The sequence below is a fragment of the Barbus barbus genome (assembly GCF_936440315.1).
Source record: "Barbus barbus genome assembly, chromosome: 20".
Taxonomy (NCBI): domain Eukaryota; kingdom Metazoa; phylum Chordata; class Actinopteri; order Cypriniformes; family Cyprinidae; genus Barbus; species Barbus barbus.
In genome coordinates, this window is record NC_136748.1 from 18245896 (window position 1) to 18356738 (window position 110843).

The window sequence follows — 110843 nt, forward strand, 5'->3', positions numbered from 1 at the left end:
CATGTTGAGAAATGATTTCAGTGAGGATGTTTCAGTCAGTGGATAATGAGCATGCTGTCTGCTGAATACGTCTGAAGTTTAATTAGGGCTGTTTTTAAAGAACAACCCTTCGAAGGACCTCTGTGAGCAGACAGACATGTTTGTTCTTCCAAACCCTGCAGTGTGATAGAACTGCACAGCTCCGTTTGAACTTTACTATCAGTGTTAAGGACTCCAAAAATAAGTCATTGTTCCCCAAAATACTATAACATCATTTCTGTTCAAACTCATTAATGCACCAACACACAAACTGAAATGTGTGTGTGTGCGATAGCATGTTTGGGTGAATTTCACAAAGTCTGTCATGAACAAGTTCAGTATATATTTCACCCCAAATTCAAAAGGAAAAAAAATATATATTTTGTAGAAATAAAATATGTGCTTTAAGATTTTATATTCTTGTTTTTATATTTTTACATTAAATTTATCATGTTCAATTCTCAGTACTCTAATAATAATATTTATATGTTAAATTAAATGTAAGATTTTATATTTAATTAGATAAATGTTCATTTTATTTTAATATCATGACAACTATGAAGACATTTTTTTTCTTTTGATTTGGGGATTAAATGGGGGTATTTCCTCTTTTAGGCTTTTGTGAAATCTGACCATAGAAAAGTTTCTTTATCATGGACTGGTGTCTGGTCTCTAATCATGTGGTGGCCAATTTTGTTGTTGAGGCACGGTATTTTGGTTCTCAAGTCTGAAGGAACTATGCAAACACCCTGAAGTGAGTCTAAGATTTGTGAGGATTCATTTTCCCTCGCTAAATGCAAATTTGAGCTCACTCACCAAGAGTCAAGACGGGTCTGCTACAAAGAGTGAATCCATTAGCTCTATGGGGTAAAAGGCAAGAGATTAAATACTCGTGCAGTAGAGGAGTACTTTCTTTTTATGGTAATTTATTCAATTTTCCTTTGTGTTTTCCATGCATGTCTTAACCTTATTTTAAGTGCAAATCAAGCCATGCTGTTGGCGTATTTGATCAAATCAGTCACGATCAGATGGTAACGAATCTCTGTGAGTAAACCATGCTAGTTTCTAAAGGCTGCGCATTTCTTCTTAAAAGAATCAACTCTGTACAATCCTAATTCTCATTCTCTCTCACGATGAAAAAGTGCATTCTCTGAATATTATGACTCTTATTGCTGTGCTGCAGAGGCATGCAGTGACATCAGGGCTGCGTTTGTTTGTTATATTACGTTGATTACATCTTGTGGTTCAGGTTAAGTGTTATATCTGGGCTGGAGAAGCATGGCAGGAATAATCTGGGTGAAATACAGCAGCAATGATTATTGCTTCAGAATCAGCTCAGGCTGATGCTTTACATTCCAGTTTACATGGATTTGCATGTCAGTATTGTTATTAGTATTACTGTAACATTCATATGTCTTATTTAAAATCAGTTCTGGGTTGCTCTCTAAAAGATGGTGAAGTAACAGCAGGGGGTACAAACGCTAAATCTTTTCCAATTCCTGCTCAGTATTTGGAGTATAAGCAAATGACCCATAATATTAAAGCTAATTAAGATGTCGTTATATGTAAAACATGCTCTGAAGCATAAAACAACCTTAATTGGAATTTTACCATTTAATATTGTTTCTCTGGCATCCTGCTGACAGAATGAGATAATCATCTCTCAAGGGCAAAAATATATATATATTTTTTTTTTTTTAAAGAATCTAGGATGTTACAAAATCTTACAAAATGTATCTTTGTTGTAAACAGAAATAAATCTTCATGTTGTTAGAACATTAAGTTTGGAGCACAATCTGTTTTCCTCACATGAGGGGTTTATATTAAATTCATGATATGATGTTTGATATGACCTTGGTAGCTTTTTGGTTTTACATCATTGTTCTGAGTCATGTTTCTCTCTCTCTGCTCTCAGGTAGTGGAGAAGCAGGTGATACTGACCTCAGCACAACTCCTGTGGACCTGATAATGACCTCTCTAACCTGAGAACATCACACAGCATGTTAACGTGTCCCATAACCGCCCACAGTATGTTCATAACCACAATTCTCAACATGCGTCTCTGAGTTTGTGTAGTCGGGCCCTTGTTCTCTTTCTGAGATACAAATGAGAAAACCTGAATTATTAGGCATCATCTCAGAATATATAAATACAAGTTCATATATCCTGTGACGGAGAAGAACATAATCAGGTTTGGTGGTGTTGATCTGAATAGACTGGATCTCTGTGTTCCCCCCTGGACCTCATTATGGAAATCAAGGAGGAGTTGATATAGGGGAGGGACGCTTGGAAAAAAGAGTGAAATAAACAGCTATTTATATCTTAGCCATGTGATTAACGGATTAACTGAACAGGCTCCACCCAAACTTGTACGAGGAGCTTTGTTTAATATAATAATAGGGGAGACTGGCACTAGCTGTCGTATCTTCATTGAATATTTCTCAAGGTTGCAATTTCTCTACAGACACATACCTTATGGTCTTAGTTACAAAAAAAGCTGTTTTCACAGGAAAAATTCTTCAGTACATTGAAAATATTGACCAGTTGTCAGAGTGGGAATTAAAACGCCTGTTTTAGGCCCTTGACAGCAAGCCCCAGTCTCTCCTATTGAACAATGAAAAGGTTAGACATTATGTTCTCACCAGGTCTGTTATAATGCCACATCTTTAGTATATAATATGTGAAAACTTCCAGGAAAGGGGTCAGAATGAGCTCTCAAACATCACCCCTCTTCGTTCCTGAGATTCTTTGTGTTTAGATGTTTGCTGTAAAGCTGAAAGTTCCTCATAACTGTGTTATGATTTACTGTGGTGTTGTGAAAAATCATGTGTATTGATTACATCCATCAATTCATTTTGTAAAACAAAGCTACAATGCACTAGATATCTGAATAATTACAGTGCACCCATGGTAATATGTTTGTGTGCTTTCTGGAAGACCCAATCGTTGATAAAGAAATAACATACATGCTTTTATTTCACTAGTTCTTCCATTGTTGTTTTATCAAATTCGGTCTCTGCAATCCAACAAGTCATTAATGAACTTGTTTGAAAATGCCTGTTGTAGACCAAAGGAGGTGAAGGTCCTTTCACATGACTTGCATCAACATCTGCCAATGCATTAAACATCATGCTACAGCGTTACCTCTGACGCATATTGTCTGCAGGCCACACGCTGTAACACAATGTTTAAAATTATAACCGTTTCCCACAATGTCGAAGAAATATTCATAGACGATGTAAAGGAGAGGAGATGGATGGATTTGTCGAAAATGAATGGGAGAAATCATAACACTTGATATGGCGACTAATGAAAATCCTGCTTTTCAGTTGTTTACTTGCACTTTGGACCAGCCTCAAAATATTTTGTATTAATTGACCCTTCGTAAAAACTCGCCTTCCTTAGTTACTGTTGCTATGTCTGACAAGCCATGCAGTGAAAAATACATTGTGGAGCAAAGAGGCAACTGACAACACACCGACAGAAAAGAAAGAGCAGGTTAATTCTGGTAAGAAACACATTTTTCAAATTTTGTCCTTTTTTAAGAAATTCAAACAATAAATACCATTTTGTGGCTATTTAATGGATTGTGACTGCTCGCAGTAGTGCCTCAGTTCAAGCGGCACATGAACCGATCATCATTTCATATTTACTTAAAGGTGGGGTAAGCGATTTCTGGTAGCCAATGTAGCCCGACAGTAAACTGCTGCCGCGTTCAATTTATGACATACTGACACAAATTTCAAATGATTTTCAATGGTCGCTTTGTCACATCCGGTGTAGACAGTGTAAGCCTTCTTTTGTTTTTTATCCGCCATATCTATCTTTCTGTCGTCGCTCGGTACGTTTTAGTACTCGGCCCCGACTCATTTTATAAAGCATTTTTTTTTAAATGCATACCCCACCTTTGCACAAAATAAACATGAACATCAGAACGTATTTTATTTCAGCCGCAGAAATATATCAATACACAGTTTTTCAAGTTTAAGTCCACCGAAGTTAATGATTTGTTTGTCAGACAAGATGGCGGATACGGCGGTATGATTGGTCAGATCGCCTGTCAATCAAGCTCTTTGCGAAGGGTGAATTTGAGCAATAAAAATTTAAATAAATGAATAAAATATAGGGATGCACCAATATTAATATTCTGATGGAAATTTATAGGCCGATATTTAATATTTATGTTATGACTGATAACCGATGACCAATTCTGTACTATTTGTTTCTAAATTAATTTAAAATTAAACAATATAAGCTAAATATCAATCATTTTAAATGTTAAAAGTGAGTTTACGAATCACAACAATGTATAATGTACAGTATGAAAAATAGATATTCATTTTGAAAATTGCTACAGATTACAATTAACAGTCTTTTTAAATTATTAGTATTTTAAATATTAACTTTCAGTGAGTCTTAGATGATGGCAAATGTAGTCTAAATATAAAAAAAAATGGGAAATGAGCATGCACTGTACAATTAAATATTCAATATTGGCTGATACCCAATAAATCTGATATGGTTCTGCTATATTGTGCATTCCTAAAACTGTATAATACCATTGCTGTCAATTTGATTTTAAATTTTGTTGATATGTGCATTGACGCAAGTCATGCAAAAGGGCCTTAACAGCTGTTACACTTCAAAACCCCTGTAGAGCTCATTAGCTTCTCCAGTAACGTGTACAATTAACTCTCGGGATAGTAGTTGATTTGCCTTTGTACAAACACGTTTGTCTAAAGTAATTCAACAAAGCTGCCTAGGGTTTCCATAGTTCCTGGAATGCTCTTTGCTTCTTCAAGGAGAAGCACACTTTAAGACGCTTAGCTCTGTGATTCCTGATAAAGGCTTGTATTTGGCGGCGAGTTAACAAGCAGGATGGAGCGGAATGGATCCCTACACCAGAAAGACTGCAGAGCAGAAACAGCGGTGTGTGTGTGTGTGTGTGTGAAAGCGAAAGAGAGAGGGAAAGACTTGCTACATGAGTGGGATCTTGAAGGGCCCGCACTTGCAATTGGGGACGATGCATTGTCATGACAACCATCAGTCAGAGTGGGCCCTGCGGCAAGAGCTCTCACTGTCTGTCGACCTCGCAGGACGAAAACAGGGAGCAGTTCCACACAAAGAGTGTCTGTGTGACAACTAACAAACCATCACTTTGGTATCACAGATGCTCTGCCTTGGGATAAAACATCCTCTTCTCCTTTCCAGTGTCTTATTTCATCCTTTCCCTCACTCATTCTCTCTCTCACACACACACAGTCTCTCAGAGTGTCTGTCATGCTTTTTGCTGGTTCCATTTTTCTCAAGAGAAATTCTCTCAATCGTTTCCCTTTCAAGAAGAAATATACCTCATTTTCTTCAAGGAAATATGTCCTCCTTGTCCGTGTCTGGTGATGTCGGCCGTGAGATCTGGAAGAGCGACATGGGAGAGGTCGGAGTCTTTCTGCTCCTTAACAACCTCAACACCTCAGCGACTTGTGTCTCCAATGCAACCATTCGGTTACTGAGTGCCGACAGCTCCTCTTTAAGTTCCGTACGGAGTTCCAGGAGCGAGGCGTGAAGTGTGTGTTCGGGAATAGTGGGGATTGGTGGGATCGGGGGAGCTTTTCCGTCAGGCTGGACCGGGCTTCGGTCTACAGGGGTGTGGGCGCCACCTTCGTCCAGCCGGAGGTCGCTTTTAGTAATGCCGCTGTCGCAGGAATCAGTCTTCTTCAATCCGCCAGGTTCCGAAGTTTTTCCGGAGCTGCTCCGCTCTGGAAGAGTCTCCATTGATTCCGCTTTAGAAACGTTTCCCCAGCCTTCTGGCTTCGCCATGCTTTCCTTAAACCTCGCCCATCCTCGCGCACGTGGCTCTGACGTACGTGGGACATTTGGGGCAGGAGCGCTAAGCTTGGCCTGGTCGAACAGGCCCAGGGTGCGGGTTTTGCTTGGGTGGGACGGGATAGGCGTGGCTGGGCTTTCTGTTACCGTGACAATGCTCGTGGTGGCGACCACATCTTGACTGATGACTTCATGGTGGATTTGGCCCTTCTCAAGATCAGGGTCATCAGGATTGGGACGCACAACAGCGAGACGGGCTTCCTTCTGCTGGCGGAATCGCTGGAACAGTCGGCGGACAGGATGATCAGGGGGGAGATTCAAAGGGGCCTCGTTCTTCCTCCTCAACCTCTCCTCTTCCTCACGCTTCACGTCACTGATCTTTCTGAACACAAGCTGCAAAGACACAGAGTTGGTTTAATACATGAGCAAACAGGCACCCATTAAACAAGCACATCAAAACAAGAATATTATGCTGCGACCCACTTTTTAGAATATATATATATATATATATATAGTGCCCTCCAAAAGTATTGGAACAGTACAGTATATCTTTAACAACCTAGAAATGATGATGTGTTTTAAAATGAACACGCACTAATGTAAACGTAGCCTAACAGATGTGTAAACTGAAAACAATTTGAACTTTATTAAAATTATTTATTTATTGTGTTGGATATATTTTGTTCCTTTGTGCAGTGGCTGAGGAGATGAGGCTTTGAGTCTGTATAAATATCAACATTTAAAAAATATTTTTTTCAGATAATGTAATCTTATTAAAACTGATTTCATAAAACTGGTATCGAAAAAAGTATCGTTCAGGAACCGGTATCGAACTCTAGGTATCGGTATCGGTACCGGTATCGAAAATTTTTGAACGATACCCAGCCCTAGTTACAACGTTACCCATCTGCCCAACTGGAACAACCAGTTGGTTTACAACCGGCAGGTGTCTTCTGCAAGTTTTTTACTTAAGCCAGAAATGTACTTTTACTATGGTAAAATGCATTTTCAACGATATCTTCAAAAGATTTTTGAATTTTAGCACACTTTTTTCTCTATATAGTGTTGATATGGCAACTAGTAAATTCCGTAAATTTTGTTATGCTAGCATGTGTGGAAATATTGAAACCACATGCGTTGCAACTAACCAAATGATCTTGCGACCCACCAGTTGAGAAACACTGATTTAGATGCATTTGTCCAAACAACTTGCATTGCATTCAGTGTATAAATTTTTAAGTTCATGCTTTAAGTAGAATAGAATCTAAAATATTAGAAGTATATTATTTAAAAATGTTTAATAATATTTTGCAATGTCAATAACTGTAATTGTAATTGAATTACACTTTTTAACTGTTTTGTCTATACAGTGAAAATCAATGGGGTCCTGTACACAAAGGACTCTAAAAAAGAAAAACTGTGGTCAGTCACTTTACGTTGTATGTCTCTTTGAGTCTAAACAGGCAGTCCTTGGCTAGAATAAGCTGCAATATGAACTCTTCATGCTGATAGTCAAAAGTCTGGCTGCGCAAGATTATGCAATATATAGACTTCAGTGGATCTACTTACAACCACTCCAGGTATCTTCTTTATAGAGGGATCACACTCACTGTCCTGGAGACCCTGCGTTCGGTGTCATGAATATTGCAAGATATTCTAAGTTCTAAGTTATTTATTGGAGTTCATGTATATTTCAGAGTTGTAGGCTTTTCTTGAGTAGATTCCCAAAGTCAAGCCTATGCAACATGAGTGTCTGCTCTGCTCAAACCTCAGTGTGTGTGGATCTGAAGGGAGCGATTTTATGCTGCACTTTGGTCAGTGATTAAAGGCATGTATTTCTAGCTCACACACATATACTGGCATTCAGTTTTGATTGATTTAATAATTACAATGGTAAAAATGCTTTTTTTTTTAAAGACGTGTGTGTGTGTTACAAACATCTCTGCATACTGAGACAGATCTTCAATATGTTAATATTCGTATTGATGTTCTGAATATTCATTAAGAGGGACAGAGCGCCCAAGCATCTGTACTGCCAATCTGTGAAATTACTGGGAACAGAACAACACACACATGCTCTCCCTCATGTCTAGTAGGAGAAGATAGTGCTGTAGTGCTGTGGAAGCTTGTTTGTTATGTGCAGTGAACAATTTCACAATTTTATTTTACTTTGATTGGCCATGTGTTTATTGGTGTTGATTCAACTGATAAAATTTAATCTGAGAGTAAAGCTGAAGGCTATAATCTCATACAGTTGGGCAAAAAAGTATTTAGTCAGCTGCCAATTGTGCAAGTTCTCCCACTTAAAAAGATGAGAGAGGCCTGTAATTTTCATCATAGGTACACTTCAACTATGAGAGACAGAATGGGGGGAAAGAATCCAGGAAATCACATTGTCTGATTTTTAAAGAATTTATTTTCAAATTATGGTGGAAAATAACTATTTGGTCAATAACAAAAATTCATCTCAATACTTTGTTATATACCATTTGTTGGCAATGACAGAGGTCAAACGTTTTCTGTAAGTCTTCACAAGGTTTTCACACACTGTTCCTGGTATTTTGGCCCATTCCTCCATGCAGATCTCCTCTAGAGCAGTGATGTTTTGGGGCTGTCGCTGGGTAACACGGACTTTCAACTCCCTCCAAAGATTTTCTATGGGGTTGAGATCTGGAGACTGGCTAGGCCACTCCAGGACCTTGAAATGCTTCTTACGAAGCCACTCCTTTGTCGCCCAGGCGGTGTGTTTGGGATCATTGTCATGCTGAAAGACCCAGCCACGTTTCATCTTCAATGCCCTTGCTGATGGAAGGAGGTTTTCACTCAAAATCTCACGATACATGGCCCCATTCATTCTTTCCTTTACACGGATCAGTCGTCCTGGTCCCTTTGCAGAAAAACAGCCCCAAAGCATGATGTTTCCACACCCATGCTTCACAGTAGGTATGGTGTTCTTTGGATGCAACTCAGCATTCTTTCTCCTCCAAACACGACGAGTTGAGTTTTTAACCAAAAAGTTCTATTTTGGTTTCATCTGACCATATGACATTCTCCCAATCCTCTTCTGGATCATCCAAATGCTCACTAGCAAACTTCAGACGGGCCCGGACATGTACTGGCTTAAGCAGGGGGACACGTCTGGCACTGCAGGATTTGAGTCCCTGGCGGCGTAGTGTGTTACTGATGGTAGCCTTTGTTACTTTGGTCCCAGCTCTCTGCAGGTCATTCACTAGGTACCCCCGTGTGGTTCTGGGATTTTTGCTCACCGTTCTTGTGATCATTTTGACCCCACGGGGTGAGATCTTGCGTGGAGCCCCAGATCGAGGGAGATTATCAGTGGTCTTGTATGTCTTCCATTTTCTAATAATTGCTCCCACAGTTGATTTCTTCACACCAAGCTGCTTGCCTATTGCAGATTCAGTCTTCCAAGCCTGGTGCAGGTCTACAATTTTGTTTCTGGTGTCCTTCGACAGCTCTTTGGTTTTGGCCATAGTGGAGTTTGGAGTGTGACTGTTTGAGGTTGTGGACAGGTGTCTTTTATACTGATAACGAGTTCAAACAGGTGCCATTAATACAGGTAACGAGTGGAGGACAGAGGAGCCTCTTAAAGAAGAAGTTACAGGTCTGTGAGAGCCAGAAAACTTGCTTGTTTGTAGGTGACCAAATACTTATTTTACCGAGGAATTGACCAATTAATTCATTAAAAATCCTACAATGTGATTTCCTGGATTCTTTCCCCCCATCCTGTCTCTCATAGTTGAAGTGTACCTATGATGAAAATTACAGGCCTCTCTCATCTTTTTAAGTGGGAGAACTTGCACAATTGGTGGCTGACTAAATACTTTTTTGCCCAACTGTATATACTGTGAATGTTTTGAAAAGGCTGTGTAAATGTTGTGTATGTGTGAACAGGGTGTTGTGTATGTGTGAACAGGCGTCAAAGGGTGTTTGTGAAAAGTTCAGGTGTAGCTTTGGGGGTTTAAAAGTCATCCTCTCCTGAGACAAGAGACAGACTCTAGATTTCAAAACACATCAAACACAAACACTGTTTCAACAAATGACACACAGGGCCTGCTTTTAACATCTGTCTACAGTGATTCAATCTCAAGTTGTCAGGTGATACACATGGCCTTTTACCCCTGGTAGGAACTTGTCTTCTGTGACTTTTAGAGTTTATAACTTTGAGTTTGACTAAATATCTCTCAGTCGGAATTTTGACTTTATAGAGACCAACTTTACATTGTCTTAGAATTTTTACTTTATAGCCCACATATTTATACAGTATCTTACAGACTTTCTTGACTTAATATCTTACAATTTGACTTAATCTCTAAATTTGACTTTATATCTCACAAGTTTGACTTTATATCTTACAATTTTGTCTTTCTAAAAAAAAATTCTTACAATTCAACCCTGTTTCTTATTTTAACCTTTATTTTACAACTACAGTGTGGAATTACAATGTGGGAGCGCATTTGTTTCACGTTGTTTTGTGATTTCACTAGAATGGATAGCAAGCTGGTTAAAGGGAAGTTGAGCGCATTTCTGAGAGCTGTGTGTGGGAGGGAACGTTGTCGCCATCGCTTTCCAAAATGACAAAACTCAGTCAAACATTAAAAATGACAAATTCCAGCGTCAGAAAACATTAACAATTGGAGAGCATTCCTCTTTATTAGATACATCTAGCTGCAAGCAATTTCATATAGTGGTGGGAACAAAATTGACCATGGCGAAAAATGGTGGCTATGCACACAATCTGATTCTTTTCCATTCTTGAGTTTAGACACCACAAAATGATCCTTAAGCAATGTGTATTAGTGGGAGAAACAGAGCGTATTAGGCATTTCCCCATGATGTCTCACAGAAAATAGTTTCATTTGGGCTTTAATGTTCTCAGATTTGTCATATTGCCACTTTCCATCCGAATGTAATGTTTCTTTGTAATTGAACTCTAAATAACTCATCGTGTTTGGCAGCAGGTGGAGAAATATATCACCGCCGCTCCCTCTGGGAATCCAGGCTGAACGAGATAACTGAAAAAATCAGTCAGACAGATAGACAGCCTCAGTAGATTGCGCTTCTGAATGACGTCAAGGGTCTTGCTTCTCTCTGCGTTACAGAGATGATGGACAGTAATGACCAGACCGCTGCCCTCCCATTCAGCCGTTCCCATCCTGGACACAGACACACACAGGCCCTTCCACTATCCTAAAATAAATCCACCCTTATAGCCATCAACCATACTTCTGAGCCACGGTATCCATACACACGTTTGTAGCCTGCTTTAGCACAGATATTCATACCATATGTCACACTAGAAAACGTGTTTTTTGTTTTGGTTTGGTTTTTTTAATCCATACAATGAAAGTCAGTGGAGTCCAGTGTTGATTTAGACCCCACTGACTTTCAAAACAGTTAAAACGTTCTTTAAAATATCGACTGTTTTGCAGAACAGTCATGCAGGTTCAAAACAACATGAGGGGAAGTAAATGATGACAGAATAATCGTTTTGTGGGTGAATTATCTCTTTAAATACAACTTAAGCTCAAATGACAGCATCTGTGATGTGATTTTTATTTCCACAAAATCATTTTAATCAGTCTCTCAGTTTGTAAAACTAACGAAAAAAACAAATTTGGTCATTTAAAACAATAAAATATATAGTTCATATGGAGCCAACTTCATCCTCAGGAATTACATCAGTGCACACCATCAGTCATACATATTTCATATATTTTAGCTTTTTGTGCTTGGAACAAACTTCCTTATAGTCTCTATTGTAAATGCATCAGTTGTGATTAAAGTCTTTTACCTAATTTAGTGTGCTCAATCAATAATCAGTCTTTTTTTTAAATTGCATGTAAATATCTCATTGTACTCTTTTTTTATGTTTTTGTCAACTTGTTTTCTTTCTGTTAGCACAGATTTTGTATTTCTTTTTGGCAGTGACTGCTCATAGACTTCATTAATTTGAGTTTACGAAGCTCAGAAATACAAGAAATTAGACAAGTCAGTTAGGCATTCACTTACATTTTCAGAGAAAAGAAAAACCTCTATTGGTCAAAATGACCAAAACACAACATGAGGGTTAAACACACTTTTTACTTTTACAAACTGAGGAAAGAGTCCAAATGATTTTCTGAAACTTTAAAGTGTATTCATATCACATAATGTTCCTTTAAATCACAAAATACTCAAAAAAAAACAATTAATCTTAGTACTTAAATGTAAATGTTGAAGCTGTCAGCACTCATGCCATTGTTTCTGGTGTTTTTTAAATGCTCGCTCTTGAAGGATATATGAGGCAGAGAAAGGACAGGCATGCAGAGAAGGATTACATAACAAAAGCTGCGTTACACAAAGGTGTGTGTGTCTGCGTGTACGAGGAGGTGGTATTATATGCTCACACAGAGATTCCTAATGGTGTATTGTTAGAATCCTTCTGTTGCCACGCATCCCTCGCACTCCCGCACACACGGCCCTCTTGTGTATTCTGCTTTTCTCCCCCTAAATATATCATCATCAAACAGGGAAACTCATTCTGCAGCCCTCAAAGTGTTCAAAATGTGTGTGTGATGTTGGAGGTGTTAGTCTGGGGATAGAACGGTGGGGAAGGAGGGGACGGTGAGAGACAGCAGGGCGAGAGGGAGCACTCACATCTCTACTGTTTCATAATTCAAACTAAAAGCGACTGTGTGTACACTGAAGCAGAAAAAAATTCCCATAACACTGTAATACTCTGAAATGAAATCTTACCTTCTCTACCTCTACCGCACACTGTCCTGTTTTACTTTTCTCTTTTACCTACCACCTCCGTTTGCACCCTGTCATCCGGTCATCCCTGTTGCTTGTGCACCTTTTCCTACCCAATTTCTTCCTTCCAGTCAACTTTGCATTTAATATGCTTTGATGCTCTGTGATTGTTGTTACTTGCAGCTACACATACAGCCTGTGTTAATTTTATTTTAATCAAGTACTTTTTTATTTAAAAGTTAAATAAAGACTCTGCTGTACTTAAATAAAGATTAAATGAAAATGTATTGTAGCTACTTAAGTTAAATAAAAAATGTAAGTTACTGTACTTAAATGTTAAGTACGATACATTTTAATTAATCTTTATTTAAGTACAGTTTTTTAACATTTAAGTACAGTACAGTTTTTATTTCAGTTTTAGGTACAATATATTTTTATTTAATAATTAAGTTTTTTTATTTACCTGGAAGTAAGCACAGTGCAGTGTTAATGTTCAAACTGTGTATTTACAATGTTTTAAGAGGCTGACAATAATAAATATTTTTTACTCTTTTGTTTTTTTTTTTTTTGTTTTTTTTACTGTGCATTCTGCTACTGCATTTTAATGTTGGTCATAATGGTGGTACTTGGAAAGCCAAATAGTAGTACTTGGTGTAAAAGGTTTGAGAACCACTGGCCTATAGTAACTGTGTGTGATTTTTTTTTTTTTCATTTCCAGCCCATTTTAAGCCAGCAATATAACAATTTTTAAATAATAAATTACTTAAATTAAACAAGCAATCATGGTGGGTAAAAACGTTTAACGCAACCAGCTGGGTCAAAATAACCCAGCATGTGTTCTGTCCAATATTTACTCAGCGCTGGGTTGCCAAATAACCCAAGTTGGGGGTTTGTAACCCAGCATTTTTTAGCGTGTGGAATGATTTCTGAAGATCATGTGAGACTGGCGACTGCGGTAATTGCTGCTGAAAATTCAGCTTTGCAATCTCAAGAATAAATACAATTTTTAAATGTATTAAAATATAAAACAGTTATTTTAAATTACAATTATTTTTCACAATATTACTGTTTTTACTGTATTTTTGGTCAAATAAAAGGAGCCTTGGTGAGCATAAGATACTTTCAAAAACATTAAAAGTCAATACAGTGACATACAACACACTAACATTAATTACATACTCATATTCTTGCCTCGCATCCCATAATTAAACACTGCCTTATTTAACTATGCACCTATGTCTGAGTTAGAGGAATAAGCCGGAACGATCCATACACGTTCAAACCAAGTGAGGCGCCGTGTTGAATTGATTATAACTATTATTAAAATCAAATGGATGTTTATTTTAATCAGCATGTTTGCATACCTGATTTGTTATATTTTCCAAAGAACTTTTAGTTTACAGATATTTATAGGCATGTGCGTTCTTAAAGGGGTGGTTGACAGGTATTTTTTTTTCTAGGCTTGATTGTGTTTATGGGGTGCAGTCTAACATGTGTTAATGCTTAGTTTGTTAAAAAAACGCATAATTTTCGTGTGGGCTCAGATTGGTGTGTTGTGATTGGCTAAACCGCCTCTAATGTGCTTCTAAACATCCCGCCCCTCACCTCAGCAGCATGTGCTCCGGTTGTATTGTAAACAATGGCGTCGTCTATATTGCTTATCAATTTGAACCCGATTGAGACGCAGAGGATATTAGTGAAGAGGATGGTGCAGTACCTGTGCAAGCACAGCTTTTAATGGTAGGCCTATGTTTTTTGTTTGTTGTTGTCTCATACTTTTAGATAAGCTGTTATTATGCTACTGCTTATGTCAGCTTTTAATATACGGTTTTATCATGATTAAAGCTTTAATACAGTACAGCAACCGCATGCTTAACGCTTGTCATAGCTATGTGAAAATAAGTGTATAAATGGAACAGTTCATTGTTGGAGCTGAGCTGATCTGAATGAGAGAGAGACAGAGAGAGAGAAATGCAGAGTGTGTGCAGAGCAGGGCGACGCGAGGAACAGAATTGAGAACGTTGCTTTAGAACCTTGATTTTGAAACTTGTGAATCCATTAGAATCATTAGAAGACAGAATCGTGATTCTTACAGTATATGAATAGATTTTTACTGCACCCCTAGTTTTCTTCCTCTTCTCTAAAGCAGCACAGCATGGCCTCGCTCCCTTCGTTGCATGTTCCTGGGGACAGGGTTTATCTGGATTTATGATGTCACTAACCCGGAATTATTTTGATGTAGCCCCTTACCAGCCGTTCGTTGTAGGCGATGCTATGCTAATTCTGTAAAACACTATTTCTCCCTTTGCATTGAACTTTGAGCTTCGTAACTTTGCAGATGTTGTTTATGCTCATACAGCTACATTACACACTAACAAAAGTTAAAAAGGTGAAATCGTTTTATATGACCCCTTTAAAGTATGACAGGAAAGGGTAAATGATTTTACTTGGAAAACAGAATTAAGATATAGATGAAGTACTTGGTTAGTGAATAAGCTGCAGGTTTTTGAGCTGAAATACTGCTGTTTAGTGAATTCACCCGTGTGTGCTTTCACTGTGTGCTTCATGCTGACTGATTCGTTTTGTCACTGATCTAAGATCAGATTTACCACACTCATTACGACCTCACAGAATCTGATCCCTCGGGGATGACTGATTCACTCACACCTGCCAAACACACACAGGGTCATGATGGGGCATATTGATGTCAAACCAGGGATGCACATCTGACCTTTTACCGCTCATGACTTTTGACAGCAATTCAATTACAGCAGCAAACACGCATTCCTCTTTTCACACACATTAATGCATCTTGAAGGGTGTCTTTTGTGTGCATGAATGTCTATGTTTTACCCATTACAGCTGCATAAAACGAACCTTAATAACTCTTGACACAGCAGCATTGAGATGAAGAGGATTTTGCAGTGTTACCCTGGCAACCACAAACATGCAACAAATTGGATGAACCATTTAAGCACTTATTTATGCAGTTGTGACAGAGGACAGATGTACTGTATGTACTGTCTAAGCATCATGGGAGTTTGTTTGTTCAGATTTCACATAGAAAGATGCCAAAACTGATGCTATGTGTGCTGTTGTGTACAAACTCAGTAGATCTTTAATATTTAACCTGTTGGTTTCCAAAAACGTCTTGTACTTCTGTTTTAGTACAAAGATTGTTTGTGATGATTCTGACTTCTAATTTAGAAGTCTGCTGAAGTTAAATGTTAAAGTAATGTTCTAGATTAATACAAGTTAAGGTTAGTTGGCAGCACTTGTGTGTAATGTCAACAGTGGTGGACATTAACAGTATTTTTACTTTAATTTATCAGTATATTTTCATTTTAGGAAACTTTTATTTCACTACATTCCAAAGCTTAATATATACATTTTTACTCTGGTACATTTCATAAAAATATTCATTCTTTGTTATTTGAACTGAGGAAATCAAGACATTTTCCTGGACTTAACACCCTTGTCAGATTTGTGAACAAATCACTGTTTGAAGTTGATTCTTTTCAGGGAACCTGTTGGATCAGTTTACAACAAGTTCTGAATGATTCATTGGTGAACTTGACTGATCCGATTGCAGCTGTTTGAGTGATTCGGTTAAATATGACTGCACAAAATTAATAAACAGTGGTCTGTCCATCAGTACTTTTACTTTTTATATTTATTTTTAATGTCCTGTAATAAAATATTACTTATAAGCACTATAAATAAATGCATAATATTTAGGATTTTGGTCACACTTTATTTTAAGGTCCAATTCTCACTTTTAACAAACCACTATCTGTGACTTTTGTCTCAATAAACTCCTAATTGTCTGCTTATTAATAGTTAGTAAGGTAGTTGTTAAGTTTAGGTATTGGGTAGAAGTAGGGACGTAGAATATGGTAATGCAGAATATGTGCTTTATAAGTACAAGCCAAACGTTTTTTTTTTTCAATTTGAATACAATGAAAACTAAAAGACGTTCAAATCACATGAGCCAATATTTTATTCACAATAGAACATAGATAGCATAACAAATGTTTAAACTGAGAAATTTTACAATTTTATGCATAAAATGAGCTCATTTCGAATTTGATGCCTGCTACAGGTCTCAAAATAGTTGTGACGGGGGCATGTTTACCATGGTGTAGCATCTGCTCTTCTTTTCAACAGTTTGTAGACGTCTGGGCTTCAAGGTTATGAGTTTCGGTGTTGGAATTTGGTCCCATTCTTGTCTGATATAGATTTCCAGCTGTAGAAGAGTTCATGGTCATCTTTGACGTATTTTTCGTTTAATGATGCGCCAAATGTTCTCTATAGGTGAAAGATCTGGACTGCAGGCAGGCCAATTCAGCACCCGGACTCGTTGTTTTTAAAGTATTCCAAAATCTTTTTACGCACTCTTTCACAGATTGGAGAGCCTCTGCCCATCTTTACTTTTGAGAGACTCTGCCTCTCTAAGACATCCCTTTTATGTTACAGACCTGATGTCAATTAACTTAATTAGTTGCTAGATGTTCTCCCAGCTATATCTTTTCAAAATGTATTGCTTTTTAAGCCCTTTGTTGCCCCCGTGCCAACTTTTTTGAGACCTTTAACAGGCATCAAATTTGAAATGAGCTCATTTAGTGGATAATAGTGTAAAATATCTCTGTTTAAACATTTATTATGTTATCTACAGGTCCTTCTAAAAAAATTAGCATATTGTGATAAAGTTCATTATTTTCTGTAATGTACTGATAAACATTAGACTTTCATATATTTTAGATTCATTACAACACAACTGAAGTAGTTCAAGCCTTTTATTGTTTTAATATTGATCATTTTGGCATACAGCTCATGAAAACCCAAAATTCCTATCTCAAAAAATTAGCATATCATGAAAAGGTTCTCTAAACGAGCTATTAACCTAATCATCTGAATCAACTAATTAACTCTAAACACCTGCAAAAGATTCCTGAGGCTTTTAAAAACTCCCAGCCAGGTTCATTACTCAAAACCGCAATCATGGGTAAGACTGCCGACCTGACTGCTGTCCAGAAGGCCATCATTGACACCCTCAAGCAAGAGGGTAAGACACAGAAAGAAATTTCTGAACGAATAGGCTGTTCCCAGAGTGCTGTATCAAGGCACCTCAGTGGGAAGTCTGTGGGAAGGAAAAAGTGTGGCAGAAAACGCAGCACAACGAGAAGAGGTGACCGGACCCTGAGGAAGATTGTGGAGAAGGACCGATTCCAGACCTTGGGGGACCTGCGGAAGCAGTGGACTGAGTCTGGAGTAGAAACATCCAGAGCCACCGTGTACAGGCGTGTGCAGGAAATGGGCTACAGGTGCCGCATTCCCCAGGTCAAGCCACTTTTGAACCAGAAACAGCGGCAGAAGCGCCTGACCTGGGCTACAGAGAAGCAGCACTGGACTGTTGCTCAGTGGTCCAAAGTACTTTTTTTGGATGAAAGCAAATTTTGCATGTCATTCGGAAATCAAGGTGCCAGAGTCTGGAGGAAGACTGGGGAGAGGGAAATGCCAAAATGCCTGAAGTCCAGTGTCAAGTACCCACAGTCAGTGATGCTGGTGTTGGTCCACTGTGTTTTATCAAGGGCAGGGTCATTGCAGCTAGCTATCAGGAGATTTTGGAGCACTTCATGCTTCCATCTGCTGAAAAGCTTTATGGAGATGAAGATTTCATTTTTCAGCACGACCTGGCACCTGCTCACAGTGCCAAAACCACTGGTAAATGGTTTACTGACCATGGTATTACTGTGCTCAATTGGCCTGCCAACTCTCCTGACCTGAACCCCATAGAGAATCTGTGGGATATTGTGAAGAGAAAGTTGAGAGACGCAAGACCCAACACTCTGGATGAGCTTAAGGCCGCTATCGAAGCATCCTGGGCCTCCATAACACCTCAGCAGTGCCACAGGCTGATTGCCTCCATGCCACGCCGCATTGAAGCAGTCATTTCTGCAAAAGGATTCCCGACCAAGTATTGAGTGCATAAATGAACATAATGGCCATTCTTTTATTGGTCGGATGAAATATGCTAATTTTTTGAGATAGGAATTTTGGGTTTTCATGAGCTGTATGCCAAAATCATCAATATTAAAACAATAAAAGGCTTGAACTACTTCAGTTGTGTTGTAATGAATCTAAAATATATGAAAGTCTAATGTTTATCAGTACATTACAGAAAATAATTAACTTTATCACAATATGCTAATTTTTTGAGAAGGACCCGTATGTTCTATTGTGAATAAAATATTGGCTTATGTGATTTGAATGTCTTTTAGCTTTCATTTTATTCAAATAAAAAAAAAAAAAACGTCCCAACATTTCCGAAATTCTGGTTGTACTAATAAACAGTCAATATGTTAATAATAGGCATGCTAATAAGCAACTAGTTAATAGTGAGAACTGGCCTTTATAATAAAGTGTTTTACTAAAGTATTGTTTTACTATCCAGTAGTTTTACTAAGGAGTACTTCGTTTTTCTGGAATATTTCCTTAGAATATTTGTACTTTAATTCAAGTGCATGATTTATGTTAATAGACATTTAGTAAATATGAAACACTTTGATTCATGCATTAGTTAAAAATAAGTAAAAAGTACCAACTGTTTTTGTATTTTGTTGTTAGAGGTTATTTGGTGCTTTGGTGAAATTTGTTGTTAGAGGTTATTTGGTTGGTATTCAACCCAGAATACGTCTTTGGGGCTCTAGAAGAAGTGACTCCTCTGAACATTTGGGAGTTGTGTGGTTAGGAATGAGGGCTCATGCATACATTAAAAGTAGGAAAACAGTCCCATAATCACAAAGAGACTGCAATATGTACTCTGTATTGTGTAATAAGGAATTTGTCCAGAAATATAACATATGTAGTCTTCCTATGACATTTTTTTTTCCATGTATAACAAGTTTTTTTTCTATCTGGGTCACAATCAAATGGTAAACATCATGACTAATTCATGGAGACATGAGCTAATTAAAGGCTCCCACTTGGCAACGGTGTCAGAGAGGCATTAATACAACCATATTTAGCATTTTCATATTTAAATGTATTGTTTAAGAGAACAGACCATTATAGCTAACAAAACCACAGTGTTGCAGTAAACATCCAGCTAACAAGTGACGCAAACATGACAGAAGTCCATTACAAACAAGTGTATGCATAAAGAGCTCAAAAGAGGGACTATTGAGTGAAGCTCTCACCTGTGCCATTAACATGTTAAACAGTATATATTTATGCAGCAGATTGATTATGTAAATGGATTTAGTCCTGGCTCCAGTGTAAAAGTGTTTGCTGAGGTATATGATAGTTATATTTAACCCATATGGATAAATATAACTATACAGTGCAAGCCGTTCCAATAAAGAGGCAGACGCTAGCTGAGCTTTTATTAGCCTCCTCCTCAGACCCAGTTCCACTGAGAAACAGAACTCACGCAGGGCTAAGATCCAAAATTTAGATACACTGAGAGCCATTTTATCACACAGACAGCTGTCTTTATTATGAACTGGGAAGGAATTTATGCTACACTTCAAGATCTGATTTATGGAGTGTTACAGTTCATTTGAATGTGATTTGATGTGAGAACGCAATTTAATGTTTTTCTTCAGAAAGTCAAAACAATGGGGGACAGTCAGGGATGTGGCCTGGCAGGTGGTGTGTGCACTCTCTGGTTTGTACGTGGGCAACCCAGCTTGGGTAATTTGCTTCATCTTTATCATTTCCTGTCACTTCTATACTATCCTCTCCAATTAAAGCCCATAGAGTTGAACGACAAGGATTTAGAAAAAGCCTGCATGTCTTTTAATCCTTTAGTCCACCTTTCGGTAATTTCTAGCCAATTAAACAAGTCAGTTTAGTGTTGTTTGTATTTCTGATCAGACCATTTCTCTCTTTTTCTGTCTTTCTCTCTGATTGAATGGTAAAGCAGCTCTGTTTATCTCTTTCTCTTTACTTTCAGTTAGATGAATGGTACACAGTTCTTCAATTCAGCAATACTTTATATATTAACAGCTCTCAATTGTTTGTACTGGCACTTCCACTGAAACGTATACACACTTAAACCTCTCTTCTTAACCGATTGTATTAGGCCCTTTTCAAGCAAAGCATTGTGTAAGACTTGTGAGGGGTTTTTCTACTGTATATATGAAGTGATATCTGGTTTACTACGTTCACAATATCAGATATATCCGATTTCTCTTTCATTTTGTTTAATGTTTTATCTTTTTTGGCCAATGAATCAAATGACTCCCGGTTTCATCTGTCATCTTGACTTTATGTGGCAGTAGTAGATACACATGGAATTATCTTATTTTTTCACTTTAAGAACAGTGGCAATCAGCATTAAAGACGTTAATAGTCTACCCAAAAAATCTGTCACCATTTACTCAACCTTATGTCATTCCAAACTCAACTTTCTTTCTTTGGAAGATCATAAAAGAAGATATTTCAAAGAATGTTGGTAACCAAGAAGTTTCAGTTCCCATTGACTTCCATTGAATAGACAACAAATACAATGAAAATCTATGGGAACTGAAACTATTTGATTAACGACATTCTTCAAAATATCTTTCTTTTGTGTTTTGCAGAAAGATCATAAGAAAAAATCATACAGGTTTGAAATGATAAGTATGAGTAAATGATGACAAACTTTTCATTTATGGGTGAACTACCCTGTAAAGTTTGCAATACTGCCATCTACTATGTTGAAGTATAAATCAGATATTTACTGAATTAATTACAATGCTGTATTTTTTTTATTAAACCAATATCAGTATTTCAATACTTAAAGCTTAAACTGCTTAAATCGTCTTGATTTACTCTGATTTTCACTATATGTGGTGATGTATGTGAGCATGTTGATAAATAGCTTTAGGAGCTGTATTTATATTTTCCCACGAGTTCAGCATGCTACAATCTACTTCCAGCTGTGCTCATGCTGTGCTGTGAAGTTTGAATGTAGTAACCTGTTAATGTGGGTGCCGTGAAATTCTGCTTACATATGCGGTTTGACATGGGCCAGCGGAAAATGAAAGAGTACTGAAAGAAAACGGCAGACGGTTTTCACTCACCCGTTTGCGCAGGTTGTACGTAAGCAGGAGGTTTCGTGAGAAGTGGTTGGAGAAGGCGGTGTAGAACTCTAGGACTTTCTGAAGCGCATCCCGTTTGATCACATGCAGGTCACAGTATGTTAGCGCTCTCACATTAGCACACGCCTGAGCTAGCGTCACCTCCTTCCAGAACACATCCCCAAACACATCACCTTTACCTGAGGAGAAACACAGACACTTTCTTATTCACAAAACAGGCCTGATTGGTACATTTATTGAGGACAATGACTGTCTAAATAATATGTGACACTGTAGACTGCAGTAATGGCTGCTGAAAATTTTGCTTTGCCATCACAGGAATAAACTACACTAGAAAACAGTTATTTTATATTGTAATAATATTTCACAATATTACTGTTTTTACTTTATTTTTGATGCAGCCTTGAGAGTGTATTATGACATGTTTTCAATGAATAGAATTCCATTTTCAGTTGTTTCAAGAATAAACCATTTTAAATTAATTTATTTCTTATTTTCCAACACTCTTTTTTTGTAGCTAAAAATACTGCAAATGATCTCTCTGTTTTGTCTTTTCTCTCCGTCTCAGATTACAGTAGACAGATCATGTATACTGATTTTATTGGTGTGAAATTCAACTTGTGTAAAACTCCACCACTAACACATGTCAGATCAGAAGATTCAAGCAGTTGAAAGCACTGTTAAAAATGATTTATTCACAGTAATATTCTGGCAAAAACACATTTTCATTATGACTGGTTAACTCACTTAGGGTATAACTCTACATACTGTATCATAAGCGTGTCTGACAGAGGAGAAATGATGAAGAGACATATTCCCTCAATCCATTACTGAAATCAACAAATGCACAAAAGTCTTGTCCATCTTTCTCACATCTATGATGAACAGGGTTACAGAGCCAAAATGTCCACTCAGATAAATTATTTACAGATCTTCTGTGTCTCAGGAAATGTTATATAATACAGATTCTGCAGGCGGAGAGAGATATTTTAGCACCTCACAATTTCAATGAATGATTGTTTTGGACTAAGCTCAGTATCAGTTTTGTAGTTGTAGTTTAAACTGATTTTAAGGAGGAATAAACACTCAAAACAAGGGCTCTGTCACTGTACACTGTTCGTTGTACTTTTAAGTGAGAGTGAATGAAAAAAGAGAGTCCATAATATGTGTAGTAGAGTAGCAGTGTCATGACAGATCTACAGATCACTGCGTATTGACCTCTGACCCAAAGTTTCGCTTAATCCACCCACTCAAGATACACGTGGTCAGATCGATAAACCTTTTTATTCTCTCTTCATAGTCTGATCTGTGTGTGTGTGTGTGTGTCTGTTCACATTTTAGAAGCAAGAGAGAACATTTGTGGCTTTTCAGACTGATCCTAAATCAGTTTAACAGCCGCGGCGGAGAGCCAAATTTAGCAAAGCATCGTTAGTTTGTCAACAGAGAAAAATACGGCCATTAGATGCTCAGCTCAGTGGCTTCATGATGCGAAGAAGCCTAATCGTTTTTGTGTTGTGAGACAGACAGATGTTAGAAATGACAGATGCTACAGTACATCATGGGCTGTATACATCCATGAGTCAAATGTCTGACCTAAGATCACTGTTTGCCTTATTTTATTCTTTTTTAGGGATGTCTGGTCGATACTAAAAAAGAATGAAATAATACTCGTATGAACAGTTACAACAGGCAGGACAATAAAATCAGATATGTATCAAAATATGAGATCTATGCATTAGGGCTCACTGTATACATTATAATATATAATTAATGTTAATTAAACTAATATATGGGTAAGAAAATGATAAAGCCACTCACTTCATTCACCCATTCATGTAATTCATTCATTCATTCTGTATTAAAGAATATTTACTGGAATAATTATGTCTCAGGAAAAACTAATAAATAAATAAATACTACACAACATCTAATTTCATTATTGTAGTATTTGAAACTATTTGTTATGCAGTTTGTTTCTATATAATACATAAATAATATTTGCTATTGTTTTTGCTGTAATATCAAAATTGGTATTCTTAGGGGAAGGTTTTCATTTGATTGAATGAATGAGACAATATGCAGCCAACACAAGAGAATATTACATCATTTATAGCATTATGACATTTTTATCTGTTTCACTAAGAAATTATTTTTTTCAGAATAGGCACTTAATGCTGTGGTATAAACTTTCATAGTTCAATGTGCTACAGAGATTTTTTGAACATAATATAAAAGACGTCTACATAAAGCAAGCTGGAATGCTTCTAACTCAATTATTGCCAGAAAAGGATGAACTCATACTTAAGAAGATCTTAAAAACATCTTACAACATACTGTAGTAAAATTACTTTTCAAATATAATTGTTACTTTTTATCATCAGCTTAGGCCATATTTTGCATAATTTATCATGCATTATGCTCAAAATTTCTACTTTTTCCTCTTCATTTTATTTTATTATTGTTCTCTGAATGTTTTATGCACAAAGGAAGAGAAAGAGTTGGACACATTGATCAAAGAGGATAAAGGGTGCAGGATGTGGGAATAAACAAAAGGGAGAGGAATAGCACAGTGCGGAGGAGTGGGTGTAACAGCCTGAGTGTCAGTCAAGATATATGATCACATAGAAGCTCTGAGGGTGCATATAATCCTCCCATGGGGAACTAAACCCAAGACAGAGGGATGCTGTCGTCATGTCAGTGAGTCTGTAGAGGAAATAAGTTTTGAATACAGTAACAGCTGAAGCAGATTTAAGCCCTGTGGTGTCAAAATTAGAGCTATTCAAAATCGAGAAGTCAAAATTCTTAGTGGGCAAATTGTCTAACAGCTTACACCGCTGTTAAAAATGTAAAAAATAAAAAACTATTTGACCTCACTAATCTAGTCAGCTGTTGGACGGCAGCTCAACCATCCCGATCCATACCTAGTCAATACTCATTAATTCAGATCCAGATCTATTTCTCTGTCTCTGTTTTCCTCTTACCCAGAATGGCAACCACCTCGTCGTCTTGGATGACCTCCAGTGACCCTGACACCACAAAACAGAGGCTGTCCACGCTCTCGCCCGCATGGTAGATAAGATCGCCTGGAGCGCAGTGGATGGTCTGGAACTCCATGGCCAAAGCCCGCAAACAGCCGTCACTGGCTAAACGGAAAGCAGGATGTTCCTTGAAAACCTTCCTGTTCAGGTGCACACATATATCAGCACGCATGTCTTTAGGACAGATCTGCAAAACCTTTAATGGGAGAGAGAAATAACAGATATAAGTGGTAATTCTGCTGCAACGTCATTTGATTTAAAAGGTTTCTGTCATGATCAAATTTTCCTTGATCTTTTGAGAGCTCGATGTATTATGGAAACATACAGTAAATTTCATACATAAAAATGGCAACAAGCAAGAGACTAGATTATAAACACTAAACAACAGCATCTCTTCAAATGTCTAATTTAGCAATTTCAGTCACACTTTATTTTAAGGTCTAATTCTTGCTATTAACGTAAACCATTAACTATTTGCCTCAATAAACTCCCAATTTGCTGCTTATTAATAGTAAGGTAGTTGATAAATTTAGGGATTGGGTAGGATTAGGGATGTAGAATATGGTCATGCAGAATATGTGCTTTATATGTACCAATAAACAGCTAATATGTTAATAATAGGCATGCTAATAAGCAACTAGTTAATAGTGAGAATTGGCCCCTATACTAAAGTGTGACTACAATTTCCTGGCTGCATACATATAATTCAATCAAATCTGTCAAAATTAGAACCTAGTTAAAACACGAAAATCATTTACCACATGGCACAAGCCTCTGCTGAGACTGCAGCCAATGAAACTGCTCAACCTTTAAGTAGCCTAATTCAGTGTTTGCAGTATGATGGTCCTGTCAAAATTCCTCTGAATTCCTCCACCTCCCCCAGCTCCACCTGTCTAGATCTACTATGGGATTTATGTATGCCTACAATGCAGTAGCTGCAAATCTTACACACCCGCAGCAGCATGTCTGTTTTTCTATTAGCAGTTGCAAGTCCATACTTGCTTTGCAGCATATCTAGTCCAGACCAAATACATTAACATTTTCATATCCATTAACGTACTAAAATTTAAGTGAGTTATCATGACTGAAATGGTTAGATTCCAGTTCCGATGACTATAATTATTGTTTTTATGTTATTTTTTATTATTTATTTATTTATTTATTTTAAGTTCAACTTTCAGCTGTTTTAAATTAATTGCTTTAATGGAAAATCCCTTATTTTTGATCATTTTTTGTAAACAGGGCATGATTAGATTCTTTTCATATAATGCTAATTAATTCATTGTAATAAATTAGCAATATTAATTATACTAAATTAACACTGACAGCCCCAATTATTATTTTTTCTATTGTTAAAAATTAGCATTTTTCTTTTTTATAACCCCTGTCTCACACCACACAAATTTCTGTTACAGTCATTCCAGTGAAGCATACTGGGAGACCGACACAGAGAGACAGAGGTACAGGACACGCGTGCCGGTGTGCATGTGTGAATCTGAGCGCATTAGCGTGTGACATGTCCCCGAGCTGCCATTCCCAGCAGCCCCTCACTTTTCCAGAGCATCTCCCTTTCTGCATGTGGTTGTCACGGAGACATGGAGGTTGGCTCTGGGGAGAACAGTGTGAGCCTGTGTCATGAGACGGCTAAATCACGAGAGAGAGAAAGAGAGAGAGAGACGGAGACAGCTGGAACATTCTGACAATGTCCGCCCAACGGGGACTTCATATCCACAGAGTCATGCTGTTCCCCTCCTGTGGTTTGCGTATAAACGACAGGACGAGTCTAAACACACAGCGTGAGAAACCATCTTGCTAAAGAATCACACTAATATTTAAAAATACTTAGCCAGACACGCTCGCACAAACATTTCAGAGCAAGAGTGAATAACCACACACACACAAGGGTGTCCAGAGTTGCATGCTGGGTAATTGGAGTTGGGCGTACAGGGTGTTCACCTTTTCGGTGTCAATACCGTGGGACATGGACCACGTGGATGCGATGTAATCCATAACCCTCTCGCTCAGGCCTTTGGGCACCTGGTACAGCTTGAGGAAGTCCCGCACGCTGTTCAGCATCTCATGATAGCGGTTTGTGTTAGCATACATCTGCTGGAAGATAGTTGTCACGTTACCGAAGATGGTGGCGTAGAGGAGAGCTGTAGGAAAGATACAGAAAGGCAGAAATAAACTTTGGTTTAAATGACAACACGGAGGAACGGAACAACGTAAATAAATCACAAAAAAGTTCATTATATAAAGTATATAAAATAGTGTTCAAAAATGGAAGACTTAAATGTAAAAATATATATTAATTTTTTTTAATTGCAAATTTATTTAATTGAATTTATTTAATTTAAGAGTATAATTTATTCATGCAAATATAAAAAATAGACATAAATAGAAGTAAATGAAAAACTACTGTTTTCACTGTATTTTTTAACAAATAAATGCAACCTTGGTAAGCATAAGATACTTCTTTCAAACATTAAAAAATCTTAACAACCCCAAACCTTTGACTGGTATATATACAGTAGACACATTGTGTAGTTAGCAGTTAGAAAAGCTACATGAAATATGTTATTCCATAACATATTCCATTCCAGCTCCAGAACAGATAGAGACAGATATGACGATAATAATAAATGACAAAGTGAATTGTAAATGAGTGAAAGCACAGGACAGAAAGAAGAAGATTCAATAAAAGCGAGTGATTGTCTCTTTTAAACTGATTTAGCCTTCATGTAATGGCTCTGCACACAGGAGAAAATCTACTTACGCATGTATGGACTCTAGGTGTGTGTGTGTGTGTGTGTGTGTGTGTGTGTGTGTGTGTGTGTGTGTGTGTGTGTGTGTGTGTGTGAGTGAATCCCCTCCTAAATACCTTCAGATGAGAATTGTGAGCTGACACTGCTCTACATTCATGTCTGTCTCGTGAACACAGGAAACACGGCCCAGATGTAGCTACTGAATGGATAATTCACATAAAAATCATGTACACACCCTCATATTAATCAAAACCTGAATGCTGTTATTTTTTTCTGCACAACATTTTGTAGTGACCATGTCTGTCTGTGGTGCATATGATTCATGCTCTACTATCTACTCTACTCTATTCATGCTTTACTACCAAAAGTTTGTGCACACTTCCAAACTATTGCAGATGCCGCTGTTAAAATAGTTCAAAGCTACTCAGTATTTGTCATATACCCAGCTGCAGTTTTCTGGGACCCCAGCCATTATTATTAAGAGTCTTGTGTGTGTAAGAGTCTTGTGTGTGAGATGGCAGTGATGTACAGATATGTAGTGTGACAGTCTTTGCTGATCTGGGGACGGATTTGGCTTCAGGGTGACAAGGACATGGAACGGAGCTGACAGAGACTGTCTTACTGAACACATGCACACACACACACACAGACACACATCCTAGATGCTCTGACACCACACATAGGACACAGACAAGTCCAGATGTATCAATGTGTGAGGTCACAGGGTGGGCATTTGTTCACCCTGCAAACTTTAACTGCTTTCATGGTTCAACATGAACTGTCCCGTTGAATCAAACACAAACACTCACATCTGTTTTCCATTACAGAGGCAGGCGAATGTTCATTAACAAATGAACAAATAAGTGAGCCAGGCAGTTCATTACACACCCTCCCCTTACATTAACACAGCTGATGTACACTCTTTAATCGTGTAAGTGTGACAGAGAGAGAGGGAGAGTTAGTATTTCGGTAACACTTTAGAATACTGATCCTTTGTTAATGAATAACTACACAGGAACAAGTCACTAATGCACTATTAACATTGTAGTAACTACTATTACCTAACAAGAAACTCTGATTATTGATTTAGTAAGTAATAGCGCTCAGTTGAAACTGGTAGTTCACTATTAGCTAATCAATAACTACTATTTGTTTTTATATATCCTGGAGAACTACTAAGAACTACTGTATGCAGGTTCATAATTAATGTGAATTATGCATAATGTATAACTAATTCTAAAATGAAGATCATGTTAACCCACTAGTAATGACTCAAGAATGATCAAATTCTTCTAAAGGAAATAATAATTACTAATTACTAATTACTAATTACTTGGATCAGTATTCTAAAGTGAAAAGCATCATAACTCACTAATATTGACTGACGTCATTTTAAGCTTTTGAGATATATGTAAGGTTTTGGATAGTAATGACTCAAGTGTTACTATATCCTTCTGAAGAAACTGCTAATTATTTGGATCAGTATTCTAAAGTGAAGATCACGGTAACCCACTAGTAATGATTTAAGTGTTACCAAATCTAGCAAAATTAATTACTAACCAAAACCTTACAAAAACCTTAAAAGTTTACAATGACTTCAGTAATTACTAGGGAGTTATCACGATCTTCAATTTAGAATACTGATCAAAAAAATTAGTAATTCCTTTAGAAGGATGTAGTACCACCTGAATAATTACTATCCAGTGCTTTACAACACTCTCAAAAGCTTACAATGATTTCAGTCATTAATAGGGAGTTATCATGATCTTCACTTTAGAATACTGATCCAAAGAATTAGTAATTCCTTCTGAAGAATTTGGTATTACTTCAGTCATTACTAGTGGGTTACCATGACCTTTACTTTAGAATTAATTAATAGTTACTGATTAGCCAGTAGTGAACTACCATATTCGACTAAGCACTATTACTTACTAATTCATTAATCAGAGTTTCTTGTTAGTTACTAGTAGGTACTAGAGTGCAGTGTTGGGGAGTAGTTAACTACAAGTAGCGACGCTACTAACTTAACTACATTTTTCAGTAGCTTGGCAGTAGCTTAGTTGCTTTTTAAAGAGTGTAGCTTTTCCAGTAGCTAACTACTTTTTGCAGCAAGTAGCGGTGTAGCGCGAGCAAAAGCTACATTGCGTTTTGTCGAGCCTGCGCGAATCAGCGCGATGCAAGCATATTCTTCTTGTTAGATTACAAACTCATTTTTTGCCATTACCGCCACCTGTTGTTTAATCACGCATCTTGCGGCTAACGGTTCACTGACGTACAGAAGTGGGTTGACACACCCATATTATCCATGATGGAGCAAGTCGTGGCGGCAGATTTGGAGGATGGAGAAACAACTAACGTTAATTACCCATGGCCTTATTTGTCCAAGTTCATGTCTCTCAAAGAAACGACAAGTAAAGGTTACACTTTTTGTAACAGTCTGAGATATTTGAGTGTTGTGTGTAATAAAACAATACTCTTTGAAATCATAATTGTATTGCATTGTTTTAAACACTAAATATTTTACTTAAAACATTCCTCAGACACTTATTCAGTTATTTATAATATACGTTGTTCAAAAAAATCAAAAGTAGTTTCAATGTAGCTAGCTACTTTTTGATAGTAACTTGTAGTGTAGCTAACTACTTTTCCAAAAGGGTAGCTTGACTGTAGTTTAACTACTTTAACTCACGAGTAGCTTGTAGCTTGTCAAACTACAGTTTCAGAGTAGCTTCCCCAACACTGCTAGAGTGCTAATATTGCGTTACTCATGTGTTCTTGTGTAGTTATTCATTAATGATGGAACAGTATTCTAAAGTGTTACCAGTATTTCTTGAGTGTGTCATTAGTTTGTTCTTTGAGATTGCATGGATTGTCTAGGCAGCTCTTGATGGAATGATCTGATCTATAGTTCATATCACGTGATTAAATTATACTGACGTTTTCAAATGCTGAAGTCTTCTGAAACCATAACAGAGCTTTAATAACAAAATTTAACAGAACAAAATTTCATATCCCTGGAATCAGACCATTGACGGAGAACCAGATCAGTTCAAATCTGTTTTTATCAGGGCTCTGAACCGGTTCAAGGAACGAAAACGAAAACCGGAAACGAACAATTTTGACTGGAACAGAACCGGAAACAGAAATGAAATCAAATTTTATAGTTCCAAACAGAATCGGAAATTTGAAAGGACCATTAACCAGTTAATAACGTTATTTTATCGTTCCATTTAATATTTGAAATTTCCTGTCAACCAATCAGGAATTCAAGTAGTACAGACTATGCAAATGTGATGCTGACGCATCCAGCGAATGAAATGCCTGCCCGCACTCAGCTGTGAACTCTAGTCGCAATGGCAATGAATTCTGCTGCCATCTATTTTAATGGGAGGTAGCAAAATCTGACAGGGTAGCACAAATCGTCAGAACACCGGCGTTAGAGTTTATCCGACGACAGTGTAAGATGGATTCAACAGATCTTACGCACCTGCGGCACTTCTGTGAACCCAGAAAACACAATAAAACTATAGGCTTACATAAAAAGGAATATATATGCCTATACACTAAATACTGTATATTTCACATAAATCATTGACAGATTAACAAAACGAAAGAAAAAAAAAATATGCTGAGTTAAGTGGTTCATTGTGACTCATTCCAACGTTCTCGGAAAGGAAAACGAGATGGCAGAAAGTAGTTTTCTTTATTTTGCAAAAGCTTTACAGTTTTATTTTACAGTTTTATTTGTTTTGCAATAGCTTGACAGTTTTGAATGAGGTCTTGCATCTGTATAACCAACCAGCATTGGTATGGCCATATCGCACTGGCGCCTCACGCACACAAAGACATATTTTTGCGACATTGCAGCCAGTTCATTATCAAAATAAAAGTTAACTTTTTACACATTCCTTTAATACAGTTAAAGGAATGTGTAAAAAGTTACAGTGCTCCGTTATCCAATCTGGTGCGTTCAGCATGACCACCACCTCACTGTTCTGTTATTGCCGATGTGAAGGATGATGTTTTACGTCGATGAAAGTAAAAGCCAATAAAAAATATTTTAGTATACGTCGAGAATATGGAAACATTTGGATTCGTGCCGAGTGAGAGAGGTAGGCATTAGTTTCACAGTTTCACCTTTAATTTGTTTTTGGAATGACGTTTTTATAGCTTATAGGCTATATCCTTAAGTTTAGAAGATTTGTTGTGGAGAGAAACTAATAATAATAATAATGTTTGTAAACCTTTTTGATTTATCGGCATTTTAGCCTACATCATTTCTGAATAATAGCCTCATAAAATGCGATGCGGCTTAGCCTTTGTTAGCGTTTTTTTTTTTTTTTTTTTTTTACCATTTTCAGCAAACATTTTTAAATATCTTTAAAAAAATACTTTAATGTCTTTAAAGCATTAATAATTTTTTTTCTTTTGTTTAGTAGCCTACATTTAGAAATTTAAAAATCTAGAAAAGATGATGCTGTATTGGCTGTGACTAAGCGCAGCGGGTTAAGATACCATCTCTTTCTGTATTTTTTTTTCTTTTGTGTAAAGAAAACACTGTACTTTATTATTATTATTATAGGCAAAGACAATTTTAAGAATAACGGTATTAACCGTTATTTTTTCTACTCGAACCGGTTTCGGAACGGTAATAATACAGAGGAACGCACTGTGAACCGATTGACTTTTTTTGTTTGTTTTCAAGCCCTGGTTTTAACTGAATCAACCAGATCATTGAGAAGATTTGACTCAAAAGAATGTTTCAATCACAAATTAGACATGGCTACTTCTGTAATAAAAGCTCATCAACATGGAAATATGATCTAAGTGAATAATTAATTAAATTTGGACTTTTTATGAAAATGTTATGGTGTTTTGTTATTTTAAGGCTTGACAGCCCCAGTCTTCATTCATTTTTATTATTAAGAAAAGAATGTTTAGGCTATTCTTCACAAATTTCTTTGGTGTTTCATGGGTTTTGGAACATCATGAGGGGTGAGTAAATGATGACAGAATTTAAATTTTTGTATGAACTGTCCCTTTAAAGGGTCATGAACTAAGAAATCAAAATTCCCTTGATCTTTTGACATACAAGAGGTCATTGTACTATAAAAACATCCTGTAGGTTTCAGAACTCAAAACAGTCTTGTTAGTCTAAAAACAGTTTATATTGAAGCCAATTGCCAAAATGACAGGTTGTGGTATGTGCCACTCTATGATGTAATAGCGTGGCTAAACAGGGCCTCCGCTGAAGAAAATCAACACCTGCTTCTACATCACTGCCCACTGACATGCAGTTCTACACAGAAACCAAATGATAAAGATGGCTCTGAAGACAGCAAGATGCTGTGCAGTGCCAAGTTGTGGAAAAACACAGTCTTTGCATTGTCTTCTTTCTGATCCCAACATTAGGAAAGAGTGGATAAACTTGATTTCTCATGAAGTTCCAGACCGTCCTTTGTTCACTTACTCTTACCGCGGATTAGTTTACAAACACGGTACAATTCGACGTGGGATTTTCAGAAAGACTGAAACTAAAATATGATGCTGTGCCAACTATGTTGAATAAGTGTGAGTAACATGATCATTATGTGGTCACTATTGCTTTGTCTGTTATAATTGTTTGATATGTACTGAGTATTTATGCGTTTTATATCTAAATCACAGCAGCATCCATCTATGAATGATATAGGCTGTCAAACATACACAACTGTAAGCCAATCATAGCATATTCATTTACTTTCGAGACAATCTTCCACGCCTATTCAAACTGAAAAAATACCCAATTACTTCTAAATAATTTTTATGTAAAATTTGAATAACATTATAAGTAGACCTCAGAGCAGTAAAAAGAGCACATGACCCATTTAAGGGTTACAGTGTGGAGGGAATTTTCACTGTTTATTATCTTGTGCAGATCTCAAGTCAGTTAAGTCACTTCTCTACATTACCCTTAAAAGTAGACATTTTCTGTAATCTTTCACTATGACAGAGAAAAATGTGATTGAATAGGTTACTGGACATTAAATTGCTCACTAAAACTTTGTGACTGACACACTGAAATTCCTCCATCCACCCTGTTTCTCTCTTTCACATGTACTCTCATTTACTGTTCCGCTTAGCACAGCTAAAGCTGAGGTTTCATGAATTTAACGTATTCTAAAAATAGTCACATTCAGGTTATTCTGTTCCTCCTGAAGTACACAACTCAAACAAGGAAACGGCATATCGAGCAAGTGATTTAGAGTGGAAACAATGGCACAGAACCACATTAATCTATCATATAGGAGCCTTAAATCCACCAAACAGCATGCTCTTTCTGTGTGCTCTGTTTAAAACATGCAAGTTCAAGTCATTAGAAGAGGAGCAAAAATCAGCACTAAACCCCAAGGGGACTGTCCTGAGACGGTACTGTAAAGCAGGACTCATTAGTGAAAACGTATAGTTTTTTCACAAAGTTTTGTAGATCTGATGTATGTACACCTGCTCCGTTCATTAGAAAAGTGCTGCGGCAATTGTGTCGGCATGACACATTCACAACACCGTTTCAGTAAAAGATGTGCACATCACACCGTCTGCTTGAGCTGGGCTGCTGCCAAAGATGGAGAGAGAGAATGAGCGGTAAAGAAAAACATGGGGTGGAGGAGATAAGCCTGTGTTAGTGTAATTTGATTAGAGCAGGTGATTAATTGTACTGCCAGCATAATACTTGGGCTCTTCCCGCCATCCCTCCCCTCTCTTTCTCTTTATCACCCCTTTGCTTTGCCAATGCAGTATAAAGCATTGTTTCAAATGAGTTCAAATAGTGAAACTTACTACAGACCATAACAAACAAAAACATGAATATTCAAGTAAATCATATCAGAATCTAAAATTCATGATCACTCAAATTAACTATTTAGGAAATACCAATGCTTGAATGGCAGAAAGAGAATAGTGTTAAAGATTGTTAAAGTTGAGGTTTTAGGATTTTGTGTTGTATAAATGAAATGTTACATCCAACACGTGTCATATTTTCAATCAGCTGCACACAGTCTTCAACACTAATGTGACACTGTTTTGGCAATGTAAAGTCAGCTATAGAAACAGATCATAGAAAAGACCAATCACAAATCCGTATGGAAATTATTCTGAATAGAGTACGCAAATATTATTACATCAGTACTGTCACTTATATTTTGAGTGCTGAACATTCTGAAAGTCAAAGGGAGATTTTCAAACTTAGAGCTTAAATTTAAATAAAGTACAAAATGCAGAAATATATGCCTAATGTAGAAATTATCTACAAATGTAGATAATTTTTCTAAAATTATATAACTGGAAAAGTACACTGTAAGAAAAATATCAAAAAAAAAAAAAAAAAACAATGTCCTGGCAGAAAATTATCAGTACTTTTTCCCATTAAGGGTGTGTTTACATGACAACGTTCTAAAAACTGAAAAGTTTCTCCTTTACGTTTTTGTGTGTGTGTGTCTGTGTGTACAGACAACAATGCTGTCAAAATGATCGTTCACACAGATCCACTAAAGCGACTTAAAATGCTGTAATATCCATGCCAGGCCAGTAGTTGGCAATGTCACACTGTCAAAAACAAACATGTATTCATAGGTTCCATGTGACGTCACAGTGTTTTATCGCTGCCATTTTTGTGACAGGGTCACAGCTGCGCGACCTGTCAGTCTATGGTCACAGCAGCCACAACTACTAGAGGAAGATCAACGAAACACTCCCAGAAGGTTCACAAGGTTACAGTATGCCCGGGATATGTTGTGCTGCAACAATAATCGTCAGAAAAACCCCGAACTACAATTTTATTCGATCCCAAAGAGGGTAGATCGCCGGAATAAATTGTTGGCTTCAATCAGAAGGCACCACTGGCACCTTACGTACGGTCAGAAAAGGATAATAAGAGACAATTGTGATTCTTTATAGGAGAATAAAGGACGCTAAAATATTTGTATTGCACCACATAGGCATGTCGTTTGTGTCTGCAGTTAAGTGTATATTTATATATATATTAAATTACCTTTGTGAATTGTGACTGGCTGCACAAGTGGTGTAATATTTTAGGACATAGCCTACATACATATATATATGGCATACCTTTTGAGAGCATAACAACTGAAAGTCTGAATCGTCAGTCAGTAAAGCTTTTTTTAACAATGGCAAAATTTTGAACTGAAATGTTATTGCAGCCATGTAGCCTATGAATAAATGAAAATACATATTTTTAATTAAAGAGAACTTGGCGCTGCTTTTGCTGCCTGGGTTTGTGCTTCAATAATGAAATCCAGGTTTAAGAATACACTTGAAGTGAAAGACGTCTTCCCTCAGGTAGATTGCATGTTTTCTTGGCTTGCTGCATGTTATGAGCAGTAATCACGTTGTTTGCATTTACCAAAACTGACTTGCTGAAATCAAAACACGGACGGAGAAGGGAATCGCGAGTCCCGCTCACCATGAAGCAGGAGCGACCAGCCGGCAGAGCATTCTTCAAGCTCTTAAAGCCTTCATCGAGCGGCTACGTTCACAATTCAAACAGTAATTTGTCCAGAAAGACTGAAAACAGTGATACATTGTACTAATATTGGCTAATTCAATTCAGATTGTGTAGTAAGCTAATAACGTTAACATGTTACACTATCATTGACTCAAAAGTGCTTTGAGCTGATGTCAGTTTTAAATTTACAAGTAATCAGGTCATTACGTGGTTTAACTGTTATACTTGCTATCCTAAAAATACAATCAAGTCCAGTGTGGGAAATGGTAGTAAAAGGTAATTTATTATTTCAATATATTAATATTATCTATTAAATCTTATAGAGATGTGCTGTGCTCGTTGTCTCATCGGACACAAATATGGCAGCGAGCAAAGCGGAAGTGACGTCTTTGGAACCCATGAATAAGGCCTATACATGTGCATGACATCACTGTTTTCACAAATTTGCATTTTTGTAGTTTAATAACCATATTGTTTTCAGAAACTTACACTTTGAAACCCATTTTCATAAGTTTCAAAACACCATTGTCGTGTAAATGAGAATCTAGATAAAAACAGTATCGTGTAAATTCCCTCTGCATTTACAGATATTTCCTTCAGCCTTAAAACACAACACAATGCAAAGCCTAATTCAAAATACAGGTAAAACACCTGTGGAAAATAAGTAATTAATTCATATTAACAGAACATAATTTTCTCTTAGAGTGTATTTTCATATTATAAAAGTAATTAAACCTCTAAAATTCAGCTTTAATATTAATCTGTTCATCAGTAGCTAATTCAAATGTAATTATCTAGTCATCATAATTATAATTCAAAAGAAAACAATTGAAACCTAACAATTCAGTCCTAATTTTGACCCCTAGAAATTCAAATCTCTTTTGCCTTCTAATCATTACCATTACTAACTCATCCATTGCCATGACTGATAGCATCATTAAATCTGTTTGTTCAGAAGCACCAATTATCCTCATTACGTACCGCATTCATAAATAAGAGCCACAGCTCTGTGTCTTGTCTCTTAATGGATAGTTTATTTGTGCTCAACTAATATAGCAACAAAATACACATATATCATATATTTCATTACTATTGCAGTGTATGTGTGTAAATTCCCAAGTGTTAAATCAACACTGCTTGGTGTACATATGGGAACCAGTTCCCACATGTACACCGAGCAGTGTTGATTTAACACCAGGAAATTTACTGTGTGTGTGTGTGTGTGTGTGTGTGTGTGTGTGTGTGTGTGTATGTATGTATGTATGTATATATATATATATATATATATATAGAGTTCATTTGCAAAAACCGATAAACGCCACTTTAAAAAAAAAATGGTATGTCTGGTATTTTCCACTTCCAAGACATCGCAGAAGCCGACAAGCGCCCTTATTGTTTTTGAACAGAAGCCGATAAGTCCATTTTAGCGAATCAGCACGCTGTATTCAGGTCAGGTGACAAGGCTACTTTCACTTTGAAAAGACGTGCTAGCTGTGAGGAGTTTCGTCAAAGCTGACTAAAAGTGATCGAAGATGGATCATTTCGATGAACTTGATGAACCTGTGATATCTTCTTCACAGCAACATTTGACATTGTCATCTCAGAAGATTACAAAGATTAAACTAGTGTATGTTTTTTTTAACTCTAATACGTGAAATGTGGAGTTATCAGCTTTTGCCAAAAAACGACTGTTGGAGTTATCTGCTTTAGCTATAAAACAAACTTTTAATATGTAAAAAAAAATCAAAAAAACATACTCGATGAACTTTAATTTTGTAAATTGACCTGTATTTGTTTAAATTATTATTACTTAATCAAAACAACTCAACTGCAGTTTGATTGATATTATTTGGAATGCGCAATAAAAAAATTGATTACTGGGGCAAATAAGTATTTGATACACTGCCGATTTTTCAAGTTTTCCCACTTACAAAGAATGGAGAGATCTGTAATTTTCATCGTAAGTACACCTCAACTGTGAGAGACAGAATATTAAAAAAAAATCCAGAAAATCACATTGTATGATTTTTAAATAATTAACTTCCATTTTATTGCATGAAATAAATATTTGATCACCTACCAACCAGCAAGAATTCTGGCTCTCACAGACCTGTTAGTTTGTCTTTAAGAAGCCCTCCTATCCTCCACTCATTACCTGTATTAATTGCACCTGTTTGAACTCGTTATCTGTATAAAAGACACCTGTTCACAAACTCAATCAATCAGATTCCAACCTCTCCACTATGGGTAAGACCAAAGAGCTGTCTAAGGGACAAAATTGTAGACCTGCACAAGGCTGGGATGGGCTACAGGATAATAGGCAAACAGCTTGGTGAGAAGGCAACAACTGTTGGCGCAATTATTAGAAAATGGAAGAAATTCAAGATGACTGTCAATCTCCCTCGGACTGGGGCTCCATGCAAGATCTCATGGAGTATCAATGATCCTGAGAAAGGTGAGGGATCAGCCTAGAACTACACGGGAGGACCTGGTCAATGACCTGAAGAGAGCTGGGACCACAGTCTCAACGGTTACCATTAGTAACACTACACCGTCATGGATTAAAATCCTGCAGCGCGCGCAAGGTCCCCCCATGTCCAGGCCCGTCTGAAGTTTGCCAAAGACCATCTGGATGATCCAGATGAGGCATGGGAGAAGGTCATGTGGTCAGATGAGACCAAAATGGAACTTTTTGGTATAAACTCCACTCGCCGTGTTTGGAGGAACAAGGATGAGTACAATCCCAAGAACACCATCCCAACTGTGAAGCATGGGGGTAGAAACGTCATGCTTTGGGGGTGCTTTTCTGCAAAGGTGACAGGACGACTGCACCGTATTGAGGGGAGGATGGATGTGGCCATGTATGACGAGATTTTGGGCAACAACCTCCTCCTATATATATGTATATATATATATATATATATATATATATATTATAAAATGTTCCTTGATTATGTCTGTAAAGTAAAGTCAAGTAAAGTCGTGACGTATTGTCAAGTATGGTGACCCATACTCGAAATTGGTGCTCTGCGTTTAACCCATCCAAGTGCACACACACAGCAGTGAGTAGTGAACAAATGCACACACACACACACCCCGTGAACACACACCCGGAGCAGTGGGCAGCCATGCTGCAGCGCCCGGGGAGCAGTTGGGGGTTCGGTGCCTTGCTCAAGGGCACCTCAGTCGTGGTATTGAGGGTGGAGAGAGCGCTGGACATTCACTCCCCCACCTACAATTCCTGCCGGCCGGGGACTCGAACCCGCAACCTTTCGATTACGAGTCCGACTCTCTAACCATTAGGCCACGACTTCTGTAAATGAGGAAGAGGTAAAAGAGAGAAAAAAAGAGGGAAAAAGGGAGAGAAAGTGTATCTGATCAGATGAAACGAGTCCTTGTCAAAAGATTCCCTGTGGCTGTGACTCCATTACAGGAACATGTGACAGAATATTTAATATCTTGACATCTCTGCTTCCAATTGAACTTGCATCACTGCCTACAAAGGGCCATGTGACGGCTCTTTCCGCTCCACATTTGCAAACACTGTAAATCTGTAGCAATGTCAGCTGAAAGGTTAGGATGCCGGGGAATTTGGCCAAGGTAAATTGATTAAGCACCAAATCTACTGGAAAACAGGCTCACATTCACTTAGTCAATAAAGAACAGATCAGCCATTCAGGTACGTTTTAGTTTCCCATTTCTGGCTGACACGTTCAGTTCACTCTGATGCTGACAGTGTCAGAGTATCAGGGGCATTGAATATTCTGGCCAATTTACTCAGCTCATGACTCTCACAGTCACTCTTTGTGCAGTTTTTTTTTACTATTATATTTTTATTCTATTTAATTTCAGGATATATTTATCATCTCTTAAAACAGCACCACACACTATTTAATCTGTCTGCTCATACTACAGTGCACCATTCTCAAAACATCAGAGTTTAAGTTAAAAGATGTATTTGTCAAATTCATAACAATACAACTGCAGTACTTTGTGTAAATGAAATGAATTGAGGTAAATTTTAAGTTCCATCATTATTGCATTGCCACAATATTTACAATTCAGCAGCATGGACTGGATCCTATCAGAGAACACTGGATTTGCCAAAGAATCTTTGAGTTTTGTTTGAGGCTGTCTGTATTAACTTGAGATTTTTGTCTGTAAGCTGATGTCTGTAAGTTTTATGGAGAACAGCTGTGGCAGTATTTGCTGTAACCAATTTGCTGGATGTTGATTTATAAGTGTAGTGCTGACTTTTTCAGATTTATCTGCACCTAAACGTTACATAGAAAAAGCAAACTGTAGCTGGTTGTTTACAAGTTGCTCAGACAGCTGCGTAATAGACCTTAGTAAGGGTAGTGCCCTGTTATTTATGGGAAGGAAAATGAGGCTGTAATGAATAGAAATAGCACAAATAGAAGAAAAAAAATAAAGAGAAAAAAAGTTCACTGGACAAAAACTCCATAAACATTTTTTAAAGCTGTGAGTTGTAAAAAAAAAAAATAATAACGTATACAGTGTGTGTTCCATTGTAAAGACTGTATATTATATCTGTTCCTCATAGCCATTTTTATCCATGTTAAATTCAATATGACTAAGGTGTACTGGTAAGCTTTTGAGAGAATACCCCAATAGTTAGAAATCAAGCTCCAATCAAGAAATCATTCTATATATATATATATATATATATATACACACACCGGCCCCTTTATTAGGTACACCTGTTCAATTGCTTGGTAACACAAATTGCTAATCAGCCGATCACATGGCAGCAACTCAATGCATTTAGGCATCTAGATGTGAAGACGACTAGCTGAAGTTCAAACCGAGCATCAGAATGGGGAAGAAAGGGGATTTAAGTGACTTTGAACGTGGAATGGTTGTTGGTGCTAGACGGGCTGGTCTGAGTATTTCAAAAACTGCTGATCTACTGGGATTTTCACACACAACCATCTCTGGGGTTTACAGAGAATCGTCCGAAAAAGAGAAAATATCCAGTGAGCAGCAGTTGTGTGGATGAAAATGCCTTGTTGATGTCAGAGGTCAGAGGAGAATGGGCAGACTGGTTAGAGATGATAGAAAGGCAACAGTAACTCATATAACCACTCGTTACAACCAAGGTATGCAGAATACCATCTCTGAACGCACAACACGTCGAACCCTGAAGCAGATGGGCTACAGCAGCAGAAGACCACACCGGGTGCCGCTCCTGTCAGCTAAGAACAGGAAACGGAGGCTACAATTCACACAGACTCACCAAAATTGGACAATAGAAGATTGGAAAAATGTTGTCTGACATTTGTATGTTGATTTCTGCTGCGACATTCAGATGGTAGGGTCAGAATTTGGCGTAAAGAACATGAAAGCATGGATCCATCCTGCTTTGTCTCAACAGTTCAGGCTGGTGGTGGTGGTGTAATGTGTGGGGGATAATTTCTTGGCACACTTTGGGCCCCTTAGTACCAACTGAGCATCGTTTAAACGCCACAGCCTACCTGAGTATTGTTGCTGACCATGTCCATCCCATTAATGACTACAGTGTACCCATCTTCTGATGGCTAATTCCAGCAGGATAATGCACCATGTCACAAAGCTCAAATCATCTCAGACTGGTTTCTTGAACATGACAATGAGTTCACTTTACTCAAATGGCCTCCACAGTCACCAGATCTCAATGAAATAAGAGCACCTTTGGGATTTGGTGGAACGGGAGACTTGCATCATGGATGTGCAGCCAACAAATCTGCAGCAACTGTGTGATGCTATCATGTCAATATGGGCCAAAATCTCTGAGGAATGTTTCCAACACCTTGTTGAATCTATGCCATGAAGAATTAAGGCAGTTCTGAAGGTAAAAGTGGGTCCAACCCGGTACTAGCAAGGTTTACCATCCCCTTTGGATTATTAATTTTGTGTATTACGTAGAACCTATCATGCACATGAAATGTTAAAATTCTCTACTTATAATCATTTACGAACTTAATAACAGCGATTGGCCAATCAAGCTGCACACAAGCAGAAGCAATTTCACTATTTTTCGTGCAAAAAGGTTCAAGCGCAACTTTTTGGCGCCAGCACAAAAACACATTCAGCAAAGTATTGTTTAATTATCAATATTCATAATCTGAGGCTTCGCCCCTTTTGTGACGTCGCAACCTGTGCACATGCAGTGAAAACACGTGAGGAGCATTAATGCCTCTCAAGGAAATTAATCTGAAAACAAAGAGAGGAAGTTAAGCTATCAATCAAACATGGCAAAATACAAATATTTCACAGAGTTCAGATGAATTTGCGTATGCATGCCTCGTAAATGCATATCTAATATGTATGAAGTAATTAGCTGACAAAAACTCCTGCAGGAGAAAAATGAAAGCTTCTTCATGTTTGTCACCAGCTCAAAGACCTCTGCACGTGTACATCGGCACATGCACACAGGCAAGCTTCAGAAAGGTATCTGTGAGGAAAACAAGCCAGGCATGTATGTTTCTACCTGTTAGTCTGCCTCAGTTGGATTTACATTTTCTATCAGTCGTTAAATTCGTGCCCCAAGCTAGCGGTTGCCATGGCAACAGAACAGGCATTCCAGCACCTGCTGCCAGCCCTGTTCCCCGAGCAACCCATGAAATCAGCATCTGCACTTCTGGTTTTGTTTCAAAAGAAGAGACTAATTTCACTCGCAACTTCTCTAGACTGTGGAATAAAGCCCTTGAGAATGATGCAAACGGTGCTCCAATCAAGTGTTTACACTCAGCGCTGATTTAAATTGTCACTATAAACATGACGAAACATCAGCTGGATTCAGAAAACTGAAATGCACTTGTGACACAAAAGCCTGTAAATTCACATCACCTTGAAATGTTTGAGAACAGACTGCGATGTGATGCCAGTTGAACATTTTCATTAACTGTTGTTAAATGAGCATAAAACATGATATAGTCTGTTATGTAATGCAACGTGACATGAGCTACAAGAAACAGTTTGAAAAAGAAATGCCTGCGAGCTTCATTGCTAGTTCATTGCTAGTTATTGCATTGTTAGCATAAAGTGTATTTACAATTTTTTTCCTTTATGTGTAATTATGTGATTTGAGTTCCCTACAGCCATCTGCACATTATAATTACAGAAAATATACTGTATGATTGTACAGAAATGTTCAGTGCAAACTGAGTCATCAACATTTTTTAACTATTTTCCCAGTGTAGCTATTTCTAATTATTACACTTCGATACTATTGTGTCTAAATCCTAATTGTTAAAATTTTATAATAAGGCCCCATTAGTTAATGGGAAATAAACTAATATTAAATAACAATAAGTCAAACATTTGTTACAGTATGTATTAATATTTGTCAATGTTAGTAAATAAAAATGCTAATGTTTATTGTTAGTTCATTTTAGTTGAGGTCCACTAAATAATATTAACAGATACAACTTTTGATTAATGTTAATGGTAGTAAATGTAGGAATTAACATTAAATTGCTTACTGCTTATAATGTATTATTCATTGATAATGTAATGTTAACAAATGCAACTTTAGCTAAAATGAACTATCAATGAACAATACATTATGCACTAAAAACTGAAATCAGTTGTTGAAATCAGTTGTATAATACTGTACAGTATGAAAAATGTATATTCATTTTAAGATTAGCTAAAAATTACATATAATTTATTAATGTTTTTACAGATTAACTATACATGAAGTTTGATAATGACGAAAGTAATTAAATGAAAATATACGAGCATGTACAATGAATTATTATATATTAAATAAAAATATATATTTAAAGTATATTTTGAAACAAAATCTCACACATAAATTCTAATTCCCACCTATGAACCCAGTGATGTTCTGCACTGTATGATTGTTTGCCCAGAAAGCAGCTATGTACGTTTACTCTGAAAATAAGCCTGTCATGAGGGAGTTTCACCATATAAATAACAGCGTACTGGCACCTGGTCATGTTTAATAGCACATATAATGGAACTGACTCATTTTCCTCTGAGTGGTGAATCACAGCTCAATGGCAGTGTGATCTGCGAGAGCCTCGCCGTGGATGACCCTGCAGGCATCATCTCTAGAGTCAACGCTCCATTATTTCGCTCATCTGCCTTCATAACAAATCACTGTTCAGAACCAAATGAAAAGTAGCAGTCTCAGTCAGCAAAAATGGTCACAAATGAATCAAAACACAATTGAGGGAGTATGTGATCAGAAACAGATCATTTCATACAGGAAAATATTATGGTAACGTTACCTTTAACGTGAAGTACCTTCTGTAGCTAAAACCGTTTTCTATGTTAGCCAGTTAGAGAATTTAAAAAGCAGATTTTGCATCCAAATGACAGAAAACCACGTTTACATTTGCAAGGCATAAACATGCATCTAAATAATCAAAAAATCTATAACATTTTTCTATCAACTGGCCTAAAACTTGGCCAGTGGGTCATCATTATTGCTGAGCCCTGAATTTGCTAGCTGAACTAGCTGCGCTAGTTAGTTACTTATACGCACAACAATTACTAGTTCTCATATATAATAAACAGACTTATCAACACTGATAACACTGATCTGTTTATAAAGAAGTAAATAAAGCATTTCAACTCACATCCAATCATCATCATGGCCACAGCGAAGATCTTCTCCCCATCTGTGGTTGGAGCGATGTTTCCAAAGCCAATACTAGTCAGGCTGGTCATGGTGAAGTACAGAGACGTGATGTAGACTGAATCTTTTGTAGGTCCACCTTCCCATCTTCCCGTCCCGCTGACGTTGAAGCGATAGGGTGTACCAATTGTCTCACCCAGCATATAAAGCCAGCTCTCCGGACGTACTTTGTTATGTTCCTCGTCTATGACCTCATAGTCTCCAATGCTGTACCAGATGCAGGCCAGCCAGTGGGCCGCCAGCCCAAACACGCAAACCAGCAAAAGCAAAACAGCCGCACCGTACTCAATGTAGTGATCTAGTTTGCGAGCCACCCGGCCCAGACGCAACAGCCGAACCACCTTCAGTGAACTAAACAAGCTACTGATCCCCTGAGGAAGAGACAGAGAGATAGAGAGAATTAAACACACTGAAAAATATGTTTTCATCCATCCATCAAATATAAACATTATAGGCCGAAGCAATCCTACAGACACTTTTTCCTGAGTCTAAATAAAGTGCATTGTCTCTCTTAGCACAGATTCTCTGCATTTATAAACATGTGCAGGCGTCTGCCAAGCCAACCCTCTGAAATCAACAATACAGAGAGCTGAAACAGCACCTGAGCAGCCAGAACAAAGAACTCCTCAGATCTGAACAAACAGGCTGGAATATATTCAAAAATAACCTAAGTGTATAATCTTTTTCTAAAAGTGTACTTCTGTGTTGTCAAAGCATGATTTTTCCCAATTTTTTCCCTATTATTTCTTGTCACCAGAGTTTCTGCGATAATTGTTCTGAGAAACAGAACCACTGCTAGTTGTATTGATTACTTAATTTTGAAATTTGAGTGAATTGTTGCTTTACATATTATATATTCCTTATTGGGTGAACTATGAGCGCATGTTCATGAATAAAACAGCTTTCTTAAGTGCACTGCACATCAATCAAACAAACTACTATACACACAAGGACATCAATAGTAAATTGGAGACTTGCTTTAGGGAAATGGCCACAACAATAACATTAAATATGTATAATGTCTGTTTTAAATATTCAAGCCAAAATAACTCTGTAATCCTAGACTCTGTATGTGTGTGTAGTTTTTATTTTTCACACACTTTCAGATCAGGAATTTATCCAGGGATTTAGTTGGGTAGATATTACAAATACACATTACATCACTTCTAGTGATTTCATCAGTTCTCTTCGAAGAGACAGTGAAAAAGAAATGAGCCGCTTTCTTTTTTAGCCATTTTGCTATATTAAAAAAATAAAATGACATTTTGGATAGTATTTGTGCTGCTGCTTTTGATACTACAGTAATTCCGTTTAGAGTGCATGAATTTTTTATTAAAGGGATAGTTCTCCCAAAAATGAAAATTCTGTCATTATTATTTACTCACCCTCATGTCATTCCAAACATGTATGCTGTTATTTTCTTTGGAGTTTTCATGCATTTTTATCCATACAGTAACAATTTATAGTAATCAACTATAAGTTCAGAAAATTACCAAAAAAATCACCATTAAAATATTGTCCTTATAATAGCTTTGCATTCCCTCCGTAAATCTTTAACCCGAGAACTGCTACAAACTATTTCCTGATACAGTTAGTTGAACTCAAGAACCAGATCAGTGAATAAAAGATTCTTCTGAGCCAGCTCTTTTCAATGAAATGGTTGATTTGTTCAAATTTGTTATTTTGAAAAATTCATTGATGATTTCAACTCACTGAGTCAATGATCCAGTCAACTACTAACTACTTATATGTTGGTGTGTTCTTCACACAGTTTTCATTTGACTATACAGATAATCTGCAATAAGCAATATGGAATACTTTCATGGTGCTTTTTGGGCTATGTGGAGCTTAATAGATTAAGTCACCATTAAGTATTGTATGAAAAAAAAAATCTCAAATGTATAAAACTTCTCTATTTGTGTTCCAATGACAGCAAAAGAGTGAGTAAATAAATGATAAATGAACAGTATTTTTGAAATATTCCTTTAAACGCCCTATCAGCACATCCACAGTTACAAACACTGACACACACACACACACACACAGACAATACAGTTATACACACCAAACAAACATTTAAATGACAAAAATTCATTAAAAAAAAGTTTCTGTTGACTAATTTGATTAGAGACATGAAATAATAGACTATGGTCTAATACTGCTTTTGGTTTACATCAATGTCTGATTGATGCCCTGAGGCACAGCATATCAATCAAATGCCGAGTTTTGAGATGAAAGGCCTACTTGAGTGACAGCTCGATGATTCCAGTTCTTCATTCGCCCACAACAAACACAGGCAGTGCAAGGGACATGCAAAAAGAAAGAGGGATGAGGAGAAAAAACAAAAAAAGCAAAAGAGTGACAATGGTCAACAGAAGAATACGTGAACAGTCATTGCAAACAAAAGCATGGTGCTTTGAATCAAGAGTGAAAAAGCAGAGCCTGGACTGTTAGTGAGATCACAGTCATTGCAGACATTAATAATCAAGCTTGCACTGCAAAGGCAAAGTAAAACGATGACGATGATGTCTCTGTGAAATCAGACAAGGGTTATGCAACATAAGATAATTATGCCAATGAAAGTTTTGAAATGAAACACCTGAGGAGGATTTTGATTATTAAAAACCACACAGCTCACCCTGTAGGCCATAACAACATGCACGTGTACCAGATGATGCAATAGAGAGAGATGTGTGTGTATTTATGCTTGGTCCTTGTGTTTGTCCTTTGAGAGAAAGAAATATTGGTTGCATTCCAATTTGCATTCTCTTGTCCGGTGCGTCATTTGCTGATGGGAATGTGCACACTTTTGAGTATGTATAAGATAATATGCCATAGTTTGTGGCATTTTTAACTTAAGCATAGATGCACATTTCTCATTAAAGCAATTTCAGCATACAACGATCTGCAAAGCACTAATGCTGCCTTTAGGTTATGTTGGAATAATGATGTGTTTATGAGATGAACACTCATTAATGGCACCACAATGTCATAATAACCAGTGAGAAGCTGTGGATATTCTTCAAGCTTTGGGAGGGGGTGTTAATTATGATGGAAGGCTCATTGATATTATTCATAATAAGATTGTGATAAATCTTGGTAGATAATACTGTTCGTTGAGGCATTTTATGAGGTGACAGGCTTGTGTGGGAAAATCACATTTCTCATTATTCCCTGTGGTAGCATAAGAACACTAAAATACATGCACTACCATTCACAAGTTTAGGGTCAGTAAGATTTATCTATTATTTTAGGAAATTAATATTTTCATTCAACAAGGATGCATTAAATGGGAAGTCGTGGCCTAATGGTTAGAGAGTCGGACTCGTAATCAAAAGGTTGCGGGTTCGAGTCCCCGGCCGGCAGGGATTGTAGGTGGGGGGAGTGAATGTACAGCGCTCTCTCCACCCTCAATACCACGACTGAGGTGCCCTTGAGCAAGGCACCGAACCCCCAATTGCTCCCCGGGCGCCGCAGCATGGCTGCCCACTGCTCCGGGTGTGTGTTCACGGTGTGTGTGTGTGTGTGTGTGTGTGCATTTGTTCACTACTCACTGCTGTGTGTGTGCACTTGGATGGGTTAAACGCAGAGCACCAATTTCGAGTATGGGTCACCATACTTGACAATACGTCACGACTTTTTAAATTGATCAACAGTGACAAGAAGGAAAATATTCCATTTCAATTAAATGTGGTTATTTTTAACTTTCTATTCATCAAAGAATCATGAAAAATGTATCATGGTTTCCACAAAAAGCAGCATAACTGTTTTCAACATTGATAGAAGAAATGTTTTTGAGCATTTTAGAATGATTTCTGTATCATGTAACACTGAAGACTACTGTAATGACTACTGAGTAATGGCTACTGAAAATTCAGTTTTACCATCACAGAAGTAAGTTACATTTTAAAATATATTCATATAGAAATTTATTATTTTAAATTGTAAAAATATTTCACAATATTACTGTTTTTACTGTATTTCTAATCAAATAAATATACCCTTGGTGAGCATAAGAGACTTCTTTCAAAAACAAAACAAACTAAAAATGTACCAACCCCAAAGCTTTGATTGGAAGTAAAGATCAGTTATAACATAATGTACATTTATTGCATTTTATTTTCTTAAGCTAATGCTAAACACCCTCTTTTTGTCTTTATCAGGTAGCCTAATGAAACTATGAAAAAGTTAAACTAAAATAAAATTATCCAATGCTCCTATTTTATTCTAACCACTGGAACACACATCATGTCAATATTATGATTTCTGGACTGGATTATTACATAATCCCAATTTTGCATTCTATACACTATACTGTAGAATGGGTAGTGCGAATTGAAATATAGCCATTTCTTCTCTTTGCAGACCGCTTTCCACCAAAGAAAATACATTCAAAAGCTGTACTGGCCTCCTAATGTAAATAAACAAATTTGTCTAAGGTTCACCTCAGTGTGAACTTAAGTTTACCAGCCACTTCCTCCGCTTTTTCAAATACAAATCAATCAGAAAGCAAACACCAGACAGAGTGCATTACTCTCCATCAGAGAGTCGTCACCTCAGGATCTAATTCGCCTTGTGTTGCATAACTCTCTAAGGATGCCGTTATTTATGGTGGTGCTCTGTTCTCTGGGCTGGTTCTGCTGAGCTCAAAGCCTGGCAGCATGTGCAGACAGATCTGATGAGCTTGATGTAGCTGATCACTGTAAACTGGTGCTGACAGCCCCTCTGAAAAGCCATATGACCAGGGGCAAGATGAAAGCTCAGATCCTACATATGTGCATGTGTGTGTGCAACACAGTGGAAGTGGGAGGGAAGAGCGTCTGAGTGGGTGAATGTGCTGGTATCATAATCATTTGTAAATTGAGTTAGAGTGTGTGAGTTTAAGTGTGTGTGTGTGTGTGTGTGTGTGTGTTTGTGTGTGTGCATATGTGTGTTTTACAGAGAATCACAGCTAAATTTTTTTTTTTTTTTTACTTTTTAAAGTGATAGCTTGCCTCAAAATGAAAATTATGTCATCATTTACTCACCCTCATTTCATTCCAAACCTGTCCATTTTTTTCAGATTATTTAAAGAATATTTCACCTGTTTTTATCCATATAATGAAAGTCAGTGTGGTCCAAAAAACACTGACCCCATTGAATTTCATTGTGTATCCTTCAGTCATTCCAAGTTCTGAAATGTAGTAATGAAGAGCAGCAAGAGTAGATCTTATCTTCCATATAGTTGCATACATCCAAGTGTAATGAATTATTAAAATCAGACAAATGTGAGCTTGCAGGGGTGAAGTTTAAGCAGACTAAGGTTATGTCTACGCTAATCTGGATATATTCGAAACGCATCCTTTTCTCTACATTTTGGCCTTCCGTCCACACTGAGATTGCGCTTTTTGAAGATGCTTTCCCAGGTGGATAAATTTGAAAATGCTGTTTGTAGTGACAGTGTAAACAGAAGTATTCAAAAGCAATGACACAGAGCATGGCTTTGAAATAAAAATGCCTTTTTAAAATGTATCCGGACTAATGTAGACAAAGCCTACAATATATAGACAAGACCTGTATATATCACCACAGAGTAGTATGACATTTTCACTGGAAGATCCAGTTATGCCGTTTTGATTAAACATCATGAGGTCAAAAATTAATTGATTAATACATTTTTAAATAATTCAAATTTAAAGGGGTCATCAGATGCCCATTTTCCACAAGTTTATATGATTCTTTAGGGTCTTAATGAAAAGTTTATGACATAATTTGGTAAAAATTTCTCAATTATAGTGTAAAACAACACTCTTTTTTTTTACCTTGTCAAAAACAGCAACTCGTTTCGGGGCATGTTGGGTGGTTGTGTATGGTTTCAGTTCAAACAACATGTAAAAGTGAATTTTGCATCCGAGGACCCCTTTAAACTGGAACATAACATGTATTTTGAAAAATTTAATGAATTAAATGGTGAATTTTCATTTCATGCCGACTTTAATTAAAGTAAATGATGACCCAACTTTCATTTTCAGGTGATCTGTCCCTTTAAGCACAAATAATTATTGAATGCTGTGGAATGCAGGTGTGGGGTGTGATGGCAGTTAACACCGGGCAGAAATTGTGCTCATCCTCTGGGCAGTGGCGGAAATTGATTGTGAGTTAAATTAAATGCAGACAGACAGCTCAGTTTAAATCATTATACGGTCAGAGATTGATCCAGAGCAAAAGCTTCATCCAGTACACTGACTCCAACCTAACCAGCACAGAGAATCACGCACCATCGATTCAGTCCCCAACTTTACCATACAAGCACCCGTATCCAGCGAGCGAAAGAGACAGGCACAGAGAATCAAAGTGAGGTACACAAATACTTCTACTCAAAAGCACTCAAATGCTTTAAATACAAATTCAAAGTGTAAATATGATAGCCTGGAAATGAACTCTTAGCCCAAGATCAATGAAAGGGTTTGTGTGCTTCACTCTCACATGCCCCGATCAATATTAATTTGCACCAAAGATTTGCTCCAAAAGCACTCAGTCAAATGATCAGTTTAAATGTTGCAAGGCTGTTATACCACCACTTGTAAAGATATGCACAGGTTTAATAGCTATTCTTAACAGGTGTTTTGAGGTAAATATGGAAAAATCATCACAACGTGTGTCTATGTATGAATACTTTTATATTTAGTTTTGTTTATTTGTTGCTGTCCTTCCCCTTGGTGCATTTAAAATAAAACCTGACGATAGTTACACGCAGACCCTATGTAGCAACTTATTAAGATCTCCCCTAGACTATTGAGTTGTAACATCAATGCTAGCTAGGTTTTCTCTGTAATGAGAGCCAGCAGGGTAGTCCAACGCTTTTCTTCAGTTTTTCCTTTCTTAAAGGCATTATTCATGTCTATTACCAGGCCTGCATGGGACAAAAATGTTTTCCACTTCTCCTGTCCCTTGCGTGTTTGTTTACTGTTAAATATTTTTTCTGATCTTATAATGCATTCAGATCCCCATAGTTTGTAGTACTTACACAGCCTAGTTTTATCAAATTTAAATCCATTCAGCTTAACTGCACTAACTTCCTCCCAAATCAGTCAGCATGTGTAGACCAAGGCAGATAAACTGATTCAGAATCGCTCCAGAGATTTTTTTTTACCTCTCTTAATTGTAATTAGGATTCAAATTTCATAAAATTTATGAAGATTACCCTAATGAACAGGATGTGTAAGAATAACAAACTTTACTTAGTCACAGAACTTTCCTGCAATATCCAAATCCTGTGGAAAAATCCTATTGCTAACTTCCAGGACATTTTGTTATATATAACTCTGAAAGAAGAAGGTCATATGCACCTAGGATGGCTTGAGGGTGAGTAAATCATGGGGTAATTTTCATTTTTGGGTGAACTATCCCTTTAACTTGGCACATCTTACATAAAGTGCATGTTCCTCTCTCTGAATTATTGCAGTCTGCTGCTTTTTAAACACGTCCTATATATACATATCTCCTTGCTTTAAACACTGTGAGAAACAAGTAATAAACTTCAGTATACTAGAAAACCAGAGCAAAAACAATGAGCCGACATAACAGACATCTTGATCCTATCATTGATTATCAATCCTTTTTTTATATTTGTTTGTGTGTGTGTGTGTATGCAAATAAATTTGTGTGTTGTACTGACCTCGTCCACGTTCTCAAAGGCGTTGATGACATCATAAGGCAGACAGGACAACAGGTCAATCACAAACCAGGTTTTCATGTAATTCATGCGAATCAGTTTCGGGTCTGATATCACTTCCCCAGCCGGGCCCACGAATGTGGTGTGGAAATTTAGTACAATATCTACCAAAAAGATCACATCCACAATGCTGTCTACAACCAGCCAGGTGACGTTGTTCTGTTTGGTTTTGAACGAGACATTGTATGGGACCATGATGGCGGTGTAGAAAGTGAGAATGAGGATGACCCAGTCCCATGTGGTCTTAAAGGCACAGTAGTGCAGGATGATGTGAGGAGGGGTCTTGGGTGTCTCTTGTTTGTACTGGGGCAGGATGTCTGAGCCCAGCTGGAGAACCTGTGTGAGAGAGAGACAGAAAGAGAGAGGCAGCGGATGGATGGTCGTTTATCTGAGTGGAGAGACAGAGCAATGACCCGTCTCGGCTTACAGGAGACTCACCTCAAAGAAAAATCACATCCTGTAAAACATGTCTGTTTAACAGATACAGATGGAGCCTTGTCACTGACTAAAAGGATTTCGAATGGACATTTTGGATAAACCATCCTAGAATAAATGTATGTTAACATGATATATTTTGAAGAATGAATGGACACATTAGCTTGAAGATTTAATTTTGCTTATCTAGCACTTAAAATATTTCAATTAATTAAATAATGTGTTGAATAAAAATTTTGATTTATATATATTTTACTGTACATTTTAGGTCGATGCCACAAAAAAAATCTCCAAACACTTAAAATTGTAAATATAATTTGAATAAATGCATATCAATAAATTTACTTACTTCATATAAATAAATACATTTGAAATGTATTTAAAAATTAACCATTGAAATGTAACCATTTAATTTAAATATATTCATTAATTTTTTATTATTATTTTCATACCATTGTACATGACTATGAAATACTTCATTCTGTTTGGACAATTGTGACATTCAGCTTTGAAATATTTCTGAATAATGACACTGTATAACAGTCTCTCTGCTATCTATACAATTAATATAATATAATTCTCCCTTTAATTATTTATTGCAAATGATTGTCTGGATTATATACAGTAGTCAGTTTATATTGATCATATCATATAATATTGTTATTTATTGTCTACTGCCACCATGGATTAAATAACTAACACAAAACTAATCCGGCAGCTCCATTGCATGACAGCTTTATGTGATATTATTATAATTAGTTAGGCCTAGAATAGAATGTAAAAAAATGTATCATATGTTACAGATGATGAACTGATTATGGGCCATTTTTGGCCCCCACATTTAAATTTCTGGGTCTTTTCTTCACATTTTGGTGGCACTTTTGTCTCAAAGTCCTGTTAAATTCCTGACCCTGGTTTGTAAACTATTCAAAAATGCCCCATATATCTTTTTAATCTCCCTGCAGGAGGAGTGTGTGTACTGGAAACACAGTGCGAGAGGATAGCCTTCCTAGTGTTAGTTTGATCTTTGACACGGATGGATGCAAACACATGCTGATGCACACCAGAATCACTCACAGTCGTAAAATGAAATGTATAAGACTGACGCACACACTGAGACGTACCTCTGCAAGGCGCGAGTGTTTATGTACATTCTCTCCTTTATGTACGGTGGGCTGCAGTTGTTGCAGGACCCCTCTACTGCTGGTCAGAGCCCTAGTCAGACGAGCAAACTTCCCCCATCCTGAACACAGAAATGATCCGCATTTAACATTCACTCTCAAATGTTCATGAAATACATCTGAACAACACGTACCTTTGGAGGAGTCATCTTCAATTGGTTGTTTGAATGCTGTGATGTCACTAAACGTACACAGGAAGAGCACAACCTTCTCTTGTTCATTTCGTATAGGTGCTATTTTCACAAAAAACCAAACCGGCATTCCTGGAAAAACACAACCACACACATTTAAACATGCCGTAAATCTGTGACAGATAATATGTCGGGGGAGAAAAGTTATTTTTCTATTGAAGAAAAAAACTTTCTTGTCTCTGTTTTACACATTTATGCATATTCATTAATATATTAGCATAACAAATTTATGCACCAGGACTGCTGTGTTCCTGACTACAGTGTGTGTTTGGGTGCAATGCTCACTGTTTTTCTTGTACATCAAGATCTCAAACGAATTCATCTCATAGTTCTCGAAAGTCAGCCGAACTTTCTCACACGTGTCCTTATCTGTGAGCTCGCCGTACATGAAGCTGAGAGAAAAAATAAATATAAAACACAATCAGAAGCAGACAGTTTTCAAGCAGAATTTCACTAGACTTTATTTTAAAGGTTGACTAAAAATACAATTCTGTCATCATTAACTCGTGTCATTCTAAATCCATTTTCAGTAGAACACGAAAGGAGATCTTTAGCAAAATGTTGATGCTGCTCTTTTGAATAAAATACAAGTAACCAGGGGCTGTCAAATTCCAAAAGAGTGCCATGATAAAAGGTCATATATGACAACATTGCCAACATATGCTATTTTTATAATGCTTTTGAAGCTTCGCACCCCCAGTCACCATACACTTTCAGTGAAAAAATACCATGCTAAATTTCTACCATTGTGTTCCACAGAAGAAAGTAAGTCCAATGGGGGTAACACTTTATTTTAGGGTATATTAACTAGTTGCTTATTAGCACGCATATTACTAGAATATTAGCCATTTATTAGTGGTAATTAAGCACATATTAATGCCTTATTCTACATGACCTTATTCTACATCCCTAATCCTACCCAATACCTAAACTTAACAAATACCTTACTAACTATTAATAAGCAGCAAATTAGGAATTTATTAAGGGAAAAGTCATAGTCAATAGTGAATAAGTGTTCCCTTTTCTAAAGTGTTACCGATCTTTTGAGTTATGATGAGCAGATAAAATCAAGTTTACTGAAAACTAGTCCAGATTTGTTTTACTATAATGAGAGAGGCAGAGAGGGAGGAATGATACATTCAAGAGACTCTACAAATGTATTTCTCTTTGAGACATCTGGAGCTGTAGCGTTAATGAGCCTGTCTTGTGTTTGACATATCAAGGAAAAGTAAGAGTTCAAAGCTGGCTGGCTCAACAACTAACCACACAGAAGGTAGCCACTTTCACCCTTACAACTCTATTTTTAACATTTACTGGAACATCTGCAAAAACTACCACATAGGAAATTTTAAAAATACAAAAATACATGAGGCATATGTAACAGAATACATTCCTACAAATTAATTTCTGTGTTTATTCTGCTACATAAACTAGCATTCAAAAGTTGCATTTTTTTATGTTTTGGAATAAGACTCTTATGTTCAATAAGGCTGTATTTATTTGATCCAAATTACAGTTAAAACGGAAATATTGAGAAATATTATTACAATTTAAAGTGTTTTCTATTTTAATATATTTAAAAATTTTATTTATTTCTGTGATGGTAAATCTGGATTTTCAGCAGCCATTACTCCAATTTTCAATGTCAAATTATCATTATAAATGTCTTTACTGTCACTTTTGATCAATTTATCCAACTAAATAAAAGTATTAATTTCTTTTAAAAAAGATTATTTGCTGAAAAATATTTATTATTTACTTATTTTGCACTGTTACTTTCCCATATTCCACTCTACATAGTATGTAGTACTATATGCTGTAATGTATTGTATTGCATATTGTAATATAATATTGTACTCTATGTACACTGGTTGTATTGTGAGCATACTTCATTACAAACAATATTACACTATCTTGCATATTATGTCATCTAATATGATATTTAATATGGTTCATTGCATGTATACTGAATTGGACCAATTCTCACTAATAACTAGTTGCTTATTAACATGCCTATTATTAACATATTGGTTGTTTATTAGTACTTATAAAGCACATATTCTGCATGACCATATTCTACATCCCTAATCCTACCCAATCCCTAAATTTAACAATTACCTTACTAACTAATAATAAGCAGCAGATTAGTAGTTTATTGAGGCAACAGTTGTAGTTAATGGTTTGTTAATAGTGAGAATTGGACCTTAAAATAATGTGACCACTGAATTCAAGCACCAGAAGCTGTAGTTCTCTCTCTGCCATTCTCTCTTTTATGAAGAAAATATGATCAATATGATGGAATATAAAAACTAGTGAATGAAACCAGCTCTGCATGAAGTCTGATACCTGCATGTGCTGCTTTTCTGCATGACCTCAGCACGGTGGTAGCCGGACAGCTTACAAAAGCCATCATTACTGTAAACGATGGGCCAGTCTACGATCTGGGCATTTCCCAACACAAAGTTTGTGTCTGTGGAAAGAGCACAGGAGGGTACGGGGAGGAAGCAGGTGAGAGGAACCAGGCACAAGGTCAACAGTAAGAAAACTAGAGGTCGGTCGCTTTGGTAATGTCACATGAGGCAGGATGGGTGGACACTGTCATGGCAGCCGAAAGCCACTGATCTGACATGTTTATGACAACACTGAGAATTTCAGCTTCATTTTTATTGGTCTGTACCCAAGATGGTAATGCACAGTAGTTTCACAGTATACTCTCACATTACCGTACAACCCCATTCAAATTAAAATAGGTTTATCTCTAAATGTTCCGTCTGGCACCCTTTTGTCCAGATACAGTTCCCTGCCTTTTAAGGTTTTTCTTGTTAATGTGAACAGAAACATATATATGGTAGTCTCAGCCTTAAACAGACCACAAACCACCCACAGACTGTTGTGATCCATATTGTATTAAAAAACATGGTTAAAACTGGTTAAAAGACATTGGTTTAAATATAATTGACTGGATTTACTGTAATTAACGGGAGTCAGGGTGCATGGGTTTGTGAGTCTGAGAAATAACTAATTGCTGGATTTGCCAAAGTTTGCGGGGTTGTAGTATCAAATCTTTTAAGGTTTTCAAGAGTTTTGTTTGAGACACTTAAGCAAGTAAACAAGATATACTTGATCACGCATGTACTGTATACATCAATTTTAAAAAATCTTGTCCTATATATCCCACCACAATAAACAGCTGTGGTTGGTCATACACATGTATCCCATTCCTGGTTTTTGGCCACAACCGTTCAAAAGTTTGAGGTCATAAATTAATAATTTTATTCAGCAAGAACACATTAAATTGAAAAACGTTACAAAAAAGACTACAAAATGTTACAAAAGATTTCTATTTCAAATAAATGCAGTTCTTTTGAACTTTTTATTCATCAAAGTATACTGAAAAAAGTTTCCACAAAAATATTTTCAACACTGATAATAAGAAACGTTTCTTGAGCACCAAATCAGCATATTAGAATCTCTGAAAAAACATTTCTGAAAGATCATGTGACATTAATTAATGGCTGCTGAAAATTCAGCTTTGCCATCTCAGAAATAAATCAAAACATCAATAATATCATAATATCAATATTTCGCAATATTACTGGTTACTGTATATTTAATCAAATAAATGCAGCCTTGGCAAGCAAAAGAGACTTTTTTTCAAAAACATTCTCAAAATCTTACTAACCCCAAACTTTTGAAAGGTAGTGTACTCCTATAACACCAAAATTCTGACTGAACAAATGTAACTTCTTTGTCACCCATAATACAGTGAGAAAAGCTAAAACACACAACCTGATACCTTCAGCATCTTCACAAAACTTTCAAGCACTATCTTCATGCTATATCTCTCATTAATCCTTTCATTGTCCAAATGCAGACAGTCAGTTTGTGTTGTTCTGGAGTATCACAGCCATTATCAATTATACCGGAACTTTTACTCCTATGTGTATTATCCAAAAGTCTGTGTTGAAAACACTCTGTGCCAGGGTCATCTGTAACGGGCTCCATCTCTGTAACCTTGCTTTAACCTTTCGTCTGATGTCTGCCAATGTTAGTGTGTTAGTGGCTAGCGTGTTAAGCAGGCTATCTGGTTGATTAGCTGACAGTAGTGATTTAGCGGCTGCTGAGTAAGCCAGTAGCACTTTTAACAAAGTGTATCTCAAAGCTTGAGCAAGCTCACGGTAACACTATACAACCTGTAATCCGATATAAAAGAATTAGAAACTGTAGTCTGTCACAAACGAGGGACAGTGAAGACCTAACAGCAAGCAATTGCCTTTATATAAGCGTTGTCCTTATGTAATATGTAAACTGTAAACAGCATCATGACTTTCATCAGTCTCACAGCCTTTATTTACATATTTACATACAGTAGGGCTCATAAAATTAAGGATTTTGTGTGATCAGTGTCACAGATTTGTTTTTGTTTACTTAGAAATAGTTCAGACTTTTTTAGAACATTTTATATTCATTTTACCTCACAGCATTTGTTTACATTTCCTGTTAAAACTCCTGTTTATATCAAGGTTTAAATTTGAATTTTGAATCCCAGACTTTTGACCCCTACTGCATATCAACATAAAAAAGAATTTAGCTCTGATACTTCACCTCATTCAGACATAACATGAACGGCAACATTTTTCACTTTGACTGCACATATGATTTAAACACAGACAGACATTTCATCTTTCTATGGCTAATGCTTGTGGAGGGTAAATGTGAGATGAGCAAAAGTGAAAGGGCAGCATCAGAATCAGAAGTGAAGGGAAAGTCAGATCTATATCAATTGATTTAAAAGCATGGTGGTGGATTTGGCACAGAGCACAGTTCTCCTCTACTGAGCATAAACACGGGAAGTTCACTCAAGACACTAAAACAAACACACACACACATGGACACACACACACCACTATGGAGGAAAAAACGTTCCATGCCAACATTTGTTATTTTACAGCAAGTGCTGTCAGCGCTGAATGAGGACCAGGGAGCAACATCTGCATGGTTATTTTCACCATAACTAAGCAGCTTTGAAATATCAACAGCACTGTTGAACCACTTTAACACTAAACCAGAAAAGATTTTAATCAACCTTTTCGTTAAAATTCAGACTATCCATTTGTAAAGTAACAAAAATTGTTATAGAACAATATTTAATGTCGAAAGGGAACTAGAAAGAGAGAAAGAAAGTGAGGGAGGGAAAGACAGAAAGCGAAAGATAGAGAAAGAGTGGGGGAGATATAATGGAGGGATGGAAGAGCACAAGTGTTCTGCTCAGTGAGGTTTATACCTGTGTGTCTATGTGATAATGTCCAAACTGGAAGTTAAAGAAAACAGAAAAAGAGTTAAAATAATACACAAACACCATAGAGGAAGAGGAATTTATCCTCATGTTTTTCTGAGAGACGGCCAGTTAACCCATATATGACCAAGTGGGTCATACGGACATCAATGTTTTCAGAAGTTTAATAGAAGTCCTACTTAAATGAAAAAGTACATCTTTTTTAAAGCTTAGAGATCTCTCTACTGGGGTTCAATGCAGAAGTCGTGTCCACTGGGCAGTTGTGGACATCTGATGTTCGATTATTTTTAAATAGCCATATGCATGCAACAATGAATAAGAAAAGCGGTCCTGATGGATAAACATCAATAAAAGAGATCTTGGATTCTATTTGAAGGACCTTACAGAGGGTGCAAGAACACAGTCTGATCTCGCAGATAGTGCTGGTGAAGATCCTCAGCCAGTTTTCAACCTTTCAGCACTCTTAAATATTAATTGTTATTAAATATTAATTTAACCTAAAGTTGTTCTCTATCCCACAAAGCATGCTGATGGAAGGATGTATGAGAACAACTCAAATGGGAACGAGCAGCTGTCACGCAGAGAATACAGAAAAACATTTCAACATTCCTGCAGCTCATTGCTCTTTATTAAGTAGCCTATTTTTATAATTTATATAGGCTAATATATAAAAAAAATTATGCATTATGTAAATAAATTTTATATATATATATATATATATATATATATATAGCCTATTTATATATATTTTATAGAAAAATCTGGATAAAAATCTAGAAAAATTGTACTTTTAGAACTCAAATAAGAAATAACGAATAAATTCTATTGTAAAACATTCACTAGAATGCACCTGCTTAACGTTTTTTTTTTTTTTTTTCGCGTGAAAAGACACCTTTAACTTTCTAGTTTGTGTAGTTCTTTAAGTATATTCTCAAAAGTACGTTGTCTTTATGTAAAGGTTTCTTCTAAGTCTCTTACTTATGCACACAAAAGTTTTTCTCTCTTTCTTTTATCTGCGACACTACCGCCGATACTCTTTTTGTATGCGCGCTGCTTTGGATGTGGTGCTTTGGATGTGTGCGTCTTACCGTTAGACCGTCGGACAATATTTTCCAGAAAAGTATTTTGTGGGGCCACTAGTCCTCTGCGTCCCCCGGCCATCACGGCGGGTCATTCGCTCCTACGTGAGCCCAGAACGGTCAGCATAAGGTACACGCCGCACGCATCTCCGGTGTGTCTGTCGTCCACATGCCGCAGCCGCATCCAGTGATGTATGGACCCAGGGCTCTCCTCACGCTCTTCTCTCTCCTCCACCATCGGCTTCAGCTGGCGAAACAGCGCCATCTATTGACTCGTGTGAGGCAGCAGGTATTCCACTATGAATCAATAGATGGCGCTGATTAGTAGTAGACCTTGGCAGTGCGTAATGAAATCTACTTATTCCAGTCTTTTGACGCCATCTGCTGGTGGATGTTATAATAATAATAATGTTTTATTTATATTGCGCCTTTAAAAAAAACAAAGAACGCTTTACATAACGTTGATAGATAACATGAACACAAATCCTACAATTATACAGTCACATGATCAAACAAAGCAGACAGAGGTCATCTGTAGCCTACCAGACGAGTAATGACAGCAAACATGGAACTGAAAATCAGACAGACAGTCAATTAACAAAACATATTGTAAATAAGTAAGTTTTGAGATCAGTTTTAAAGGTTTGAAGTCAAGAGACAACACGAAGGTTTTGAGGAAGTTTGTTCCAGAGTTTAGGAGGGGAAATGCTGAAAGCCCTGCCACCCACACTATTTCTTGCTACACTTTTCGTCTTTGTAAACTAGGAAGAGTTCAAAGGAATGGTTCTCCAAAAAAAATAAATTTTGTTATCATTTACTCATTTATCATTTACCCTCAAGTTGTTGCAAACCTGTATTAATTTATTTCTTCTGTTGAACATAGAAGAAGATGTTTTGAAGAATGTGGGTAACAAAACAGTTGCTGGTTGCCACTGAGAAACAGTAGTTCTCTAAATGTTTAGAAATACAGTATGTATTTATTACACTAGCAAATTTTTAAACTTTTACATTTAACCGGAGGATCTTCAATTCAATTAAATTTGGAGCCATGTCAAAAAAATATGTATTATCAAAACAATAAATCAAATTTCTATAGAGTTGACTCTGCAGTCAAGTGCTGTTTGCAGATGTTGGTGTTGTCACCCAAAACAGCAGCAAATTGGGATCCTGCACAACATGGGTTTGTCACTAACCTCAAAAAAATAAATATAATGACCCCCCCCCCCCCCCCCCCCCCCCCCCAAAAAAAAAGATCTAGCAACCAAGACTACAAATATAGCTTCAAGCTACATAACAAGTCCGTAGGACATACTCAGAACTACCTGCGTATTAATATCAGCAGCACCACTGAAAACGTCAAAAAGGCTGTGGATGTCTTCAGAGGCATGGCACAAAGGGCATTGTGTATCAAAACTGAGACCCCTACCAGAATCTGGCAATAAATGAACAAACCTGTTATAGAGCCCATTGTGCTCAAATGTGAAGTCTGGGGCCTAGTCACATCCACAAATCCACCAATTGGGACAAACTCCAAGGAGAGACTCCGCAGGTACAATTCTGCTTTTATGGTTAAGGAAAAACTCCCATAATAACAACAGAACCAAAAAAATGCACTTATAATAAAAAATGAAAATGGAAAAATTGCATCTCATGAAATCATATTCTTTTATTTGAATGACTTCTTACAGAATCATATTATGATGTGTTGTTAAATTCATAATTTGTTCCAATTGATGACTTTAACAGCTTGTCATATAATGACAATCTTTATAACAAGATTTACATTGCATTTATTTCACATTCTGAGACAAAACATTCACTCTTTCAGGCTCTGCAATAAGGCTTAACAGACATCCTAACTTGCACCTTGCTGCAGTCACAAGCAAATGAATGATGATTTTGATACTTTATTTATTATGGCTAAAAACATAATATCATAATCAAATATGAACCATAACTAAACCCAGACAATAAAACCAAACTATAGTGGTTAAATTCAGTATGAAGCATTGCATAGTGCTTATAATGTTTTGGAAATTTCTGACTGCTTTTAAATTCAGTACTTCAGATTTTTAGTATAGCCTTTGGAAGCATTTTGAGATTTGACCTTTTGATCCATAGATCACCGGCAATCAAATCCACACAGGAAGTCATTGACCTTTACCGCTCAGCCACTCGATTATCACTGCAACCAGAAAACTGAACTTTGGTTTTATATTATGTCATTTACATAAACATGGCAATGCTCATAGCCTAACCCTAGCCAGGTATAGGGACTTAATTAACATCTCAGCCATCAGTCATCTCATTCTAATGTCAATCATTTTGAGCTGTAGATACATGTACAACGTTACACAAATTCGCTATCTTTTATCAATGTTTAGTAAGCACAGGGTGAGATGTTTATCTTATCAATCAGAGAAGCTGTAAATCTTCAGAAATCTTAATGACTTTCATCATTCTCAGCATCTCTAATCATATCTAATCAGATTCAAGATCTGCACTCCTGAACCTCCAAACACACATGGCAACAAAAACTGGTTAAATATAGGTATATAGCCTTCACTTGGCACTGGGACGTTTGGCACGGAAATTGAGTTTTCAGTAAGAACACATTTAAGATAAAATAAACACATTTTCAGTTCATTTTAATTTATTTGTATAGTGATTTTAACAATACATATTGCACTGTAAATATATATATATAATGTTGGTGTCTATGTACAACCTTCTAAACCTTCTTTACTTTGAAAAGTAATTGCACCTTCAGAAACAAAAATAGTTCACTTCACATATACAGTATGGCTACCAAAATGATATATCAGTTTATTGTGTTAATAACTGAGAAGTGTTGAACAAGAAATCTGCAGTTGCTTTGAAGAATTTACTGGCTGATTGAGGCATTTTGCATGAGTGAACAAAGAAATTCAAATTGAAACAAAGTAGTATTGCTCAGGACAACAGTCAAGAAAACATGTTATATCACATTATGTCAGTCTGTTAAGACTGTCTTAAGAACCATTTTGATCAGCTAGCAGTTAACCTGCATTGCTTTTTGGATTCAAATTAGGCTATTCTAAATTTTTATTTAATTGTTTTTTGTAATTATTAAAGAAATTATGACCAGTATTAAAGAAGAAAAATTGGATGCCTTGTAAGACTAGTCTATGTAGTTTATGCAACCGGACACAGGACTATAGACCTAGCCAATATCTTTCCAATAAACAGCTTGATATGGTATATAAAAAATAAATTCCATGCCATGTATCTTGAAACATGCAAACTAACAGGAGGCGTGTCTGAGTGATTGATGAAGATTACAGTCGTATATTAGAGCAGGTGTTGCTAAACGTTTCAACAGTTTAGTTTCAGAACTGCTCTTTACTCCACGTGGCTCTAAGCAGGTGAACCAAGCAAAGAAGCGGATGATTCTTTCCATCATGGGAATAAAAGATACAACTTTCTCTTCCTGTGCACAGATTATGATCCTGGCACTTCTAACATGCAGGTGTTCAGCAGGTATTTAATCAATTTTGATATTCCACCACTCTGCTTCCAATTTAACACATAAACCTTCTGTAGATTATTTTCCTGACATTTTAATAACTGGTTTGATAGTATTTTAGAAATGATTTCCCTCTTTAGCCCACCAAGAGGTTAATAATTATGCTGTCATGGAGCAGATGTGAGACTGTATGCGTTATACACTTTCTATCTGTCTTCTAAGTCTCTTAATTCTAATTCATCCAATGCGATGTAGGTAATGCATTCACAGAAATGTATTTGTCACTCCAAAGTTGTGCTTCCATGTCAAATTTGTTGATGTGTGCCAGTGTCTTATCGGGGTTTGGTTTTTGTTTCTGCAGTTGAATCTCTGTATTGTGCTGTTTCATCCCCTTCATCCAGCACTCCAGTTTCTGGTAAAGGAATCTACAAGAATCTTGTGCATAAGAAAAATGTACATCTACAGTAGGCTGGATATCAGTGTATAAATTGTCCTATCATCCTTTTCTCAGTACATTCGCTGAGGCCAGCAGATGTGTCTGTGGTATCTGCACTGGTTTTGTCCGATGTGAAGAGGTATATCCAAATTTATCACAAGTGCATTAAAATATCAATTATAAGCTTCACTGGAGTTAAGGCAGAGTTGTAAGCTTGAAACACGTACTAACATAGAGCAGCACATGTGTTTAACTAAAGTTAATTAATACCTAAATTCAGGTCAGGCTCTGATTTTAATAGAAAGTTTGCTAAAAAAGTAATCACACTTTTGGTTTCTGTCTGTTTTGTTATTCCATAATTAAAACGAGAACAGAATTATACAGTAAACAGAATATGAATGATATGATTGCTTAGATTAAAAAAAAATTATTTAATTTGTTAAATTCCCTAATTCAAATGCCTTTATTATGCCACTCAAAATTATTAAATTGGGTGTTTTTATGGCAGATCTGATGAAATTAGAGCCCTGAACATGCTATCTGGTAAGGTTTCAATATTATTCTATAGAAATAAACCGACACATAATACCATTACCCGCATTTAGTTTTGTACTCGATTTGCATTAGAATATCATTGCTGAATCTGCTGGCTTTCACTTACCTTTTTTTTTTTAACTGATTAACACATTGATTGAGCTCACAAAGACCCTTCACATGCTTCTGTGGGATTGTCAGGCTTGATTAAACCATCAATCTTTGTATAAAGGTTTAGGAAAGACTGAGCCTGAGTCCTTGAAATGAAAGCCAAGGCCATGGAGAGATACACAAGCCATGTATCTGAACAAACAACACTCTGGTTTTTGAATGTTAATGTTCTGAGATAAATGATAAATGAAAAATAAGCTAAAACATACAAACACATAAAACATATAGTCTATTTTAGCCTAAATTGGTTTTACAAGGAGTAAATCCTTCAAACATGTCCCTAATCTCAATCAAATGGCCTGATACTATTGGTGTGCTCACTACTGTTTGTGATATAGTTATCGATGATTGTCTGCTCTGATGTCCTCTGGAAAACCTTGGAGGACTACAGATATCTTTATTTCTCCTCTTAAATGCAACATTGTTTAGTGTTTCTGTAAATTATGTTAAAGTTTGAGGAGGTCAAAGGTAGAAAGAGAAACAGGAAGATAACCAGTTGTTAAGTCAATAAAGCAGGTGCACTGATGCATGCTAAGCACAATGTGTATTTGAGGTGAAGATAGTGATATAATGCTACTTTCCAGGTATCTGAAAGAGAGACAGAAGGCCTCAATTTCCAAACACAAAATAACATCTTTTCACTTTTCTGCCTTAGAAATATTGTTCACCTGTAACCCGGATGTGTCAGTTGTTGTAAGGTATCATAGAAAGAAATTAATATTCACTATTTAATTACAGATGCTACATTTTCTGTACATTTACAATGACTGTCTTTGTGTGACAGAAGCATAATGGATAAAGCAGTGTACACTCAGGTAAACAAAGTAAATACCATGAGACCAGGTAGTTTATAACAGTTATTTTTCGATCTCCAGTTTGATTTTCCGCTCATGTTTTCAAATGTGGTTCGGTAACTTAGGAGTTGTGTTATCTGAAGGTTTTATTCCACAGGAGTTGCTCCCCACGCTGGTATAAGTAGCGTCACATGTGATAAGACTTTCCTGTGTTACGGACATCACCATCTTTCATATCTACTTTAAGTCACTGTCACTAGTGACAGGTGTCAGGTGATATTCTTGGTTAAAGCAAGAACAAAAAGGGGGACTGACATCAGTTATTCATTTCCTATACAGTGTAACGAACGACTAGAATAATGTGAGTTGTTACAGTATGTTAATAGGCAAGTTTGGGTGTCACAGCTGTTATTAAATACACTCGTCAATCCCAAATTTAATGCAGTCGTTTAGTTGCAGAACACTGATGATATTTATTAGGCCTATATTGGGGTTTTGCAGGTTACATCATTACATCAGTAGTTAACTCCACCCCCTGGATCTTTGTTCTGCAGTGAGGGGCTACTGTCATTATTAGCGAGTATTTATTTATTTATTGAATTTATTCATTAATTCAACCAAATGCTTCGAAAAAACACGGATTCATGCAGGAACAAAACAACTGACTGTCTTTATGAATGAGTCATTCAAACGACTCTTTCAAAATCACTGATTCGTTTACGATCCAAACAATTTGAGTGTTTGAGTGTGAAATGATACTTTATGAGTGACTCGTTAAATCGTTCAAAAACGCAGATGCATTTAGGATGGAAACACTTGTTTCTTGCTTGTAGCCATGAAATGATTGATTAAGATTGTCTTCATTTGGAAGTATTTATTTGGCAGGAGCAAAAGTATATGGTGTTTAAAATGTAAATGTACTCTATATTAACTTAACTGTTGTATAAATCCAATGAATGATTGCTTAAATAAACACTGTAAGGTAGACACATATATATGTGTTATTTGATAATCATGAGCAATCTACTCTGAGCCATTAGCATCTCTTGTGCTGTCATTCTCTTTCAGTGGAAGTTGCTCCTGCTCTTCATACCAGTTGATGAGCTCTCTGTGTGTACAGACCAGGTCAGACATTTGACCACAAAGCCTATCAACCTCTACATATTAGCCTACATGGGACTTAGAAAACAATCAAAGTACAGCTTTAATTCTATATTATTCTGTACTTGTACTTAGGACTTGAGTGCAACCATTGATGCAACAGTAAATAGAGTGGAACAGACACTGGACTCTCTTCATAAAAAGGTGAATATCCTTCAAACAACAGTTTTGAATCAGTATATTGAGTTTGTTTACTACAACAGCTTTCTTTTTTTCTCTAGTTGAAACATACACTGGTTCATGTTGTTGTTTGGAGTGGACTGTCACATGACCGGTCAGTATGAGATAACATTCTTCATAACCTAATTCTGATAATATTCTGCAATGAACAGTTTAATTTACAGTTTTTCTCCATTGGTTTGGCTCATTTCTTGAAACAGAAATTACATTCTCAAAATAACATGGACAAACCTCCAAACCTCTTGGCAAATGTTCACAACAGAATGGCATTTCTCATTCATTTTATCAAATGGCAAATGCCTTAGTACATGTCTCAATTGTCTCAGTGCATCTTTGCAAATGATTAAGTACAAGTAGCCTACAGTTATACAGTTAGCCCACATTTAGCACATTTTCCAAATGAATAGATGTTGTAGATCTAAACTGATTAGTTGATTCTCAGTCTAATGATCATTCTCTCCAAAACCTGTCAGCATGATTTCATTGTATAAGTACTCGCATGCACAACTGTCTGTTCAATTGTCAAAATTGGTCAAGAACATAATACCATGAATACCATATATGAATTTCTTTGAATATTTGATAAATTGATGACAGTCATTTACAGTCAGGTGAAACTAGACTAACGAAGGGGGAGTGTCACACACAGGTGTTTTCCCTGATCGTGTGCTGCCATTTCTGAAAATGGTGTGGCCACTCACATCCCCAGTCTTGGCCCATACAACACACACAAGCTCCTCATCTTCTTGGATCGCCTTTATACCGATTTTATCCCTGAAAATGATAGAGGTCTCATAGGGCCTCACCTACCCATTTATGTAATTGTGTGGGACAATGTCAATTTCCACCATAGACCACTCATTAGGGGCTGGTTTGCAACGCATCCAAGGATGGTCATGGAGTTCCTACCACCTTACTCTCCTTTCCTCAATCCGATAGAGGAGTTTTTCTCTGCTTGGAGGTGGAGAGTGTATGAGCATCATGCTCAGGATCAGCCGTCCCTGCTCCATGCTATGGACGCAGCGTGTGACGACATTACAGGAGGTCAATGCAGGGGATGGTTGCGGCATGCACGCCGTTTCTTCCCTCGTTGCATCGCAAGAGAAAGTATCCGCTGTGATGTGGACGAGAATCTGTGGCCAGACGGACAACAGCGTGTAAATAATCAGGAGGGTGAAGACAGTGGACAAGAGCGGGAGAATGAGTACAGCGACCACTGAATAAGTCCTTGTTTTTTGATTTTGTGTTTATACAATTTATTACTGTAATGTACATTTTTCTTTGCGTGTGAATAAAAAATGGTTATAATTTCCTTGGTAGTGTGAGTGCAATCTGTGATGTCAAACCTTGGAGGCTACTCTTTTCTGTTGTATATTGTTGGTCCTCTGCCATAGTGACAAAACATCTAAACATTTTGTATGGCAGTACTCACACAATGCCAAAGGGACGATGCATTTTGGGGGCACTGACTATTCAGATTAGAAAGAAATGTAGTTTTGACACATGAGTGAACTGTTTTAGGAGAGATATGAGCTTTTGCAAGTGAACCATGTTGTTGTGATCAACCATCCAGGTTTATTTTGACAAAAGCACCAAGAATGATGAGAATGTCCGATCTGTGTCGAGAAAGGAGCCAAAGCTATTGAGAAGGATCTTTGCCATTTTGGAGACACTGACTGTTTAAATGAGAAAGGAATTTAGATTGAAGCCTGAGTGAACAGTTTTGGAAGAGATATGAGCTTTTGCAGGTGAGCTATAGTGTTGTGCTAAACTGTAAGAGTGTTTTGCCAAATGATCTTAGAGTTTTGAGAATGTAATTTCTGTTTCAAGAAATGAGCCAAACCAATGGAGAAAAACTGTAATAAGGTGTTTATGGTTTTTTAGAATGTGCCAGTTCCAATGTGAGGAAGGATATGATGAAAACAGACACAGACTGGATACTATAGTGCTCAGGGCTTTATTGCAGGTACAGTACATATAATTTCTATACAAAAACACACACATTGATACATGGGTGACTTTTGAAAATCTAAGTACTTTGACATGGTCAAACATTATATGTGTTTATTCAACAGGAATCTGTCGAACCGGGAAGATTTCAGTGTAATTCTTCAGTCCAGTCCAGTGCACACCGAACTGTCAAACCCAGTGAGTCTGCAAAACTCAGAGAGCATTTTAAACAGACCACTAGATAGATAGATAGATGGATAGATAGATAGATAGATAGATAGACAGACAGACAGACAGACAGACAGACAGACAGACAGACAGACAGACAGACAGATAGATAGATAGATAGATAGATAGATAGATAGATAGATAGATAGATAGATAGATAGATAGATAGATAGATAGATAGATAGATAGATAGATAGATAGATAGATAGATAGATTTGTTGTTTTCAGATGTTTTTGTCCTTCATCTCTGATAAGGTGAAAGTATTTCAGTTCCATTTCATTTAGCACTGACTTTGTCCTATATGTTTGTATGTTAGTGACACACAATGTTCACAATGTGTATATTCAAATCTGGATGATATTTTTTCTAAACAGACAGAAACATGCACATATGCCTTATTAAACTATTGTTCTATCCCAGGAAAAGCCATTTTTGCGAACACAGAAAAACTCATACTCGCCTGAGCTCGGTATCTCTCAAACAGAGGATCCCTCTCCACTTCTCCACCCAGTGAGTTTATTCTCACCATAACTTCTTCCTGTTGCTTTGACTTACAGTGTGTCTAACTTGTGCTGCATCTGACCTTTCAGGTGATGGGGAGTGAGCTCACCTGTGAGGACAGGTCTCCATCTCCCAGCCTCCCTACCTCAGGTAAACAGGGATCTCAAACCTGTTTGATATACATCCTGGCTGCAAATTATCAGAGTTTTTAAGCTCGTTTATGTCTCTTCTATAGTTTATGCCCTACGGCCAGCAGACATCAAAGTGGTGGCAGCAATGGGTGATTCTCTGATGGTAATAAACATTAAAATTTTTATGTATTAATGATATTTGCTAATACCAAAGGTCCTTTTTAACAAATATGCTCTACAACTGAAAGTTTCGAGTTATGAATTTTTTTAATGTTTTTTAAAAGAAGTCTCTTATGCTCAAGGCTGCATTTTCTTTGAAAAATACAGTAAGAACAGTGATAAACTTTTGTCACATAATAAGTCTTTATTGTCGCTGATCATTTTAATGCATGGTTGCTATATAAAAGTATTGACCTTGTTCATCGCAAACTTTTGAATGGTAGTGAATATACAAGTTGTGATGTCATTTGCTAATTTGGTGCTCAAGAAACATTTGTGATTATTCTCAATTTTGAAACAGTTATGCTGCTAAATATTTTTTCAGGATTCTTTGATAAATCGAGAACAGCATTTATTACAAATAGAAATCTTTTTAACATTGTCAATGTCTTTACTGCCACTTTCGATCAATTAATTAATTTCTTTCAAATAAAAAATGTTATACTGTAAAATGAGTTATATGTAATTTTTCATTTTGCAGTGATATGGTCACGCAAGCTCATGCTGTCAGTAAAAAAATGAAAGAAGACTCGGTCAGTCATTCTCTAAATCTCACACATTTATTTTTCTGTTGTTATATATGATATGATTATTATATTTATGATATATCCTCAGATTTTCATTAAGGAATTATTTAGTTCGTTTGTATGTTTTTTTCTGTATGATATTAAGATTACTATGGTTGTGAGGGATATTTAGTCCCCCACAATATGCAAAATCTGACCCCACACACACAGGGTGCTAAATCTGAACCTCATTCAGACTGTCTGAAAATTTCTGTCTCTTTTCAGCGGATTGATTTCCAGAATGATTGGAAGATTATCACAGTCTTCATTGGAGGAAATGACATATGCGCCCACTGCTCTGATACTGTACGTTGATATTAATAGAGCCTGTTTTATTTATTATCAGAGTTTCAGTAATAAATCTGCAATTACTGTCGCTATCTCTCTTAATCACTCTCTCTCTGTTTCTCTCTCTCCTCAGCGCTAGTATTCTCCTGATAACATTGTGAAGTATATTCGTGAGGGTTTGGACATATTACATAAAGAGGTAAGGCAGTTTTAGCTCTGGTTCTCTAGCACCAGTTGTATGATACAGATTATGTTATGAAATAACATAATTTCATAAACATTTTATTTTATGAAATAAAGTGCTGTAATACTTTAAAAATATTAAGGAGGATAAAATGTGTAATAGATAAAAATTACTAGAAAAATATAAATATGCACATAGGTAATACAGGCTTTCAGATGTCATTCCATTGATTGTTATCTTTTTCGGTAGCACTGCATTGTTGCTTTATTGTTGTGTTTCGATATCAAGGTACTCACAGTTGAGATAAAGTTTAGATACAGAACGGTTATGTATTAACATAACCCCAATAACATTTTATTAATATGTAATATGCAAATGTAATGAGTTATGCAAATGTTTTACAAGCATATTCTATTATTTATTTATTGCATTTATTATTTAATTTTAATAAATCTATTTATTTTATTTTGTATAAATGACTGAATGTTTTAAAAAATATATTAAGATGAATAAAATGAAAGATTAATAACTGATAAAAAAAAAAACCAAGAAAGAGGATAAATTGTAAATATGTAACTATGTACAAGGACATAGTTTATGGGTAGAGACAATCAGGCAAGATGAGCTTTTAGATATCCTGCCATGGTTTATTATGCTTTTAGGTCCACGTAGCGCTGCTTTGTTGTTGTGTTTGGGTATACAGGTAATCACATAATCACATTTCTTTCTCAGCTCACAGGCTTCGTCCAGGTGACATTAAAGTGGTGGCGTCTCTGGGAGATTCAATCACTGTAAGTGTGTGTGTATATTTGTGAATGTTGCGATGTTTTGTCATGCTGTAATTATCATTTTCTCTCTCTGAATCTGTCAGGCCGGCTTTGGTGCAAAAGCTGAAAACCTTCTGCAGTTGGCGGATGAGGAGCGAGGGGTTTCTTGGAGGTGAGTTTGTGTCTGTCTACTTTATGCCTATGGAACTTCTTTGTTCTACATGTTTTCTAAGTGTCTGTGTTCAATTTAATTGACAGTATTGGTGGAGATGATACTTTAGAGACTGTTACCACATTGCCAAGTGAGTATAACCTTATGTAACACTTGATGTAATTTGCATTGGTTGTTATTTAGCAGTATGGTTATATCGATTAGGAATGAGACTACAATGGCTCTGATCCTTATCAGATTTGATTCTTGTATAACAACGTGATAATCACTAGTGCCTTGTGTCGTTATTTGTTTACAGACAAAGAGTTCAATCCGAATATTTTCGGCTTCTCAAAGGGGAAAAGTAAACGGCCAAATGGCTTCAATATGGCAGTGAGCGGTGCCAAAGCAAGGTAAGGAACGCACATAAACATACATAAAAACACAATTTACAGTATCCTTTCAGCTAATGATCCTTCCTCTCTTCCTCTTTATTCAGTACAAGTGAGGGATCTTATCACAGCTTTAAAGGATAGCACGGTCAGTATGCTTATTCAATCTATTAATTTGACTGAAAAAAAGAAACTGTTGCAGAAATCACTTTCACTCAGAAACTGCAAGTGAATTTTACAAACAAATACAAAGAAATGTCAAGTAACACATTGAATTAACTGTGAAATTTTCCAGTAAAAAAACTGAAATAGCATGTTCTTGAAATACATACTCTACTAATCTTTGTTTTAATCACAACTTTGAAAAAACACAATGTTTTTACAGTGTTGCTTTGAAGCATTATATGGTGAATAAATAAAAAATACATAAAAATTACAATGTTTGCTTTATTCTGTAATTTATAAATATATTTTGTATGCATGCTCCAACTCCTTGCTGTACAAGGCAAATTACCCCAGTTGTTGTAGGGCAATAAAGAATCTAATTTAATAAAATATCAATTTTTTAAGCACTACTCTCATTTTTCAGGAAGTGGACTTTGAGAAGGATTGGAAACTGGTGACACTATTTATTGGGGGAAATGACCTTTGCCAGTACTGTCACGACCGGGTGAGTGGATGATTCTTAATATAAAGACTCTCAGCTCCCCATCATAAATAGTTTCTTCTTGCGTCAGAGAGCCACAGCAGTGACCTTTAAGCAGCTAAAATATATTTATATACTAACAAACAGAGATGTGCCACTGGATCATTGTAAATGTTGTTTTTCGTATCTAAGACCAGCAAATAACAATTACATTTGAAAAAAAAAAGTCTTAAAAAATGTATGTGTTATGTTTTTCTCTACCCAGGCTTCTCTGTCTCCTTCTAAGTACATCGATCACATCAGAGACAGTCTGGACATGCTGTAAAATGAGGTGCGAGAAATCCATTTCCTGAACCCAATCGCATTCATGAATTATCTTTCACCCACAAAATCAAAAATAAACAATAGGAAATTCAATCCTTATTAGTTTTTTGACAATTACACAGATTTGTACATATATTTAACACAGAAAAATGCTTTAATTTTATGTTGTAATGTGTATGTGTGTCTTGGTATTTCCTGTTATGGAGACCAAATGTCCCACAAGTATAGTAATACCAGTAAATTTTGACCTTGTGGGGACATTTTTGGTTTCTGTGAGGAAACAAGTTTATAAATCATACAGAATGAAGGGTAGCTAGGGTAAGGGGATAGAAAATACTGTTTGGACAGTATAAAAACCATAACACCTATGGAGTGTCCCTATAAAACACATGAAAACCCAACGTGTGTGTGTGTGCAGGTTCCCAGAGTGCTGGTAAATTTTGTTGCAATCTTAGAGATCGAGAATCTACGAATGATAAAGAGGAACACACTGGGCTGCAGCCTCCTGCAAGAGTAAATAATTCAATAAACAAATGATTTAATCCAAAATTAAGTGTACATTTTCATGTTCTTTCATACACAACTGCATTTTTATTTTGCTGTGTGTCCGTGTTTTCTGCAACCTCGTGAGAACTCTCCAGAAATGAATGAAATGAAGAAGGTCAACAGAGATCTGCAGGTCTGTAGCCAATCAAGTTGTCAGTTCATTGATAACTGAGTGGGCTTTAGATTATCTTGACTTTCAATAATAGAAGTTTTGTTTTGTGTGTCAGACGGAGTCTGAAAAGCTGGTATATGGGGGACGGTATGATGGAAGACAGGACTTTGCAGTGGTGCTACAGCCCTTCTTCAAGAACACTGTTGTTCCAATGGTCGAGGTTAGCACCCTTAAAATATCTCTAAAACACCTCATCTCTCATGAGATCACACATAAACACATTCAGACATAAAATATGTTTAAATATGTTAGATGCTTTTAGAGACTGTATTTGAACTCACACTACAACGGCTAAAACCTTGAGTTTTAGTATCAGGGCTAACATTAAGAGCTGAAATATGTCTTTCTGCTTTAGGATGGCACACCAGACCTGACTTTCTGCAGATTGTTTTCATTTCTCTGAGCGCGGACATGCAGAGATGGCAATTGCGCTCTGGAACAATATGGTCAATACATATATACAGTGGTGTGAAAAAGTGTTGGCCCCCTTCCTGATTTTTTATTTGTTTGCATGTTTGTCACACTTTAATGTTTCAGATCATCAAACAAATTTAAATATTAATTAAATATAACACAAGTAAACATAACATGCAGTTTTTGAATGAAGGGTTTCTTTTATGAAGGGAAAACAAAATCCAAACCCACATGGCCCTGTGTGAAAAAGTGTTTGCCCCCCATAACTGTGGTTTATCACACCTGAGTTCAGTTTCTCTAGCCACACCCAGGCCAGATTACTGCCACACCTGTTCACAATCAAGAAATCACTTAAATAGGACCTGCCTGACAAAGTGATGCAGACCAAAAGATCCTCAAAAGCTACACATCACGTTGAGATCCAAAGAAATTCAGGAACAAATGAGAAAGAAAGTAATTGAGATCTATCAGTCTGAAAAAGGTTATAAAACCATTTCTAAAGCTTTGGGACTCCAGCGAACCACAGTGAGAGCCATTATCCACAAATGGCGAAAACATGGAACAGTGGTGAACCTTCCCAGGAGTGGCCGGCCGACCAAAATTACCCCAAGAGCGCAGCGACGACTCATCCAAGAGGTCACAAAAGACCCCACAACAACATCTAAAGAACTGCAGGCCTCACTTACCTCAGTTAAGGTCAGTGTTCATGACTCCACCATAAGAAAGAGACTGGGCAAAAATGGTCTGCATGGCAGAGTTCCAAGACGAAAACCGCTACTGAGCAAACTTGCTGTGATAAATGGAACCATGAATTCAGCTGTCTACCAAAAAATCCTGAAGGACAATGTCTGGCCATCTGTTCGAGACCTCAAGCTGAAGCGAACTTGGGTTCTGCAGCAGGACAATGATCCAAAACACACCAGCAAATCCACCTCTGAATGGCTGAAGAATAACAAAATTAAGACTTTGGAGTGGCCTAGTCAAAGTCCTGACCTGAATCCTATTGAGATGCTGTGGCATGACCTTAAAAAGGCGGTTCATGCTCGAAAACCCTCCAATGTGGCTGAATTACAACAGTTCTGCCAAGATGAGTGGGCCAAAATTCCTCCACAGTGCAAGTTATCGCAAACGCTTGATTGCAGTTGTTGCTGCTAAGGGTGGCCCAACCAGTTATTAGGTTTAGGGGGCAAGCACTTTTTCACACAGGGCCATGTGGGTTTGGATTTTGTTTTCCCTTCATAATAAAAAACTTCATTCAAAAACTGCATGTTGTGTTTACTTGTGTTATCTTTGATTAATATTTAAATTTGTTTAATGATCTGAAACATTAAAGTGTGAAAAACATGCAAAAAAATAAAAAATCATGAAGGGGGCCAACACTTTTTCACACCACTGTGTGTGTGTGTGTGTGTGTGTATATATATATATACACACACACAATCTCAAAGCAGCTTTACTGTTTAACAGCCTGTGGACAGTAAACTTGCCTACAATAATTTCACATATGACCGCAGTAAGATCCAGGGTCCCACAAAGGTGAGTAAATATCCAATGGAAACCAATGTCAGACCAAGCATGGTCTTTCAATTAATGTTCTCTCTTCATATCTTCTCCAGGAGCATCCCTACATCTTTACACGAACAAACAGTGGCTCTGACGTCCTTACGACTATTGTACCCGCCACAGTAGCACCAGGCACCCCTCTCCCTGCAGATTGCCCCAGCGATGCTGTGCCGGCCTGGGCAGCTGCCATTCTCGCAGTAGGAGGCTTGGTTATTGGTCGGGTCGTAACCTGGACGATCTTCTACTACAGAGAACGAAAGAACAGAAAGAGAAACAAAAGCACAGAAATGAATGGAACTAAGTTCTAATAAGATTTATTTAATTTTTTTTATAATTATAGATATATATATATATATATATATATATATTTATATATATATATATATATATAAAGCTAATTATATAATACAGACTAAACCCACCCCTAAGCTTTCCCTTTTTGCATTTTTTTGTAATTAAAAGCATATATGTTATATATATAATATATATATAAAATATATAAATATATTTTGAATAGTTTTCCAGTTGGGAATATTTTTGCCTTAAAACCTTAGATATATAAACACTCACTCACAAATTCAAATACACTCTTTGTTTGTTTTTTTAAATAAGACGAAGTGTTTAAATGTCAATAAATTATTGTATTGTTGTAAGTTATTTAAATTATAAATAATTGTAATACTTTTATAGACAGTTGTACTTAATATTTTATTTTAATAAAACAATGAAATAAAAAATATTATTTTGTTTTTTTTATTATTATTTACAAGTGTGATGTGTTTAACAGTATTTTTGTAGCCTAATTATTTTTGTTAGGCTATTTTTCTTTTTTTTTAATATTTATATATTATTATTTCCTAGTATTTGTTACGAAATAAGAGAATTGTAACTCTAAATATATTTTCTTTTCTTTTTTCACTTTTTCTTTTTAAAGTTGTTCTCTCAACTTCTGTGTATCATCTCTTTTTTATGTTGTCATGCTCCTCTGATGCAGTTCTCAAGTATTTTAAGTGACCAGTCAGTGGGCGGCAGCTTCGCTAGCAACGCAACGAAGCCTTTGGGATACTAAATTATCAGTTAATATAAATATAATTAAGATAAATGTTATTTAAATTTGTTACGTTTCGGAGCATTTTGTTACGGGAAATCGATGGCGTGCAAAAATGCAATAAATAAAATTTATTATTTTCAATGTAATTAATTTTATTCCTACTATAATCCTAATCAAGCTTAATGAATTATTACTGATTACATATAAAATATAAGTAAATAAATAGCCTAGGCTAAATGCCAAAAGTAAACGCAGCTACTCAGATAAAAAAAAAATCGTCCTGGAAGGGAAACCAAATACACAGATCACCAAACGTTAAACAATAGAAAATACCATTAATATTTAAATTGCTTTCAACAGGTCAAAAGTTTGCCTTCAAAGCAATTAAACATTCATGAGAAGATCATTAATATTGACGCAACCGCTTGTAACTAAGCGAATGACGTTATTGCGCGCGCCACCTAGAGGTCGTTGCTGGAAGCGCTGCTGCATGCAGAACTCGGCTCTGAAGATGGCGGAGGGGGAATTAAACGTTGACAGTCTCATTTCTCGGCTTCTTGAAGGTAAGCTGTTAGGACTTGAAGGCATTTTAACGTTTATATAAACATACAAGGTAATTGGCTACTCGTGTTGATCTGTGTTTCTGCTGGCGAATGGGTAATTGTGCTCGTAAAGCGAGAGCTAAGCTTCGAGTCTCTGCGCCCTGTTTGTAAACACGGCAGTGGCCCCGGGGTTTGGACAGCCTTCATACCAGCGATGGGAGTTTCAGATTAGAGCTAACCTTGCCTTTATCTACCGAAGCAGGAACGAATAGTGAGGGCCTGTAGATTTTTATACAGCAGTTGGTAAAGAAACCGAGCAAATGAGGGAGAGGGCAGGACGATGCAGTGTCCGCTGCGTCGTTGACTTCAGGCGACTGTAACCGACGTAATTCTGATCCTCCATTCGACTCTCCTTATACTGTACTCACGATACAAGGTTACCGTGTGGTTCTCCTAAAATTACTCTTGATTAATGTTATAAGTGTATTTTCTAAATCCTTATATTAGTTTTACACTGAATTTGTAGTAATATCATACCGAATCTTGCACCTAATGGTACACTATACTGTATGTTACAGCGTTACGCTAGTCTCTTATCGCTGTTTTTTGTCTTAACCACGTTTAATTGTATTCAGTTCTTATATTTATATTACACTGACTACTACAATGAATCCTCTTCATAATGAACCAATAAATATTCTCTTTATAACATTAGACTGCATTCTTTTAGTAATGCTGCATTATGTTCCATGTATGACTTGTTTTGTCTTACTAACATTACAGTGTTACATGGAATATATAGTGTTCATTATCATTATGAAGAGGATTCAGTGTTACGTTGCTAAGGAGAATACAAAGTAATGTCATAAAGGGAATATAGTGCAACATTACTAAAGTAATTCAGTCTAACTTTATGAATTCAGTGTAATGTTGCATTGAAACACTATATGTTCTTTTCATGTTACACTGATCTTTTATCAGCGTTATGTTACATTGATTTCTTTGTGACATTACCCTGTATTCTCTTTAGTAATTTCACACTGAATTTGCTTCGTAATGATAGTGCACATTAAATATTCTCTCAGTAACCTTACACTATATTTAGTTAGTAATGTTACACTTTATTTGCTCTAAATGTGAACTAACTTTTCTGTGTGACTTTGCTAAAGTTTAGCTTCACTTTGTTTTCGGTATGAAGTGAATAATTAATGAATGGAATGGTAATTTTGTTCTCTGTTACACTGTCGTCTTCCTAAACGTGAAATACATTTCATTCGGAACATCACATTCTACTTAACATGAATAATATTTCATTATAATCTTCTGCAGTGTGGTATTTGGCTGCTTGGCTCTGTAATGGTTCCTGTTATGTAGACTGGGTTGTTGGCTTTAATATATGCCTTTTATAAATGCTGGATCCATTTACTAGCCTGTATATTAAATTTTAGAGAAATTTGTGAGTAGTAGAAAGACAAATGTTTCTGTCTCAGGAGACTTCAATTAGGATCTAGCCTTGGTTGTTTCTGTCCATCATAGTGACTTCTGTTACTACACAAACTTCTGCTGTTCAGTTACTTTTGATAAAGGCAAGCGCTGTGGATTATTGCACCACCCTGATAACCGATATGGCCTCGTGCCCGTCCATCTGTCCCAACACCCTCCTGCTGACCCTCACTCAGCAATGCCATCTGTGATTCTGTGTGACCCTAATGTCCCGCTTTTCGCTTCTTCACACTTCGATTTTCATGGTCTCACAAACACATCTCTGTATGTTTCTCTCATGTTCCATCTGTGTCTCGTGATCACACTCCTCTATCGGTGAAGATCAAGCAGCCTGCTGTCCCATGGTGGTCGTCTAATGGCTGCCCATCAGGACTTGGATAATCTTATGGATTGCTGTATAATTCTTTAGTGGGAAAGTGGATGAGTTCAGCTTGCCTGTGTCATTTCGTTCTTATGTATTATGTAATGTGACCCTAACATGATGAACAAGGAATCAGAGCGATGACTTAGTTTTACGAATTGTAGTCGATTGCCACTTTATACAAGTTCTTTCTGGCAAGCTCATAATTTAGCTCAGACTGGTCTGGACTGCGGCTTGTCAAACACACACACACATACACATACAGGGGCATTTCATCAGCTCATAGACTTGTACACACACACTTCAATCTGTACAAATGGCACCATTTTTGCAATCTCGTAAAGTGCTCTGCACTTCACTCACACACACAGTAGTTGGGGTTACAGCATTCTTTTCAAAGAGTCTCCAACATTTCTGGTTTGTGTGGGATATTGTGAGGGTGGACGGCCTGAAGACTAAAATGGTTAGTGCTATATTATATAAGTAATCATGGCTGTAAGAAAAGAGCACAACTTTTCCTTCTCTGTGACATATATACTGTCTCTCAGCTATTCTACTTTTTCTCCCCACACACACGGCACACACACTTTTCTAATCTGTCATTCTCCCTGTCTCAGAATGAATTATGGCTACAGGTGGTAGTTTCTCTCCATCAAATGAAGTTCTTAGACAAACTGCTCTGCAAAATGGTTGTTTAACAGTCTCGACTGTGTTTGCCAAGGCGGGAACATTCCTGCAGAATTCCAGACACTCTTAAGATTCCCACTCAGACAAACAGCAGAATTCACTGACATCACTATTGGGAGCAAGACGTATCAAAATGTTTATTTATTATAAAATGTATACCACTGTTCAAATGTTTGGGGTTGGTATGATTTTTCAGTGATTTTGAAAGGCTGCTTTTTTTTTTAATCAAAAATATATGAAAACTGTAATATTGTGAAATGTTATTAGAATTTAAAATAACTGTTTTGTATTGTAATGTATTTTAAAATTAAATGTATTCCTGTGATGATGAGGCTGCATTTTCAGCAGCCATTACTTCAGTCTTCAGTAACATGACTTCCTGAAATCATTCTAATGCTGATTTAATGTTCAAGAATTGTTGTGAAAAAAAAAATGTTAAAAACCATTGTTCTGTTTAATATTTTTGTGGAAACCGTGATAAATGTTTTTTTTTTGGGATTCTTTGATTAATAGAAAAATAAAAATACAGGATTTGTAATTTTTTTAATCAATTTAATGCATCCTTGCTGAATAAAATTATTAATTTCATACTGAACTCAAACTTTTGAACAGTAATGTAAATCATAAGAAAATGTTCAAATAAAAGTATCGTAAGTTAAATCAAAGGGTTTTTTTATAGTGTGGTTTTTAGATATATATTTGTCACATTAGGAATCAGGTGTCATTGTCAGCTTGACATCTCACACAGCAAGACTTTTGACTATTGACAGAGTCCACTTTGCAGCCTGTTCTCGCCCACTTAGACAGGAAGAGAACTGTCTGATAAATGTGAAGTTAGCAACCAAGTGTGAGGGGGGAAAAACTAATTCAAATAATAAGCACAGATTAATTCGGGGGGAGACTAAATATATAGTTCTTCTTGTAGATATCTAGCCCACGGAACATAACTCTGAATGTACTCCAAAGTCTTAATGTCACAATCCAATCTTTGGCAAATCCACTGCCGAAGTGCTTATGTGGCTTCTTATAAACATGCCTTTGTTTCCAGGCATTAAAAATTTGATCAGTCAGATCAGAGCCAGTTTGCCAGATTGTGAAAGTCTATTTTTGTGTTCAATATGTTTCAGTGGATGACTGTATGATAAATGGACCAATATGAGCATTGAGTGATTAGAAAATCCCACATTTGACCCAGTTATTGAGGCGGCAAAAAAGTTGTCGCACTTAGAAAATGATGTTAACCAGATGTTAACAAATGTTGATGTCTACTGTTCCAGTGCGAGGATGTCGTCCAGGGAAGATCGTTCAGATGACTGAAGCAGAAGTTCGAGGACTCTGCATTAAATCTCGAGAGATCTTTCTCAGTCAGCCCATCCTGCTGGAGTTGGAGGCTCCGCTTAAAATCTGTGGTAGGTTTGATACTCCCCCTCTCCAGAGCGGAGAACATCTCCACTGTTTTAATTACATTCCTTCCTCTCCATCTCTCAAGGTTTTGGAAATCAGCTTGTAAGTAGAGCAGGTTATAAATATGGATTTAATGAGGATAGGTTTGAGGTCATTTCTCTTCTCTCTGTGGCACACCTGAGACCCCTGTGTGTGTGTGTGTGTGTGTGTGTGTGTGCGTGTTTGTGTGCGAGTCATTAACCTGAATTTTGGGTGTTGAGATCTTCCATTTTTCTTTTCTTTTCTGAATCCTAATCTGGCAAATTCATATAACTTTATTGATTTTTGTCAATTATATAACTCTCTCTGTCTCTAGGTGACATCCATGGGCAGTATACAGATCTGTTGAGGTTGTTTGAATACGGCGGTTTTCCACCGGAGGCAAACTATCTCTTTCTGGGTGATTATGTGGATCGAGGGAAACAGTCTTTGGAGACCATCTGCCTCCTACTGGCCTATAAGATCAAATACCCTGAGAATTTCTTCCTCTTGAGGGGAAACCACGAGTGTGCCTCCATCAACCGTATCTATGGCTTCTATGATGAGTGTGAGCATCTGAGCGCATGCATAACTATAAATACACCAAATGTTAACACACACCCACACCAAATGATCTGAAATCATATTGATTTCTCTCCCACTGAACAAACTTTCAGGTCACGGATCATACTTTATTGTTATGAGTATGTACATTTGTCTGTCGCAGGCAAGCGCAGGTTCAACATAAAACTCTGGAAGACGTTCACAGACTGTTTCAACTGCCTCCCAATTGCTGCCATCATAGATGAGAAGATTTTCTGTTGCCATGGAGGTGAGAACGGGTGAACGAAAGATGGATAGTTTTATAGAAGTGACTCATGGCCTGTTGAAATAGGTCAGCTGAGTCTAAAAATATTAATGCATGCTCTTTGTAACACTTTTTTTCTGTCTGACGACTTGTCTTTTTTTATGTCCATCTTCTAGGTCTCTCTCCTGATCTGCAGTCAATGGAACAGATTCGTCGGATTATGCGGCCAACTGATGTCCCAGATACAGGTGTGTATTTGCATATATGACAAAAACAAATACTTGTTTTTGGCCGATAAATCACTAATGTCTCCAGTTGTAAAATCTGAAAACCTTGACAATGAATACTCAAAATTTTCTTTATTAAAAAATATTTCCTACAAAAGAATTTCCTACAATTAAATTGTATTATTTTACAATGTTATTTTAGTATTTTTATGTACTATTACGTTTATACATTTGTCAGATGATTTTATCCTAACACACTTGCTCTGCATTCATGGTACACAATTTATCAGTTGTTGCTTTTCCTGTGAATCGAAACCCATGACCAAGGTATTGCTAGTGCCATCATGCTCTACTTATTGAGCTACAGGAACGGAAAAAACATTTAGAACTTAGATTTTAGTTTTTTAGATTTTCAATTTTAATTTCGCTTAATTTCTTGTAATTTTATGTTATGCTTTTGTAATTTTTATTAGGTTTTTTTATAATTGTAATTGAGGTTTAATTTATTCAGTTTTAGTTTAGTTTTTGTTTTCATTTATTTCCAGCTTAAAGTTTATTTCAGTTAGTTGCCAAGGCAGGTCTAATGTTTAGTTTATTTTGTTTTAAATTTATTTCATTTACCTAAAACATTTTTAATTATTTTAGTTTTATTTAATGATAATAACCCTGATTTGTCATCAACCCTGCTAGATGTTGGAATTGGCATTGGCCATTAAAATATTTTAATACATTTGCATTTAATATTGGTTGACCAATAATAAAAACATTATTTAAACAACCAACACATTTTGATGGATCTCTTGGTCTCACAGGTTTGCTGTGTGATTTGCTGTGGTCGGACCCAGATAAGGACGTTCAGGGATGGGGGGAGAACGATCGTGGCGTTTCATTCACTTTCGGTGCCGACGTAGTCAGCAAATTCCTCAACCGCCACGATCTGGACCTGATCTGCAGGGCACACCAGGTACCAATTCATTTTAACCAGTCAGGATCCACTATCCATGTCAACTTTGAATTATTGTGGTTAAGGCTTCTATATGTAGAATGTGTTTTGTTTTAGTTTTAGTGAGTGTGTCGTGTTTCACAGGTGGTTGAAGATGGTTATGAGTTCTTTGCAAAGCGGCAGTTGGTCACTCTGTTCTCAGCACCAAACTACTGTGGGGAGTTTGACAACGCCGGTGGAATGATGAGTGTGGATGAGTCACTCATGTGCTCTTTTCAGGTGTGTTATCATCTCCACACACACATACACATGCATTGTACTCTCACAGTACATTCACACACTCTCTTTTCTCTCTCAGATCCTGAAGCCATCAGAAAAGAAGGCTAAGTATCAGTACAGCGGGGTCAACTCAGGGCGACCTGTGACTCCGCCCCGTACGGCCCAAGCCCCCAAGAAGAGGTGAGCGGCTCGCCACCCAGAACCACACCCTTCATCCCCCCACCTTCAGCAAACTACCCCTACCTGGGGCAGCTTTACCTTCCCAATTCCCCTCCGAAATCTCTCTATTCGCCCTTCCAAATCTCTTTCTCTTTTCTTAAAATTTGTGTACAGAAATATTGCTGTGGCCAGTCGAATTCTCTTTTCTTTTGCTCTGCTTGTTTGTTTATTGGTATTTTAATAACAATAATAATTCTGCTTTGGGAAGCAACTCTTGAGCTGCTCTACAAAGAACCCAGAGCAAAACACACACTCATTCTCTTACACGAAGATCTCAGTAGTGTCCTGATATACAAGCATTTTATTAAACTTTACTTCAGTACTCTTTGATTATTGAACATTAATGTTGATTCATAAAGAAAGAGTGACGATTGTAAGTATTTGAAGGTTGTTGTGTATTTCGCTACACTCTGAAGTTTCAAGACCAGAGGCTTTCACGCACACACAAACACACACAGGTCAGCAGACACTTTACACGAACACAGACACAATCCATTGTCGATAAACTAGGTCAGTGTGGACAGCTGGAAAAGGGATTTTAACTTGGATACCGTGAAACACACACACGCACACACATTTGCACAGCTGCATTTACAAACGGCATTGCATGTTCTGTTTTCTTAACACCTCTGGGATTTACAGCAAAACTCTATAGACCTCTGTTTAACGTGCTGTTTTTATTTCTTACGATAGTAATAATTCAGGAGAAAAGTGTCACGGCATAACACTTCTTTGCATGACCCTCGTACACATCAATAATAATCTGTCTGAAATGACGTAATCCACCAGCCATTTTTTTTCATTGGATAACAAGACTTAGAGCCTCCAAGTATTGGTTCGATATTAAAGAATTGCACTTGTTTGAAGTTCCCCAATATAATTTAGAAGGTTAAAATGGATTCTGTTGGATTTGTTTAAGAACTTATTCCTTAAAAGAGTAGCACATGCGACTAAACAATGCCTTTCTGTGAGGAATGCCTTTCCTCACCTCAATATTCACCTGTTATAATTCATTCTTTTTTTAATGTTTTTATTTTTGTGTTGCTGTTTCTTCTTCTCCTTAATTTATTTCCAAATGTTGGGAAAGCTATCAAAGTGTTCTAAAAGCAGTTCATGAGTTTTGTATAAGTGGGCTTCAAACTTAATAAATGGAAGAAAACTCTCTTTGCCTCCTCTGTGTTTATGTCCCTTAGCAACCGTATAAATACCAGGCTAATTAAAGTGGCGGAGACCATAGTTCTGGATGCTATTCAGCAGAATTTTTTCAAGTGTTTCATTAAAAAATGCAGCTCTGTAACTCGCCAATGCTGGAAAGTGTGGACGAGGACAATCTGTGGTCTGTTGTCATGGCTACTCCGGCCATGCAGGGTCAGGCTCTATTTCAATCCAGACAATGAGCTAAAATTGTGTTCAGTAAATTGAAGTGCCATCTGAAATTTCACAAGATTGGTTTGTTTAATGACCTGAATAAATTTCTTTAATCAATCAAATCAAAATTCTGCCTCTGCTACCATTTTTGTGCATATGAAGTCAATCCTTAGTAATCTGAGCTTTGTGTTTTAAAGAAAATTAGGGCATGTTCCTAGAGCACTTCAGTTGACTAATAAGATACTAGGGACATGATTTGTCCTTAATGTGAATTGACGAAGCAAACAGGATGCAGAATATCAGTTCAAATTTAAATGTAATTAAGAAATTCATTTAAATGATAGTCATTATAAATATAGCCATTTTGATGTGTATTGCCTGATGTACTTCCAGCTATGAAGAAATTTCCTGTGATACAGTGATTATATAGTGCCCAGCTTCAACTTTAATGGTGTATTTTTTGGAGTGTTCGATCACAAGGTTATGACCTTGTTCCCTCTGAGCGTCTATCAGTGTGCGGTGTCTTCTCCACCGCTTTAGCCCTTACAGGAGCTGTAATCCAGGTCCAGGCTGCTTTCACTGCCCTCCTGAGTGGCTCATCAAAGAGGCAGCCACAGAGAATGAGGCAGGGCAGGACCACATGCAGTTCTGCCAGGAGCCAGACAAACAGCAGGAAGAGGCCGGCTGTCAGCAGCTGGAGTGCGACACTGCCTTCACAGATTTCACTCAGCCAACAAACTAGCTGGCTGTTTCTCAGCATCTGAACAAGCCTGCAGTCTATGACCCTGTTCTGTGAGGTGAAGGAGATTGATCAGTGACAGGCCCAGTCTGCACAGCTTTAATGTGTTTCTTTATTACCTGTTGGCCTTGAGTTGAAAGCTGAGATCTGTTAGATGTCTTCACGGAGACCTCATTGCCTCCTGAAATTCTTCTCTTAGCACAATCAGTTCTTATGTGAACTCTCTTCTCCATGATCAGGTTTCTTGCATAGAACATTTTATTTCATGAGTAAATCTATTTACAACTGTGTCCTTTTAAAGCACTAATGCACGTAAAGGCTTCTGCTTCTAAAATCTTATTTTTGCTATTGGGTAAAAGTAAATGAACAAACTCACACTGGCAAACATCCAGACAACAGTATAATAAAAGTATATTTTAACTGAAAGACCTTAGCTGTTCTCAGGATCTCTTTATATAAAAATATTTTGTGTTGAAAATTGTATACATTTATTACAGTATTTGTTGGCCAAAACAGTTGTTTGAGCATTTGTAGGCTACCTTTTACATTTTTTTGTTTTTATTATTTAATTTTTTTAATGTCAGGTTCCATATATTGTGACAACAAGGTCCACAATATTAAAGTAAGTGTCGATAAAGAAAAATATAAAGTGTGACAACCAGCCCTTTAAGTATTTAATATTATATATTCTCTTAATCAAAGTACTCTTTAATTTTAAAGTGTCATAACAGGTCATAACATCAGGGCTCTCAAGTCTCACGCACTTCAACCAGTTCTCACGCCGCACCTTGTATTTCTCACGCTGAGAAGGGATGACTCGTCCCGCTATATGTACAATTAATAGACAAGGGAATAAGTTATCTGCCGACTTCATAGCTGTCTCGAGTTATACAGAGTTAAATGCCACCTACCAGCCAATCAGAAATTAGGGTGTTGTTGTTTCCGTTTAATTACGCGATTCTGTCTGAAGCGGGTACGTTACTAAGCAACATGGATGAGCGCTCACATGGAGTGTTAGGAAACCCGTAACACGTGTTTTTCCAACCTTCTACCCAAGTGAACTTGTACTAGATCCGCGCTCTGACATCACATAGCCCGCGAAACAACAATGGCAGCCCCTACAGATGCATTTCCAAATATACAAATAGCGTAAAATAAAAGGTATAACAGCTTCTCTTGCCAGATAAATGTTTAAAGGTATCGGTATCGATATCGACGATACTGGGCTTGAAAATATCGGTATCGGATCGAAAATAAAATAAGAGGTATCGCCCATCCCTACTGCTTGCAAAAACTTGGGTGCTGCAAATATTTGAGTTGCTCCTCCCCTTTGCATGGCCCCTCCCCTAACCTCACTCCAAACTTTCCATATAACTTGAGAACCGCATAACATTCATATGTGATGTGATGTTTTGTGATGTAAAAAAAAAAAAACACCTTGCTATGCTAACCGAGACTTGTCATAGCACTACTATGTTGGTGCGCTTTTGTAGGTTTTGATTGCTTCTATTGTCCTCATTTGGATAAAAGCGTCTGCTAAATGACTAAATGTAATGTTTGTTTTTGTATCTGTGTAATGCTAATTAATACAACAAAAACACATAACTTGAAAAAATATGTTACATATATATAACTGTTATATATTTATATAAATAGCCTACATATGCATTTTTTTTCTTGTCTTGTGCTCAAATAATCGGCATACCTGAACGAAAGGGTCTGTTATCTTCACCTCCTGAGGAAACTGCTTCATTCAGGAAAGAGTTTTGAACAAGTTTAAATAAAAACAGTTCTGTACACTGACACATATTATATTATATTATTATATTATATTAACACCCGCCAAATGCGGGTGGATTTCAGCTTTCCCACTAATAGCCACGTCGGCGGGTTGAATTTTATATACAGTAAAAAGAACTAGCTCGACATTAATGCTTGCTTGCTTAATATACATTTTAGTTCAATATTTGAATTTGAATTTATTGAAAGGATATATTGTCAACATTGACTGTTTTGCTCCATTTGGTTAATGAAAATAGTTCCAAAGATCACAGCAGAACAGTTGTTTTGTTGATGAATGATTTGCGTTTTTTAATCATTTTATTCAGTGGTCCATTCATAAGGACAGGCACTTGCTTCATTCTTGAATGAATCAGCTGTCTGATCGAATGGTTTGAAGGCATTCTTCAATGACTCATTTATTAAGACACTTGTTGCCACCTACTGGCGGTTTACTTTCATAGTAGCCTATCTTTGCATTTTTTCCAAGATTTCATATTTGTATATTTAAAAATATATATATTTTAAAACACAGAGCTCACAACATTATTTATGCTGTTATAATTTTGCATTCGTGCTATATTTGAGCTGCATTGAACTGTGTAAATGCATCTTAATGCCACTCCAGTCACTTTTGTTTCTTCTGCAGTGGAAAGATCGATTTTGTAGATACTGATTTCATATGATTGGTAACAGCCCTATATTATCTTATTACATTAAGTGAAATTATTAATAAAATGTAAGAATTTGATATGAACGGTGATGCATGCATTTAATAAGGTTAGGGAAAATACCCTTTAAATAGGTCAAAAATGCACCTGGAAATCAATTTTAATTAGAATAAATGTATGAATTTATTCTACTTTTTTTGTTTACAATTTAAATAATAAAAAAAAGTATTAAGTCATATAAAACGTATTTTCCCAACAACAAAATTGTGGCCAGTGAAAATGCTGAGTGGCTAGTACATTTGGAAACCACAGCCACAATGGCCGCTTAGCAAAAAAGTTAATTTCAAGCCTTGATTATATTATAAGAATAGAAAATACACTAAATAGAATTGAAACGTACGTGTCCTCCAGGTCAGCAGGGGGCAACCGCGCGATTAGCGTGTCTATAGCGGATGTGTCTGTGTCATACCAAACTCACAGCACAGCAACACATTGACACCTCAGTTGGATCTTCTGACCCGCTCAGGTCCAAAAAAACACTCGACACCCTCACAAACTGCACTGACAGGCTCAAAAACACACTAAGAGGCGGTTCGCGCAGCGGGCGGAGGGTTTATGTCGTAGAATCCGCAGGTTTTGGGTCCGGTTCCTCCCGAATCATGTCCTGCTGTCTGCTGGATTTCGGCCGGGTCCAGGAGCTCAGACAGGTTCGAGAGTTTCTGTTCCCCAAGCACAACAGCGCTGGACCCGAGGAAGAGAAAACACAAGCAGGTACTGCTGGTGTGTGTGTGTGTGTGTGTGTGTGTGTGTGTGTGTGTGTGTGTGTGTGTGTGTGTGTGTGTGTGTGTGTGTGTGTGTGTGTGTGTGTGTGTGTGTGTGTGTGTGTGTGTGTGTGTGTGTGTGTGTGTGTGTGTGTGTGTGTGTGTGTGTGTGTGTGTGTGTGTGTGAAGTCCAGTTTAATGATGGTTCTCCTGCTGATGGTTCTCCTGCACTGCGGTTGTTCAGTGATTTATGGGTGTCAGTTCGGGTGTGTGGGGTTCGGCTTGGATGATTGGTAGAGTTGGAAAGTGTTTTTTGATAGGTAAAAGCAGAATAACAGCCATGACCAGAACTGACAGGCTGTGTGTGTTGAGTTTTGCTTTGGATACAATACGGAAACCACAATGTCCCCACAACGATAATAAAACGACAGTGATTAACTCAGTAAATAGTGTTTTAATTCAAATATATAAATGCAGAACGATCTGTGTGAGACTCAGGTTTAGAGTTAAAGGATATAAAATAGGCTGTTTTTATACTGAGCTAATAATAAGTAAATTGTATGTGTTGGTGAATTTTGAAAAAGGAAAAAAATGTGTACAAAGTGAATTGTCTGACTGTGATACAGAATAACTTATTCACTCCCTGCAGAGAGAAAAGGAGGGAGGAAGGGAGGTGTATTTGCCCTTGGTGAATGAGTCATCCTGCAGAAAGGTCCTGAAACACATGACTGCGTTAGAGACAGTGAATGAACGAAAGACAGGGAGAAAAGAAAAGAGAAAGGGTATATTGACAGTTTGTAGATGAGGTAAATCTTGCATTCATGATTTTGTCATGTGATTGGCAGGTGATTTGTGTCAAAACACTTGACCATGGAGGCGTAAGAGAGAAATGAGCATGCAGGGGATGAGAAAGAAGACTGTGTATGAGCTCTCACAGAGTTTGATGGACACCAGATCGAGCCAGCTGACTGCTTAATGTGAATAGATCCTCGCTGACTACATTATTTACAGCTCATCCTTTTCTCTTTCTCTAGAGAATGAGTTAACTTGGGATGACTCAGACTGGGGCTCTTGGGGGAATCCTGATGGTAAAGAGGATGGAGCTCAGGTTTGTATTAAAAGATCTGAAAATTGTCATTATTTACTCAACGAAATGCCATTTTAAACTTGTATGTTATTATTTTTCTGTGGAAGACAAAAGTTTAAATTTTGAAGAATTTACGTACATCTCTTTTCCATACAAAGACAATTCATAATGAGCACAAAATAACAAAAATCCACCATAAAAACACGTTTTTCCCCTGAATTCTGCATGTTCTTCTCCTAGGCTGAGGAGGAGGAGCAGCAGCAGAGCACCCCCTGGCTACAGGACTGTGTGCTGTCTCTCTCGCCCTGCTCAGATCTGCTGGTCATCGCTCGAGAGCACAAAGCCACATTTCTCTCTGGTACACACAGCAGTGATTAATCTCTTCTTTACTGGTTATTGATTGGTATAACTCGTATATGAATTGATTGATTGAATGATTGGCAGCTAAGTGGCGGACAGACGAGAGTGGGCAGGAGGAAATGACCCTCGCTGTGACCTGGAGTGGAACGCTGAGCACTGAGGAGGGGTGAGAGACGGAAGAGGATAGGGGAGGGTCAGGATTGGATGGTTTTATGTGAAATACCATGAAGGGATTTAATCCCACAAAGAAGACAGAATGAGTTACAAGACAGAAACGAAGGACTGAGCAGTATTATGAGTATAGGAGTTTGTAAACGTTTAATAAAAATATATTTTTATTATAAGGAGGATTGTAAAAAGTTGAAAGATAAGAGGCAGAAGAACACAAATAAAGAGTTTTACTGGTTTTAACTTTTTTTTTTGTCTGTTCTTTCCACAGGGAGTGTATCAGTAGTGTTATCTGTATTCCATTGGCCAGTCAGAAGAGGTAAGAACATTACACTAACATACATGCCCCTGTATACAGTGACAGTAAAAACTTTTATTTTGTTACAAGAGATTTCTGTTCATCTAAGAGTCCTAAAAAAATGTATCATGCTTTCCACAAAAATATTAAGCAGCACAAATGTTTTCAAAATTGAAAATACTGAAAAATCTTCCTTGTGTAGCAAATTTGCATATACAGTAAGAATGATTTCTGAAGGATCATGTGACACTGAAGACTAGAGTAATGGCTGCTGAGCATTCAGCTGTGGCATCACAGAAATAAATTACATTTTAATCTATATTAAAATAGAAAACAGTTGTTTAATTACAATATTTCACAATATTACAATTTTTACTGTAATTTGGATCAATAAAATGCAGACTTGATGAGCATAAGAGACTTCTTTCAAAAATAGTTTAAAAAATTTACCTTATGTACTAATGATGTATTTCTGTGTTTAGGAGTTCTACCGGTCGGCCTGATTGGACCTGTATTGTGATTGGATTCAGCTCAGGATATGTCCGTTTCTACACAGAGGTACTGTGATGTTTTCTGACCTATAAATTTACCAGCTGAGGTCAGAATCTCTAAGGAATTGATATGTTTAATAAACAGGTATATGTCATAATTAATCCAAACCAAACCAGTATCAGCACAGCCACTGGTCTAATCTTGTGTGTGTGTGTGTGTGTGTGTGTGTGTGTGTGTGTGTGTAGAATGGTGTTCTTCTGTTGGCCCAATTGTTGCATGAAGATCCCGTGCTGCGACTGAAGTGTCGCACCTATGAGATTCCACGTCACCCTGGAGTAACGGAACGGGTAAAGACACCTCTTATACTGACTTGATGTGTTCAGTTCTGCACAAAGCATTTAAGCAATTGTTAGCCAGGTTAAACATGAGATCTTAAACAGTAGACATCTGCCTACTCTGATGATGTTCTGATTAGATGTTGAAATGTCTGTTTCTCTTTCAGCACGAGGAGCTCAGTATTCTGTACCCAGCAGCCCTTGTCACTATCGATGGTTTTAGTCTCTTCCAGTCTTTACGTGCCTGTCGAAACCAGGTTGCCAGAGGTAGGAGAGAGAGACTGACTAGGTTGTCATGTGACCAGTAGTCCTTTACCTATTTTTAATTTAGTCTGTCATGTTATTTTATTTTAATAATTTTTATTCCCTACATCGGTTTCAGCTGCAGCAGCAGGAAGTGATGTCATCCAGCCTCCACCACTGGCCTATAAGAAGTGGGGCCTGCAAGACATGGACACAATTACAGACCATTCCAGCATAGGTACCAGAGAGACTTCATACAGTGTCTTTTTTAACCTTTAAAAATCATTCTAATATGCTGATTTGATGCTCAAGAAACATTTTTTATTATTATCAGTTTATCAGTAAAACTGTGGTGCTGCTTAATATTTTTGTGGAAAATGTGATACATTTTTTCAGGATTCTTTGATGAATAGACAGTTCAAAAAACAACATTTATTTGAAATATAATTTTTTGTAGCATTATACATGTTTTATTAGTTGAATTCATCATTGCTTAATAAAAGGATTAATTTCCTTCAAAAAATTACTGATGCAAAACTTTTGAATGGCAGTGTGAGGTAATGTCTTTCTCTTTCAGGTATTACTACTCTGAGTGTGTTCGATCAGATGAAAAATGCATCTGTCCTTGGAGGATTTCATGCTTCGGTTAAGGGAAGCCCTCCTGCTATGAGTCAGTATATCACAGTGGGAGGTGGACCCTACACTGGGTTCTTCTATGCTATAGAGGTACAAACACACACACAAACACATCTTGTTTCATTGGTCTGTTGTTGGTGTCTGTGGCTTGTTTGTAGTTGTTTTTGTTGATTATGGCCATTTTTCCTCTCTCTCTCCTATCTCAGGGTAGTTCTCAGCCTCTTCTCTCCCATGTGGCTCTGGCTGTGGCCAGCAAACTCACATCAGCTCTGTTCAGTGCTGCCAGGTCTGTGTGTCTGGGTTATCTCTTGGCTCTTATCAGCACTAGCCTGTCATGTTCAGTTTCACTCCATGTTTACTCATTCTACGTCTCGGCCTCTCTCTTTACTTCCTGCTTAGTGGTTGGTTGGGATGGAAGAGTAAAAATGAAGAGGAGTCGGTGCAGAAACAGAAGCCAAAAGTGGAGCCAGCCACAGCCCTTCCTGTTAGGTAACTCTATGTGCAGTCAAACTACCTCTTATCATGCACATCATTGCCTTTTAACTTCTTGTAATTATATACACACACAAAATTTAACTCGTTTAAGAGCACAATTTAATTTTTCTGCTTTTATTCAGGTTTGGTCTTCCAGATTCTCGTCGGCATGGGGAGTCTATCTGTCTCTCTCCATGTAACACTATGGCTGGAGTCACAGATGACTTTGGCAGAGTCACGCTGCTGGATGTGGCACGAGGCATCGCTATTAGGATGTGGAAGGGTGAGCAGTGAAGCGCTACTAATGTAGTCTGATTTGTAACAGGCATCTTATGAGCCTGTTCCTAGTAGATTGCACAAAACAACTTGTGACTCACAGGATTTTAATACATGTGATGAATGCTTCACTTAACAAATGCACGCAAAGCATCACAGCTGTTACCTAAATCAATATCATTACATACGGTTTGTCTATATGACAGTATTGAACACTTACACTTATACATTTTTTGTCTTTTAAACATTAAAACATTAAAAAGTATCACAGAGTTCGTATTAAGCAGCACTATTTCCTTAAAATAAATGTTTCTTGAGCACCAAATCAGCATTTTAGAATTATTTCTGAAAGATCATGTGACACTAAAGATTGGTGTAATGGGTTCGGATTTTTTTTATTATTAAAATAGAAAATATAAATTTTATATTATAATAGTATTTCAGTATTATTAAAATGTTACTGTATTTTTGATCAAATAAATGCAGCCTTGCTGAGCATGATAGACTTCTTTCAAAAACATTATATAATAACTTTTGCCCCCGAACTTTTGTGCAGTAGTGTATATAAACAATAATGTTTTTACTTTATCTGTATTATGTGCATGCAGGCTATCGTGATGCTCAGCTTGGATGGGTGCAGGTGTCAGAGGCTCGTGGGGAGAGAGATCTAGCCACATCTCCATCTATGCCCCGCCGCCATGCCCAATTTCTGGTGATTTACGCCCCACGTAGGGGTATTTTAGAGGTGTGGGGAACTCAGCATGGACCACGAGTAGGGGCTTTTACTGTAGGCAAACACTGCAGGTACATACTCGCACACAAAACCTAAAAACAACACTCCAAATTGCTACCATCTGAAATTGCATATTCATTCATGTCTCTCTCTTTCAGGCTGCTGTACGCAGGTCACAGGTTAATGGGTGTGAACAGTGTAACCAGTCAGGGCTGGCAAATCCACACACAACAAGTGTGTCTGTTTGACCCGGTTAATGGAGCACTGAGAGCCGTCACCATACCATTCCACCTGGCACTCAGGTGCATGCTCATACATAAATATTCATGAACGTGTGCACATTAATATTCACGAACACACACACAATGCTGGTTAGTGCAAATGTGTCTGTTCTGTGTGTTGGTCAGTGATAAGAAGAGCGAGCGCGCTAAAGACATGCACCTGCTGAGGAGACTCACCACTTTGCTGAGGAGCAGGGAGGTGGACCCAGGTCAGATCTACCTCATTAATATTCATGAGATACCATGCATATGCTTTGTTGTCATCCAAAACATTTTTAAAGAACCACTACCCAATGTTATATTTTAGTTCTATTACACATGTTTGAGTTGATCTTTAACCTCTGATTGACAGCTCTGCTTGAGAGTGAAGCACAAAGTGTGTTACTGGACATTAAACATCCTGCTATCAAGAAACAGGTTAGTAAAACAGACATACACAAACATATGTTATCAAATTGTTTAATAAAATATCTGATTGATTGACAGGCCCTGGAGTCACTTTTGTCCAATAAGACTGCACCAGTGTCCTGTTTGACTAATGTTACTCGTGCATTATTGGCTAGCCTGAAAGAACAAGGTAACACCCTCAGTCCTCACTGGGCGTAGTGTGTTTTTTTATATTTAAACATTTATGTCAATGTTTGATCTGTTTTTCATGTGTGTATGTATTAGATCCTGAAGCAGTTGACGAGTCTTTGCTGCAGTTTTGTTCATCCCAGCTCAAACTTCTCCAGCTCTACACAGACGTTCAATTACTGCACACACCAGATACATCACCCACTGAGCCAGAACATGTGCGTAATACAGACACTATCCTGTTGACCTAAACTAATGTATCACCTTCACACTAGGATTTGAACTAAAGGCCTTTGATTTGAACTACTTTCCAAACAGCCATCGTTTTCTGGCATTGAGGAGGATCTTGCTCGTGTTGGCCCAGTCCTGCAGGGATACACAGAGATGAACTCTCGGCCCTGTGTCTCATTTGCTCAAGACTCAAGTGGGCCATTGCCAGTCCGAACATTTTTGTCTCAATTGGAGTGGGTGAATGGAGAGCTCAGAGTGATTAAGCAGCCTGATACCGATTGGACCCAACTGGGTATTTATTTCATTGTGCATTATTTTTATGCTTCTTTTAAGTGTCATAAATGTTTACATTTAAGTATTCATTTTAAGCATGCACAAAACATTGGTACCACACAGGTTATCAACTTTTTTTAAAGGTATAGTTCACCTACAAATGACAATTTTGTCATTAATTACTCACCCTCATGTCCTTCTTAACCCATAAGACCTTCGTTCATCTTTGGAACACAAATTAAGACATTTTTGATCAAATCCGAGAGCTTTCTGACACTGCATAGATGGCAACGCAACTGACATGTTTAAGGCCCAGAAAGGTAGTAAGGACATGTTAAAATAGTCCATGTGACATCAGTGGTTCAACCATAATGTTAATGAATCTACAAGAATACTTTTTGTGTGCAAAGAAAACAAAAATAATGACTTCATTCAACAATTTCTTCTCTTCTGTCAGTCTTCGATGTGTGTTTACGAGAGTAGGATGATGTATGCCTCTCTGCCCTACTTTCCTTTTTCTATAATCCATCACACTCAAATGTAAATCTTAAATGGAATCTTTAGCAAATCTCAAAATGAATATGAATTTTTCATGTTGTACGTTATGATGTTGTGCACTCATTTGTAGCATTTAAAATTGTGTCCTTAATGTTTTGTTTTTAATTTGTATCATTTGAAATTTTAGTACTAGTGCATCACAAATGTGATTTTTATTTTTTTTTTGTATGCATTTCAGGTAGTTTCCTGTTCTGGGGTTGTCTGTCTGGTCAGAGTCCTTTACAAAGAGTCTGTGAGACTCTGCAGGAAAGTGGCATTAGCCCTCAGCAGCTACTGGTAAGTGATATAAAGAGAAAAAAAGGAAGAGGTTGGAATTTTCTTAAATGTAATTTCTGCTTTATATGTCTCTCTGGCAGTCTTTGCTCTTGTCAGTTTGGCTGAACAAAGAGAAGGATGTGCTGAAATGTCCAGATGCTGTCTCACACCTGCACACGCTACTGTCCACCCTCAGCTCCATGAAAGGTCTTTAACGTCATCTGTGAGAGAGATTAACCTGTATTTTTATCCAGTATATTAACATTTTAATTCTGTGTGCATATGTATGTTAGGAGCGGTGGATGAGTCATGGGACGGCCAGTGTGTCTCACCCTGGTGGCAGCAGGTGCGCACCGCTTGTGTTCAGTCTGAGAGTTCCGCCACCGCACTACTGGCTGCTCTAGTCGCTCATCGTGTAGCCAAGAATGCCATCACCAGGCTGGCAGAGAGCAAGGTGTGTGTGTGTGTGTGTGTGTTTCTGTATCTGTAGAGTTGGTGCAGTGTGTGTGTAATGCTCTCTCTCTCTGTGCAGTTTCAGGAGGAGTGGGAATGTGTTTCTATGGAGGTGGAGCAGTGGGTGGTGTGTATAAAGCAGTTGGAGGATGTTCTTGCTCTGCAGACGCTGCTCTGCCTGCCATCTCCTCAGGGCTCTACAGGTGGCGCTGTCACACGCTGCTCGGTCAAAACACTATTAGAGAGTGGCAGAGGTACATAAAACCCACATAAACTACTGTTCCAAAGTTTGGGATCTGTTCCAATGTTTGGAGTATTTTTTTTAATATTTTTAATTAATACTTTTATCTAGCAAAAATGCATTAAATTGAACAGAAGTTTATATTCATTAAAAAAATGGCTGCTGAACATTCAGCTTTGCCATCACAGGAATAAATTACATTTAGAAATATAGTAAAATAGAAAACAGTTGTTTTCAATTGTAGTAATATTTCACAGTATTACAGTTTTTTTTCTGTAATTTATGATTAAATAAAGCAGCCTTGGTGAGCATAAGAGACTTTTAAAAACATTTAATAAATTTTGCCGACCCAAAACCTTTGAACAATTGTGTATACTGGAGCTGTCAGAAAATATAAGATTTAAAATATCTGCTTTCATACAAGCTAAAATGAAATTATTTTATTTGTAATGTTTTCTTATTTTCATTTTTTTGTCTTTAGGTGGTGTAGCAGGCTGTGTTTCGAAGTTGATCTTCAGACAGGGTGTGTCTCCAGATCTCCTGAGGGATATCCTGCAACGGAGGGGAGAGAATGAGCCAACGCAACAGCCAGTACAGCAAGGCGGGAAGGAGAAACTGGAGGGTAACTGTGGAGATTCCTGATCAAGTTACTTAGATGTTAGATCATTTAAAATTGTTCCATGGTGGTTTCCTTTTATTTTTAAGCTATGTATTTGACTGAAGCATCTTTGTGTGTGTGTGTGTGTGTGTGTGTGTGTGTTGTCTTAGAGCTGCTGGAGTGTGTGTGTCAGCGGTTCCCAAATTCTCTGTCTCCTGATGTGCTGTTTGCTCACTGTAGCTGGGAAAACGTGGTCCAGTGGAACAAAGACCCAGAGGTAAAGTCTTTATACAATCTCAAAGCTTTCTTAACAGAGTTGGTAGCTGAGATCCGGTTATTGTTTAGAAATTACTGGAAAAAATATGGCAACCAAATGAGTTTTGTTTGTTAATTAATTTTGTGAAAGAATTGCATTTATTTATTTCTAAGTCAGAAATAAATTTACTTGTTCGTAAAAGTAAAGGAGTTTTAGAGGAACTAGAATTCCTTGCAATTTTCTTCTGGAGAAATGCTGTATCAAGCAGTCACGGAGGACTTTTCATCTCTTCCATTCTCTTCAGGTGGGGCAGTACTTAGAGTGGTCAGTGGAGTTTTTGAAGATGATATCCAGTCCTCACATTCAGTTGGGTAAGAGATATTTGGCATACATTGACTAGAAGAAAGCTGATTTGTGTATTGGCAGAGCAATGAATATAAAGTTGCCACAAGGAATTCCATGTGATAACTCTCTCCTTCATCTATAACAGGGTTCCTCAATTAGTTTTCGCTGAGGGACGAATTCTGCCAACAATACCACGCAACAGCGACACAGAATTATATTTTAGAATAGTGGCTTACAGTGAATTTATAACAGCTAAGGGGCGTTGTTAGGCACGACGCGAAGCGGAGTATAAAGTTACTGTAAACCACGGCTTCACGTGGCTCATTGCTTTTATAAAACGTTTATTCCATATACATAATAAGATTTCACAAATTAAACTGAGCAAATGAGTGTAATGATATTAATAAAAACAGTATTCTTCCACCAAACAATGTAGTTCCTCAAAAACAGTTGTAGTTGGAACCTATGGTTGGAACAAAGTGGTTGCCAAGCAACAGACAAAGTAAACAAAGGTGTAGGTTTGTAGTATAATTTACAACGGCTTCAATCGTGGCTCAACCAATCAGAATCAAGGACCGGAAGTATTATTTTCTGCTATGTTGTGGCAGGACCAACATACAAAATATGACAGTGATAATCTCAGCAGATTATGTGCTTTATTCAATGAGATTCAAAAGAGTCTAATGTGAATTTGAATTATTATTTTGCATGATATTTATAGCCATAGTGAAAGCAACAAGCGATATTTTACCTTAGATCTTGAAAATAAATGAAAGCAAACTTGTGGTGCGTTAAAACTTTGAACTCCCTGCGAACCAACACGTGTATTCCATAAAGATAGTAGGCCTATCAGTCACTCACTCACTCAAAACTGTTCAGTCCATTCACATTTGAATCATCTATTTCCCGTGTCCACTTTCCTTTTCTTCACACTCGCCATGTCACATCGTATCTACACTGGACGCGACAAAGCATTGCAAATCATTTGAACTTTGTGTTACTGTCGGTATGTCATAGAACGAGTCAGCAGTTTACTGTCGGTAATTTGTTGTCGCGCCGCCTCCAGTGTAGACAGGTTCTGTTAACATGATGTAAGTTAATGTTGCTTTCTGATGCTGCGTTTGAACTTTCATGCCACATTATTTGAAGTTAGCGTGGGCCAAACATTTTTCTCTCACGGGCCGGATGTGCCTGAGGAACCCTGATCTATACTCTTCTCTCAGGAGTCTCTGCTATGATGTGGCAGACCTTCATAGTCAAGCGGTTTTCGGCTGCTGCCTTCCTAATGGAAAAGGTTTGCATTTCTGTGTATTCCGGCTCTTCCTCTTTGTGTGTTGTGTTTTTAGATTTAATAATTGGCTGTGCATGTGTTGATGTAGGTGGGAAAGGCACCTAAAGACCGGCTGTGCAGACGGGTAAGAGAAGTCACAAAGCATAAATTAAATTCAGATCCGTTTCATTTGAATTAACATATATGTGTGTGTGTTTTTAGGATGTAGGAATGGGAGACGCAGCTGTGAGGAGTTTCCTGAGCTCTTGTGTGCAGTTACTGCAGGCCCTGATGGAGGTCTCATCTTCCTCTTTTCTCCCTTCCTTTCCTTTTTTCTCCAGAGTAAGGACTGATTAAACTGGATGCATGGGCGGAAGCATGTCTGAAGTTACTGTGGATTTTACAGTGATGAACAGTGCATGGGTTGAAATAAAAGCGAGACAGATTCTAAACTTCTTTTCTCTCTCAGGTGGATTCAGCGGTGGAGGAAATGTCTGTTCCAGATGTGTGTGTAGAGGAAGTGTGGGGTGGTGCTGAGGGTCCAGTGTCTATAGTGGAGTTAGCTCTGGATCAGAGGTCTGTTCACTATCCACTCGTTCAGCATCACTGTGTGTTAGCGTCACTGCTACACGCCACCATGACCTTCTCTCTGCGTCTGAAACCTCTCAGCCTGTTCGACAGCAAGGTAAAAGCACACAATTATTTGTTTATACATGCACACCTTACTAAAATTGAAATATTTAGAAATTTGCTGTTTAGCGCCCTAAAAAAGTCACGGTGAAGTGATTAGCCATGGTGCTTATGTGTGGGATGCAGGTTCAACTCAACCTGCAAACCCAATTCTCCTCCTCTCTCTCACAATTTATTTCCTGTCACCCTCAACTATATGTCTATATTAACTTATAAGAGTTTAGCCATGTGCAATTTGAGTTTTTCAACTATTAAAGTTTCCATGAAATCAAAATTGACAATTATTTTTTATGTGCCTTATAATCTTTAACCAAATACATTAACTTCCCCTCCCCAAATTTGCAACATCTCATCTCTGCAACCTGTCACTTGTACCTGTCACTGTCACTTAAACAACAATGATCAGTTCAATTCCTGATGGACAAAATCAAGTTCAGCCCTACATTTGTTCACATTAAAGAAGCCATTTCACTCAAAATTCATTGCAATTTCTATTATTCAGACGTATTATTGTTATCTTTTCTATCGCCTACAGGGTAAGAATGCATTTTTTAGAGATTTGTCATCCATTCAGTTGCTGCCCAGTGAAGACATGGACCCCAACCTGGTTGCTGTGAGACAAGAGGTGAGTCACAGTGCCACTCTCAGCACTGGAGGTAGAACTGCAGCCATCAAGAACACCGTGCAAAATGGCTTTATTTTAAACAAAAAATGTATTTTATAGTCACATGCAGTGACAGTAAAATCTAGACCAAAAATATCTTAAATAACAGATCTTAAGATGTTTATAGCTTGCCTCTGAACCAATGTTGATGTATTACTGTCTTGTGTGTGTGTGTAGTTTCTGATGAACGTGTTAACAGGCTGGGTGAAGGTTCTAGCAGAATCGGAGGAGAACGGTGTCAAACACAGCGGCACTGAAGACATGTGGCCGTCTGTGTGTATGGAGCTCTCGTCTCTACTGCAGGTCAATACTGACATCCTGCACAGACACCTCGTCTGTGAGCTTTACAACCAGGGCCTGGACCTGCGGGCTGAGGAGGTAACACACACACACACCGTTAAACCTCCACAAAAAGCATATAAACAAGAGTGAAATATAGAGTTTCTAATGAGTATTCTTTTTGCTTATTTATCCTTTCTTTTGGTTTTATTGTTTTCAATTCGTTCTTTCTTTTTCTCTTTTTGTATATATTTGTATTTTTTTCTCTTTTTATTTTTGAAAATTTTCTTGTAATTTCTTAATTTTTCTTTTTTTTCTTTGTATACACATTATCTTTTCTTTCTTGTTTTTTTCTCTTTGTACATTTTCTTTTTATCATTATCTCTCAGGTGATGATGGAGGTGCAGGACAAGGATGTTTTGGGCTCTCAGCTGCTGGTGTTGATTGGTCAGAGACTCTCCTTCTCTCTGCTCCATTCCCAGTCACAGACCAAACCCAACATGGAGCTGTTGGCCCGTCTGCCGCCCACGCTCTGCACCTGGCTGAAGGCTATGGTGAGATCACACAGACTGCACAGTTATCAAAACTCTTATCATCTTACACTCATCTGTGTCATGGTTTGTGTTGCTAGGACCCCAGTGAGCTGCGCTGTCCCTCAGTCCCTCTGTCTCAGAGCAGTCGACTGATCAACAAAGTCATCGAGATGCTCCCCGAAAACCATGCCCAGTACAGCCTTGCCTTCCACCTGCTGGAGGCCGTGGACTCTTTACATGAAGAGCCCTGATATTAAGAAATGCACAAGAGGAGAATGAGAATCATGTTTTTTAAATATTCTAGACTTTAAAAGTTTCCCAGAAGCCCAGAGACCACCCAGTCAGCAGCCTAAATAAATGTAACTTCGTCACATTATCATCATCAGTAATCTGCTTAATTTAGCAGACATGAATTTATTTTTCATAACTGTCACTAAAATAACATATCAAGTACACTAGCACATCTAGAGCATGTGCTATCCCACGATGCCTGTCACAAAGGGCCTGGAGTCTCTAGTGTCTAGAGTATTATTAGGATAAAAACAATGTTATTCATGTACAGTAGTTCTGTAATTAAAGAAGAATGGCATTCTTTACAAGGAAGCTTTAAAATAATATTGTCAGTATAATCAAAACATTACAGTATATTAACACCATGGGGGGTCTATTTTCTATTTCAAATTCTAGATGTTATTGTTCATTTATTCTATCAAATAAACACATCTGCAATGTCTCAAATTGATGCTGTATAGTAGCAAACAAGCACTAAAATGTCATCTGTTATTGTGTGTTATTTTAAATATAAGTTAGGTGTGGTTGCAAGTTGAGACAAAAGAAAGATTTCTCTTCAGTAGAGCTGACCTTTTATGCAGTCCTGTACCAGCTGTGCCTGGCTGCTCATATAATGCAACGTTAACCGTGATGCCAAAAATAAAGACAATTTCAGAGAACTGTTGTCGAGCTTATTGTCCTCAAAATGAAAAGGAGCATTAAACTTGCAACAGCATTAGAATATAGTCTCAGCTTTCAAGTTCTGTCAATTTCCTTATGATATCCAAACAATACATGCCGTTTTGGCTTTAATGTGCCGTGGCATGTCACTAAATGAATAAGTGAATAAAAACTTATGAACAGTGTTTATTCAAAATAGAAATCTTTTCTAACAATCTAAGTTTTTACTATTAGTTTTTATTAATTTAACACATCCTTGTTGAATAAAAGTATTATTTTTTTTAAAAAGAGAAAAGATACTGACCACAAACTTTTGAATGGTTGTGTATTGTTAAATTTTAAATAAATGCTGTTAATATTTTTTTACTCTTTGTTCATCAAAGAATCCTGAAAAAAGAATCAGGTAATAAAAAATATATATTAAGCAGCACAACTGTTTCCAAAATTGATAAGAATATTAGAATGATTTCTGAAGAATCATGTGACACTGAGGGCTGGAGTAATGATGTCAAAAATTCAGCTTTGCATCACAGAAATATATTATATTTTAAAGTATATTAAAACAGAAAACCATTATTTTAAATTATAATACTGGTAATAGTGCACAATATTACTGTTTTGTTCTGTAGTTTTGATCAAATAAATGAAGGCTTGATGAGCAAAAGATATGCAATGTTTAAAAACATTAAAAATAGTAATATGTCCAAACTTTTGACCAGTACTGTACTAATGTATGTTAACAGAAAACTGCCTAGCTGAAAGAGCAATGAATAATTGTTTTTGGTATTTACTAGTTAGACTTGGATCCCATAGATCAAATAGATTTACAATATAAAAACTTTGGGCTCAAATGCAGCATGTGGGGCTTCAGAGAGAATGGAGGGGAATGGGGGGGCGGGGGGGGGGGGGGGGGGGCGGGATTGTGTGTGGGGGAAGGTCATTTTTAGACTTGTTTTATCTCACCAAAATTTTTTGTTCAGTCAGTGTATTTGTTTTTACAATGGTATAGCCTAATTTAGTTGCACAATACAGGTACATCTCAGAAAATTAGAATATCATGAAAAAGGTCAATATTTTTTGTCACTCATTTCAGAAAGTGAAACCCATATATAGATTCATTATACATAGAGTGAAATATTTCAAGCCCAATATTGAAAACCCAAAATTCAGTGTCTCAGAACATTAGAATATTACATAAGATCAATAAAAAAGGATATTTTAACAGAAATGTCAGGCTTCTGAAAAGTATGTTCATTTCTATGCACTCAATACTTGGTTGGGCCTCCTTTTGCATGAATTACTGCATCAATGCGGCGTGGCATGGAGGCAATCAGCCTGTGGCACTGCTCAGGTGTAATGGAAGCCCAGGTTGCTTTGATGGCGGCCTTCGGGTCATCTGCATTGTTGGGTCTGGTGTCTCTCATCTTCCTCTTGATAATACCCCATAGATTCTCTATGGGGTTCAGGTTAGGCGAGTATGCTGGCCAATCAAGCACAGTAACACCATGGACATTGAACCAGCTTTTGGTACCTTTGGCAGTGTGGGCAGGTGCCAAGTCCTGCTGGAAAAAGAAATCAGCATCTCCATAAAGCTTGTCAGCAGAAGGAAGCATGAAGTGCTCTAAAATTTCCTGGTAGATGGCTGCGTTGACTGTGGACTTCAGAAAACACAATGGACCAACACCAGCAGATGACATGGCAGCCCAAATCATCACTGACTGTGGAAACTTCACACTGGACTCCAAGCAACATGGATTCTGTGCCTCTCCACTCTTCCTCCAGACTCTGGGACGTTGATTTCCAAACGAAATGCAAAATTTACTTTCATCTGAAAAGAGGACTTTGGACCACTTTTCTTTTTCTCCACAGCCCAGGTAAGACGCTTCTGACGTTGTCTCTGGTTCAGAAGTGGCCTGAAGACGTCTGAGCGTGGTGACTCTTGATGCACTGACTCCAGCTTCAGTCCGGTCCTTGTGAAGCTCTCCCAAGTGTTTGAATCAGCTTTGCTTGACAGTATTCTCAAGCTTGCGGTCATCCCTGTTGCTTGTGCACCTTTTCCTACCCAAATTTTTCCTTCCAGTCAACTTTGTATTTAATATGCTTTGATACAGCACTCTGTAAACAGCCACACCTTTCAGTAATGACCCTCTGTGACATACCCTCTTTGTGGAGGGCGTCAATGTTTGTCTTCTGGATCATTGCCAAGTCAGCAGTCTTCTCCATTATTGTGGTTTCAAAGAACAAGAGATACCCGGAATTTATACTGTAGGATTGGCCTTTAATTGAAACTCAAATGTAAATATTCTAATATTTTGAGATACTGATTTTTGACTTTCATGAGCTATAGGCTCTAATCATCAAAATTAAAACAAAAAAACTTTTGAAATGTTTTACTTTACATGTAATGAATCTAAAATATATGAAAGTTTCACTTTCTGAAATAAGTTACAAGAAAAAATGAACTTTTTCACAATACTCAATTTTTTTTAGATGTACCTATATATTACACACAGCACAAGGACAAAAGCACAACAAAGAACAATTTTTTTTTTTTTTATATTCATGTAATTTACATGAATACTTGCCAAGATGAACATTTTTGATATTTTGTGTGCAGGATTTAAGAAATTATATGTTCATGTTATGGAGGAAAGCACAGTGCATGAAGGAGGTTAGGCCTCAATAGCCCTGCAGTAAGCAGTGTGCTATGTGCATGTGATTGAGCAATGTGTAGAGTAGAAATTAAACTGAAATTGCATTAAATCTGGTTGTTTAACCAAGATTAGGCTGCAATATTTTTTTCTCAACTACATTTAAGTTCCAGCAATTTAGCAAATTTCCAGTTTATTCCCATATATTCCCGTTTGTTCCCATGGAAAGTTTCCAGTCTTGAAAATTCCCGGAATTTTGCAACCCTAGTGCCATGCCATTTTTTCTCTTCTCAACTACTTATATCAGGAAATAAACATGAATGAACACATTGTAGTAGGCTATACAAGAAATGTATTAGCTTTGATGTAATTATTTACCTCATGAATTCCATTCAAAGTCCACTATAGCTCACGAGTCAGCAAGAAAAAACAACTGCAGAAATCAATTATGTATGTTTGAGTAAATCTGTCATGAAGACAAGTGTTTATGAAGACTATTATATAAATTTGGGATAGTGGGAATAAATGAAGATTCACGTTAAAATTTACATTCTCTTTCCTGTATGTACTGTGTTTATTGGTTTAGCAATAAAAGTGACGTCATAAAGCATCAATTTACAGGTAAACTGAAACTAAAACTGACAAACTCTCCTCTCACTGAGCCTCATTTATGAAACCAGCAGAACAAACATGTAAATTTTGCCAACCCTTTGTTAGATCAATTGCTACCTTCAACAAAGTCGCAATTTAAGATTGATTTCACAACAGACTTCTGCTTCGGCTTCATGAATGAGTCACACTGACATTACAGTACATCTTCAGTTCAAATTATGACGATAAAACATGCCCCTTCATGACTTGAATATACATAAAAATAAGATAGACCTGTTCAACCAAACCTTTCACCCACCGCAAAAACAAGCACATAGACATATACATACACAAAGGCCCTTTTCAGTGTACTGAATCAGTTTGTCTGAATCTGGTTTTTGTGTACTTTTTTTTTCCTCAGCTGAGAATCTCCTGTTTGGTTTTTCCTTCCAAATTCCTGCTTTATTCATTTATAACAGTTCATCTCCCGTTTGACCCCTGAGAAACACGATGCCCCTCTCTCACATCTTCTGCCTGTTACAATAGCAGCTTCATACTGGTCCATGTTAGCCCTTGCAGGACGAGGAGGGCCAGTGGGTGGGCAGTAGTCATGGCAACAGTCAGGGTGATTACTTGGCGTTTTCCAGCACGGTTTGGCATCGTGGGCAGAGGCAGTCTGGCTCATCTGATGTGTACCGTCGACATCTCGGACAGCGTGAGAGAGAGGTGGGCATCGCAGCTACGCTGTATGAACTCTCCTCACGAATCACGCCCCCTACACAACACACAGATGAGCATAAAATACACTTCTGTCTTACAAAAATACCTGAACAAGTTACTTTAGTGTTACAGTTTTTTCTTAATTGCGATTCTTATTCTGTTTCTCAAGTAAACAAGTTTATCATTGGATGTTACTTATCAGTGGTTCTCAATCTTTCTGACTAGAATTCCCACCAACACAATATTAAAATATTCAAAGGCCCCTCCAATATAAGTTATTCCTCCTGAATTCTGATGGAATTATGGCAATATATGGAAGTTTGAGAACCACTGATCTAAACTAACTGCAAATTTACTTTATTTGTCTTGAACACAACAGCCTAGCTAGGATTTTATCATTTACATCCAAAGAACAGCATCTTACCTTCCAGGTTGATGAGGAAGTTTCCTGTGCTTGTGATGGCATCTGATGGCAAATCCCGCGGGAGAGAGCTTGTCAGAGTCGTGCGTGAGGCCATCATGAGCTCTGTCAGCTGGGAGCCGGTGGAAGTGGGCTCCTCTTGAAGAGACTGACAGAGAGTGGTGGGAAATTTAAAATTGATGTAGTTGCAAGCAAACGAAGCACAACATTTGATGTATTTAAAGACATTTAAAAATCTAAATGTCTGTTTGAAAACATACAAATACAGAAAACATGTAAATGATTGGAGGACCCAAATTATGTGTTGCGATTTGATAAAATACTCGTAAAAAAATAAGATTTTTCAGTTCAGTTCAAGTGAGCTTAGTCATTCCGCTGTATGTGGATACAAACAAGAGAACAAAATGTCGTGCCTCGCAGGTCCATAGTGCTACATATAGACAAACATATTATTCCCATTACAAAAATAAATATTTCTTCTTCCTTTCTTCTTTGTAACAAACAGAAAGAGAAACAGAAAATTGCATAGTGCTTTCCATACAGGGTTAACGGGATATTTTCTATGAGCACTACCTACTGTCAGAGATTGAATTTGCATGTTTATCTCATTTTTTTAAGCACTTGTCTGAATAGACATATCACAATCAGGCCGTATTTCTGTGGCCAACATTTGTGTTGGTGTGAACAGGCCTTAAAATTCGTTGATGTACCTCCATGAGCTCAAAGAACAGGCCGGGCTCAATGGCAATGTTGAGTTCATACTCGGCAGCATTACGTCCCGGAATAGATGACAGGAAGGAATCTCTGATAGCACATGCACCCTCCACCGCTTCCTCCAGCCCTGGCCTCCGCCACACAGAACTGGTCTTAATCCAGCCGCTACGAAACAAAGTGTCTCCCTCTAAAGACGAAGAGAGAGGTGAGAAGTGTTACAGTCTGTAGACATACAGCATTAGTTGTACAGAAACTGCGTGTGTACCATCATGTCCAGGAGAGTGCAGGTACACCTCCTCAGCGAGATGAGGGAGCACTGGAGCGATAGAACGGCTCACTCCATCTAGAATCTCTTCTAGAACCGTCTGACACGACCTCCGACCAAGGGAGTCCTCAGGGTCACAATACAGCCTGAGAGAGAAAATGAGAGTGACTTTTTGCTAAAGAACATTAAAAAGCTTAAGGATTTTAGTTACAAAATTGAATGCGTGGTTACCGATCTTTAATGATGCTGAAATAGAAGTTTGATAAATCTCTAGTGATGAAGGATTGCAGCAGACGGATGACACGGCCATTGTCAAACTCACTGTAAGCATCCGTTACCTATAGCACACACAAACACACGTGACGTGATCGACTGCAGAGTAGAGCTGGTTTCTGTGCGGTCATCATTGAGACTCACCTTCACGCTGAACTCTCTGAGCACGTGCAGCATGTATTGATCTATGTAGTGCATTTGTTTAGGGTCCACGGTCTGGGAACGAGGATCAAAACCCTGGAGATTCCCCAAGAGAAACCTCAGCGTGTTCCTCAGCTAGAGAGAGAGCAGTTGAAAGAGTGACTATCAGCACATAAACATTTCGATTTCTACAACCGTTCGAAAGTTTGGGGTAGGTAAGTCAAGTTATTTGATCAAAACACAGTAAAACCATAATATTATGAATCATTACAATTTAAAATAACTGATTACTATGTGAATGTATTTTAAAAAGTAATTTATTCCCATGATGGCAAAGCTGAATTTTCCGCAGCTATTACTCCAGTCTTCAGTGTCACATGATCTTTCAGAAATCATTCTAACACTGATTTGATGCACTTTGAAACATTACTTCTTATTATCAATGTTTAAAACAGTTGTGCTGTTTAATATTTTTTTGTGCAAACTGTGACATTTTTATTTAAGGATTCTTTGAGGAATAGAAAGTTCAAAAGAATAGCATTTGTTTAAAATAGAAATCCTTTATATTATAAATGTCTTTTATTCTGACCTCAAACTTTTGAAAGCTAGTGTAAAAATCTCCTTTTGAACTAGAACTGATTGGCAGCAAACTAATGCAGTATTTTATAAGCCAGACCTTGTTGATGCTGTCTTTAGCAGCGTTCAGTATGTTCGGTCCGATCTGAACCTCAGAAAACACATTTGACTCTGCAGCCCACCATCTCAAAACATCAGCGCCATATGGAGGGGAGACAGACAAGTCCTGGGAGAGAGAAACAGATGAAACACTGACTGATTCATATCATTTGATTCTATAATTGTTTGATTATACATTACCTTCCCTCCATTAATAACAACATCTGGGTCGATCACGTTGCCTATAGACTTAGACATTTTTTCTCCTTTCTCACTCACAGCAAATCCATGGACCACTAGAGCTCTGAAACAAACACAGAAGCTCACCAATGTATTTTGACATGTGTATTTTCATTTGCATATACACATGCATTTGTATGACTCACTTGTAAGGGGCTTTATTCTGTACAGCTACACTGGTGAGGAGAGACGACTGAAACCAACCGCCGACCTGATCTTTCCCCTCCACGTATGAGTCTGCACGCGGGTCTGATTCTGAAAGAGAGAGAGAGAGACAGTAAGATTACACTACAACACAACAAAGCATATGAAAGGATGCCAGACTAGTAACAACAAAATACTTTTGGAAATAGACGCTAAATACAATTAAGCACCACTTTAAGTACTCACCTGGTAGCACAGCGGCCCATGAGGCTCCGCTATCAAACCAGATATCCAGGACATCTTCACCCCGCACATAATCAGATACTGCACCTGCTTTACTCTGACAAACAATTCATAACATATACTGAATCTTTTTGAGCACCAATTAGAATGATTTCTGAAGGATCATGTGACATAAAAGACTTCTATAAAATAATAGTTAAAATAATTCTACAGGTAGTATATGAAAAAAGTACCTTCTGAAGAACCTCCGGAGTCAGAAATGTCTCCGCTGGCTCCGTCCACCAGCTGTCACTCCCCTTCTCAGAGAAAACTTTAGCAATGTGTGTCACTGAGTGTCTGAGAGAAAGAGGGAATTAAACTTATAGTTTAAGAAGTTTTTATATGTGTTTGAGTGTCTATGACAGTATAAGTATATACTTGTTTAAGAGTGGCTCTCCAGTCTCTTTATGGTAGAACACAGGGATGGGGACACCCCAGC

The 110843-nt window shown here is 37.2% G+C and overlaps 4 protein-coding genes and 1 pseudogene across 6 annotated transcripts in view; 3 read left to right on the plus strand and 2 right to left on the minus strand.

The window, feature by feature from the left end:
• Positions 1 to 5379: 5379 nt before the first annotated feature.
• On the minus strand, positions 5380 to 60629 carry LOC306886734 (voltage-gated delayed rectifier potassium channel KCNH1-like; the record flags this gene model as incomplete). The annotated part of the gene is made up of 10 exons (XM_079444057.1): positions 5380 to 6234; positions 21663 to 21859; positions 24662 to 24914; positions 26675 to 26874; positions 44593 to 45022; positions 52309 to 52701; positions 53925 to 54244; positions 54458 to 54564; positions 56519 to 56642; positions 60557 to 60629. 10 exons carry the CDS (start codon positions 60627 to 60629, stop codon positions 5380 to 5382), a joined length of 2952 nt encoding a protein of 983 aa, XP_079300183.1.
• A 7589-nt stretch (positions 60630 to 68218) lies between these two features.
• LOC306886735 (phospholipase B1, membrane-associated-like) lies at positions 68219 to 76679 on the plus strand (annotated as a pseudogene). The gene is made up of 17 exons: positions 68219 to 68532; positions 69404 to 69476; positions 70098 to 70158; positions 70244 to 70302; positions 71150 to 71234; positions 72129 to 72187; positions 72268 to 72335; positions 72422 to 72465; positions 72634 to 72727; positions 73277 to 73376; positions 73618 to 73683; positions 74095 to 74189; positions 74274 to 74355; positions 74450 to 74554; positions 74750 to 74840; positions 76276 to 76344; positions 76425 to 76679. The product of its transcript is annotated as a phospholipase B1, membrane-associated-like (transcript).
• A 1219-nt stretch (positions 76680 to 77898) lies between these two features.
• On the plus strand, positions 77899 to 85575 carry LOC306885906 (serine/threonine-protein phosphatase PP1-beta catalytic subunit-like). The gene is made up of 8 exons (XM_079442712.1): positions 77899 to 77985; positions 81793 to 81924; positions 82275 to 82505; positions 82665 to 82769; positions 82922 to 82993; positions 83785 to 83936; positions 84060 to 84194; positions 84274 to 85575. The coding sequence occupies exons 1-8, from the start codon at positions 77913 to 77915 to the stop codon at positions 84376 to 84378; spliced, it is 1005 nt and encodes a 334-aa protein (XP_079298838.1). The 5' UTR covers positions 77899 to 77912; the 3' UTR covers positions 84379 to 85575.
• A 3855-nt stretch (positions 85576 to 89430) lies between these two features.
• On the plus strand, positions 89431 to 103472 carry LOC306886152 (rab3 GTPase-activating protein non-catalytic subunit-like). Of its 2 annotated transcripts, none has more exons than XM_079443051.1 (35): positions 89431 to 89741; positions 90766 to 90839; positions 91059 to 91176; positions 91263 to 91344; positions 91618 to 91665; positions 92127 to 92202; positions 92382 to 92483; positions 92639 to 92738; positions 92854 to 92952; positions 93292 to 93440; positions 93557 to 93636; positions 93750 to 93839; positions 93968 to 94107; positions 94709 to 94904; positions 94992 to 95135; positions 95241 to 95323; positions 95467 to 95531; positions 95601 to 95691; positions 95787 to 95908; positions 96009 to 96213; positions 96931 to 97028; positions 97109 to 97214; positions 97301 to 97461; positions 97540 to 97714; positions 98183 to 98323; positions 98470 to 98576; positions 98860 to 98926; positions 100124 to 100194; positions 100280 to 100315; positions 100393 to 100467; positions 100640 to 100855; positions 101396 to 101485; positions 101702 to 101902; positions 102193 to 102357; positions 102435 to 103472. In XM_079443051.1, exons 1-35 carry the CDS (start codon positions 89630 to 89632, stop codon positions 102585 to 102587), a joined length of 4038 nt encoding a protein of 1345 aa, XP_079299177.1. In that variant the 5' UTR covers positions 89431 to 89629; the 3' UTR covers positions 102588 to 103472. The 2 variants fall into 2 exon arrangements, with proteins under 2 accessions (XP_079299177.1, XP_079299178.1); XM_079443052.1 differs by having other exon boundaries at positions 89454 to 89741; positions 100393 to 100512.
• Positions 103473 to 105548: 2076 nt separating this feature from the next.
• The window catches only part of LOC306885949 (isoleucine--tRNA ligase, mitochondrial-like), a 10012-nt gene continuing 4717 nt past the window's right edge, over positions 105549 to 110843 (minus strand). Inside the window, exons 12-23 of the mRNA XM_079442775.1 lie at positions 110783 to 110843; positions 110599 to 110701; positions 110369 to 110462; positions 110125 to 110233; positions 109940 to 110042; positions 109740 to 109865; positions 109067 to 109198; positions 108881 to 108987; positions 108650 to 108795; positions 108381 to 108571; positions 107674 to 107818; positions 105549 to 107304 (exon numbers count right to left, since the gene is read on the minus strand). The exon at positions 110783 to 110843 is cut by the window's right edge and continues 100 nt beyond it. Coding sequence (XP_079298901.1) covers positions 107159 to 107304; positions 107674 to 107818; positions 108381 to 108571; positions 108650 to 108795; positions 108881 to 108987; positions 109067 to 109198; positions 109740 to 109865; positions 109940 to 110042; positions 110125 to 110233; positions 110369 to 110462; positions 110599 to 110701; positions 110783 to 110843 — 1463 coding nt within the window. The 3' untranslated portion in view covers positions 105549 to 107158. The remainder of the gene's footprint in view (positions 107305 to 107673; positions 107819 to 108380; positions 108572 to 108649; positions 108796 to 108880; positions 108988 to 109066; positions 109199 to 109739; positions 109866 to 109939; positions 110043 to 110124; positions 110234 to 110368; positions 110463 to 110598; positions 110702 to 110782) is intronic.

Bases quoted from the DNA above. Each gene is read 5' to 3' on its own strand.
- LOC306885906 (XM_079442712.1), top strand. From the start codon at position 77,913: ATGCAGAACTCGGCTCTGAAGATGGCGGAGGGGGAATTAAACGTTGAC. The intron at 83,937-84,059 runs GTACCAATTCAT...CGTGTTTCACAG, and splicing joins TGATCTGCAGGGCACACCAG to GTGGTTGAAGATGGTTATGA. The intron at 84,195-84,273 runs GTGTGTTATCAT...TTTCTCTCTCAG, and splicing joins CACTCATGTGCTCTTTTCAG to ATCCTGAAGCCATCAGAAAA.
- LOC306886152 (XM_079443052.1), top strand. From the start codon at position 89,630: ATGTCCTGCTGTCTGCTGGATTTCGGCCGGGTCCAGGAGCTCAGACAG. The intron at 89,742-90,765 runs GTACTGCTGGTG...CTCTTTCTCTAG, and splicing joins GGAAGAGAAAACACAAGCAG to AGAATGAGTTAACTTGGGAT. The intron at 92,203-92,381 runs GTACTGTGATGT...GTGTGTGTGTAG, and splicing joins ATGTCCGTTTCTACACAGAG to AATGGTGTTCTTCTGTTGGC.